Source organism: Medicago truncatula, chromosome 3 (genome assembly GCF_003473485.1).
Source record: "Medicago truncatula cultivar Jemalong A17 chromosome 3, MtrunA17r5.0-ANR, whole genome shotgun sequence".
Taxonomy (NCBI): domain Eukaryota; kingdom Viridiplantae; phylum Streptophyta; class Magnoliopsida; order Fabales; family Fabaceae; genus Medicago; species Medicago truncatula.
Genome location: NC_053044.1, coordinates 33,827,039 through 33,969,034, shown reverse-complemented (window position 1 = coordinate 33,969,034; position 141,996 = coordinate 33,827,039). Strand labels below are relative to the sequence as shown.

Sequence of the window (141,996 nt, the reverse complement as noted above, 5' to 3'; positions counted from 1 at the left end):
TGTTGATATTGATAAATGGAGCAAATCCTAAATCTGATAGAAGTTAGGCCTCTCTCATTATAATCATCGCCCCTTTCTTTTCACCTTCAGCAAAACAGCTGAAAGCAATGAACAAACCATTCTTGAATAAAAGAGACATGATTCAGGTTAAATTCGGCACAACAAACTATTCTTGTATTGTAACCATAGTTGCTACATAGGAGTGACGAGCAAAAACATTATCTGAAAACAATTGGCTCAAAAAACAAAATTGAGACATATAAAGGTATCACACTTCAATGACTCCTTAATCTTTCTAGAGACTCATCTTTAAGAGCAACTAATTGAGGATTAAACTACAAATTATAATACAGAAAAATGATATTTACAGTATTTGGTTTGTATACTTTTTTTTGTATAGAATCTGGTTTGTACACTTTACTTTTAAGATTTATTTACTGTCTTCACATTTCATATAAAGTACTACATTGAAATTATTGAACTTGCTACGCATTTAATAGCAAATATATATGTGATAACTTGCTTATAGAACTTCAAAAAAAAGAATTGAAGGGCACAACTGATGCTGACACTTTCACCGTTCACATATTAGTGCAAGTTCACACTGTAACGGTTCATCAATGTCATCAAGTCTCATCAAATTCTTAGGATCAATACTTAACATGCAATTCTATGCCTAAAAAAACATGCAATTTTATACCATCCCCTCATACCTTAGTATTGATTAATACACAAGAGTGAAAGCTCATAACTTTTATCAAATTATTAAAAGAGAACAAAAAAAAGTGAAAATGCAATAAATTGATTCCTTACACCTTATCCATATTCATATTACTTTATGTTTTATTATTAAAAAACCCCAAATTTTCTATCAAAATAAGACGTACACAACAACTAAATTTAAATAGCAGATACAAACAAATAAAAAAGAATGTGAAATGAAATTAATAGAATGATGAGACAAAAAAAACTCAGCATTTGTGGATTCCTTTTGTCTAGCTGCCGCTACTTAATTGCAACAAAACTCAGCATTTGTGGATTCCATTTGTACAGCTGCCGCTACTTAATTACAAAAATAACCATAAAACCATTTTAGTGGGTTGATTAGTTTGATTCGTTCTTCAAGAACCTAACCAATCCACTTTTAAGAATATGAATGTGATTTTCATGCTTGATTAATCCAATATGTCAATTAATCGAACATGGAAATCACAAACCGTCCTGTCAAACGGGTTTGATTATGTTCGGGAAAATTGAAACAAACAAAACTATAATCAAGCTTTTCCCACCAAATTTACAACAAATGACATTAGTGGTTGATTGGTTTGATTCGATCTTCAACAACCTAATTAAACTCGATTCAACAGATAACACTATGGTTTTCATGCTTGAATAATCCAATTTGTCAATTAATCATGTATGAAAAAACCACAGACGCTAGTGTCAAACAGTTCAGTTTAATTAGATTGGGGAAAATTGAAACAAAAAAACAAGAACCCTTAACAAAACAGATATTTTTAAAATAATAAGCTAAAATCATCATAACAATGGAAAATCATAGTGTGAAGGGCTCATGTGAAGTGTAAATTTTGATAAATCTATCACTGTAAGAAACAACCCGAATTCAATTTGAAATGACAATGAGAGAGAGAGAGAGAAGAAGAAGACAGAATCTGAAGATGCCAAAGCCAAAAGCCCTTTGGTGAAAAGGGTATAGCGGCACCTTCAACTTCTGACTTAGAAAATTGCTCTTTATTTCCCAACATAGAATTTGCGATGGATGGATGGAATTGGGTATTATTTCCCACATAAGACATCATCTCTCTTTGTAATCATCGCCCCTTTCACCTTCAGCAGAACAACTGAAGGAAACTCACAAATGAGATTGGGAGAGAAGACGAAGAAACGCGAGTGAGACAGGTGCGGTAGCGAGCGAGAGAGATAGAGATCAACATCGACGAACCAGGTTGAGTTTCAGAGAGACTTGCAGTGAGTGAGTGGCCGAATTGTGTCCTTAATTTCTCCTTTACATAATCAAATCATATTTATCTTATATTTTAAGTATTTATCTACACACTCCTATAAGAAATTAACTACTCTAGAAAACAAAAAATAACTACGTAGGTTTTGACATATATCCCCTCTGATTTTATTTATAAGAATTTTTTTTAAGAAAAATTAAGTTCTATTTATAAGGAAAAAAGTCACACCTTTTAAGTTCTATTTATAAGCTTATTTTAAATAGTATTTTATTTTATGTTAGTGGTGTGGATTGTGCATGACAAGATTTGGTGGGACATCTAATTTAAAATTGAAAAAAAATAAATAAAAGTCTAAGCTGGACTTATCTAATTGATGGTGCAAACTAAATACACCCTATGTTAGTTTACTATTTTACTTAAGTTTACCTTTGTGGCTCATTTGTAATCAATCAATATTTCATCAAAAACTTTTCTTCTTTTTTATGAAAATCTCTCTAATACTTCTCAATTCACTCTTTATCACTGGATTTCATTCAATCATTGAATTTTCTGAGCTTGAGCACAAGCCCATCCCTAAAATCCATCTACTTACTATCTATTAAAAGAAATGTCTCCTGTTTTTACATTTTTTCCCGCATGAGGGGCAATTTAATAATTTATTAATTTTTAGACTTAGGTGAGTGCCACCTCACCCAAAAAAATCCACCCAAGATTTTTTTAATGGGCCAAGCCCAATTCTTTCTCCATTTCTCCTCCTACACCAAAAATTCAACCCTCACCACCCCATCACTTTAACCATGCCAAACTTTATCAAACCATGCTCAAGCTCCACATAGGTCCTTTGTGATCTCATTTAATACTTTCATAAGTTTAACATGTTTTTGTATATATATAAATTTTTTTGGAGTGTATATATCTATTTTGAAGTTTATAAAAATAACCTCTGTAAAGAATGTTAGTAATTGGAATAGACAATTAAAGAGGAAATATTGAGAAAATAGAGTACAAGAACACTAAAATAACTAAATTCACTTCGCATACATATGTACCAGATAGTTGTCAGGATTCATATGTCAAAGTTGAAGGTATTATTCCCTCCATTTCTCTTCTTTTTCACTTTCAATTTCGATTTCAAAATTTATTTTATTCATCTTCCTACCTTTTTCTCTCATGATGTATCATATTTGATTCTTGGTGAAATTTGTAGGTTTAAAGAATTTATTTTCTTTTTTACTGATATTTTAATTTTGATACTATAAAAATTGTCTCTATCACTTCACCTTATAATTTGTTTTATATGTTAATAAGACAAATATGCAAAATGATTAATATTTGTTTATGTTTTTTCATATTATTTCATTCTTTTGTTTCAAAGAAAAATGATGACGTAACTCAACAAAATTCGCATGATTCAAGTTGAAAGCATGTTACTGCATGTTTTATGTCTTTATTTTTGTTATAGGATCAATTGCATTATCATTATTTTTGCAGGCAGTGAGTTACAGTTGCGACCTATTATTGAAAACAAGTCGCGCATCATTCTTACTATCTACTAACTAACAATAAAAAATATGGCAGGGTGGTTTTCCAATTTTGCCCTTCTTGAGGGCAATTTCGTAATCCAATGACCCTTTGAGATTTATTTGTTGCCACATCATCTGCATTTTGTTATATATTTCCTCTTTCACGATATAATTTTTGTAGTGGTGTAGTGGCATTCTCTCTAAATCACATCGCTACACTCATCTCTCACCGCCGTCGACCTCACCATCGAACACACCGATCTCCACCGTTCTCCGATCTTCATCATCATCATCAAAGGTTATAGGTAATTAGACACTGTTATAACCTATAATTAGGTTTCTTTTTTCCATATTTTTTTTGTTTATATTGTAATTTTGCTTGCATGTTTCTAGAAAATTGTTTTAGTGATTTTAGGGTTTGATTTCTTGATTTTGGGTTTGATTTTAGTGATTTGTTCCCCCAAATGAATGCATTGTTAGTTTTTACGGTTTAACTATGAAATTCTCTCTCTTCATGTCTGATTTTGTGATAGAACCAACGTGGAACATTGTATCTTTCATCTAGATGATTTTTATTTTTTATAAAAAAAAAATGGAGAATTTTACAAATTTATAAGGATGGTTTTGTTTCAATTTTCTATAAATATTGTTTTTGACAATGAATTAGGTAGTTGTTCACATCACTCTCCTGCAGATAGCAGCCAAAGGAAAATGCAGAAAATAAGAAATAAAACTAATTATCACATTTGACCATAACAAAAAAGAGAGGATGATGATAATGAAGAAGACAATCCAGTTGGATAGAAGAAAAGGAAAAGGATAAATTATATTTATGAACAAATAAGTTTCTCATCTTCAATATTGTAAACTAGTTAACTCACATGGAGTATAACAACTGCGTGAGTTAACTCATGCGGCGTTATTTAAGTCACGCATGTGTAAAATTAACGAAATTTTAAGTCATGTTAATTTTATAGTTGCGTTAGTTAATTAACGCAAGAGTATAAAAATGTATATATACAAGTAACGCGAAAATATTTCACAGGTGTTTAGATCGTGGTTTCTTCTCCTAGGAGGAATGGTTTATTCCTATAATTATATATATTTTTTATCTTATTTACAAACACAAAATAACTTTTTTTTTCTTAATTTTTACACTTCTTGCCATTTTTGGTTCATACTTGTGTATGAAATAACAAAGCTCTAACAATAAAAATTATAATTTTTTTGAAAAAGACCAAAAATTATAATTATTCTATCAAAAAATAAAATAAAACAACATTTTTTTCCCTCTTTAAAAACATTTGTGCTTTTTTCTTCTAGGAGCCTATATTTACTTTCAGAGTCGGTTCTCCAATTTCATAGGAATGATCTGATGTGTTACTAGTGGTTGTCTTGCATTGGAAGATGATCTAAAGGGTAGTTTCCATGCTTCTAAAGTTTTAACCAAGTTGAAGGATTGGTTTCCAAAGCATGAATCTTGGAAATTGGCTGCTTGTGTTGATCTTGTTGTGGCTATTCTATATTTGAAAATGATTGACTGGGGATGTAATCATAATTCAACAATTCTACTTAAATTAAAGACTTTACCTCTTAAGCATGGTATTTTGGAATTTTCATCCTCGAGGAACATGATGTTTGAAGGGGACCGGTATTGTAACAAGAAATTACTAGAGTGGTAGCTTATTTTAAATAGTATTTTATTTTATGTTAGTTTACTATTTTATCTCTAATGGTTGTATTTAAGTACGAATTTGAGTACGAATTTTATCAGTTCGTCTCTAAAATCCATTTATCTGTTACATCCTCTAAAAAAAGTTCCAAGACATTTTACCATATTTATTTTCTTAGCTTCATGGCTATTTGTTAGCTTTTTCATAAGTTTAACTCTTTCCATCTGCTTTTTGTACTTGTTAAAATATTTAGTTTAACTATTTAAATTTCGTTTTTGTTTTGTTATACAAGCTAAAGGATATAGAAAAGAAAGCAAAACGGAAAAAGAAAGACTATAATGTATGAAATCAAATTCATACAGAGTATGTAAGGAGGAGGTCTGATAAACCTAACGAAGGAGGGGGGTGGACCATGTAACATCCTAGACTGCTTTTAAGATTGTTGACTGACCTCATAAATCAACACGAGTTTTTCAGCGTGTTTTGTCTACATATGAGTTTACTTAAGAGGAGGAACCAAAAGTAAAGATAAAAAAATTTTGGGGACTAAAAGTCGGAAAAAAATTTAGAAAGATTAAAACGAAGAATTGATATATTTATAATGATCAAAAACATATTTAACCCATTAAATAATTACACAATAGGAACTACTTATTGAACTTACTCAATTCACTAAACTAATGTGAATTATTAAAGGCTAAAATATTGTGTGTGGTATTAAGTAAACAATGTCATTAACATCGTTTTTTGAGAACTTTGCCTAAAGTCTCATGCATAGAAATTGTCTTCAAACAATGAACGGAAAAAAGGCAACAGAAGTAAGGCACTAAACTAGAAACACACCGTAGCACAAGAAATATAGATCAAGATTCTCAAATAGGATCAGTGCTATACCAATTTCATTATAGCACTCTTGATAATGATATGCAAACTCAAAGCAACAATTCTACTTGGCTGATTAAAGGTTATACCAATTGAGATGAAAAAAATGGATTTTAAAGATGAACTAATAAAATTCAAGTCTCACTAGGGATTCTAAAGATTTAAAATAAAATTCGATATGGTTATTACCAAGTTAAAATTTTGGATATAAGAAGGTAATTTGTTGAAATGTTAAAAAAAGAAAAATTGGTATCCAACCGAAGGGTAGCATTTGGGGGATATAGAGTTATGTGACATTGGTCAATCACAATGTCACAATGCTTGTGTTTCTCTCTCTTTCACAAGCATTGTGACATTGTGATTGGCCAATGTCACCTAGCTCTCTGTCACACAAGTGCTATCCCCAACCCAATGAGAGACTAATGTTTAATCTCACTGTCCATTTGCGAGACATCTCATTTAAAATTGAAGGAAAGATCAAAATAGTCTATTCGATAAAAATTGACAATAGAAGAATCAAACATGAAACTATGAGAGGAGCGTACTCCAAATTCCAAAGCAAGGATCATATTTTTGGCATGAAGGAATTAGAGGCAATAAAAAATACTCCCTCCGTCCCTATATCTAAGCACCCATTTGATTTTATTTTTGTCCCCTCAAATTACTAGATGCATTTATTATTTTTTTCCTAAACATACCCCTAATTAATACTACTATCTTCTCTTGAAATATGAAAAGTCAAATTTAATAGACATACAAACAAAGGACAATTTCGTAATATTAACACACAAAACAGACACATTAATTACACTGACAACTTTTCTTAAAAAATGTGAAAAAGGCAATGGGTGCCTACATTAAGGGACGGAGGGAGTAAGTAATAATGGTATCAAGATGCTCACAAATGAATGCAAAATAATAATGTCATAATAATATGGCGCCAAAATAACATTAATAATAAATTCAACATCAATCTTCTACGATGCAAGAGATAGTACAAAAATGTCATTGTAATTGCAGTTTGAATTTCAGCAAGATCATTGCCAATTGTTCATTGAAACTAAATTACTTAGGCTGATCAAAACCTTCGACTCGCGCGCCTCTAAAAACACGGACGCATGCAACCAAATTGTGAAGCAAAGAGTTTTTCCCTGGTTATGCATCATGTTTCTCCCCTTCATCACACTTCAACAACCCCCTTTCTGCATCTGGTCGCCCTTTCTGTGTTCGTCCCCTCTTGCGTTTATTTGATTGGTTGTTGGCGAGAAATTGTATTCCTTCTTGCAATGTTGCTCTCCTTTTCTCACTATAGTTCCATAATTCTGAGATTGGATATCCGCCACTAGGATTATATTCATTCATCTCTTTCAAAGCTACCACCACAGCATCGTATACTGCTTCACCAATGCTTTCTTTCAGCTCATTCAGCTTTTCATCTTCTTCATTAATAACCTGCTACAATAACAAATGTGTTAAAACTGATATCCAAATGCAAGTAAAGAATTTATGATAAACGGCTACATATTTCCCCAAGTATTTTAGGGATGATTAGAAGTTAAAAATACACTATTTTCCCTAGTTAATATTTACGTCAATATTTACCATAAAAGAATTTCCTTATTTTACCCCTACTACTCTTTGGAATTCCTATATGCTCAATCAATGGTAGCAACATGGGTTTTTCACATCTGAACTTAGTTATCTACAATATTAGCAAGTAATGCAAAACTTATATGTTGTTCAATCCAAAGTTCAAAATATCAACATTTTGGCTCTTATTTGCAGTAGTCTGGTTGGTCAGTGTTTCGGATTGGGACATTGAAGGAAGGGAATTATATGTAGGAGAACCAAGGTTCAAACATTGTTACTGATATTTTCCTCAACTCTAACAAACTTGAGATTTTAAAGTGAAAGGATCAATATAGATAATGACCTAGAATAAAATTTTGTGAAAACCATACATAAGGGCAAAAAGTTCTATCCACCAAAACATACCACATGTGCATCACTATCCACCAAAACAACTTTAAATGGATGCCAATTTGGGTCCTTTATACTCTCTTCCCACGAAGAGCATAATTTTGCAGCTCTATTTTTAGCTGTTCTCGCATTGAATCTTTTCTTCATAGCAGCAAGGAATGGTTCTATATTGATTTCCCCCATTCTCTTTACACCAATATGTTTGTCACTGGTTGACATTTCTTTAATGACCTGAGAGATGCAAAAACTCTTGAACGATTGTCAAGAAAAGAAATAACAAACAGTAAATATGTATGTTCAAAACATATAATGCATACTTTAAGCAATGTGACAAACAAGAAGTGAATTCGTAGAAAAGTACAGTTTAGTCTTGTCTGCATAATCCGATGAAACAAAAAAACAAGGAGCAAAACAAGACAACAGGTAACTAGATTTCACTATTCTGATCACACACACAACACCATAGATGTTATTCATTCAACTTTAAACAGGCAAGTAAAATCATATTAAAATAAAAGGAACAAAAGTTTATCAGCCCATGAGCCAAAAAAGTAAACTATGATCATTGATCATCAAATGAGTAAAATTTGAAGGGACAAAAACACTTACACAAATCAATTCTTTTCGAGCATCCAACAACTCATCATTACTCCGACGCTCCTTAATGATTAGTGTTAGGTTCAAATCATTTAAGTCTTCAAGTAACTCTTCTTTGTCACTTAAATCCATCCGCAAAGCATCTACCTCTTTCAAAAGATCCTCATCTTCTTCATCTCTGAAGTCCTTCAAGAGACTAAGGGATACTTTTAGTTGCTGAATCTCCAATTCCAGCTTTTCGTTCAGTTCTTCTAAGTCTTGAAGTAACTCTTTTTTTTCCGTTAAATTCAAGAATGCATTTATCTTCTTCGAAAACCCCTCATCTTTTTCCGTTAAGTCCTTCCACATACACAATGATACTCTTAGTTGCTGAATCTCCGGTTTCGTATTTTGTTTCATATTCTCTTGCTTCTCAAGCTCAATGGTTTTAGCATTCAGTTTTTCCTATTTTAAAAGGAAGAATAATGAAATCATAATTTAGCAAACATGTATAAACCAAAAAATAGTTATGCAACTAATCATTCCATGCTCATCAAACAAAACATTTAGTAAACTACGAAAAATGGATAACAGTTGAAAACTACCTTAAAACATTTTACAGCTTTGGCAATCCATCCTAGAGGGTGGTGATGCAGTTCTTCTGAATCAGAACTTTGCATTTCATCACTGTTCTCTTCCAATTTTACTGTAGTTTGATTGTGGAATCCATCAACATCTTGTTTTTCCATTCTCTTTGCAAAATGCTACTAGTTTCGTTGGCTGGTTCACAATGCAAATGGAATTAGATGCAATGTCATATCTATATACTATTTTGCATAACGATTGAGTTTTCTTTTGTAATTAATGTGATGAATGAATGTAATTATGGGGACTGCAACATTATTTTTAATTTCGCTCTGCCCAACATATATATGGCCGCGGGAAAGAAACTGAAGAGACCTAGTATGAGTTTCGGATTAAGCGAGTGTATTAAGGGGAAACGCAAGAATAAATTATACTTAGGTCTCGTCAAAAAAAAAAAAGGGGAGCAGTACTTAGGTATGTTTGTATGGACTTACTTATTTTAGAGCTTATATATGCAAATAAATAAACATTAATGTATTATTTATAAGGTTGTTAAGGTAGTTTATGAAAAAACAACTTATGAATGTACACATCTTATGAATCAACATAAAATTTTAATTATTTGCATAGGTTTTTTTTAATAAGCTCAATCCAAACAGATTAAAGGGTTTATCTAACACGTGCAATGCACGTGTTAAAAGAAAACAAAAATAACAATTTTTTATTTAAAAACAACAATCATTTATTAAAAAAGATATACATTTAATATAAAATACACAAGTTATAATACAAACTTACTATATTAAGCACAAAAGATGATGGTTTAAAACAGCTGAAGCGAAGCCGGGTGGATGATTCAGGTGCTGAAATGGAAGTCTCTGATGTTGATACTGTTCAGACAAACATAGGCTCTCTAGCAATAGATAGTGAGGAAATTGTAATGAGAGATAATTGTCTGTTTGAAAGCGATAATGTAATGGCGGAGCCTGGTCACCAGGCCCGCCAAGGAAAATGAGTTTTATCGTATGGAACTGTCGGGGCCTGGGCAGCCCGAGTACAGTTCCCACTCTTAAGTACCTGGTCCGAACATACAAACCGGAAGGAATTTTTCTGTCTGAAACAATGGCAGCTTTAAATAAAATTGAAGAATTGAAGTATATTCTGTCTTTTGATTCTTGCTTTACGGTTGATAGAATTGGTAGGGGAGGAGGTTTGGCTTTTCTTTGGAAAAATTCTGCTAACTGTACTATTACAAATTTCTCTCAAAATCACATTGATGTTGAAGTGGACGATTTGTTGATCGGGAAATGGCGATTGACTGGTTTTTACGGGATGCCGGAAAATGGAAGAAGAAAAGAATCTTGGGCTTTCTTAAAGAATTTAGCAAGAACTTCTTCTTTACCATGGTGTGTTATTGGAGATTTCAACGACATTCTGTCATCTGAAGAGAAGAAAGGTAGGTCAGAGAGAGCGCCTTGGCTGATCCGTGGTTTCAGGCAAGCAGTATTGGACGCGGGTCTGTTTGACTTACACATGACTGGTTACGCCTTCACTTGGTTCAAAAGCCTCGGCACCGCCAGAGCTGTTGAAGAGAAGTTAGACAGAGCACTTGTAAATTCTGATTGGTGTAACATGTTCCCAAACGCAGGTGTTGAATGCCTTTCGACGACATCTTCTGATCATTACCCATTGTGGCTCACGTGCAAACCGGTTACTGCTGTCAACAGAAATCCACATCGCTTTAAGTTTGAAAATGCGTGGCTTGCTGAACCTGATTTTAAACAACAAGTGCAGCAACGTTGGAAGCTCTATCCTGAAGAAGGTATCACGCAAAAATTGAGTTATTGCGCTGAAGACCTGACTGATTGGAGTCGTAATAACAACAATTTTCGCCGTGACATCAGTAAAGTTCAAAAGAAAATAGAAAAGCTTCGAACTCATGTGACAGCGGCAAATGTCAGCTATTTTAATTCTCTCAAAAATAAGTTGGACAAGCTACTTGTACAGGATGATCTTTTTTGGAAGCAAAGGGCAAAAACATTTTGGTATAAAGAAGGGGATTTAAATACCAAGTTCTTCCATGCAGCAGCTACCTCACGCAGAAAAGTGAACCGCATTGAACACCTCGAAAATTCAAATGGCACCGTTTGTCGAAAAGAGGATGAACTACAAAATATTGCCCGTAATTATTTCTCGCATTTGTTCACTAAACTCCCAAGCACTCGTGCAGATGTAATTTCCAAAGTAGCTACTTCCATCTCTGATGATGATAATTGTTTCTTAACTGCGGCATTTACACTGGAAGAATTCAAAACTGCGGCGTTCTCTATGCAAGCGGACAAATGCCCAGGACCAGATGGGTTTAATCCCGGCTTCTATCAAAATTTTTGGAACATGTGTGGCAGCGAAATTCACAAAGCAGGATGTGAATGGCTTGAAAATGGTGTGTTCCCTCCACATTTGAACTCTACAAACATTGCTTTAATCCCAAAGGGTGATGCTCAGACAACCATGAAAGATTGGCGACCCATTGCTTTATGTAATGTAGTCTACAAGATGGTGGCTAAAGTCCTTGCTAACAGACTCAAAAATGTCCTTGACAAATGCATATCTACATCTCAGTCTGCTTTTGTTCCAGGAAGATCAATCCTTGATAACGCACTTGTGGCTATTGAATTAATTCATTACATGAAGGCAAAAACTAAAGGGTCCCAAGGTGATGTTGCTCTCAAGTTAGACATCAGCAAAGCTTATGATAGATTAGATTGGGAGTATCTCCGTGATATAATGATTCAGATGAGATTTTCAGAGAAGTGGATTCGATGGATTATGCTTTGTGTTGAGACCGTCGATTACACAGTTTTGGTCAATGGTGTACAAGTTGGACCTCTCATTCCGGGTCGTGGTATTCGGCAAGGTGACCCGCTATCACCTTATCTTTTCATTCTCTGTGCTGAAGGATTATCTGCTCTCATTAGGGATGCTGAGAGACGAGGTGTCATTACGGGTACTCGTATTTGCACAAGTGCTCCAGCTATTTCACACCTTCTTTTTGCAGATGATTGTTTCCTCTTTTTCAGAGCTTCTGAACAGGAAGCATCGGTAATGAAGAATATTCTAACTACTTATGAAGCTGCTTCCGGTCAAGCGATCAATTTGCAAAAATCAGAAATGTATTGCAGTAGGAACACTCCCACAGAGTGCCAGAATCGTATCGCAACAACTCTCGGGGTGAAGCAAGTTTTGGGAACAGGAAAGTATCTCGGTCTTCCATCAATGATAGGAAGGAGCAAAAAAGCAACCTTCAAATTTGTTAAAGATCGGATCTGGAATAGAATTAACTCTTGGAGCAGCAGGTGTTTATCGCAAGCAGGGAGGGAGATTCTTATCAAATCTGTACTGCAATCTATACCCTCATACGTCATGAGCATTTTCCTTCTACCGAGCACTTTCATTGGTGAAATTGAGAAGATGCTTAACGCCTTCTGGTGGGGTCACAACTCTGCAAATTCACGAGGCATGCATTGGTTATCTTGGGAACGCCTCTCTGTTCCTAAAACTTTTGGAGGTATGGGTTTCAAAAGTCTCCGAGCTTTTAATTTGGCCATGATCGGAAAGCAGGCCTGGAAGTTGATAAGCAACCCGGATTCTTTGATCACTAAATTACTCAAAGCTAAATATTTTCCGCATAGTGACTATTTTAGTGCTTCTATAGGACACAACCCAAGTTATGTCTGGAGAAGCTTGTGGTCTGTTAGAGATTATCTTAAGCATGGTTTAAAGTGGAGTATTGGAATGGGAGAAACCATCTCAGTGTGGAATCAACCGTGGTTAAAAGATCCGCTTTGTCTTCAGCCTGTTACAGAAGTGCAGATCATGTGGGATGCTCTTACTGTTGGTCATCTTTTCAAGCCAAACACAAAGGAGTGGAATGAGAATTTTATCCGGTATGTGTTTAATGCTGAAACATCGAATCAGATTCTACAAACTCCCCTTTTACAATCAGTTCAAGTAGATAAAGCAACTTGGAGATTTGAAAAGAATGGCTTGTACTCGGTACGCAGCGCATATCGAGAGATTATCAATAGAAACGATGTTCTGCTCCAGCATAGGGTTCCAGGGAAATGGAATATAATTTGGAACCTTAAACTCCCACCGAAGATTAAGAATTTTTTGTGGCGTGTATGTCGAAATTGCTTACCAACTCGTATGCGGTTGATCACAAAAGGAGTTCAGTGCCCCCCAACTTGTGCCATATGCAACAATCATGAGGAAGATGGGAAACATCTGTTTTTTGCGTGTAGTAAGAGTGTTGGGTGTTGGCAGCGACTGGGTTTTTGGCCTTCAATTCAGCAGATTTGGTCTCATAACGCCTTTTGTGCTGATATAATTTTTTCTTTACTCCAACAGCTAGACATCGCTCATCAGCAGATTTTTGCGGTTACCCTTTGGAGCTTATGGAGACACAGGAACAATAAAGTGTGGAATAATATCGTAGAAACAACAGAGGAGATTGGTGACCGAGCGGTGGCTTTCCTAAATAGTTGGAAGGCCGCGCAAGAGACAAGGATTCGTAGCTCACCAGCAAACCCGCATTTCGACATAAGTAAGTGGTCAAAACCAAGTGTTGGGAGATTCAAGTGCAATGTTGATGCTGCCTTTTCTGCTTCTCTCCATAGAGTAGGCTTTGGAGCTTGCATTCGAGATGCAAATGGAAATCATGTTATAAGCCGTACTGAGTGTTTCACACCTTTACTTGATGTGGAAATGGGAGAAGCTATAGGACTCCTACATGCTATGCGATGGGCGAAAGACCTAAATTTAGTAAATATGGATTTTGAAACAGACTCAAAAGTGGTGGTAGAGAATATCTATAAGGGGGATGGTGTCTCAGATTTCATGGCCATAATACACGATTGTAGACATCTTTTAATGACTGATTTAGCGAACTCTGATGTGAAGTTCATTAGGAGACAAGCCAATAGTGCTGCCCATAATCTAGCTAGGGAAGCACTAAATCATGCTAGTTTCCATTATCATCTTAATATTCCACATTGTATTCATACTTTAATTAATAATGAAAAGCTATAAGCTTCTTTCCGTCAAAAAAAAAAAAAAACTTACTATATTTTGAAATTTTTACATTTGCTAATTTACAAAGGATGATAGGAAAACACAACTAAATGGCTTAATTGCACATTCACAAAAAATAGTCATTCATCTTAAAAAAATGGACATGCTAGTGTTCTTAAAGCATAAGTTAAGAAGTTAAAAATAGAATTAATTAATAAATACATAAGTTAAAAAAATAAAATTAAAAATTTTTAAAATTAAGAATGCATAATTTTCAATATTTTATTTTTACTTTTGATTTCTTATCATAAGTTAGTACCATTTTAAAAAAAAAATAGCCATTTGCTTTTTTAAAACAAACTTTTTTGGTCCCTCATAAATCATTTATATTGCTTCCTCTAGTTTCAAATCAAATAAAGATTTTTTTTTTCAATTTAATTGAATAACTAATATTTAGTAAATATAGACCGAATATAAAAGTTACTGTATTCATGAAGAAAAAAATATTGTTTATATTGAAACCGGGGAAAGTATTACATAGTGGTTGGAATAGATAAAGTTAGCCGTTAAACCCAAACCTTGCCAGAATTTTTAATGCAAGGAGAAAGTTAAAACATTTTAAGAAATCTATCTAACAATAGATGTGAGATTACGTGCCATAATAAAGTCTTTTAGACCTAACAAATTAAAGTATCGACTTGCCAACGTTCCACACGGTTTGAGCGCAAATAATATTGCCAAACACTACAAGCTAAAAATAAAACGTTGGACTCGCAGCTCTATAAACATGGATACATGCTACCAAATTGCGATGCAAGAAGTTTCTCTGTGACTCTAGTTAATCAGTAGTGCTATATACAACGAAGCCGGTTTCCCCGAATGTATAGCGAAGCAATCCACCGATAAAAAAAACAGGCTTCACGGAAATCACGGGGAGTCAATATGCAAAATGGAAGTCAACAAAAACGGCTTGGTAGAAAACACACGTCACGATGGGTCGTGAAATTGAAATTCACAATTAATAGTGCTAATATTGTATCCCTTATACCTAATTCTCTTGCTTGAATTGATCAGACCCGAACTTAGTGTGTATCTATGTTTTGTCTAACGTTGCGGCAAAAGTTGTTGCACTCTCAATGGTAGAAAGACTGGTATACTACTCTATATGATATTGATCAAATATATAGGTTGGAAAATGGGTCAGCGTTGTTTGTCCAGACCCATATAATCTTGAACATCGTACAAATGAGCTAATTTAGACGGAGTGGCTTTTGGAATCTCCTGGTTTTACTTAGGCTACTCTTTATGACCTACTTGGGTGTATGGTTTTGCATAATGATTCTTTTGTCCATATAGTTTAAGCATATGATTGGTTATCCTTCCAACCTTTCATGGAAGTTATCAATATAGTTGAGCTAGATGTTATCAATACAATCTTCACATAACAAATGCGAGTTATTACTAATACCCCAAATGCGTCTAAATGTGTGTATGCCAAAAGAGAAAATTAGAGACTCCTTGATGTTTCTCTCAATTGTATTGAACTTTGATCTTCCACTTTACTTTATTTCCAGTACAAAAGTAAATTTGATAGGATATATTTCTTGTTTACATGCATTTGGAGTTAAAAAGCCATTCATATATGTGAAGTATTCATGATTTATGATAATTTCTGACAACTAGAAAATGCTTAGCTGAAGACTAGATTAATGCAATATTCATTTTCATAAGTTCTATTTCATTCAATGAGCAAAGTAGATATAGGAGCAAGCCAATAGGGAATTCCTTGGATACAACATAGATTCTTTTTAACAATTCACAATTGTATTGATTCATAATCCAATAGTGACTTTCCCTTTCTTCTACTATAACTTTCTAATCCTGTTTCTCTTGGAGCGCTGCCTTTGTGGAATAAATCTAAAATGGTCATTATCAGCTGGGTCACCGTTCCCCCTCTTGCGTTTATTAGATCGATTTTGAAACAGAAACTCTACTCCTTCCTGCAATGTTGCTCTCCTTTTCTTTTCATAGTTCCATAATTCAAATAGAGGGTATTCACCACTAGAATCGTTTTCATTTTTCTCTATCAAAGCTGCCACTATATCATTATATGCTGCTTGACCGATTCTTTTCTTCAGCCGATTCAACTTTCCATGTGTATCGTTAATTATAACTTGCTATAATAAAAAAAAATAAAAATAAAGGGTCCATCGATCAAATATTTCCTGTCCTATGTAATAAAACAAGCAACAGATGAACCAAATTCGATTAAAAGTAACAGGAGTTAGAACTATACCTTAGCTACCCCATCAACGAAAACAATTTTGACTGGATTCCAATTTGTGTCCTTTATATTTTCGACCCATAAAGAACACAGTCTTGAAGCTCTAATTTCAGCTTCATCTGCATTGTATCTTTTCTTCATAGCATTGATGAATGGTTTGGTATTGAGGTCCCTAATTCTCTTCACACCAATATGCTCATCATCACTAATATTTGATATTTCTTTAAAAATCTATAAGATGCCAAAACAATTAGTCATTAATTACTGGCAAGAAATAAAGAAATAATAATTGATTCAACAAATGAGTAAACTTCAAAGACAAAACAAATAATTACATGAATCAATATTTTTCGAGCATATTGCAACTCATCATTACTCTTATGCTCCTTAATGATTAGTTTTTGGTTAAATTCTTCTAACTCTTCAAGTGACTCTTCTTTGTCTCTCAAATTCATCAGCAAAGCATCTACCTTCATCCGAAGTTCGTCATTTTCAAAGTCCTTCAATCGACCTAGTGATGCATTTAGTTGTTGAATCTCCAGTTCCAGCTTTTGTTTCATATTCACATGCTTTTCAAGCTCAACGGTTTTATCCTTCAGCTTTTCCTATTTTAATAGGATGAATAATGAAATCACATTTTAGAAAAAGCAGAACAAAATGCATTCAATAAAACAAAATAAATATCTCTACGGTGAATAAAACCAATAAGTAAAAAACAAAAACGAAAAAACAGTTTAGAACCTTGAGACGTTTTTCAGTTTCAGAAATTGTAGACATTGATTGATAAGAAAGGAACACGTGAGCAAATTCTCTTTACAAAATGCTAAGTCCCTTCACGATGCAAATGAAGACCGGTGGAGGAGTACACAATTTATAAGAACACGAGAACAAAGTCTCATTAATGCTGTTAACATATGTATTGTGTGTATAATGTGTCGTTTCCTTTTCCTTTTCCTTTTTACTAGTTACTTGTAACTAATGTAAGTAATGAGTATTGAACATGCATTGGCTACAAAAGCATCCTTAATTAATTTCGCTCCTCCCAAAATATCAAGGCCACAAGCAACACGAGACCTTTGAGTTTTTGGTCGAGTGAATCATAAAAAGTGTACTGTTTAGGTTATTTGGTAAAAACGGTAGATAGTCGATAAATTAATCCATAGATATTTCGGGAGGCATAGATTATATCATAGTTTTAAAATTCGGCTCGGTCATCGACTCGGCGGGGGTACTGGGTCAATGGGTCAATGGTCGAACCACTGAGTCATTGGTCGAACCGCATGACTGAATCGGAACCACTCGGATGACTCGGTTAGATAACTCGGTCCTTAGATTAAATTTATATAGTTATTTAACCGGATTAACTCGGATTGAATCGGTGACTCGGTCACTTTAGAAACTAAAATAATTAATGAGTGTTGTAATTTAAAAAAGGTTTACATTTAAGGACAAAAATAAAATCAAATGGGTGTTTAAATATATGGACGAAGAGAGTAATACATATTCAAATAAATATAGTAAAATAAAAAAATTCTTTCAAAAAAAATATTGTAAAAAAAATATTTATTAAAATATTTGAGATGTCGGACAATAATATTTAAATGATAAGAGTGTGCTTGGTTACTTAAAAAAAATAGAGTCCTAAAAAACACTGTTTAGTTATTATATATAAATAATAAGAAGTAATTTTAAAACAAAAGAGGATCATGTTGGAGTGGATAAGTGATTGCCTTGCAAGCTGCGGGACGTGGGTTCAACACCTAGTGCTGCCTTTTTTTGGCTTAATTAATTCAATTACATGACTGATCCGTTTATCAACTCGAACCGGTTCCTGGTCGGACCGGTTCAACCGGCCGGTCCGGTCTGATTTTCAAAACTATGGATTATATAGATCAATATTTATATTTTTTATCCCGAAATATACTGAATAACGAATAAATATAATATCTCATATTTTGACTTAGTTCGGGCATGACCATGCAATTTTACCGTATGTTTCATCAAGAGGCCTAAAGAATAAAGATATATCTTCTCTTTTGAGGAGGGACAAATCTCATCTAGGACACTCATGTCTCTCACCATGATTCGTCAAGTATCCATTAACCACGTTATGATTATCCTTTTACAGACAACGTTTGAATGTCAATAAAACACTTGAGTCCACATCTAGGGATCATAGTGGTTTCAGGTCTAAGAGTGGTATAGACCATTATCATTATGAGAATATCTTACGTTCTTTTATGGGAACAAAATATTTTAACGCCACACGTCATAATTAAATAAAGGGTCTTGTTAACGAGTGTTCGGGGCACTCGTTAAGCATTCCAAAAGAAGAAATTATTCTATAAAAAAGTCAAACATTTCAATTTTTAATGCATTGATTACAAAAAATTTCAAAAAAAAAATTACTATTAAAAGGTATTAAAGAGTGCTCCAGAGACACTCGTTAACATTTCTCTTAAATAAAAGCATGTTCACCTTCCATATTAATTGACATTTTCATTTCTTTTGAAAAATGGAGAGGATCCCAACACTTTTAAAGGATCTTAAAAAGCAAGTTTTTATGAAAATTGATATATTTTATATATTAAAAATTGAAGTATTTGATTTTTTAAGGAATGATATCTTTAAAGAGTGTTTCGGGACACTTATTAACAAGCGTTTTGTTTTATTACAAAAAAATTAATTTGATTTGTTTTATAGTGGATAATTAAATGATATGGTAAAAGAAAAAAGACTTTCATACGTAAAAACTTAGAAAACATTTCCTTTATTTTACGTCAGATGTTCGATCAGTTCCTAGTCTATATTTTAATGTGTAATTTAAGTGATGGTAGACTTTCATAGAGACATGAACATTTTTTCATATAAACTGCTCATTTCTCGTATGTTATCAAATTGGGCAAAGAAACACCTTAGATTGTCTAAAAAATTCAAGCAATTTGAATGACAAAAAACATTAGAAGTATCTCTTTGAAAGGAAGAGTAGTGGCCATTGTTAGTTAAGAAAACAACACAACGTTTTTAAAGTGTGGAGTTCTATTTTGCATGTCATGTGGTTTTTTGTGTATGGATAATTTGGAAACAGAAGAACACATAAATTTCAACCATAAGGAAGACCAAATAAAGCTACTCTCTTTTAGGTCTAACAAAAGCATAAGACATGCTGATGAAAGGCAAAACCATGCTCATACATCATTATTGAAATTTGGATGGAAATTAAGAAGCCTATTTATTTAAAGTAGTACATAGATGCATAATATATATCTAGCATCGTAGGCTTTTTTTGACATATCAATATTAAGCGGGAAGAGACATCTTCAAGAAGTCTTTCTTGAACTTATAGGTAGAGGCCATCTTGTATGCGTCTTGTGCTTCAGAGACAGAGGCAAAACAGAAGCCATATTTGATACTCCATCCGTCCCGAATAAGTGATCTACTTGACCATTTCACACAGATTAAGAAAAGTATAAAGATGAAAGAAATAGAGTGATATTTTTACTGAATTGCCCTTATTATTATTTTTAAACCTTCACTTTTAAATAATAATTACTTTAATTGTTCCACTACAAACTTTTACTGCAACCAATGAATAAACTTTGCTCTACATGGCAAAGCTACGTAGCTGTTAGATACCAATATGCCTATGCCACGAAACTTGTAGCAATAAACCAAATTCTGATTGGCTTAGTTGTAGTGTAAACCAACCTTTAATGCACCAATCTAAATCCTTAGCCAAAGTTTGATTGCTTTACTTTAACCACTAATGCACTCTCAAAATGCTTAACCAAAATTTCATTTTTAGTTTAAATTTCCCACCAAAACATTAATCAAAATTTCAATCTTATTTTAAATTTCCCACCAACTTTACTCTATAAAAACTTGCAATAGTGGTGATAAACATATCATATGTGCAAAACATTTTAGAAAATGTCTTTGAGAGAAATAAATTTAAATGAAAATATTATCAATTTTTATGAAGACAACCAAGATGAAAAAGAATACCACATACCCGATTTGAATGCTAGTGTTGAAGAATTAGACATTAGTTTCAATCAATGTCCTTCTACTTCAACAATTCAATTTTCTTCACCAAGTCATTTTTCTTTTGACTTGAATGATGAGCTATTTATGGAAGATGGTACACAAATAGGAAGTGTTGCTACAATCAAATTCAAATAATGGTATGTGTAGATTATTTGTATAAATTCAAATTCAAGTGTTGCTACAATCACTTGCAATTTTTTATCTTACGTAGTACGATATATTCTCATAGGAGTATTTATTTTTTACACTATACATTTATTTATTTTACCACTAATGTTTATATATATTCTCAGATGATCCACTGCCTCAATCACAATTTCCTTTTGGTATATGTATACATTTTTCCTTAATCACAATTTCATTTTGGCATGCACTATTAGATCTATTGCTATAGTTTTTGAACAATCTATTTGAATAATTTACTATTAGATCTATTGCTATAGTTTTTGAACTATGAATATTTTATTATTTACATGCGAAAATATTGTTAACGAAGTGACAAATTTGCAATCAACACAAGCATCAACAGGGAAGAAAAATTTGTGTAATGTAGATAGAATGGCAGTATATAATGCTCTTTTGGGTAAGAGTATTGAAGGAAAACTCATGAGAGGGGCACTTGAATCGGTGGGATCTAAATTTTCAGTTTCAAGAAGTACTGTTCAACGTATTTGGAGGCAAGGAAAAAATAGTGGTGTGCATGTCAATGTGTCACATAAAAAGGCCAAAATATGTGGTCGTGAGAAAATTGAACTTGATTTGAATAAAATCCGTGAGCTTCCTTTACGTCAAAGAACAACTATTCAATCTATTGCTTGTGCATTGAATATTGGTAAGAGCACTTTGCATAGGTATCTAAGGTTGGGACTCATTCGAAGGCATTCAAATGCTATAAAGCCTTTGTAAAAAGAAGAAAACAAAAGAGCTAGATTGCAATTTTGTTTATCAATGTTTGATGGTGTTAGCTTACCACATGATCCAATTTTTTCAGGGATGCATAACATCATTTATATCGATGAGAAGTGGTTTTATATGACGAAAAAGTGCGAGAATTATCATTTAGTACACGATGAAGAAGAGCCCATGCGCACATGTAAAAGCAAGAGTTTTATTGAAAAGGTCACGTTCTTAGTTGCTATAGCTCGTCCAAGGTTTGATGCAAATGGGAATGAAACATTTTCCGGGAAAATTGGTGTATTTCCGCTTGTCACACAAGTGCCGGCTAAAAGGAATAGCATTAATAGAGCAGCGGGGACACTAGAAACTAAACCAATAACTTCGGTTACAAAACAAGTGATAAAGTCATGCTTGATTGAACAAGTTTTACCTGCCATCATGGAAAAATGGCCAAGAGAGGATATAGGGTCTCCAATATTCATTCAACAAGACAATGCAAGAACACATATTGATTGTGATGATGAGGATTTTCGCCGAGCCGCATTGCAAAGTGGATTTGACATTCGTTTAATGTGTCAACCGGCAAATTCTCCAGATTTAAATATTTTAGATCTTGAATATTTTAGTGCTATCCGATCCTTACAACATAAAGAGTCTCCTAATTCGGTTGATGAACTTGTGAAAGCGGTGGAGAAATCTTTTGAAGCATTTTCAGCGGTGAAGTCAAATCGTATTTTGTAACATATTCTTCACTTCTTCTTTGATTTCAGGATCTTCATTTTCTTCAATATGTTCAACTTCTTCCTCATGCAACTCTCCTTCTTCTAAACCTTCATTTTCTTCAATATGAAAAACTTCTTCCTCATGCATCTCTTCTTCTTCTAAACCTTCATCTTCTTCAATAGGCAACTCATTCAAATCAAAATCATGATGTGCAGGCAAATTTAAATCTATATCCAATACAACTCTATTATTGTCTGCAAAGTCTTCAATATCTTCTTCAATCTCTCTCTCTAAAGAGTCTTCCACTATCTCTTCTTCAAAACCTTCATTATCTTCTTCAATATTGTTATCCATATCTAATGAATCTTCTACTATCTCTTCTTCCAAGTTTTCATTGTCTTCTTCAATATCACTCTCCAAATCTAATGAGTCTTTTACAAACTCTTCTTCCAAATCTTCATTATCTTGTTCAATGTCCATGTCCAATTTCAAAGAATCTTCCACTCTTTCTTCTCCAAAGTTTTCATGATCTTCAATTCCAGCATTATCTATCTCTGGTTGAGTTGACATAAGTAGTTCTTAATTTGTGGGATGGGTATTTTTTGCAAATTGTTGTTATGGATGGGATGAGTATTTATTTCTATGTTGTGTGACTGTCTATTTCCTTAGCCGTTTTGCAGTTCACAGTTATTGGCCAATTTTCCATGCTAGACAATGCTTAATTACGTGAAGTAGTAAGCATGCTTGGCACTCAATGGAGCTGACACACTTTTTTTACATGGAGACCATACAAGCAATTATAAGGGGTAAAATTGTCAAATTTTGCTTTAAAATTTGAGAAGGTCAAGTATTTAGGGACAATTTTTTTTTACAAATAGGTCACTTATTCAGGGACGGAGGGAGTATCATAATTGAGAAAACGAGCACAATAATTCCCACTACCCTTTTTTGTGCATTCATCATGAGACCAACATAACTTAGGTTCCTCAACCTTCCTCTGAAAATTCCCACTTACCAAATTGGGATTTTCGCATGTACCCACATAACAACCGTACACATAATCATGGGTTACGCATTTACAACCGCTAGCACAGAGTCCTAAAAAGGTACCGCAATCACCTCTACATTCTTTTGCTTCTACTTTCTTCATCGGAAACATTACTGTAAAGAACAAAGCTAATTAAAGTTTGAACAACATACATATACCATTATTATAATAATAAAATTAGCGACCAATTTTAGAGAGGAAAATACTGAAATTTATCACTTCGCGCGCTAAATTTTGTGGAAAATGATTTCATATTTTCCTTCACTTAAATTTTGTGGGTAATTGAGATTTTTGGCCAAGGACAGGGGAAAGCATATAATTTCCACATATGACGTGGCTGTTAGTTGATAATTCAAGTTTGCTAGTGATCTAATCAAGCTTGTTTGGTTAATTACATTAGAAATCTTTAGTTTGTTACAAATTTACTAGATATTAGCTTAAGGTTGTTAGGGTTTGTTATAAGACTTGTACTTCAAGCAACCTAGCATAATCATGTTTATAAGCTACTTTCATGTGTATTTTCACATATCAAGGAATTTACAACTTCAATACTTCCATTCTCTTCATTCACCTATTCTTCTCATTCTCTCTAATTCAACAAATTCAAAACCCTAGAAAAACCCTAAGCTTGTTCATCAAGCTATAGCTTCGTTAACAGTATAGCTGCGCTAACAGTGGCTTCAAAGTTTAAAATTAGATGAGAGTACGCTATATTTGAGAGTAGATTCTGATTAATTTCTCATAATTTCGAAAATATAAATAGAAATGTATGCATGGTATATATTGGTAAGAAAGATAATTGAAATACATACAGAATGCAGCAAGCAAGAGGACAGCAAAAGAAGCTAGCTTAACATTAGACATTGGTTGATCAAATGAAAGAACCGGATACAATATATATTTTGTTTGTAAATTATGAACTCAACTTTGTATTGCATTTCTTCATTTCTTGCATGCATGCAATTTATAAACAAAGTAATGGATCCTGAAATTGTCTTATTAAATTCAAAAGCGAGGGACACGAGGTTAATTTAATAACCATTCCCACCACGTTACACAAGCTGATGTGATTGTTAACGACTTCTATATGGTCCCTCCCCCCTCTGAAAAGAAAAAACTTCCATATATGCTTATCTATTATTCTGTACAAGGATCGACTACTACTACAATAACTCGTGATTTAACTTCATAAAAAATAAGCTGAAAAATAAAATAAATAAACATTATAGACATATAAAGATTGGCGACTTGACATCAACATCTTAATATGTAATGCCAATAGTCCGCACGCAAGTTATTTTCAAGGGAAATGAGAACTCATATAAAAGTCTTTACCAAAGCAAGTGAATCCCCATTTTCCAAGTGATTACCACAAGGTAGATAGTCACTCTGTTTTAAAATACATGTAATATATAAAAGCAAATGTTAGCGGATAAGGATGTTCAATTAGTCTCGGTCAATATTTACAAAATATAAATTAATTATAGATAATAAAATCTCTCTCTCTCTCTCTCTCATACAAAAAAATTACTATAGTATTTTAGGGATTGTATGAATGATCAAAGGATATGATACCATCATGTAGGTTGGTATTATTATTTGGGTACGGTTGATCTGTCTGAGTGTAAGGTTGATCATCAAAGTCTCAATCACTCTAGAGAGAAAACACATCTTACCCTGGCCTTCTTCCCCCTCCATCTTCTTACACCACATGTTTAGCATTAAGTGTTTAATAAATTAACTTTAGGTGCAACAATTTAGTGGAATAAGCTTCAATTAATTTAACTGTGTTACGAAAATATTTATATATTAATAAAATGAAAATTGTATCATATTTGTCTCTTTATTTTTTTGTCTATTTACATAGATTTTATTTTCTTATCATTTTTCATTATGTAATATACATCACGGTGATTCTTACAATAGCAATACAAAGATTCATATTATATAATCTAAAAATGGTTATAAAATGTATTATAGAATTCGAACAAATTATATTTTGAAAAAAAAAATATATATATATATATATAGCGCATGAGAAACAACTAGGGTGAAAAAAATAATAGTAACAACTTGCCAAAAGAGCAACATTGATAGCAAATTTCCAAAACACAAATTGGCAAGGATCATATTCTTAGCAGGAAGCGATGGCCGATATAGACCCACAACAAACAATCAACTTGGTCATATCACGAACTAAAAGAAAGAAACCAAAATAGAGTATAAATAAACAACTTCATAATAATATGCTGCCAAGTTCAACATGTCTTCTTCCATGCTAGAGAGATAATTAATAATGCAGTTTGATTTTCATCTAGATTAGTACCAATTGTCTAGTGAAACTGATTATTTTAGCTGACCAAAATGCTGGACTAACAACTCACCAAACATGAAAGCATGCTACTAAGTTGAGATGCAAAAAGTGTCTCTCTAGCTATGCCCTATGCTTCTTCCCTGTCATCAACATCAATCACCCTTTCCAGAACTGATCCCCTCTTGCGTTTATTTGACGGGTTGTTGGCGAGAAACTGTATTCCTTCTTGCAATGTTGCTCTCCTTTCCTCTTTGTGGTTCCATAGTTCTGAGATTAGACATCCACCACTAGGATTATATTCATTCATCTCTTTCAAAGCTATCGCCACGGCATCATATGCGGCTTCACCAATGCTTTCTTTCAGCTCATTCAGTTTTTCATCTTGTTCGTTGATAACGTTCTAAAATAAAAAAGTTGCATGAAACCAGACACAAGTGTAAACATTAGGAGTTTCAACAAAATAAAAAAGCTTAAAATAAATTTATAACAATTGTTAAGAAAGATAACACTGCTAGATGAAAAATCGTCAGTCCGAAAGTATATATTTTAGGGGTAATTAGCGGTTAACAATGCACTATTTTCTCATCACTGGCGGATTATTGAGATCGCCAAAATTGAATTTCATAGATAAAGTCACCATTCATAGTCACAGGTTCCAAACATAGTCTATTATTTTATAGATCTAGTCTAATCTCACACCTCAATTATTCTATACTCCCACCGGTTACTATTAAAAGCAAAAGTCCACATATCAATAGCATTATGCTCTATCGATATGACTACCGCCCGTTGCCTTCCTTGCAGTATATTGCACTTTAAAAACAAGGAATTTTCATTTATAAACATGGTAAATCCAAACATTTTAGCTGGTATTTTACTTTATATTGTTCAATCCAAAGTTCAAAATATCAACATGTTGGCTCTTATTTGCAGTTGGCTGGTTAGTATTACGAGCCAGGTCTAGGGTTCAATCCTAGCTACAAACATTTCCTCCATATCCTAACAAACTAACTACCAACATTTATTAACATACTTTCGTCAACACCAATGAATGTTAGATGCTAAAGTGAAAGGATCGATATTAATGATAGCCTTATATAAAAGTTAGTGAAAGAGTTACTGTAACGAACCTGGATAATAAACTATCCACATGGAATCAGAATCAAAAGGTAATTAGATTGTTTATACCTTCAGCAAAACAGCTGAAAGCAATAAATTATCTGAAAATAATACATTGGTTATGATGATTGAATAGAAGAGACATGATTCAAATTCTGCACAACAAACTATTTTTGTACTGTAACCATAGTTGCTGCATTCGGGTGACAAGAAAAAACATTATATGAAAATATAATTGGGTCCAAAAACAAAATCCAAGACAAATAAAGGTATCAAACTTCTTATCTAGAAAATTGGTTTTTATTTCCCACATACCATTTGTGAAATGCAATGGATGGAATTGGGTATTGTTTCCCACATAAGACATCTTATCTCTTAGTAATCATCGCCCATTTCGCCCATTTACTGATTCAACGAATGTAAACAAAAAGGTAAATGTATGAGATGGTGCATGCATTCCACTTGCAAGAAATTAGGTAAACATTTTTGAAGCTGACACTTCCACAAGTTCACACTGTAATGGCTCATCAATGTCATCAAGTCTTACCAAATTCTAAGGATCAATACTTAACATGAAAATTCTATGTCTAAAAAACATGCAATTGTCTATTGTCCCCACATATCTCAAGTGTGAAAGCTCATAACTATTATCAAATTATTTAAATAGAACAAAAAAAGTGCAAATGCAACAAATTGATTCCATGCACTGCATCCATATGCACACTACTTAATGTCTTCTTCCTTGTTATAAAACCCCAAATTTTCTATCAAAATAAGAAATAAACAAAACAACTAAATTTAAACAGCAGATACAAACAAATAAGAAAATGTGAGATGGAATTAGTAGAATGATGAAACAAAAAAAACTCAGCATTTGTGGATTCCATCTCTATGGTTGTCTAGCTTCTGCTGTCCAATTACAACGAAACCCACAAAAACATTTTAGTAATTCATTGGTTCAATTTCATCTTCAACAACCTAACTAAAGCGAGTGCAGACATGTGCAGACATACTGCTTATGGTTTTCATGCTCGATTAATCCAATATGTCAATTAATCAGATATGAAAACCACAAACAATAATGTCAAATCCAGTTTGATTAGGTTGGGAAAAACTGAAAAAAGCAACTTTCCTTTTCCGCACAGAATATTACAAAATAAATTAAAAAATAAAAATAAAAACATTTTGGCGGGTCTTTCTATTCAATTTCCAACGACATAATTAATCTGGCTTTGACTTGTGATTTTCATTCCCGATTAATGTAATATACTCCTTCCATCCCAAATTATAAGGAAAAAAACCCATTTTCTTTGTCCCAAATTATAAGCAAAAAAAAACCAACTTTTAGCATATTTAATTATGTTGTTTCAAAAAATTATCTTTTCCAAAGGAAAATTAAATGCAAAGTGCATTCAATTTGCTCTCTCTTTCATTTTCTCAATAACCAATAACCAATAAAATTGTTTTTACATCTTTCTATAAAACTTATTTCAAGGATAACACAAGAAACTATGTTGCAAACTACTATGTTTTAGTTTTCTTATAAGTGTCATTTTTTTTTTTGCTTATAATATGGGACGGAGGGAATATCTATTAATCAGACATGAAAATCACAGTATCAAACCCATTTTGACTAGGTTGGGAAAATTGAAACAAGCACCAGCAAAAATAAATAAAAAAAGGTTTCCATCCAAACAGGAACTGTGCAGAAAAAACAAAAACTACAAACCAAATAAGCTAAAATCATAATAAGAATGCAAAATAAGAATGTAAAGGGCTCATATGAAGTGTAAATTTTGACAGATCTATCACTGTAGGAAGAAAAAAAAAACCAATTCAATTTGAAGGGACAGTAAGAGAAAGAGGAAGAGGAGAAAAAGAAGAAGACAGAATCTGAGATGCCAAAGCCAAAAGCCCTTTGGTGAAAAGGGTATAGCGGCACCTTCAACTTCTGACTTAGAAAATTGCTCTTTATTTCCCAACATAGCATTTGCGATGGATGGAATTGGGTATTATTTCCTACATAAGACATCTTCTCTCTTTGTAATCATCGCCCATTTCACCTTCAGCAAAACAGCTGAAGGTAAAGAACAGTGAAACTGACCCACACTTTATATAGACCACCACATTTTTCCTAGGGTTTCATCTGTCCTAAGCATTTATATACATTCAAATGGTATATCTCTCATTTTCACTTTCTCTGATGCTGGAAAACAGAGAAAAATACATCAATTAAACTAAATGAACAAAATTATTAATTTACATCTAAATGAACAACTAAACTACATAAAATGTGAGATGGAATTAGTAGAAGTGTGAGACAAAAAACCTCACCACTCTGTGGATTCCATCTCTACGGTTGTCTGGCCGCTGCCCACTTACAAGAAACACACAAAGTTTCTGAAACACAGAAACAAGCAGTAGCTATAATCAAGCTTTTTCTGTAGGCACAAAATCTTCAACAAGAAGACAACAAAATGTTTCCTTGTCCACAACAAATTCAGTGCAGGAAAAAGAAATTACAACTATGAACAAAACAAATTTTTCAAAGAAATAAGTTAAAATAACCATAACAATAGAAAATCAGAAGTTTGAGGGGCTCATGCCAAAAGTAAATTTTGAAAGATCAGTCACTGGAAAAAAACCTGAATCCATTTTAAGGGACAACAAGAGAAAGAGGAAGAAAAGGAGAAAGAAGACAGACAGAATCTGATATACCAAAGGTGACAAACGTGTGACGGCACCTTCAAGTTCAGACCTTCTTTGTAGATATTGATATATGGAGCGAATCCTAACTAATAGAAGTTGGGTTCTAATTTTCCGATCGAAATGGATATTATTCTCCCACTAAAGGAACCTCTCATTATTATCATCGCCCCTTTCTTTTCACCCTCAGCAAAACAGCTGAAAGCAATGAGCAAACTATTCTTCTATTGTAACCATAGTTACTACATAGGAGTGACAAGCAAAAACATAATTGGCCTAAAAAACAAAATCCGAGACATATAAAGGTATCACAATTCAATGACTCCTTATTCTTTCTAGAGACTCATCTTTAAGAGCAACTAATTGAGGCTTAAACCACAAATTATAATACTGAAAAATGATATCAACGGTATTTGGTATGTATACTTTTTTTGTATAGAATTTGGTTTGTACACTTTACTCTTTAGATTTATTTACTCTGTATTCACATTTCATATCAAGTACTTCATTGAAATTATTGAACCTGCTACACCTTTAATAGCAAATATATATGCGATAACTTACTTATATAAAAGGGCAACCCGGTGCACTAGAGCTCCCGCATATGCAGGGTCCGGGAAGGGGTCCCACCAAATGGTAACTTACTTATAATAAAAATTGAAGGGCACCACAACTAAAGCCGACACTTTCACAGTTGCACATATTAGTCGAAGTTCACACTAAGGATCAATAATACTTAACATGCAATTCTATGTCGAAAAAAAATGCAATTTTATACCATCCCCACATACCTTAGTATACACGAGTGAAAGCTCATTACTTTTATCAAATTATTAAAAGAGAACAAAAAAAATAAAATGAAAGTGCGATAAATTGATTCCATACACCTTAACCATATTCATACTACTGTGTTTTATTATTAAAAAACCCCAAATTTTCTATCAAAATAAGAAATACACAAAGCAACTGAATTTAAATAGCAGATAGAAACAAATAAAAAAAAAAATGAGAAATGAAATTAATAAAATGATGAGACAAAAAAACTCAGCATTTGTGGATTCCATTTCCATTTTAGTGGTTGATTAGTTTGATTCACAACCTAACCAAACCAGTCAATATGGTTTTCATGCTCGATTAATGCAACATGGAAACTATAGACACTTGTGTCAACTCAGTTGATTATGTTAGGAAAATTGAACATTCGATCTTCAAAAACCTAATAAAACTCGATTGAACAAATACCATTGTGGTTTTTATGCTTGAATAATCCAATACATCAATTGAAACATGAACCCTAACCAAAACAGATTTTTAAAACAAAAGGATAAAATCATCGTAACAATGGGTGAAGGGCTCATGTGAAGTGTAAATTTTGATAGATCTATCACTGTAAGAAACAACCCCAATTCAATTTGAAAGGACAGTAAGAGAGAGAGGAAGAGCAGAGAAAAAGAAGAAGCCAGAATGTGAGATGCCAAAGCCAAAACCCCTTTGGTAAAAAGAGTATAGCGGCACCTTCAAATTCTGACTTAGAATTCTGCTCTTTATTTCCCAACATAGCATTTGCGATGGAATTGGGTATTATTTCCCACATAAGACATTTTCTCTCTTTGTAATCATCGCCCATTTTCACCTTCAGCAAAACAGCTGAAGGCAAGTCAATAATGAAACTGACCCACACTTTATATAGACCGCCACATTTTTCTAGGAATTTTAGATGTTGAAAAATACTTGCTTCTTTTGTCAAACAAAGATAGATTAATTAATTAATTAATTTTTTTACACAAAATAAATTAATTAATTTAAAAAAACTTCGTTTATCTACTCTTATTTATATAAAAAAAGTGAGAAATAGATAATTAAGAATAATAAAAAAAAAAAAATTAATTCATATGCATGCGAAAGATGGAATTTCTAAGAACAGACTTAAAATTAGGGTTAATTGTGCTTTACCCCCTGTAATATAGGTCATTTTCGATTTTCCCTTGTAAAATATTTTTTTTGAATTTCACCCCCTGTAATTTGAGCAAATTTAAGTTTACCCCTTGAAATTTGAGCAAATTTGGTTTCCTCCTGCCATATATTCGATTTTGTACGGTCAAAATTCATGAAGGGGTTGTTTGCAGGGTCACGTTTTTTCTGCATCTGTTTCCAAATAAGATCTTTATTTTGCTGAATAAATTAGTTGAGAGAGTACCATATTGCAAGTCTTAATTGGTCTGCGGATTGGTTTTCTGTCAGTAAATTGGAGAAGTACTCTTTTAAGAGTTGGGCAATCTGTTAGGTTAATTCAAATCATCAAAGGCTGAATCGAGTCTATTCCAAAACATGAGGCATTTAGCAAGCTTGAAATCATACATTCATTCCCTCTTTCATTTGCTAAATTCAAATTGTAATCAATTATATCCATGAACTTCAGTTCATTTAGATAGGGTAGAAATGGTATAAGCTGTAAATTTATGCAGACTGTTAGTTTATGTGTTTTGCTTCCTAGTGACATCTTGTGATTGGGTATCTATTTCAATAAAATAAATAAATTGTTTTTTTCCAGCAAAAAAAAATTAGCACCTAAATTTCAAAATTCGTTTCATCTGTTGTTGAATATTGTTGCCACGAATTGTTTTGATAGAAAATTTTATTCGACATATATCTAATTATTGCTTAGAACTTTATTTATAATATGCAACAATCAGACCGTCAATTAAGCTATGCACATACTCTTGGCACGAAGCCTTAAAGGCTAACAGATGAATTGCAAGAGCGCGCACACACTACTTAGTTTTGATCAAGACCTGGATAAGCAAAACAAACTCATCTCTCACTAACAGAAAGAAAAACATGTTAATAAAGAACAAATAATATAGTCATACAAGTTTAACACATGTCTTCTCCCATGCTAGAGATAATACAAAGGCAGACACTACAAAAGCAGTTTGAGTCTCAGCAAGACAGTCTAATTGTCTAGTGAAACTAACCAGTTTAACATGATCATAAATTACTTGCTTTGTGCACAACCTTAATCTTCGGTTTGCAGCTCTACAAATATGGATACATGCTAACCAGCCGCCATGCACAAATTATTCTCTCGGACAATGCAACATGACTATTCCTGCCATCAATAAAACATGAAATGATAATTAAAACAGTAGCAAATGAAAATGCAGCAAATTGATTCCAAACATAGATCCATGTGCATACTACTAAATCTCATCCTAATTACAAAACCACAAAATTTAAAATCTCCAAAATGTATGTTAAAATTTAAAAACTACATAAAAATGAACAATTAAGCAGCTAAATATAAGAAAATATGAGATGGAATTAGTAGAATGGAGAGATAATAAAACTCAACATCTGTGGATTCCATCTCTACGGTTGTCTGGCCGCTGCTCAATTTCAACAGATCCACAATGTTTCTGAAAAAAATGATCCTTTTTGGTTAAGGAAAACATGTTCGTCAGAAACATGCAGTAGCTCTAATCAAGCCTTTTCTGTACGCACTAAATCTTCAACAACAAAACAACAAAGGTATTTCTCCATCCAAAACAAAACCAGTGCAAAAAAAAAAACTCCCAACAATAAACAAAACAATTTTTTTTATAATGAAAATACAAGATAATACTCGAAACAAAAAAAATTCAGAATGTTGAGGGGCTCATATCAAGTGTAAAATTTGAAAGATCTATCACTGTGGGAAAAAACCCAATTCCATCAAAGGGACTGTAAGAAAAAGGAAAGACAGAGGAGGAGGAGAAAGAAGAAGACAGAATCTGAGACACCAAAGCCAAACCCTTTAGTGAAAAGGGTGTGACGGCACCTTCAGTTTCTGACCTATATATATATATATATTATTATTATTATTTTATTTTTGATATTGATAGATACTGGTTTCGGATTTTCCGATGGAATTGGGAATTTCCCACTTAAGGCCTCTCTCATTCTAATCATCGCCCTATTCTAGTAAAAGTAATCATATGGAAGGGGGTTATCATAAACCACTTGTAATTTCATGAGAAGAAATTCAAAGTTGGTCTTCGATTCATAATGCTCAAGAGAAAGTTACAGTAACATAAGTAAAGTAATAAAGTTGTAAACAAACCTTCACAACATTCCTTTCTTCTTGCGTTTCCAGTAGTCCAACAAAAACTTCACTCCTTCTTGCAAAGTTGCTCTCCTTCCCGCTTTATAGTTCCATAACTCTGAGGTTACATATCTCCCACTAGGATTATATTCATTAATCTCCGTTAAAGATGCCACCACGGCACTATATGCCTTTTCACCCACTTCTTTTCTTAGTCCATTCAGCTTTTCATCATCATCTTTAATAATTTCCTGGAATGAAAAATGCGTAGAACCAGAAAACCAAGTGCAATCGTTAGGAGTTTCACAAAACAAATAAAAAGAAGGATAATTGTAGATTAAAATGAATCTGAAACCATTATACATATAAAATAGATATATTAGAAATAAACTGTCATAAAGCAGTGGGGGGAAATGAAAGTTAATGGGTGCACTTTTGTCCTTGTTATTTGTTAATCATCAATGGTGGCCAAAGCACATTATTAAGATCTTCAGACAGACTTTCCTAAATATAGTCACCTTTGATAGTAGGAATCTTCCAAAATAGTTGAATAAAGAGCAATTAACTATAAGGTGATATCAAGAATCTCAGGATATTATAGGGAATCGGAATCAGCTATGAGTATTACTGTATTCACAACCAGACTTCCCTCTTCTGAATTAATATTAATCTGATCATTATCAAAGAAGGGGTTACAATTTACATGGTATATTGTAAAAAAAAAAAATTCACATGGTATATCTCTCATTCTCACTTTCTCTGATGCTGGAAAACAGAGAAAAATACATGGTGAACAAAAATGCAACAAGTCCTTTAAGGGATCTGTTTACCAAATATTCCACCTCAATTCTTCTATATTCCACCCTTCCTCTCCAGCTTTTATTCTTGTTTCCCACACACTAATTCCTACTCCTCCCACTACCACTCGTTTTGGTATTTTCTCATACTCTATCAGCATTACTACTGCCAAGCACTTTCCCCGTGTAATACACATAAGTAACAGGGATTTTGCATAATTGAACATATCATATCTGCAACTTTTGCAGAGTATTTTACTTTATGTTGTTCAAACCATCCAGGCTTACAAACACAGAATGAGAAATTGCAGTTGCTTCTAAAGGAATGCATACTCCATAGTTAAAAATACAGTTACTGGCGCTTACACTTGGCTGTCTGGTCATTCATTCTCCTATTAATCCCCTATGACATTTCCAAACAGCACATACTTTTTTTTGACACCAGTAAATCACTTAGATACACAAGTGAAGGAATTACATTTACAGGTTCAGAAGGCCAAATAGTTCCAATCAAGAGTACAGTCAACAAAAATATTGACTGTCTTCATGAAGAGGTAATATAGACGTGTAAAAAAATTAACCAAAATTGATTAAAAGTGATATATGCAATGAAGCATGTAGATTTCTAGATAAATTTATCAGAACTAAATGTTTAACATAAACTTACCTTTTCTTTCCCTTCATTCATGACAACTTTGAATGGATGCCAATCTGGGTCTTTTAGATACTCTTCCCACAATGAACATAGTTCTGATGCTTTGTCTTCAGCTTCCTCCTCATTATATCTTTTCTTCATAGCTTCAAGGAACGGTCCAGTATCAAGTTCCCCCATTCTCTTCACACCAATATGGACTCGAGTTCCTATATCTTTAATGCCCTACAAGATAGAGAAAGCATTATTACTAAATCTTTCAAGCAGTATTGAACAGTAAAATGTATAAAAAAGGTTTGAAAATTGCAAGAATTTTTCACAACACCAAGTCCATTATAAAAGTAATGTAAAAAACAAGTAGTGAACATTTCAAGCGACGTTGGACAGTAAAAAGTATAAGAAAGCTTTTAAAAATTGCAAGAGCTTTCAAAATATCAAGTTCATAATAAAAGCAATGCAACAAATAAGCAGTGAATAATAAATATTTGACAAAAGGACAACTTGCACATATAGGATGAGAAATGCAACGTATATACAGACACACATATACTGATGTGTTTCATATAATACTTTAAACATGCAAGTCAAATCATCAACAAAAAAATAATATTAGGTCAATGATCCAAATAATTCAAGTATGAAAGAATTGGAAAATGGAAACCTGGCCTCTTCTGCACAGATGATCTTCCAAATTGATATGATAAATCAGTAAACTGGAATGCGAAGATGTATCTGGAAAAAAGTACTTACACTGATCAATTCTTTTCGAGCATCTTGCAGCTCATCGTTACTCTTACGCTCCTTGATGATTAGTGTTTGGTTCAGTGCATCTAAGTCTTGAAGTGACTGTTCCTTCTCCCTTAAACCCATATGCAAATCATCTACCTTCTTCAAAACTTCTACATCTTCGTCATCTTCTATGTGCTTCAACACACTTAGTGATCCTTTTAGTTGCTGAATCTCCAGTTCCAGCTTTTGTTTCATATCCAGTTGTCTTTCAAGCTGAATGATTTTAGCATGGAGCTGTTCTTTTTGTTTCTGTATAAATAGAAATTCAACTAGCATAAATACCATGCTACTCTGAACCTGACAAGCACACTTTTGATCATCAACAAAACTAAAAGAAAAGCAATACAGACCTTCTGATCTTCAGCCAGTTTCATAACATTTATATCTGCTTTCTGTTGCTCCAGAGAAGCCATCTGAAGAGAGCTATTTCTCGTTGCATTCTGCATAGACAATAAATGCCAGCAGAGTTAAACAAAGCCTTCTGCAAGCTTCTGAAGCAAATTACTATTTTAAATAATCCCAGAGACACGGAAGAACATATTATGTCAAAATTGTAGTTTATAGGCTTCTTAAGAAATATTATTCTTAGGCTATGTTTAAATATCTAATAGCAAGTGGAATGGAAAGGAGAAAAAGACTTTTTACTCCCATACCCCCAAATTGGAGAGAGGAAAAGTGTTTTACAGGATGGAACAGAACAAATGCATTCAATAAAATTCCATTGCAATGCATCCTGTTTAAAAAATCCAAACAATAGAACCTGGGATATTTCCATTTCCATTCCAGCTCTTCCTGGCAGTCCAGGCATAGTCTTAATGGTGGTGAAAAAAGTAAAGGAAAATAAAACCCTAGTGTGAAATCATTGGCATACGACTCTATATTGGAGACTCTTATTCTCCCTCATTACCCGAACTTCATATCATTAAAAGCATAGCATATAACCGCTCATTGGAGTTCGCCTTTTTAAGTAGAGCCAACAATTACTGTTAAATATTGGTACCATCCTCCGTTCCACATCACTTGTGATTAAGCAACAAGGGACAGGATGACTGCCTAGATTAAAATCAGAGACACAGACCGTTAAACACAGATAGACAGATTATCTGCAGCCACTGAGAATTGAATCATGAGATACCTTCCCTTTTAAAGTAAATACATCAACAATCCAGACACTTAACTTGTTTTGGATTCACACCCTTTAACAACATACTACTCAAACAGAAACCAGTTTTAATCATATTGCCAGTCTTCTGACTCTTTCCAGAATTAATCATCCATAGATTCAACTGAAAATGATTTTCCAACCAATCATTCCATGATCATCAAACATGCTAAGTAAAGTGGAAATTGATTAAACTTGGTAGATAAATCCTTAATTGAAAGCACCAACACATCTAAAGTATCAATCATATGGACAATAATTTGACAAAAAACCATATTAATAATAATCAATATGTTAAAACAAAAATCGTGTTTCTTCAATACAAATTCTACAGGAATCCCAATCATAGTATGCTAGAGGGGATGGAGCAAAAATCAAAACATTATACCTCCTCCATCTCTTCTAGCAACTTTCTTCTTTCACTTTCATTATGTGCTTCACGCTTTTCCAATGTGATTCTCCGCGACTCAAGCTCACTTTTCTGAGTTTCCAGTTGCGACTTAAGCTTTTCGTGATCATTAAAAATCCTTTGGAAGTGATCCTTAGCACTTGACTGTATTTTCTTTATCTCTAAAGACAAGGAATCATTGCATAAAACAATGTTGTTACAAAAGATCACAAAATTTAAAAATAATAATCAATTCTTAAAAGTGTAAAATAAAGTTCCAGCATAATATTCTTCAGAAATCAATTGAACGATGCCAAACTTTATTTATGGTGCAACCGTTGCAATGATCCTAGCAGTATGTGGCTATTTCCGGACCTGTCAGATCCCCCTTAATTGTCAAATTCAGAATCAACCAATTGGTCCAGAAACCACCACACTGGCAGTTGTATGTGTAACCAAAGCACCAGTTGCAAGTTGCATTGCACTACATAACTGGACTTCTAGAACTTGACACAAATCAGAAGCACGAAAAAACTAAACACCCACAACTACCACAAGTCCTGATCCAAATTACTGAAAAGTAACTCGAGCTCAATAAATATAGATACCTTCATTATAAGCTTGAATGAGCTGATCTTTTTCTGTCATGGCAGAATTCATTTTGGCTGTAGTCTCGGTGCATCTTGCTTCTATCTCATGTAAGTGCTTATTTTTGACCTGAATAATGTTGGTCAAATTGGACACGAGTTTATCCTGCCTTCGAGCTTCTTCTTCCTGAAGTTCAGGTATGGTTTTGATATCGCCCATCTTTCGCAGATATTCACCAATGATATTGTTCTTTTTGTAGTCATCAGCTCGGGCAACCCATGCATAAAGACCCGACTTTGGCTCTGTATTAACAAACCAATCCTTTTTCCCGTGATGGTCTGATGCATATGCTTTTTCAAATGCGAGTGCATTATCTAAGCCGGGCCAGTTTTTATAGAATTCCACAAGGGCAGTTCCAGAGTGACCTCGAAAATTCCATAGAGGATTGACTCGATATGGATTGAAACCCCTGCGTCTATACTCATCCCTAAGCTTGGAACCACTCGCCCCAACAGCACGCCCATCTTGTGCCCTGCTAGTGGGAATATTAACTATAATTCCAATCCAAGGCCACACAAACTGCTCATCAGAATCAATAGAAGTGTCTGTGTCACCGTTATCAGCACAGTTTTCAGTTGGTTTTGATGGAGTATCTATATTCATCAGATCCTTTTCCAAATATTTCACTAAAGCCAAATGAGTAGCCTTTTCTCTTGGCTTTCTCTTCTGTGAACTACTCTGACCCACGCCAGAAGCATGTTGTAGGAGTTCGTTGTACAAATAATCCCGTTTTCTTTTCTTAGGACAGTATGGACAAGTGAACTTCTCATCCGAGGTTTTCACATTCTGACTTCCACTTTTCAGTTCTTCATAACATTTTTCCTCATACTCACCTATCTCAGAATCACTTATATCAGTATCCTCCTCAGAGCTCTGAGACATTGTAGTTTCTCCTAGCCTTTATACCACCTGAAATACAAATCCAGTGTTAGCACTTAGTACTGACTATTTGTTCTGTTGCTTCACAGATTATACCAATTTGAGCTTATCTACTGGCATAAATTTGGTGAGACTGTTTGGTAGAGCTTATGAAAACAGCTTATGACAATTTTCACAAGCTTTTTTCAGCTTATTTTCATAAGTTCTCCAATATAGTTTATAAAAACAGCTTATAGCATATACAAAAGCAATTTAACTTCATTTTATCTTACTCCCTCCGGTCCTTTTTACAAGAGACAAATTGGTCAACTAAAGTTGATGTATTTGGTTCATAATATAGACCAAATACATTAACTTTTGTTGACCCATTTGTTTCTTATAAAAAAGACGGGAGGGAGTATGGTATTAAAATTGCTTATGTAAGCTCATGCATAATTGCTTATCATGATAAGCACTTGTGCTATAAGCTGTTTGTCGAAACAGACCCTAAATCCTTTCACTGTCTTATTCCAAGCCTTGGCAAAACATCAAAGTAGATCAGAAATTTCATGAACAATTGCTCCATTTCTTTGAAAAATTAGAAACTAAAACATTCCCTTAAATTAAATGTGTGATTGGAACTGAATACTAGATAACAGGCTTGACACATAAACCCACAACCTTAAAACAACCTAAAAAATCATCCAAATTCAATTTAACAATAAAAAACACAAAAAGTAAAATCTCCAAAACCGTTCAAACTTCAGATTAATAGCATGCATGAAGTCCCCATAAGTCAACATGAGACATTCTTCACTAATCACGCAGTAATCAACAATTATCACTAATCATGCAGTAATCAGCAGTTACCAACAAACAACTCATTTTTTTTAAAAAAAAAATCAGATAAAATAAAATTGAACATAGATTCTGTTTTCTCCACTAATCAAACAATTATCAAACCCCCAATTTTGTTCATAATCAAAATCAAAATCATAATCAAAATCAAAATCAAAATGAAAAGTTTAACGTAATCCATCCTAAAAATAAATAAAAAATCAAATACATTAACAATTCACTGTTAAAACTAAAAATCAATTAAATTCACTGATATCTTGAAATTAAACCGAATAAACAGTGGAAAAATTAAGAAACAGAAAGAGAAAGGAGGTGCATGAGAAATGCAGAAATGGGAATTTGCCGAATTGAGTGATGAAATTATGACCTAAGAAAAAATTGGAAGGTGAATGAAAATGGATCTGGAAAAAGAAAGTATGACCTAACGCTCTCTACAAGAGAGTTTAGGTCATAAAAACAAAATGATGAGGTTCTGAAAATATTAGGGATTTGACAATGGAATCACTTTCTCTCTGCTATGTTCAGCTATACACTGTGTGTGTGAGTGTGTGTGACAACTTTTACACACTCACAAACAACACTAGGGGAATGTTCTTGTGTGGTGAGGTCTTGGATTCTTTTCGTGGTCTCTACTCTTTTTTTAACCATCCGATTACGAGGTAAAAAGAGTGTTAATAATTAAGAATTCGATCGAAAAGTAAGGAAAGTCTAGTTAATAAATATTTTGCCCATAAGAATCAAACTCTAATTATTTTAAACAATTTATCAAATTTATTAACCACTTGGAACTTCTCTTAGTTTCATGGTCTTAACATTTTTTAAAAGGTCAAATTAACCTATTAAAATTGGAGAAACTCCATTATAGACACAACCACAAATGATAAATATTTAGCCGCACTCACATCAATTGTAAAAATTAAAAGAAAATGACTATGTGAACTTAGTTCAGCTGGTAGGGATAATTCATAGCTTATGTAGAGCCTGATGTTCGAACCTTGAGGTCGATGTTCAAACCCCGAACACTCTACTTCTCCACATTTAAATGTATGAGCTTCAATTGAAGTATTGAACATACCTTGAGAATAGCACACTTCAAGTCGCAAGCAAACCCCAAATCAACTCAATTGGTTTTGATGCATGCTGATGGTGACACGTGGTGTGGAGAGATTTGGATGTTGAATTGGTTGTTTGTAATTGGAGGGTGTAACGTAGAGAAGGTTTGCATGTGTGTATGATAGTGTGGCACGCAATCGTACAAACTCTGTGGGATTTGACACTTTGTGGTGTTGTTATTACCGCTTTCCATGTGTGCGTAGCAAAATGAGAAGAACGTTATTTTAACCTTTTCTTCCTTTTTTGACTGTATCGTTTTTTTAACATTTTTAGAGAAACATTTCCTTAATATGAAAAACTTTATTGGAACTGATACATAATTATTCTATACCAAAATCAGAATTCCCCTTACAAATTCAGTATGATTATGTTTCTCCTATTATGTATGCAAATTGGGACAATTCATCTAGATCTCTCCATAATATCGATAAATGCAAAGCGATGCATCGTCCTATATACAAAATTTGTGGAATATCAAGAAATAGAAGATTTAAGATAAATTTTGTCGAGTATATATCTATTGGAAAAATTAATCGATAAGACTTGGTCAAACATAAAGTCTAACATTTCTGAATGTGTCAAACATGAGTGTTATATACTTATGTTATTATAGTACATGTTTAAGATGATTTTCTCTCAAAAAAAAATTAAGTACATGTTTAAAATAATAAAAAGTAGTAAATTTTTATTGAAAAAATTTATTTGTTAAAAAATTATATGTTTAATATAAAATGTATAAGTTTCAATGCAAAATTATTATTTTAAACCTTCAACGTACAAATTTACACACTATAAAAAGACCCCATTTGAAATTTCTGTTGTTACATGTTATACTACATTATGACCAGATAATCAAACCAAACATGATATACCCTATACTTTAATCAATAAATAAAAACAATATCATGAAAATAATTGGTGTTTTAACAATAAAATCAAAACCGTCCAGGCTGAATTAAATCCAATATTATCTTTAAATTATTACTCTATCTTTCTCTAACAGACAAAATATATCTACCAACAAAGTAAACTAGAAAAAATCAGCAATTTCCTTAAACTGGCATGGCAAACCAACTTGCTTAGCCTTATTTTTTTCTATGTTAAATCGGAGAACCAACTTGAATGAATGGTCAAGTTCAAAACTAAAATTTGCTCTACCTTTTGTCAAAAAAAAAAAAAAATTTGCTCTACCTAAAATATAGCAGAAATATAACAATAGGACTGAAAAAGTGTGTGAAAATTTGCTGCATCATGTTGTAAGATGCAATGTGTGGCACACATCAATGATCATAAGCTAGAAAATATTACCTTGATAAGATAACTAATCTAGTGGTTTTCTTTGATTTTGGAATATAAAGAAATAAAATTTGGAAAATTGGCAATACACGTATTTTCAACGTGATGAAATTTTGCTCATGTCATGATGGAGTGACAAAACAGAAAAAGAAAAAGAAACAAATTCGCCGTCTGTGGGGATCGAACCCACGACCACGTGGTTAAAAGCCACGCGCTCTACCACTGAGCTAAGACGGCACTGCTGTTTGATCAGGGTATTTTGAATATTAAATTTCGTACAATGATTACTGGATTTCAAAATACATATATCCCACTGTCATGAATGGAGAATCTGATCACTTTAATTAATTATATCTATGCGTGCTGATGGGATGTATTTGGCATTTAAAATGTGGATGGAGATGTGAGGTGAGGCCTATGTTACCCTCTCATGATATCAACCAATCAAAATGTAATATACATAGATAATATTAAATGACAAATAAATGAGTAGATTTTTTCTAAAAATAAAAGAGTTAATCTTAATTTTTTTTTTTTTAAGGAGAGTTAATCTTAATCATAAAGTAACTTTTAATACTTTTATTTTTATTTTTTTAAACAACAAATGATTTAATTTTTTTTTATATTAAGGCGTTCAATCTTAATTAATTTACACTTCAAGACTTATAACAAATAAAATTTTACATCAAATTTCTTTCATCTGGATGTCCTTAAATTCATCATTTACATTCATAAAATTTCTTCCATTCCAGAACCCCGAATGTGAAAACAAAAACATCTCCTTCTTTCAAATTTCTTGTTCTTTATTCTTCCATATTGATCAATTTTTGTTTCTTTTTCATTCTTCTTTCCATTTTGATTGTTCAATTTTGTCGTTCCAAATTGCCACAATTTCCAATTGTCGTGAGAATTGTCGTTGTTTCTAGAACCGCGTCAGGTATCGTGACTTATTTTTTTATTTAAGCAGCCAACCTAATAAAATATGTTAACACGTATAGACCTGTCTCACTATCAGCAAAAGCATTTAAGTCCAAATAAAAGAACAAAAGCCTCATCACATAACCATTTCAGCAACAACCAAAAAAATGCTAGCAAACTCCCACAACATCACATCGGCAACACCTGCTAGCAAGCCTCAAAGTACAACGGATGATTTACTCAATTGTTATAATTAACTACCTCACAACCAAGAAAAATCAAATCAAAAAGAAAAATCAAGTCATCAGACCTGACGTTGTACTGGAAATAACGACAATTTTTACGATATTTGAAATCATGACGATTCTCACGAAAATTGAACAATCAAAATTGGAGGAATAAATTTTATGAATATAACTGATAAATTTAAGGACATTCAGATGAAAGAAATTTGATATGAAATTTTAATTGTTCTAAGCCAGTCCTGTAGTGTAAATTAATTAAGATTGAACGTCTAAATATAATTAAGGCAATATTACATTATGAGTCGTTTATCTTATTTATTTGTAACACTTTGGTCTTTTGTCTTTATTTTTTTCCGTTTAGGTCCTTTATCTCTCTTAAAAACACATATGCATCTTTTTTCGCATTTTTTTTTATTAAAAAATACATAATTTTATTTTTAAAAATATATTTTTATTAAAACTGAAGAAAAAAAAATCCACAAATATGATGAAGATGTTCATCATCTTCGTCTTCTTCATTTGAATCTTCATCATCTTCTTTAAATATAAAAAAATCTACTAAAATATATCTCAAAATATCGTGAATTAATGTTATATTCACCTCAAATCTTATTTTAAACAAAAAAATCAAAACCTTAATTTCACAAATGTTGCAAGGCGGATGGTGGAGGTTTAGTTACTGGCGGAAGAGTTAGGCTTTACAAAAGTTAAGATTGTTCTGGAAACAACAAAATTGATGTGCAAAATTGCTATCAATTTTGAGGTTATTTTTATGTCGGGCTTGAATATTGAGTTAGAAAATAATAATAATAATAATATCTTGTCAAAATAATAATAATAATAATAATAATAATAATAATAATAATAATAATAATAATAATATACAGCGTGACAATTTATATAACTAATTTTATTTTTTTGTGATGAAACTAAATTTCTTTCTCTGTAGGGGTTTGATTTTTGTGTTTAAAAGAAGATTTGAGGTGAATATAACATTAATTCATGATATTTGGAGATATATTTGTGTAGAAATTGTTTTGATTCAATGAAGATGATGAACATCTTCATCATATTTCTGGATTTGTTTCATTTTTAATAAAAAGATATTTTAAAAAATAAAATCATGTATTTTTTTTAATAAAAAAATGAGAAAAAAGATGTATATGTGCTTTTATAAGAGATAAAAGACCTAAGCGGAAAAAAATAAATATAAAGGATCCAAGTGTAACAAATAAATAAGATAAATGATCTCTAATGTAATCATGTCTATAATTAAATAAAAATTAAAAGTATTAAAAGTTACCTTATGATTATAATTTTATTTTTTTAGAAAAAAATTGACTCATTTATGACATTTAATATTCCCAATGTATATTACATTTTGATTTGTTGATATCATGAGAGGGTAAAATACCCTCTAAATAAGAGAGGGTAATCTAAAAAAAAACTCAGAATTCATGATCAATTTGATTATACTCTCGCTATTTTAACATTTGAATGAAACATGTTTTCCTATAGAAAAAAAAAGTGACATTTTCAAATAAGATGTTCAAATACATTTTAATATATATTTTTTTTACTTTTGTAAATAGACGGAATGATAATATCCACTTGAAAATTCATACATACTTGTGAGGGATTTGGGTTTAAACTAATGTTATGACGTCCTTCGTACCAATGTTCAATGAATAAATTAATTCCCACAATACCGGACCATATTTTATTTCCCAAAACAACTTTCAAATTAGAAGTTAGCATTTACCGTATATTTTGCAATTAAGCTCAAAAGAAGTAATGAAGATCATATTAAGCTAAAAGGGATTTTTGCATCAGGTTACAGTTAGAAGTATTGACCATACTAAATTGGTGAAATTTAGGAGAACTTGTATCAGTAGCTGGAGTGAGATCGTGATAGAATAAGAGTTTCTCCTTAAAGAGGCCATTTACCTTGTTGAAAGTCGTCTTGAAGAAACTAGTTCATATGGAATTGGAAGATAGTGAAGAGAAAAGTGTCCTTGCATTTGATAGGAAATTATTGTTCAAAGTTTCATTGCTTGAACATTTGCAGGAAAGATAAGCAGGATGTTGCGGGTATTTTGAATCAATATTATTCAAAGTTTGTTTTCAAATTAGAAGTAATGAACATAAAATCTTTTGAAATTAACCTAGCGCATGCTACCACACCAATGATACACACATTCATCGATGAAGGATCTTGATTGAATAAACAAGTGTATGCGTTGATGAACTCGTCACAAAAAGAAACTAGTTCATACAACGAGCATTATTCATAGAAAATTACATAAAATTGATTATTATTGGATGTGTTTAGATATCATTTTGTGAAAACTGCTTGAATTTTGGATTGATTTTTCAAAACCTCATACATATATTATAATACATATTTTCATATTTTATAAGTATGATATATTATATCAAGCTATTATTTTTTCATTTTCAATTCTTTTAATATTACATATTGTTTAATTTAATATATTTTGTCACTATTTCATGTTTTAAAGAAAATCAATCATTGTTATTCGGTACTATTAATTTTTAATAAATCATGTTATATTTTGTATCAAACCAATTAATTTACCAAATTTTTAGAATATTTTTATTAAAATAAGTTACAATTTGTAATCTCGACGTCCAAAAATTGATCTAAATTAAACCACGTTAAATTGGATCGGATCAATTTATTAAAATTAGTCATCCAAACCAAATCAAACCGCATATAATTTTATCTTTGGATCGGATGTGATCCAAATCGCACCGCGATCACCCCTATTTGCTACCATTGTAATAGAAGGGATGATTTGGAGTTATTATTAGAGAATGCATAAATACATTTTCGTCTTTTTTCACAAACTTGATGCGGAGTTTATTAGAAGACAAACTAATAAAGTCGCACATAGTTTTACTAGGACGGAAATATGAAAGAAATTAGATAGTTTATCATTGTAAAAAAATATTTCGAAATTATCCTCAAAAGAAGGAATTTATCTACAAAAATAAAAGATGAAAATTAAAGTAAACTAATTTTTTTTACCATATATTAAATTAAATTTATAAATTGTATTTAATTATGAGCATAATTCATAAAATAAATTTTTATAAAAATTTCTAATACATAACATTATTTATCAATGAGCAGTGCAATTCTAACTTTTTTTTATGTAAAGACACATAACTTACTATGATAATTTTATTAATTTTGTATATTCTTTTTTAGCCACCTCAATCAAACAAATTGATAATCAATATAATTGACTCAACTTCGTTTATTCATGACTGTTCCGTGGTTTGAGTATACCATAGCCTTTTTTTTTATAAGCAAAGTTCCTATCCATTGTACTCATAGTTATCGATGTGGGACATTTGACTCGGTCATTATTGTGCCTACTCCTCTATGTCCTGAATTGTACATTGTAATGGAATTTGGCCATAAGTACCTTGCAAAAAAGCTCCAAAAACCAGCTCCAACATTAAAAATCCTCTAATAATGTTTGTTTCTATTTTCTATGATAAATAAATGAAAAGATAAATAGAAAAAAGCATCTGATAAGTAACAAATACAATTTCAGAGCAAACAATAGTTGGTAACTAAAATCCCTTTTACTAACCCAAAACACAAACATTTGTATATTTATGTTCTCAGTCCTTTGAAACCCAAAACACAAACATTGTGCATTCATCACACACAAATCATACAAGAAAGAAGAAAACAATAGGAAGGAATTGTTTTATGATATTCTAGCTTCAAGCATTGCCTAAAATGTCCACAGATGAATACTCTGAGTTATTACATGTTGAGGTACCTGTATCTTCTAATCTTTTTGATTAATTCATTTCAGTTTTTATATGACTATATTTATTTTCCTTTTGTCTGAGACGTATTTGATAACACTTGTGGTACATACTTTTGTTCTCAAAGTATATATGAACTGTCGAGTGTGTAAGACCAAAGTCATGAAAGTACTCACAAAAATTGAAGGTAAAGTTTGAACTTTTTCACTCTTATTTTATTTTCTATATTTATTATCTTAAATTATCTTAAAGAAGTTACAGCTTAGAACCATTGTTTATAAGATACCATGGTCGTATAATGAGCCATATGCAAAAGGATGTGGGAAGAAAAATAAGTTGCAATTGTGCGCGCGCGCGTGTCATGTGTCAAAGAATATATATAATGAAAATGAAACATGAAAAAGGTAGGGAACGGTAGGGATACATTTTTTTGGACTGATCCGTAGTTGGGTGGTATTCTGTTGGCGATGCGGTTTAGACGCTTGTATGAGTTAAGTGTCAATAAGTTGAGTTCGGGTTGGGATATGCATGTGTTAGGCTGGGAGGAGCGTGGCAGTGGAGGCGGAGGTTGTGGGAGTGGGAGGAGGAGCTGTTAGGGGAGTGTAGGCTGTTGTTATCTGATTTTACTTTGCAGGTTCAACTCTCTGATCAGTGGAGGTGGAGGCTTGAGGATAATGGTGTATACTCTGTGCGTAGCGCTTACCGGCCATATGCTCACAACAAATGACAGTCAGGTTGTGAACACGGTATCAGATACGATATGGCATCGACATGTCCCAATTAAGGTGTCTATTTTTGCTTGGAGACTTCTCCGCATCAGGTTGCCAACCAAAGCGAATCTTGTGGCTCATGGGATCCTCTCTCTGGAGGCGCATATGTGTGTGACGGGGAGCGGTGATGTGGAAACAACTAATCATTTTTTTTTCTTGTCATATTTTCAGTGAGTTATGACAATTAGTTCGTCATTGGATTGGGGTCTCTAGTGCTGATTTGTTTGATGGTCCTGACCATTTTCTCCAGTTTTCTCATTTGATAGGCGGACCGACAACTAAAAGATCTTTTATGCAACTCATGTGGCTTCTTTGTGTTTGGATTTTATGGACCGAACATAATAATAGATTGTTCAAAAATACGGTAAATACCATTCACCAATTGTTGGAAAAGTGAAAATTCATTCCTACTGGTGGATGAAGGCGGCGAATGTCGTTCATGTTTTAGGAGTTTATAGTTGGCTAACGTACCCTCTTGCTTGTCTTGGTATTGGTTGGTCGTGTTATTTTATTTGTTGGACTCTTGTTGTAACTCTTTCCACATGCTTTTGGCACGTCTTGTGCTGAAGATGTGGATGCGGCCGTGATGTTAATATATATTTCATTTTTGTTTGTTCAAAAATATTGGGTTAAAAGATAAAAAAAAATGTAGAAACCAAATAGAAAAATAAAATAAAAACACAATATAATTTGATATGTTAAAGCACAATGTATAAACTACTTTTACAGATAACTTAATCATCGGGAAACTGAATGTATGTGGGAAAATTAAATGTCAATTTGAACGAGAAGAGACCAACTAATTTCAAGTAGTTTCAACTTCATGAAATCGCTAGTGCAAATAATATATTGTGCCCGTTTGTTATAAATTTTAAAAAAATGAATTTTCCTTTGTATTTTTAAAAATAGATTTTTTGGAAATTTACTCAAAAGTAATATAAGTTATTTCAAACTCATTTGTTATAAGTTAAAAAAGATATCTTGACATTCGCTAACCTAAATATTTATTGTTCGAGATTTTACATAGTAAAAATCGCATTATATTTTAAAAATGATTTTTATGAAAAGCTATTTGAAATAGCTTTTTTTTTTAGAGATTTTTTAAAAATTTTAGTATCCAAAAAAATTATAACAAAATGATGAAATATCTAAAATGACATTTTAAGATAAGCTATTCAAATCAATTTTTTATTTGAAGCTTTCCTTAAAAATTTCTTTGTAATTTTTTTTTAACAAAAATATATTACACTACAAAAAAATCTATTTTATAAACAGCTGTAACAAACGGGTTATTGGTCATAAATTGTGCTGCACATATATAACATCCCGATCCAAATTTCTCATCCACTATCATATGATGAGATGAAATACATTAGTAATAATGCAAAAATAATTTGATTATGTTGGCTTAAAGAAGATTGAGATACATGTGGCTAGATACTCAGCTGCATAGTCTGGCGTTCATGTTATCAAAAAAAGAATGATATAAAGCAATTTTAATTAGTAGTCTCTCTAGTCTCGATATAATTTATAAATCAAACTTAGTTATTTGTATATTTCATAAAAATAAAAATAAATCACACGATAATATGATTAATAATCACCGCAAATTTAACTTAATTAGTAAAAATATTATATAATACTCCTTCAAAAAAAAAAATTATATAATAATACATAGACCGGGGTTTAAAGCCCCTTAAGAGTTAAATTTCTAACGAATTTGTCAATCTGGTATATCATACAAAATCTTAATCATCTCCACATATTAAGGATTTATTTATTTTGCAAATTCTACCACTTCTTTATACCCACAATCCAACTTCACTTAATGATGAATTCCAACTTGAAACCCTTAAGAATGGATTTGGTACTCACATCTACGGTACCTTACTACTCATACTCTAATGTAGATACATACTTTTATCTCTATTTACTCTAATGTACTCACATCTCTATTTTTTTGGATTCATGATTTTGGATAGACACATTATGTATTTCATCGGTTGTAATGTAAACAAATTGTTTATACATATTATTTTATGTTTTTTGGGATTATTTGATCGAATCAGGTATTACTTGATATAACATAGATATAATACTATGGTAAGTGGATGATTAGTGAACAGAGTTGTGAATAGAAGAAATGTCATGTGACATGTCAGCATATAGTACCTAAAATAAAAAAAAGTTTAATTACACTTTTGAATCACTATCTTTTCAAAAGTTGCGGTTATAGACTCATAACTAATTTAAATACAAAACAACCCCTTTATATTTTAATTCTTTGGCAGTCTAAAAAACATAGTCAAAACACTAACTTCAAAGATATAAATTTTAAAAGATATAAGTTTCCATGATATAAATTGTTTGTTTCTATTATGTGCTTCATTTTTTTTCTAGGCTTAATACATGTTTTGGTCCTTTAACTTATTTTTAAATTTCATTTTGATCCCTTAACTTTAAACCGTTTCAATTTGGTCCCATAACTTTACCTCCGTTTATCTAAGTGGTCCCTTTTGTTAGTTTTTTTAACCAATTAACATCCATAATAATATTGAAGTCACTTTAAAATATGGATATTTTTTGTAAAAGTTAAAAGAAAATTTGTGATCGACTTAGTGTGAGTATGCATACATATGTTACACCGAAATTTATGATGTTGCATTTAAGGTGTATGTTTGGATTGGCAATGAACTTGACAGTCATGGTGCAAAGTCACCGTAGTGCAAAAGCTACATTTTAAAAATTCAAATAAAATCAAGGCGCACATGCATTTAGAAGAAGTACCAATGGGTGATCCACGGCTAATCCAAATATGCACTTAACATTGTTACATTAAAAACAACTTTTACATATAACCCACCATTCATACTTATGCATTTTGTCGAGTACTCACTTTCATATTCATAGATTGATAGAGCATGATGAGAAAAATGCTGGCTTAATTGGTCCCTTAATTTATTTTTGAATTTTATTTTGGTACTTTAACTTTAAACTATCTCAATTTGGTCCCATAACTTTACCTCCGTTTACCTAAGTGGTCCCTTCTGTTAAAAAAACTAACCGAAGGGACCACTTAGGTAAACGGAGGTAAAGTTATGGGACCAAATTGAGACGGTTTAAAGTTAAGGGATCAAAATGAAATTCAAAAATAAGTTGAGGGACCAAAGCATGTATTAAGCCTAATAAAAATAATTTTAATACCTATACCTATAATTTTAGTCTAAATCAAAATAATTTCAATTCAAAACAAAAATTAACATTAATAATAATAATAATAATAATAATAATAATAATAATAATAATAATAATGAAATAAACATATACAAAAGAAATATATTCCAAAATCTATATAACAAGAATCTAAATTAAATTATTGAGTAGAATAATTATTGATCAGACTTTCCTACCTATTAATCAAACTTCAAATTACCACTACTTCTTTCTCCCAAAATCGGATGGTATATTATATTATAACACTTTTTTTTTTTCTAATGAGTCAAATGTAAAAAAAATAAAAATTATTTGAAGGTATATTAACTTATTTTCGAATTTCATTTTGGTCCCTTAACTTTAAACCGTCTCAATTTGGTCCCATAACTTTACCTCCGTTTACCTAAGTGGTCTCTGTTAGTTTTTTTAACAGAAGGGACCACTTAGGTAAACGGAGGTAAAGTTATGGGACCAAATTGAGACAGTTTAAAATTAAGGGACCAAAATGAAATTCAAAAATAAGTTAAGGGACCAAAGCATGTATTAAGCCGAAAAATGCTACTCCCTCCGTTTTAAAATGAGTGTCATTTTAGCAGTTGCACATAGATTAAGGAATGAAATAAAGTAGTCAAATGTCATAACAATTTTACCAAATTATCCTAATCAACTATTGACTTGTTTTTCATTAGAGAAAAAATAATACTTTGGAAGTAGTGTAATATAATATTAATTGAAGGTTACAATTGAAAAGAAAAAATTATTATTGCATTGAAAACTGAAAGTGACATTCATTTTGAAATAATTTTTTTGGCTAAAACGACACTCATTTTGAAACAGAGGGAGTACCATTTTGCTATCATTTTGGCATGAAAATTTGTACATTAGGTGAGCAACTAGACATCCATCAGATAACAACTTATGGATCTCTTTTTCAAAAACAGCTCATTTATGCAAAACAACTTATTAGGATCTTTTTTTATAAAAAAACAGCTTATTCGAAACAGCTTATTTATGAAAAACAACTTATTAGGATCTCTTTTTTCAAAAACAGCTTATTCGAAACAACTTATTTATGCAAAACAGCTTATTAGGATCTCTTTTAAAAAACAATTTATTCAAAATAACTTATTTATGGAAAACAACTTATTAGGATCTCTTTTTTTTAAAAAAAATGCTAAATTTTAGTCTCTAAATAGCTTTTAAATAAGTAAATGGTCCCCCTAAATATATCAATATTTAATTTTAGTCTCTAATTTTTTTTAGGCTTTTGGTCCCTCCAAAAAATTTCATTAACGAAATTAGTCTCTATTTTTTAATCAACTCATGCCTAAACTTCATATTTTTTAATGAAATTTTTCAGAAATGAGTAGAAAATTATGACAATATTTTGCAAAAAAAAAAATAGAATTTTTTGACATAACATGAACTTAATATAAATTTTTTTAGCACCAAAAACATTAAAATTCATATTTAATTCATGTTTTGTTAAAAAATTCTAATTTTTTTTTGCAAAATATTGTAATAATATTCTATCATTTTCTGGAAAATTTCATTGGAAAATTTTAGAGGGACCAAAAGCCTAAAGAATATTTTAGAGGAACTAAAATCAAATGTTGGTATATTTAGAGGGACCATTTACTTATTTAACCAAAGAAACTAATCCTTATGGAATTGAAAGACAGAAGAGAGAAGTGTCCTCATGTATAAAAAGTTGTTCATGGTTTCATTGCTTGGACAATTGTGTGAAAGATAAGCAAGAGGTTGCGAGTATTCTGAATCAATTTTACTCGAAGTTATTTTCAGTTATTAATAGAAGATATAAGATAAAGATGAAATTGATCAGTCCGGTGAGGAGCCAATGGAGGCAACAGCGGCGGAAAGTGCTCCGGTACGGTGGCGACGAGTCTTTATGCTGGGACGAAAGGTGCATGCAGGCACATTAGCACTCTAAGACTCGAGTCTGTGAGGGAAATGATGTGGAATGTGTAAAAAGTGTGGGAAAGTGAATCATACTTTAAGGGTGAAGCTAAGTCACTCTTATATAGGCGCGCTGTGAAAATAACCGTCTATATGAGATGTGGCGTATTATCATAAGACTATTAGAGACACATGTACGGTGCTTGATCCACGGAAGGTTGCTCTAGCCGGTGGCGTGAACAAGAGTTAGCATGGTTGCTCGGGTGGTGTGCGTCAGTCCGGTAAACTTCTTGTCCACGTATCAGATAAAGATTGACTTTTTAGCTGACCCAAAACAAAAATTATAATTACAATATACTTTTTCTTGAAGGATAATTATAATATACTAAATTTAACTATTGGTGTATTTCATACAAAAAAATTCTAAAAGAAAAACATCACATGTAATTATAACTTCTGTTATGAAAAAATTTACTCTAAAAACTATTTATAGATTTATAAATTGAGAAATATTAACCGGTGTTCCGGGACACTAGTTAAGAAATTATTTGTATTCTATGTTTTAAAAGTTAAAATATTGCTTTTTTCAATGCAAATTATATTTTTTTCCTTTTTACTCTTAACTTCTTTACCAATGCCCTCAAGCACCGGTTAACACCCCTTATTAATTTTATGATTTTTTCTAAATTACCACTTAAAAATGTGTTTATGTGACTAATATGTATTAATTGGGATAAATTATCCACCATTCTTCCGTAGGTACCCTAGTTGTCACCTAATTTTATATATCTTTTATTTTCACCAGACTGAATCAACAAAATTGAGAATCAATCAAGTTGACTCAGTCTTGGAGAAAAATAAAGACATCAAACAATTAATTTAATTGGCCAGTTTATGGCCATAAATGACACTGTTCCGTTGTCTAGGAATAGCCTTTTGTTTTATAGCCAAAGTTCCTATCCATTCGACTCATAGTTACCGATGTGGGACAGTTTTGTGGCTACTCCTCCATGTCCTGAATTTGTACATTGTAAAGGAATTTGGCCCAAAGTATCTTCTTGCAACAAAACCTCCAAAGTCACTCTCCCACAAGAACCAGCTCCAACATTATCAATCCTCTAATAATGTTCGTTTCTATTTTCTATGATAAGATCACCATTAGCTTCACCAAGAAGGCTACTAACATCACCGAACTTCTCTAAACCATTGCAGATATGAACAAACCTAGTATTTTCTAATATCATTGTTTTTTTCAAAAACCACTTATCATTCACGGTACTATTGAAGTTACTTTATGATATGGATACTTTTTGTAAAAGTTAAAAGAAAATTTACAATAGCTTAGTGCAAGTATGCATACATAAGTTACCGAGACACATTTTGTATCGGTTACATGGAAATTTATGATGATGCATTTACAATGTATGTTTGGACTGATAGTGAATTTGATAGAGTCATGGTTCAAAATCACAGCAGGCCAAAAGCTATATTTTAAAATTTCAAATAAAATCAGGGCACACATGAATTGAATTGAGAAGTGCCAATGAGTGATCCACGACTAATCTAAATATAAATTTAAACTCTTACATTTAAAACTACTTTTATATATAACTAAACTAACCATCCATACTTATGCATTTTCTAAGAAAAACGTCGGAATGAACGAGAGAAAAAAACTCTTGTTGCTAACATTTTTGAGCGACTAGACATGCCAGTGGATAATTTGGATCATGAATATAGGAAGCACTATTTCTGTATATATATATTCTTTAAAATAATGTATACTATCTGAGGTATGTGTAATATGTCCAAAAATTTATTCTTCTACTTATGTAGTAGAGGAGAAACAGCAGATGAACTCATATTAGAAGTACTTCATCGACACTTTTTCCATGTTATTTTGAACCACTGCTGCTTGAGTTATGACCATTTGTTTTGTCATTGGAATCCTGAAGTTGTTCCAACGATCTCACCACTTCGTCAATGTACGGTCTATATTTTTGTTCTGCCAACAGGCATCTAATTGCAACATGAGAAATCTTGTGTTTCATGCTCTAAAAAAAGTTTATTTATTATATAAAAAGTAGTAGAGATAAGTAAGATATCTATTCCCCTTTTTAAAAAAACAAACTAAGATATTTATTGTCAAATAAAAGGTATAAGTAAGATATTTTGCTCTCTAAAAAGATCTTTTATTGATCTTTTGTTAAGCTTTAATCAATTTTTTAAAAAGATTTTTTTGATTTTATTTTTTACATGATTATTCCAATAAAAATAATGAACAAAACAATAATAAAACATAATAGTTTCATTGAATGAGTTTTTTTTTTTAAATAAAAAAATTCAAGGACCAATACCAAAGTGCAGAGACTAATGATATTTTTAAGTTAAAAAGTTGATTTTTTTGTCTTTTAGTGAGCCACGTGGCGTACCATGATTGGTCCACGTTGCACACCGTTAGTTTTAGTTTTTTTTCTAACAGATACTTAACATAAGGACTAATGCCAAAAAATTTATAAAGTGCAGGGACCAATGCCAAACAAAAAAAAGTGCAGGGACCAAAGCCAAAATTGGATGAAAGTGCAGGGACTAAACAAACATTTAAACCTAAAAAAATTGTTGCTTAAGGGTATAATTGGGATAACGAAAAAGTAAGTATAGATACACTTATCTAGTTTGTTACAATTTAAATGATAAAGGAAAAAAATGGACATTTTTGTTTGTTACACTTTTATTATAATATTTAAATTTATTCTTATCTATTTGTTAATTTTTTTTTTGAAGGATTATCTATTTGTTACATGTGTTGTTTTCATTGAAAATTAAGGATATTTTTGAAAAGAAAAATCTAACCAAAAAATGCTGAAAAGGGTAGTTTTCTCTACTGATGTAACGCCCCAAATTTTATAAATAATATTTATGTGTCTATATATATAAATATATATAAATATCGTAATATTGGTGGTGGTGACGGTCATATGACAACGAGAACGGGAGAGAGATACGATGGTGGTGACAACGGTGGTGGCGGAGGAAGAAATATGGAAAGCAGTGGAGAGGAAAACATGCAGGGAGATGAGCCAGAGAATGGAAGAGAGAGAAGAGGGTGAGAAAGAGAAAGAGAAAGTTGCAAAGTGTTTTTGACAAGATTGCCCTTAAATTTTTATTGTTTGACAAAATTGTCCTTATGTAATTAATAAAAAAATGCCTCATGTGAAGGTGTACATAATGGTTTGTCACATAAGTGTGTTTATGCATCACTTCTCTTCATACAATCATTTCAATTCATCCAATTTGTTAATCAGTTAAAAAAAACTAGAAATTGAAACATTTATGACCAAAAATAGATAATTGACCAATTATGTCATGTTTAATTGAGTTTAAAAAACTAAAATTTCACGTGTTAGTCAAATAAAAAAAGCTAACAAACATGAAAAATACATTTATAAAATAAAATGATAATAATATAATACTCCCTCCATTTAAAAATTTTAAAATGAATGTCGTTTTAGCCAAAAAAAAAAAATTGTTTCAAAATGAATGTCATTTTCAGTTTCCAATGCAATAATAACTTTTTCTTTTTAATTGTACCCTTCAATTAATACTATGTTACACTACTTCCAAAATATTTTTTTTTTCTTCAATGAAAAACAAACCAATAGTTGATTAAGATAATTTGGTAAAATTGCTATGACATTTGACTACTATATTCCATTCCTTAATCTGTGTGCAATTGGTGGTAAACACCACTCATTTTGAAACTAAAGGAGTATTATGGCTAAAATATGGTTTTAGTCCTGCAAATATGCCTCGTTTTGATTTTAGTCCCCTGACCCCATTTTTGTGATGATTTGCATATGTGACACATTATAACTAAACCAATTTTGTAGTTTTTGATCCCTGCAAAATATTTTGTTTTTAAAAAAGGTCCCTGTAAAATTTTTTGTTTTTGAAAATAGTCCCTCGCAGGTAGGGATGGCAATTCGACCCAAGCCCATCGGGCACCCGCAAAAAATACCCGCAATGGGCGGGTAAATACCCGCACTTATGGGTATGGGGACGGGCTCGGGTAATTACCCGCAAACTTTAACGGGCATGGGCGCAGACACGGGCACTCTAATGCCCAGCCCGCGCCGCAGCCCGCATATATATAAATATAATATTATATATATATATTTAAATTTATATACCACTAAAATTAATTAGTTAATTGTAACATTTTTACAAGTATCTAAGTGGTTATGACTCATTTGTCAATGATAATGATTCAAATCTAGATAATGTTCCTAGTTACAATTATCTAAGTGGTTATGACTCATTTGTCAATGATACTAGTGATATACAATCAAAGTCTGAGTTAGATATCTACTTGGAGGAGAAAGTATTGCCTAGGAGTGCTACATTTGATATACTTTGATGGTGGAAAACAAATGGGATCAAGTATCCCACATTGCAAAAAATCGCTAAAGATATTTTGGCCATCCAATTTCAACAGTTGCTTCTGAATCTGCTTTTAGCACAGGCGGTAGGCTGTTGTGTCCTCATCGTTCTAGACTTCATGAAAATACTTTGGAGGCGCTTATGTGTGCACAAAGTTGGTTGAAACAAGAAAAGAAAGGTAACCGGTGTATATTTATATACTTATTTAATGAAATTGTATTTTGTCTAACTATCAATTTTATTTTTTATTCTAGCTTCAATTGGGATAATTGGGCCAAAACAATATCTACATGTGAAAGAAAAACGTTTGCATTCTTTTCAAGAGCCTGATTCTGAAGATGAGATAAACAATTATAGCAAATTTAATGGCAACTTATTATTAAGACTTTATAATTTTTAACATAAAATAGAACTACACTTTTTTTATGGGAATTGTATTTTTTTTCCTCAGGAAATGGAGAAGAACATGAGCTAAGGAGTCACAAGTTCATGACTATATTTTGTTTGAAATTTATTCTATTATGCACTTATTTTCATACAGACTTTGAATGCTTTTTATTTGATTTTTCATATAAACTTTGAATGCTTTTGATTTGGCAAAATACTATTATTTGCAAAATTTTAAGTATTGATTTAAATTCAGTTATGTTTCTTTTCTTTTTTATTGTTTTTTGTATTAAAGTGCGGGTAATGAGCGCGAGTACATGCATTTAAATGCCCGCATGGGGACGGACAGTAAAATTGTTGCCCACAAGGATATGGGTTCAGGTATGAGCATTTTTTACAAACGCGAGTATGGGGACAGGCATTATAGTACCCTGTCCATTGAGGGCCCATTGCCATCCCTACTAGCAGTGACCAAAAACAATTTTTTTTTTACAGAGACTAAAACTAAAACAAGACATATTTGCAGGGACTAAAACCATATTTTAGCCGAGTATTATTTATAGTTTTATTTAACCATAAATCCTACTCAAGTAACTAATATCATTAATTAGTTGAATAAAATTCGAAGTTAAATAAACTAACAGCCTCAAGAAGCTGATATTTTATAACCAAAGTTCCGGTCTACTCCATTTACAGTTATCGATGTGGGACAACTGGCTTAGTAATTCTCCTCCATATCCTGATTGTTATGGAATCAGCCATAAGCATTTTGGCAACAATACTTAAAGGATCATCATAAGCCTTACCAAGAAGGTTACTAAGATCATCAAGCTTCAAGCTCCAAAAACCAATAATGAATACAAGAAAGAGTGCAATTGGCACATCCATAAGACTAGCTTCGAGTGTTGGAGGTTTAAGGATGTTCAAATATCATTGTTGTTTAAAAAGCGACACCTCCATAATACTATTGAAGTCACTTTAAGATATGGAAATTCTCTGTAAAAGTCAAAAGAAAATTTGCGATTGGTTTAGTGCAAGTACGTATACATACGTTACAAAGACACATTTTTGTATAAATTACACATAAATTTATGATGTTGCATTTACGGTGTATGTTTGGATTGAGAAAGGATTTGCTTGAGTCATGATGCAAAATCATAGTAAGGCAAAAGCTACATTATAAATTTCAAACAAAAGCATTATGAAGTGCTAACGAGTGATCCACTACTAATCCAAATATGCACTTAACTCACCATCCATACATATGCATTTTCTCTAGCACTCACTTTCATATTCACAAAATGATAGAGTTTAATGAGAAAGAAATGTTGGAATGTGAAAAGAAAAATTTCTGTCACTAACATTTTAGCGTTAAAATCTGTACAGCAAGTCAACAACTAGACATGCCATTGGATAATATGGATGATGAATATAGGAATCACCCTATCTCTGTATATATATTCTTTAAAATAATGTATACTGTCTGAAGTATGTGTCATATGTTCAAAAATTTCTTCTTCTACTGATGGAGAGGAGAAGCAGCAGATGAACTCATATTAGAATTACCTTCTCCGCTTAAAGATTCATCGACGCTTTTTCCATGTTGTTTTGAACCACTGCTGCTTGAGCTATGACCATTTGTTTTGTCATTGGAATCCTGAAGTTGTTCCAACGATCTCACCACCTCGTCAATGTTTGGTCTATATTTTTGTTCTGCCGACAGACATCGAATTGCAACATGAGCTACTTTAATTGCTTCACGCGATGAGTATTGGCCTTCTATACGAGCATCCATAACTTGAGAAATCTTACGTTTGCTCATGAGTAATGGCTTGGCCCATGCAACTAAATCATGCTCTCCAGACGGTCGGTTTTTATCCAATACACGCTTGCCTGACATAATTTCTAGGAGAACAACCCCGAAACTGTAGACATCGCTCTTTTTAGTTAGGTGACCTTCACAAAAAAGATAACAAAAAAAAAAAGGTTAGGAATGAAATTGTAGTTTTTTTTCCCCATTCTGTTGTTGTAAGATGTAATAATCACTACTGACTATAGACCTTACTAAAGCGAGGACTAGCAGCACATAGTAGTTGGGGAGGGGAAGTGAAATCATGTAGTGAATACATGGTTCTGTGGTGAAGAAAATCGATTTCAAATGAATGGATTGTGGTAAAAAAAAAATGAGTTGAGTGTATAATGATTTGTTTGTAGCATTCACGAAAAATTGATTTTTATTAATTCAAGTTGGAATGGTTTAGATGATTGAGTGTGTATGTATTTGACATTTTTAATAAATTTGAGAATTGATTTTATTTCATCACAAAGCTAGAAATCTAAGCTTTTTGGAAAAATTGACTTTGGGACTGGATCAATATAGGGGACCAAACGCCAAGCATAACTAATTTGTGGTCAAACCATGTTTTACGACTTCTGTGTCTGGCCGTGAATTCAAACATTGGCATACTAAAAGTGGAGGGTTTTTGTCAGCATTGCTTGTTGAATTTGAATTAAAATGTAGACAGCATCTGAGTCTAAATACAATAAAGTAAACTGTAATTTCCATTAGAGGAAGCTGGATGTATGTCGGAAGAATTAAATGTCAATTCGAACGAGTAGATACTATCTTTTTCCTAGCTGTTTCAACATAATGCAAATAATATATTGGTCATAAATTGTTCAGGAAATATATAACTTCCAGGTCCAAATTTCTCATCCACTATCATATGATGAAATATATTAGTAGTAATGCAAAAATAATTTGATGATACCTGTGGCCAAATACTCAGGCGCTGCATAGCCTGGGGTGCCCATTATCCTTGTAGAGACATGACTCTTACCACCTTCTGGTCCATCTTTTGCCATCCCAAAATCTGAGAGCTTTGCATTATAGTTCTGTTTGTTAACAAAACGGAATGTTACAAAGCAAGTCTAATTAGTAATCTGTCTAGCTCTTAGCTAGTAAGATCAACGTAATCCACTTACAGAATCAATCAAGATGTTAGAAGTTTTGAAGTCTCGATATATCACTTCGACTTCATCACTGTGAAGAAATGCAAGACCCTTAGCAGAATCAAGAGCTATCTTCATTCGGATTTTCCAAGAGAGTGGCTGAAAGTAAGAAGCTCCTGATCCATAAACATTAGGTAGAGATGAGATTTTCAGGGATTTAATATAGTAACTAGTAAACGATATCAACTAATAAAAAAACTTGAAAAAAAGACTAATTGAAGGATGAAAGTTAATAACATACTTCTAAACAAATGATTATCCAAACTTCCCTTGGTCACAAATTCATATACCAAAATCCGGTAGTCATCCTCTAAGCAGTAACCTATCAGTTTCACTAGATTTGGATGATGCAGCTGTCCAAGGTAATTGATTTCTGTCTATGAAATACAAGGTTCATGTTAGAATAACAACCCTGGTTACAAAGAAAACACGAGATTTGATCATTGAGTTTGGCCAATTGTGCCAACGTCTCTAACTACATGGTGGATATAGTGATTTTCTATTATTCAAGCTTAAAGTTACAGATTACAACATGTGTTTAAATACTAAAAAAACAAGTGTCCTAAACTAATTTGATATTTTCATAACTTCAAATGCAATGAAATTCTCAATTACTATAACATTAATTCTAGGAAAGTTAATAACATACTTCTAAAAAAGAACTAATTTTTGAGCCTAAAATGAGACTCACCAACCATTCACTATGTCCCTGACTGCTTTCTTGGTTAAGCCTCTTGACAGCAATAACAAAACCAGTACCTGGTTTAGTAGGAGCTAGTGTGTGCTCATCGATCCAACCCTTAAATACACAACCAAATCCACCTTCGCCAATCATACTATCTGGACGAAAGTTCCTTGTCGCGGCTCTTACCTCATTGATAGTGAAACACTTCAAATAGTTTGATTGCAATATCTCACCCTCGGTCCTAGAGCTTAGAAGCACAGATGAAGAAGAGGCCCTTCTACTTAAACCACTCGAAACATCCTCCTCTCTCCCAACAACCTTTGAATTCAAACCTGTTTATCTCAGAACACAAATTAACTTCTTAGGCCTTATTCTGGCAGTAGTTTTTCTAGGAATAATTTTAATAACATTAATTCCATAATTTAAGTCATACTGTTCTGATTCACGCTGACAATTTTTTATGGAAAATAGAGGCCAAGTGCCAACACAGTAGAAGAAAAGAAGGTACAATAACAATCATGCAACTATGCAATGCATTGTATCTCAAAGTGCAAGAAAAGGAAAACTTCTTACATTCTCTTGAAGAATTTTTTCTGTATTATTGATTTTTCCCTCACTCTTTCTCTACCTTTCACCTATAAAACCAACTGTTATAAGATCACGATCGTCGAGTTCAAGAACTGTATGAATTAAATCGTTCAAACTCATTATCATTGTACCCTAAATTTCTTTTAACACATATTTTAATCCACACACCACTTCATGGCTGAATCTACCTAAACTAGATGCAAAATTTATTCTTAGAAATTTCAAGTATAAAAAGTATGATTGAATTAGAGATAGATGGAATATTTTCATAGCTAGAGGAGATCTATGATCACCCCTTAATAATTTCTAAACAAAATTTCCTCACTCAAACCAATAGACACAACATAACTCATCACATAGTATTCATTAGATAATAAATATACAGAAAGTATAGAGAATCCTACAACTATTTTAATTTCCTTAATTATATAACAAGGAACATAATATATTAGATCATTCAGAACTGAAATCCAAACAATCAAAATTGAGCTGAGATAACAAGTAAAAAAGTTGAAAAATAAAATAAGAATAGTACCATTATGTGTAGGACTCTCAGCTTTGACCTTTGCACTAAAGCAGCAACCCATCATCATAGAACACAGAATTGTTAGATCCTTTCTTGTCTATTGTTAATTTTCAGTGCAACCAAAAGAGAGTAACTAGTAACTACAAGTAGAATTTTTCAATTTTTGATAAGGGAAATTTGCATAACTGCATAAGCAAAGAGCTTGAAAGAGAAGAAAAACAAATATACACGTGTGAGAACAATGATTTTTTCCACACATAAAAGGTGGTTAGGTGCCACCCAAGGGCATAATTGTCAATTCAAGCGACCATTGTTTGTCAAGTCAACACTATGTAATACATAAATAGGTGTTGAAAAGTATTTGTGTGTTTGAATGGGGTCATATGTCTGATCGGGTTCTTTGTTAGACCGTCGAGAAGAAGGATAAAATGAGAACAGGTTTTGTTATGGCTGCTACTTTAATTGATTGTTTTAAGATCAAGTTGAAAAAAGGAGATGTGGGTACAACAAAAACAATAGTTGTAGTTAAATATGTAGTATTTTGTCTCTTGTGTCTTAGACTTTGTTTTGGAGTCAAGAGGAAAGAGAAGAGGAGGAAGGATAATTTAATATTTATGGTCAATATATTTTTAATTTTAGTTGTTTTATTTTTGAACATTAAACAAATTTTTATTAATAAACAACAATAAATACAAGAGTTTTTCTATTCATACCCTATATATTTCTGGTTACATCCAGTTTTTTAAAAAAGTTTTTGATAATACCAAAATTGTCCTTTTATACAAAAAAATTTAAAATCTTGATTTCATTCATTGTCACACTAAAATTTCACTCTCTTTCACCCACCTACGATCAAACAATCCTGATGTTCAATTAATCTCTATGGAAGATTAAAAAGTGAATCAAAACATCTTTCATTCATACTCGATTGCATATAAATAAGTGAATTTTTTCTTTTTTTTTCAATAACGTTGGTTTCAATTTTGTTCTTCTTGTTCAACTGTACTGTACGACAGTTTCAGTTTTACATTGTTGAGGTTAACTTAAATTCAGTTTAAGTAGGTTCATGTAAACTTAGTTTACATAACCTACTTAAACTGATATTACGTATAATCATTGAACAAAGTTGAACTTTTAGATGTACACTTAAACTCAGTTTACATGACCTACTTAAACTGAGTTTAAGTATGTATACTTAAACTAAGTTTACATGAGCTACTTAAATTAAGTTTACATGATCTACTTAAACTGAGTTTAAGTATGTACACTTAAACTTAGTTTACATGACCTACTTAAAATAAGTTTACATGTACATACTTAAACTGAGATTACGTAGAATCATTGAACAAGGTTGAACTTCTAAATGTACACTTAAACTCGGTTTACATTAACTACTTAAACTGAGTTTAAGTATGTACACTTAAATTTAGTTTACATGATCTACTGAAACTAAGTTTACATGACTTACTTAAACTGAAGAAGAATTTTAGGGTGTAACCAAGAAAAAAGGAAGATGCTTTTTGAAAATTAAATTTTATAGAAGGATAATTCTGTCATTTTGGAGTGCAGCCATGATTAAACAGGGTGTAATTAGAAAAACTCTAAATACAGATGATTTTAACCCACCAATAAAATAAAGTATAAGTACTATTCAATTCATCCAAAATAACCTAGTGAAGTGGCCACTCTATTGAGACATGAGTGGAGTGTGTGGATATGGACCGTCCTCCCTCCCTCCCCCTCTCTCTCTAAGACCATTTACAATGGTAAAATACATTCAATAACCTTCAACACCCACTTTTTCAATTCCCAACACTCCACATCATTTTCTCTCTCTTAATTCAACACCCATTCAATTTTTACCTCTCCAATGGTTTTTTATTCAACACCCTACCCCACCACCTTTTATTTCTTATTCTTATTTAATTTTATATTTTTGTTTTTATAATTATATAAAATTACAATTATCGATTATAATTAAATTAAAATGAAGAAACACTTAACAATTTTTTTTTTTTGTAAAAACAAAATTTATTTAAATAATTTATTTTTATTTTCTTAACATAAATAAAATGCAATACAACAAACTAAGTACGGGTCACACAAATAGCTTAAAATGCAAGACAACAAACAAGCACACAACACACAAGTAATTTACTTAGTTCGATACAAATCATCTTCAATCGTGAAACATTCCAAACTTTGTCTATATGTGCTTCACTAGATCTGCTTGCAATTCGTGATGAACATTTGGATCACGCAACTCGGATCTAGCACGCACATGATTTGCAAAAGTGGGTAACACCTCGGTCGAGTATGGTTGTGCTGTACTAGATCCACTTCCCTCGGATTGCTCAAAATCGGTCCAACGTTGAGCATATGTATCTCGTTCATCCTCAACAATCATATTATGCAATATGATGCATGACCTCATGATGATACCCAAATCGGCTATGTCCCACAAGCGAGCTGGTTCACGGATGATTTTAAATCGAGCTTGAAGCACTCCAAAAGCACGTTCGATGTCCTTCCGACAGCTCTCCTGATGTTTTGCGAATAACTTATCAGGTTCACTTTGAGGAAGTCTAATTGATTTGACGAAAGTTGGATAAGAAGGGTAGATACCATCAGCTAGATAGTATGCCATATTATAGGGACGTTGATTCACAAAGAAATTCACCCGTGGAGCCTTTCCCTGTTCCACATCATCAAACACCGGTGACCGGTCTAGAACATTGATATCGTTCAACGTTCCTGGACATCCAAAAAAGGCATGCCAGATCCATAGATCATGAGATGCAACTGCTTCAAGAATAACTGTGGTGGTTCCCTTATCCCCCCTGGTGAATTGACCTTCCCATGCTTTAGGACAATTTTTCCACTCCCAGTGCATGCAGTCAATACTCCCGATCATCCCTGGGAACCCCCGCATTTCACTAACATGTAGTATTCTTTGAAGGTCATCTTGGTTTGGTGCTCTCAGGTACACTTCCTCATACAATCGTATGATTCCTTTACAGAATCTACGTAAGCACTCCAATGCTGTAGTACCTCCTATTTTGATGTATTCATCGACCGCATCTGCTGCCACGCCATATGCTAACATTCGCATTGCTGTGGTACATTTTGCTAACGGTGATATACCTTCTTTGTTGGCGGCATCAACTCGCTGGGTGAAGTAGTTATCAGTAATTGAAAGGTCTCCAACGATTCGAAGGAAAACATGCTTTTGCATCCGGTACCGACGACGAAACATTGCATCGTCATATGTAGGCTCATTGGCAAAGTAGTCGTCAATGAGTCTTTGGTTTGCCGCTGCATGATCTCTATTTAAATATTTTCTACTACGAGATCCACTACCTTCCTCTAATTCTTTTCGACGCTGAATAAATCGGTTGACGATATAAGTGTCTTCAATATCACGTTTTTGTTTGTAGGCTTCGATATCAAAAGGATCCATTGATAGTCTTTGGTGATATTGGAAATAGATAGGAATGAGATTTGTGATATTGGAAATAGATAGGAATGAGATTTGTGATATTGGAAGTAGACATGAGTCCCTATATATAAGTACATTGTGTGGTGGACACTGACGGATTCGAAATAAGTTATTGTATTGTATTAAAGCAAACACTGATAATTATTAAAGCAAACACTACGGACTAGACAACACTCTGATAATTATTAAAGCAAACAGTGACGAGTAGACAACACTCTGATAATTATTAAAGCAAACACTACGGACTAGACAACACTCTGATAATTATTAAAGCAAACAGTGACGAGTAGACAACACTCTGTTAATTATTAAAGCAAACACTACGGACTAGACAACACTGACAAATATTAAAGCAAACAGTCGGGACTAGACAACACTGATAATGTTGACTGAATACAAACAAATATTTGATTAAAATTAATTTTCAAACAGCTCACGCTCCAACTTCCCCAACAGCTCATTCTTCCGGTCATCGAGATGCTCTTCGTCCCTTAACTTTAGATACATTTTCATTTTTTTAGCTTGAGTCTTTTCTTGCAGCAACTTGTTTTTCTGTTGTTTCACCAAAGTTAACTCTTTCAATTGTTCAATCTCTTGCTCTTTTAATTCTTTGAATTGAACCCATTCCTTTTCCACCTTCTCCAATGTCTCGCCCTTGCTTTTCTTCTTACCTTTTTTTTTAGCTGCATCCCTACCCATTGGACGAGCACTAGATCCTACAGAGTCCTCGTAAGATCTCTTAGATCCACTACTTCCTGAGTCAACATTTCCTCCCACTTGACTACCATACCGTGGTTGATCTCGGAGAGCGCGCCATTCTTCCATTAAAGTAAATTGAACATTCTTCCCACATCCATATAATTCTTGAGCTTTTTTGAAAACATCATCTTCCGACCAACCGCTTCCTTGCATACGCTTAGCGCTATCATAAGCACCAACCCATTTATTTATTAATTTGTTCATATAATTAAAACGGTTTCGGCATGCAACTACATCGCGCGGAGAATCGAATGAGCAATGCTCGTTACAATACTCAGCAATTTTACCCCAATATGATTCACTTGTCTGGTTTCTTCCGACAACACTGCATGTTCCATATTTTATCCACCCACTAATTAACACCAAATTTTGTTCAGTGTTCCATGATGGTTGTTGGTTTCTCTTGCTCTTTGGAGTTGTATCCTCTGGAGTTGGACCAACTTCATTATCTCGTGTCATTCCACCACGATTTATTTGTGATGAAAATTCAGGATATTCACCAACACTCTGAAAATTTTCATTCACCATTGGCATATAACCATTAAATGGGGGTGTTTGAGATGAATATCCCATCATAGATCTAAAATATGGATTAAAGTTGTTTGGAACAAAGGATGGGTGATTGAAATTTGAGGCAAAACCAAAATTAGACATGTTTTGAGGATTTTGGTTGGGGAATTGATTTGGGTTTTGAGGATGTTGGTTGAGGAATTGATTTGGGTTTTGAGGATATTGGTTGGGAAATTGATTTGGGTTTTGAGGATGTGAGTTGGGAAATTGATTTTGGTAGCTAAAAGGGTAATCAGAAGAATTTTGGGTGTTGGATTGATTGTTAGTGGGATCCATTTCACTAATTAAAGACTAAAACTTCAAAAGAAATGCTAATAATAAGATTAAGAGAGTGAAAATTATGGTTTTTTTTTCTGTGTCCAAATCAAATGATCCAAGTCTCTATTTATAGAGAAAAAAAAATCACGAATTTTGGTGAAAAAAAAAATTAAAAAAAATTATTTGCAATGAAATAATTGAGTCCAAAGTATTAAGAAGATAAAAATCCAAGCCAGCCAACCAGAAAGCGACGCGTGGCAGCATCTATCCAAAACAGTTTCTCTCTCCGCGTCCCTCTGTCACAGACGCGCCTTGTCGGCGCGTGTAACGCACGCGCCAAAAAAAGCCCAATCCGAGCGCGCCACGTGGCTTCCGGCGTCAGGATTCAACCTATTGAATGTATTCATCATCTCTTTCCTCCAGCTCACTTTCAACACCCCCCTCTCCAATGGTTTGCTTGTTGAATATGGCTTTCAACACCCTCATTGTAGTTGGTCTAAGGACTCTATTTTCTCTCTTCTCGTTTATTTGTTTATATGTTGGTCATTAACCTAATAAAAGTTCTAAATTGTGAAAAGTAATTTAACATATTTCTAATTGTAAATAGATCAATAAAATTTTATATTGATATTTAACATTTTTTTGACGTAAATAATCTTATCACACAATAAAGTCTTCATCTAGTAGTCATGAATATTACACATGACATGGTGAGTATGTTTGAATATTAAAGTTTAAGACATTCTCCAACATGTTTTTTATATGCACCACTTATTAATCAAGCCTTGAGGTAAATAGTTAAGAAATTCAAACATCTATCAATTGATTAAAAGTGAGACATTCAAAAGTATCAAATAAATCTTAAGAGGATGAATTCAAGAGATATTGTCGTTTCTTATTCTTATCACTATTATATATGATATCTAAGACCGACCATGGGGAGGTGCAAACAGGTCTATAGAGTCGGGCCTCCCCAATTTTGGGGCCTAAAATATATATTAATACATAATGCACTGAAAATACTAATATATACGCATAGCATTGTATCATTGATACTACTGAAGGCGTGTCCCAGCGGTAATGCACAGTGGAGTTGAGTCTGGTGGCAAATGTTCATATTTTTTTAATTGTATTTTTTTCCCAGCATGATAGGGTCCTTTTGGGCCTAGTTTGAATAGATTTGAGGTCTATATGTCCATAATACTCCCACTTCTCCTTCTAATTTAGTTCAATTACATATTTACAAATAAAAGAATGATCTTTGTCGTATAAAATCACAAAGTTCTAACAACAAACATTATAATTATATTTTTAAAAAATAAAATAAAAATAACATTGTAGTTTTTTTCTCTCTTGTAAAAAAGTTTCATTTTTTTTAGGGGTCTATTTTTACTGAGAGAGCCGGGCCTCCAATTTTACAGGAACGGCCCGATGATATCCTTAATTCATGGAACTGAAGAATCTTGAATTCACCGATCATAAGATGATACTATGTCTATGATTTATGTTATAGTTGTGATGTGCAATATATTCGTGCATCTAGAGCCTCTTTTGGTTATTATTATTTAAGGAATCTTTAAATTTCATACACTGCCATACCAATCCCAGTATCCCACAACGCTATATTATAACTATTCAACTCATATTTTACTCCAATGATCTGAAAAATATGCAACTCTAACCCACACTTTTTGTCAAAAAAGAGCAACACTTATCACTTTCATATTTATATGAACCAATCTTTTATTTCAATGCTACCAAATAATAATTAAGCTACTTTAAAAAAAATTGATGCAACCTACTTTGCCACCTTAAGTTCTTCCAATTTTGAGTAGAAAAAATAACGAACAAATCCTTTCTCCCATTAAACCTTCTTAGATACTTCCATTGAAGTTGCTATTATGACATTTCATTTATTTCTTCACTTAAAGATACATTTGGCTCTTTTTCAATGTTGTTCTAAACCACTAATGCTTGATATATGACCCTTTATACTTTGATGGTTGTTTGATGTTGAGATTAAGAGCTCTCCACACCACTAATTGGGTCATTAGAATTCTGAAGTGGTTCCAATGATCTCACAATCTTTTCTATACATAAGTTTGTATAAGCAACGCATTGAAATTATAGAGAAGAAAAGCAAATGTGAACGTGTAAAACTAAAAACAATTATTTTTGTCCTGGCTGCTATTTTAATTGATTGTTTTATGATCAAGTTGAAAGAAAGAGAAGAGCCACAACAAAACCATAGTAGTTAAATATGTATTTTGCCTTTATGAAAATAATAAACTAATTATGTGTGCTTTTAACTAATCTTTCATAGAAGGTCGATAAGAAATTATTATTTCTTTGACTCGGATGGATACTTTTTTTTATAAGCATTTTTTTTTTTATAAATTGGATAACTCAATTAGTTCGAGTTAAAGAATAAGGAGTTGAAGATTATGGTTTAAACTTGGACGAAGGAGAAAACCCAATCTAACAACTAATCACTAACGTTTGCTATTAAAAGAATTTGATCATGACATGGTATACTATGATTAAGATTTATATTATTAACATGATGTGCATTATATTATGACAATATAACATTTCATTTAGTTCTTACACATAGGAAGCACCAGCTCTGTATATATTCTTTAAAACAATGTATATTGTTTGAGGTATGTGAAGTATGCCAAAAATTTCATCTTCTACTTATAACGAGAGAGACACATGAAAACAAATTAGAATTACATTCTCCACTTATAGATTCACAGATTCTTTTTCCATGTTGTTTGAAACCATTGCTGCTTTAGAAATGAGATAATGACCATTTGTTTTGATGGTTGATTATGAGATTAAGAGCTCCGTACTCCACCTACTGTGTCATCGGAATGCTGAAGTTGCTCCAGTGATCTCACAATCTCTTGTATTTTTGGTCTATATTCTGGTTTTTCAGACAGACATTGAATTATAATATGAGCTAATTTCATTGCATCACGCGATGAGTATTCACCTTCTATACGAACATCCATAACTTGAGAGATTTTATGTTTGTTGTTGAGTAATGGCTTGGCCCATTCAACCAAATTTTGTTCCTGAAGCGGCATGTTTTTATCCACTGCACGTTTGCCTGACATAATTTCCAGGAGAACAACCCCAAAATTGTATACATCATTCTCCTTGGTTAGGTAATCTTCACAAAAATGACAATGAGAAAAAGGTTAGGAGTAAAATTGTAGGTATTATGCTTTATTTTGTTGTTGGTCGATGCAATAATGGTTTCCTTAATTACTACTTGTTTTAGTGAAGAACAACAGCACAAACTGAGTAGTTGGGAATGGGAAGTGGATGGTTAAGCTATTTGAATTTGAGTTAAAATATAGAAAACATCTAAACTCTAAATACAATAAAAAAATAGTTGTAATATCATAATACATACACCATATGCGACATTATATATGTTTCTAAATGTCGCTCTTACTTATATTTCACAAACACAAACAATTTTTTGAAGGAATCGTATTTAACATCAGATTATAATTTCTCATAAAGAAAAGTGTAATTGCAAATATTAGGGACAGATGAGAAAAAACATGATATAAAAAAGATAATAGTAGAAGCTGTAACCAATGATTAACAACATACTTCTAAACAAATGATTATCCAAACTTCCCTCGGCCAAAAATTCGTACACAAAAATTCGGTAGCTATCCTCTAATCAGTAACCAATCAGTTTCACGAGATTAGGATGATGCAGCTGCCCAAGATAATTGATTTCTGCCTAAAATATAAGGTTTAATTAGTCTCATCAGAATTCTCATCTGTCATAATCTATTTAATTTGCTAAAGAAAATAAGTTTCATAAACTTCAAAATGAAATAATAAAATGACACTCACCAACCATTCATTCTGTCCCAGTTGGCTGCTTTCTTTGATAAACATCTTAACAGCAACAACATAACCAGTACCTTGTTTAGTAGGAGCTAGCGTGTGCTCATCGATCCACCCCTTAAAGACACTACCAAACCCACGTTCATCCACTTGACCGCTTGGATGAAAGTACGTCGTAGCAGTTTTTAGCTCATTGAATGTGAAACACTTCAAATTGTTGCATTGTAATATCTCACCCTCAGTCTTTGAAGTTAGAAGCACAGATGAAGAGGATGCCTTGTTGCTTAAACCACTCAAAACATCCTCTTCCCTTCCAACAACCTTTGAATTCAACCATATCATAATAGAAAAATGAACTAACTTTTATGCCATATTCTGCCAACTATTTTTCTACCAATAGTGTCAATACCATTAATCTTTTTGGTGTATTAAAAAAAAAGAACTTTGAGCAATTTGAGATCAAAATCATTTTATTTAAAAAAAAAAGCTCAGATACAAGCTAAACAAGAATTCCACCAAAAGACGAATTGTTCGGATCTGAGTTTGATTCCTAGGGTTAACACAAAAAAAATACCTGCTAAACTAAATATTTCTCAAGTTTTATTTTAGGGTAAATATTTCGAAAATTAAAAAATAGAAGGGGGGAAAATAGAATAACATTAATGATACCATTATGTGTAGGACTCTCAACTTTGACCCTTCCTCTAAAGCAGCAAGCCATGAACATAAAACTAATTCAAGAACAAAGAACTCTTGGATTGGACCTCTTCTTGTCTCTTGTTAATTTTCAGTGTCCTGGCTGCTGCTCTAATCGGTTTTTTTTATGATCAAGTTGAAAGAAAGAATAGAGCCACAACAAAACCATAGTAGTTAAATATGTATTTTACCTTTATTATAAAATAATAAACTAATTATGTGTGTTTTTAATTAATCTTTCATAGAAGATAGATAAGAAATTATTATTTCTTTGACTCAGACGGATAAGAAATTATGGCCACGCTATTTTTTTGTTAAATACAGGACTAAAAACAAACAAATATCGTATAAAAATTAAGCTGGAGGTGCGTCGTTTGAACTTAATCATGTTATTATTTTTAGTTTGAATATATTTTTCAGGATTGTATCTCAATTGGTTAAAGTTAAGGGATAAAATATTGGAGGTCATGGTTTAAACTTGGATAAATGAGAAAAAAAAAACCTAACAACTAATTATTAATATTTGTCATTAAAAAAATTTAAATGCATTTTTACCCCTGTTTTGAATTAAATAGTTAAATTTTAAGATTGAATAATTAGATTATTAAACTAGTGAAACTTTATGCTTTTTTAAACTATATGTCATAAAAAAAAGTCGTTTGAAAGTTGAAACACATAACGTGAACTTTTACAAGAAAGCAGAGACTAAAATTGATATTAGAGTGTTTAGAGGACCAATAATTAAAGAAATTTTTTGAAAGAACTAAAACGGAAACTTTTTGGACTTTTTTCTCTTTTGTTCTCAAGTTACTATTTTCTTTCTTGCACAAAAGAATAAACATGGATTTTTTTTAAGACCTAAATACTTTTTTGGTTCCCTTAACTTTAAAACTTATCAATTTGATCCTACTTGGGTCTTGTTAACAAAACTTGTGAGCTAATTTCATTGCTTCACTCGATGAGTATTGTCCTTCTATACGATCCAAAAATTACGATCCAAAAATGGCCTGTTGTTATCTAATGCATGTTTGCCTGACATAATTTCCAAGAGAACAACCCCAAAATTGTATAAATCACTCTCTTTAGTTAGGTGACCTTCACAAAAAAAGGCAATGGGAAAAAGATTAGAAGTAAAATTGTAAGTTTTATGTTATATTTTGTTGTTGATAAGATGTAATAATCATTAATTCCTTCATTACTATAGACCAAAATATATTGAAGAACAGCGGCACAGACTGACTAGTTGGGAATGGGAAGTGTATGGTTTTCGTTAAGCTAAGCCCTTTGAATTTGAGTTAAAAGAAAACATCTAAACTCTAAACACAATAAAGTGTTGCGTTATTTGAATATCAAAATACATACATCACATTATGCAGAGGGGTCATATCAGAGGACATTATATTTAACATCAAATTAAAACTTCTCATAAAGAAAACTGCAACTGCCAATATTGACTTAAAAAAGATTTAGGTACCTGTGTCTATATACTCAGGTGTCGCGTTAATTTGAGGGCCCATATCCACCACATCGTAGTCGGGCATATTACTATCTGATCTAACTTTTAAAAACCCAAGAAATAATAGTTTTGCATTGTAGTTCTGTCATTCACATAAACAAATTTACAAACTTGATTAACTAATTAACGATCCATCTCTAAGCTTGTAAAATCAATGAATCCACTTACTGAACCAATCAAGATTTTCGAAGTTTTGAAGTCTCCATGTATCTTTCCCACTTTATCACTGTGTAGAAATGCAAGACCCTTGGCAGCATCAAGAGCTATCTTCATACGAATTTTCCAAGTGAGTGGTAGAAAGTTAGAAAAGCCTGCTCCATAAACATTAGAGAGATATGAGATTTTCAGTGGTGTAAGATACTAACTTGTAAATGAAGTCAACAAATAAAAACTCATTATATAAAAAAGACAATTATAAAAGGAGGTTAATTAACAACATACTTCTAAACAAATGATTATCCAAATTTCCTTTGGTCACAAATTCATATACTAAAATCCGATAGGAACCCTCTAAGCAGTAACCAATCAGTTTCACGAGATTAGGATGACGCAGCTGCCCAAGGTAATTGATTTTTGCCTGAAGTACAAGGTTTAATTATTCTCATCATAGTCAAAATCAAAATTCTCATTTGTCACCATCTATTTAATTTTCCACAAAAAACAAGGTTCATAAACTAATTTGATATTTCCGAACTTCAAAATAAAAGTAAGCGACACTCACCAACCATTCACTATGTTCCTGGTTGCTTTCATTGTTAAACATCATCACAGCAACAACAAAACCAGTACCTGGTTTCGTAGGAGCTTGCATGTGCTCATCGATCCACCCCTTGAATACCCTACCAAATCCACGTTCATCGAGTTCACCACTTGGATGAAAGTTTCTTGTCGCAGTTTTTACCTCATTGAATGTGAAACACTTCAAATTGTTGGATTGTAATATCTCACCCTCAGTCCTTGAAGTTAGCAGAACAGTTGAAGAGGATACCTTGTTGCTCAAACCACCCGAAACAACCTCTTCTCTTCCAACAACCTCTGAATTCAAACCAGTCCATGTCATAATAGAAACATGAACTAACTTTTATGCAATATTCTGGCAACTATTTTTCTACCAATATTTTCAATACAATTAAAAAAAATTGGTCTTTTGGTGTATTAAAAAAAAGATCTTTAAGAAAATTGAGCTCAAAACTCGTTTGTTAAAAAAAAAATAGAGCTCAGATACCAACTGAACAAATTAAGAAAGTTAACAAATAAAAAAGGGGAAAATAGAATAACATTAGCCATACCATTATGTGTAGGATTTTCAACTTTGACCCTTGCACTAAAGCAGCAAGCCATGAACATAAAACTAATTCAAGAACAAAGAACTTTTGGATTGTCTCTCAATGCAACCAGAAGAGCAGCTACAAGTATACTAGACTTTTTCAATTTGACACAAATAAGTCTGTATAAGTAATGCCTTGAAATTAAAGAGAATAAAAAATTGTGAAAGTGTGAAAACAACAAGTTTTCCACAAACGAAAAGTTAGGATATGACAACGCAACTGTTGTTGTGTGAAGAAGTCATGTTATGTGTTCTTTTTTTTAAAGTACTTTGTTAGACTGTGGAGAAGGATAAAACAAGAACATGTTTGTCTTGACAGCTACTTTTAAAATATATGCAAAAGACCTTTTTATTTTATTTTATTTTCTTGACTAAAAAGACTTTCTTACTTAATACGTTTGTCTTTTGAATTTCACTCATTTTGATATTACAATTATGTGTTTTTTTCCTTCTATAATTTGGATAAAGGGGTATTAAAATAAGGATCTTGCTAATAAATGTCTTAATGACATTGTTTAATGAACTCACAAAAAAAAATTGTCTTGAAAATACAAGTTAAAAACATGTAAAAAGTCATATCTATATAATTTCCAATTAAAAATTACTACTTTTGGATACTTTAAACAATGCCTAGAGGACACTTGTTTGTATTTTCTTTAAAATAATTCCAACATTAAGTTGAAGGAGGTTGTTTATGTGATGTAGTTAAAGTCATATCTGTTTGGATAAGGAGATTGGCGGTTTAGGGGCAAGGAGAATGAGGGAGTTTAATATGGTTGGATAAATGGTATTGGAGGTAGGTGGCAGACGAAGGGTCTTTGGTTTAGACTCTTGGCTGCTAGATATGGCCTAGTGGGGGATCGAGTACCTTTATTTTGGTAGGTGGGTTGATGATGTCCCTCTTTGAGTTAGATTTCGTTGTTTGTTTGATTTATCAGAAAAGAAATTGTTAACTGTGGCGCAAATGTTTGATTTGGGGTGGAACGAGGGAGGGGAGGCGTGGAAGTGGAGAAGGAGATTATGGGTGTGGGAGGAGATGTTAGATAAGTGTGAGACTTTATTGCTGACCATTGTGCTGCAGGTTGATATTGACGATGTGTAGACGTGGTTCCTTGATCCAACAGTGGGGTATATGGTTAGAGGGGCATACCGCACCCTCACATGTTGGACGCCCTCCCATAATTTTGATATGGTCTTCGCAGATCTCCTATGGAGGAAGGAAGTTCCTCTGAAGGTTTCAGTTTTTGCTTGGTGACTTTTTCGGAATAGATTGCCAACTAAGGAGAATTTATTTCGAAGAGGGATTATTCCACATGAGGCTCAGTTGTGTGTTAGTGGTTGTGGGTTGCAAGGAATCAAATGTTCGTTTGTTCTTGACATGCAGCCTATTTGGTCATATTTGACAACTTGTTCATTTAGCGGATCCATCAACCATTGTGGATCATTTTCTCTAGTTTGGTACCTCTTCAAGTCATGTAAAATCAAGGTGTTCTTTCATGTTTTTGATCTGGGTTTGCAAGTTCTTGGGTGATTTGGAAGCAAATAAATGTTAGGCTTTTCCGAGGCAAAGAAAACTCCCCTTTTTAGCTTTTGGAGAATATTAAATTTCTTTCCTTTTAGTGGTTTAAAGCTAAATTTGTTGTTTTTCATTATAAGTTTCATGATTGGTGCCAGAACCCTTTTTCATGTTTGGATGTTCGGCTAATTGCTGGTATTAATATATTTCATTTTGATCTCTTAAAAAAAACATTGTGGTTGATTCTTTCACTCACTTTGGTATTGTTAAAATAATAATGCTAAGTATCACGAAATTTTTTGTGCCGACAAAATCACGATGTATTGAAATAACAGAGTGACAAATAAATGTTGGAATGGAAGAAATAAACTTTTGTTACGAACATTAAAGCATACGAAGCCAAAGTTATAAATGTATTTATTCAAAAATTAAAATAATTTCAATTTCCACAAAGTAGAGAATCTGATGAATACTTATTAGGAGTGTTTTCTCCATTTAAACATATATTGAAATTGTATCATGTTCTGAACCATTGTATCATTAGAATCCTAAAGTTTTTCTAATGATCTCACCACATCATCAATGTTTGGTCGATTTTTCGAATTACAAGACAGACATTGAATTGCAATACGAGCCACCTCCATTGCTTCATGCGGCGAGTATTGACCTTCTATACAGGAATCCATGACTTGATAGATCTTTTCTTTGTTGATAAGTAATGGCCGCGCCCACACAACTAAATCATTTTCCCATCGTGGCCTGTTATAATCCAATGCACGTTTTCCCGACATAATTTCCAGGAGAACAACCCCAAAACCGTATACATCACTCTTTTTGGTCAAGTGACCTTCACAAAAAAGACAATTCGAAAAGATGTTAGGAATAAAATTGTAGGTTTTTTTTTGGTAAGTTGTAATAATCATGATATTGGCTTGAAAAGATTGCGATACCTATAAGTTTATACTCAGGTGCGTCGTAAGGCCCTTGTATATATACCATATCTGGGTCTATCATATCTATTTCTGGTATATCTTTTGCCAACCCAAAATTATATAGTTTTGCATTGTGGTTCTGTCATTGACATAAAGGAATTTATAAACCTTGTGAAACTAGCAAACTCTCCATCTCTAAGCTTGTTAGTGTAAAATCAACTAATCAACTTACAGAATCAATCAAGATTTTAGAAGTTTTCAAGTTTCCATGTATCACATTCACTTCATCACTGTGAAGAAATGCAAGACCCTTAGCAACATCAAGAGCTATCTTCATTCGGATTTTCCATGTGAGTGGCTGAAAGTTAGAAGCCCCTGCTCCATTAACATTTAGGTTTGTAGAGATGAGATTTTGATGGGTTTAATATGCTAACTCAAATCAAGTCAACAAATGAAAAACAAGAAAAACACCTCAAAAAAATAAAATGAAAAAAGAGACAATAATAGAAGGAGGAAAATTAATACATACTTTTAAACAAAAGATTATCTAAACTTCCCTTGGTAAGAAATTCATATACCAAAATCCAGCATTCATCCTCTATGCAATAACCAATCAATTTCACAAGATTAGGATGATGCAGCTGTCCCAGATAATTGATTTCCGTCTAAAGTACAAGATTAATTAGTCACTCTCAGTAAATATCTAAATTTTCATAAACTAATTTGTTATTTTCCTAACTTCAAACAGAAATTAAATGACACTTACCAACCATTCACTATGTCCCTGATTGCTTTTATCGTTGAGCCTCTTCACAGAAACGGCAAAACCAGTACCTTGTTTAGTCGGGGCTAGTGTGTGCTCATCGATCCAACCCTTAAATACACAACCAAATCCACCTTTGCCAATCATACTATCTGGATGAAAGTTCCTTGTTGCGGCTCTTACCTCGTTGATAGTGAAACACGTCAAATTGTTGGATCGCAATACCTCATCCTCAGTCCTAGAAGTTAGAGGCACAAATGAAGAGGCTGCTTTGTAGCTTAAACCACTCGAAACTTCCTCTTCTCTCCCAACAACTATCAAATTCAAACCTGTCCATGTCAGAATATATAGAAACAAGAACTAACATCTGGTAACAATTGTTCTACCTGGTACAATAGCATTATTAATATTGCAATATCCTGTAATACAAACTACTTCAAGCAAGTTAAAAAATAAAAAAGGGGAATATAGAATAACATTAATGATACCATTATGTTTAGAAGTCTCAACTTTGACCCTAAAGCAGCAAGCCATGAACATAGAAGTAATTCAAGAACAAAGAACTCTTGGATTGGACCCCTTCTTGTCTCTTTTTAATTTTCAGTGCAACAAAGTAATAGATTTTTACCAATTTGAAAAACATAAGTTTGCATTAGCAAGGCCTTGAAATTATAGAGAAGAAAAGCAAATGTGAACGTGTGAAAACAAATATTTTTGTCCTGGCTGCTACTTTAATTGGTTGTTTTATGATCAACTTGAAAGAAAGAGAAGAGCCACAACAAGACCATAGTAGTTAAATATGTATTTTGCCTTTATGAAAATAATAAACATTTTATAAGCATAGAAGATCGATAAAAAATTATTATTTCATTGACTTAGATAAACATTTTATAAAAACCATGCCACTTCGTGTAAGAAAAACTTTGCAGCTTCAACAAGATGTTGATACATGGTTGGTAAACGCTGATATAGAAGACTAACAAAATCTAACTTAATGACAAAATGTCTATAACGCCTTCTTGTCTCTAATGCAGCCAGAAGAGCAGCTACAAATACAATAACATATTTGTCTTCACAGCTACTTTTAAAATATATATTGCGAAAAAGACTTTTTTATTTTATTGAATTTCTCATGATGGTATATAAATTTAAAATACTACAATAGTAAATAATTTCATTCATTTTGATGTTAAAATTTATGTGTTTTTTTTTCTTCTATAATTTGGATAAGAAGGGATACTAAAATAAGGATCTTATTAACAAGTGTCCTAACGACATTGTATAAGAAATCCATAAAAAGAAAATTTGTCTTGAAACTACAAGTTAGACACATGTAAAAGTCATAATTATACAATTTCTAATGTAAAAGTTATTACTTTTGGATGCTTCAAACAACGCCTAAAGACACTTGCATTTTCCTTAAAATAATTCCAATATTAAGTTGGAGGAGGTTGTTTATATTATGTAGTCCTGTAATTGGTTTGGACGAGGTTAATCGTTTTAGAGTTTTAAGGTTTATGGTACATTCTTTTGTTACTAGTTTTTTATTTTAGTGAAAAATTTAAGTGTACCTCTGATTCCATATAGATATAGTTTAACTAGTGATCCATTCATCTAATATGCTTTTTGTTCTATAACATTGTGATAGAATCTATCAAGCCAAATTGTTTTATTAGGAAGCCAAATTTTTATTGTTATATTAGGAATTTATTTTGATACATTGATATTTGTGATAGATTCTATCAAGATAAACATTGCAATGAATATGATATAGGAAGCCAAATTTCTAAATATTTATTCAATAATATTAATCTTGATATTTATATGATTCTATATTCCACAAAGTAGAGAATCTGATGAATACTTATTAGGAGTGTTTTCTCCATTTAAACATATATTGAAATTGTATCATGTTCTGAACCATTGTATCATTAGAATCCTAAAGTTTTTCTAATGATCTCACCACATCATCAATATTTGGTCGATTTTTCGAACTAAAAGACAGACATTGAATTGCAATACGAGCCACCTCCATTGCTTCATGCGGCGAGTATTGGCCTTCTATATGGGAATCCATGACTTGATAGATCTTGTCTTTGTTGACGAGTAATGGCTGCGACCACACAACTAAATTATGTTCTCGTCGTGGCCTATCATAATCCCATGCACGTTTTCCTGACATAATTTCCAGGAGAAGAACCCCAAAACCGTATATATCACTCTTTTTGGTCAAGTGGCCTTCACAAAAAAGAGAAATAGAAAATATGTTATGAATACAATTGTAGTTTTTTTTTTTTTTTTTTGGCAAGTTGTAATAATCATGATATTGGCTTGAAATCTATTGGGCCATAGTGAAAGTAACACCAAAATAATAGTTAGGGAGGAAAAATGTAGCTAATGTAGATATAGTAAAGAAAACTGCAGCTGCAAAGAGAGGTAGCTTGAAGTATCTTGGAAAAATTTAAATGAAAGTCTACAAATTATTCTCAATTCTACATATATATATAATTAACTTCTATATCCAAATACTCATTCACTATGTGAAAACCATTATAATATGGTGAAATAGGTAAATGGTGTGCAACAATAACTTGTTGACACTAGCTTGAAGAAGATTGAGTTATCACCTGTCGTGGAATACTCGGGTGCTGCGTATGTGATCGGATTTAACCTTGCATAGTTGTTCGGATCATCATATTTATCCAACCCAAAATCGGATAACTTTGCATTGTGGTTCTGTTATTCACATAAAGTATTTAGAAACCAGGTCTAACTAGTATATGAACTCTTCATCTATTAAAGCTTGTAAGATCAATATGAATCCACTTACAGAATCAATCAGGATATTAGAAGTATTGAAATCTCCATGTATCACATTCACTTTTTCACTGTGAAGAAATGCAAGACCCTTTGCAGCATCAAGAGCTATCTTGATTCGCATTTTCCATGAGAGTGGCTGGAAATCAGACCCCCCTGCATCATATAAAATAGGTAGATTGAGATGAGATTTTCTACTAACTAGAAAATGAAGTCGACAAATAAAAAAACTTGAAAATAATTAATAGAAGAAGGAAAACTAATAACATACTTTTAAACAAACATTTGTCAAAACTTCCCTTGTCCAAATATTCATATACCAAAATTGGGTAGACATCCTCTAAGCAGTAACCAATCAGTCTCACAAGATTAGGATGACACAGCTTCCCCATGTTGTTGATTTTTCTCTATAATAAAATCACATCACACTAAATTATAAATATATAAAAAAGAACCATCTATTTTGCTACACAAGTTATATGAAACAGTTTTCCCAACTTCAGAATTCAACTAGTTCTCAAGCTTTGAGTAAACTTTTCAAGTAACGTACTCACCAACCATTCACTGGGTTCCTGGTGGCTCGCATTGTTAAGCTTCTTCACAGCAACAGTCAAACCAGAACCTGGTTTAGTGGGGCCTAACGTGTGCTCATCGATCCACCCCTTTACATAAAACTCATCTTCGGTCACTTGACTATCTGGAACCAAGTTCCCTGTTGCAGTTTTTAATTCCTTTAATGTGAAGCATTTCAAAGCCCATGAAGAGGTGGCATTGCTGATTAAACCAATCATAGTATCATCTTCTCTCCCATCTACCTTTGAATTCAAACCTGTCCATATCAAAATAAAACATGAATTAACTATACAATTCTCTTTTACGCTCATAATTTTGTTTTTTGAAAATGAGTCGGAGACTATAGAAGAAAAGAAATTACAGATTTAGTAACATTATTGCAATCATATAAATGAACTACATTTTTTTCCTAAGTACATTCTCGTGAAATAAGGTAACTTTTTTGCGTTGGCTGAACTAACGGTCTTCTTACCTAAATCCAAGATTTATTCTCAATAATTAAAAGTATATGAATTGTATAGAGACAAGAATGTAACAACAGATTACCCCCTCAAAAATTTAAAACAAATTTCCATACCAAGTAGCAAAATTTATTCACAAACATACACAAGATTGGTCATTAATTAAGAAATGAAAATGTGAATAACAGTGTTATTTATTACCGTTATATGAATGACTCTTCCTCTCAGTTTTGACCCTTGAGCTAATGCAGCCATCCATGCCAGTGTGTTATTGATGATGACAGATACTCTCAACTTTGTGAAGAAAACAAATGAATAGAAGAAAAGAGGTTAGAGGAGTTAAAGTAATTCTCTTTGATTAGTTTTATTATAGCGAGTTAGCAATAACTCTATACCCACATTATTTGTAATGGAATGTTAGGTGACTTAATTGTTACAGCATTGAGAAGTAAGGTTGTCCTGGTTTCCATGTTTAGAAAGTCCATTTTATTACAGCGTTGACTCACACACACACACACTCTTCTTTCCTTTTTCTTAAAGAGAAATGATATTTGTACAACAAATTTGTGACAACTTTTGTACAACTTTCTCTCTCATACTCACGCCATGGTCTTATCCTCTCTCTTCCTTTTTCTCTCTCCATTGTTTTTGACCAATAAGAAGAGAGAAAAACAAGATTGTCACTAAAGTTGTCATGGAATGGATGTACAAATATAATTGCTCTTTCTTAAAATAGAAATTTTCAAAGTCAAAATTAAAGTTGCTTCACATTATTTTCTTCTTTACATTTTTAGTCCAATAGTGTTTGACTATCTTTTGACATTTATCAAATTTAAGTAAGAAGCTCTCAATATATATGGTGAGACAAAAAGAAAGGAAAGGACGCGGTTTCTTAATTTTTTTTTCTCTCTATTTTGGATATCATTTGACCAGGAAGAAAGAAAATACATGAGAGAGAAAGAAGTATTTGAATTGAATCAATTACAATTCTAAAATAAATACAATACTACAATTGGAATTATAAAATGTTGCATAGAAATTATGAGTTAGAAGTTCCACATTGTTTAAAAAATTGGAGGTTGAACATTTTATAAGTGAGAGGATCATAAACAAATGCATTAAAATTTGACTATTATTTTTCCCATCCTATGTCTTTCCTCGCGAGCCCTATTGTTTTTTCAATTTTACCCGTGCTCTGGATTTCGTTTTTCGGATTGCATTGTTAGAATTTTGGCAAATGTTTTCGGATTTGAAAATCCGGAATAATGTTTTGTTGGAACAAAATGTGTTTCACAATGAACCTTATTAAGTTTTGATGATAACAAGGTATTAAAAATTGTCAATTGGTTATTACTAATAATTGTTCAAGTGTACAGGACCAAAGGCTACTCAAGTTATTTCAATAGGTCTTGGAAGAACAATGGAAAGAAAAAGAAATTCTGAGCATCTGAAGAAAACTGCTCCTGAAGCTAAACTGCTCCTGAAGAGATGACGTCATCAGAAGCAGAAAGTCATCAGAAGCAATATTTTCATCAGAAGCAAAAGTTTTCATCAGAAGCAATATTTTCACCAGAAGCTACATTTGATCCTTTAATCAAACTGAAGATTCAAAGTTGCTGATTCTCAATTCAGTCTTATCAAAGAAGAACGAAGAACTGAAAGGGAGGTATCAACGGATATATGGATAACACTGAGCACTTGTCTCTCATTAATAGAGTTGACAAAGTACAAGTGTACAACCACTACCTCCACTACTCTGTTTTCTGTCTACGCTACAAGACAAAACAACAGCCATGCCTGCAGAATTTGTACAACTCAAGATGGGAATGAATTTGAAGTTTATTCTTCAAAGGACTACACCCAAATCAGGCAAAGGATCACTGGTGGATAATCAAAGGATTTCAAACGACTCTTTAGACGTGCTGATTATCTCAACGTCTCTTTCACGCCTCTATATAAAGGAGTGAAGACTTGAAGATAGTAAAACAGAGATATACATAAGTTCAAAAGCGCCAAAACTCTGTCAATTTGATTCTACAAAGCACACTGAATTTCTGCACTGATTTGATACATCTTAGAAATTCAAAGTCTAGAGTCTTTTCTGTATTGTATTGTGAACACCACTGATTGTATATCAAGTGTTCAATTCAAACTCAATTCTCTGTATTTTTGTTTGATTAGAAGTCTCTTGCCTGCGTGCTTGAGCATTAGAAGTCTCTTGCTTAGTGCTTGAGCATTGGAAGACTCTTGCGTGTGTGCTTGAGCATAGTTTTGTGAAGTCTCATACTTAGAAAGTATTGAGCAGTTGTAATCTTTGTGATTATAGTGAAATCTCCTTGGAAGTGCAAGGGGGACTGGACTACTTCCGTGTTGTGGAAGGAACCAGGATAACTGCTTGTGTCTTTGTCTTTCTTTTCTCTGCTCTGTTCTTTTCCGCTGCAATCTGACTCTGATCATTTCATCAGAAGCAATCAAACTGCTTCTGAAGTTTTATCAGAAGAAGTATTTTTTAAGAGAAAAAGAAAACACAATTCAACCCCCCCTTCTTGTGTTTTTCACCCTCAATTGGTATCAGAGCTTGCTCTGTTATCACAGCACTTAACCGTGTTACAGTTCAAGATCTATTAGAAAAACATGTCTGGAGATGAGGAATCAGTTACTCCAAAATACACAAGCGTCAAGCATGACTATGATACTGCTGACAAGAAAACAGACTCTGGAAAAGCTCCAAGGTTTAATGGAGATCCAGAAGAGTTTTCTTGGTGGAAAACTAATATGTACAGCTTTATCATGGGATTAGATGAAGAGTTATGGGACATACTGGAAGATGGAGTTGATGACCTGGATTTAGATGAAGAAGGAGCTGCTATAGATAGAAAAATACATACTCCTGCTCAGAAGAAGCTTTACAAGAAGCACCACAAAATCAGAGGGATTATTGTGGCTTCTATACCTCGCACCGAATACATGAAAATGAGTGACAAATCTACTGCGAAGGCTATGTTTGCTTCTCTATGTGCAAACTTTGAAGGCAGCAAGAAAGTAAAAGAGGCTAAAGCTTTGATGCTAGTTCATCAGTATGAACTTTTCAGAATGAAGGATGATGAGAGTATAGAAGAAATGTACTCAAGATTTCAAACTTTAGTTTCTGGATTGCAAATACTGAAGAAAAGCTATGTTTCTTCTGATCATGTTAGTAAGATTTTGAGAAGCCTACCTTCAAGATGGAGACCCAAAGTAACTGCTATTGAGGAAGCTAAGGATCTAAATACTTTAAGTGTTGAAGATCTTGTTAGCTCACTCAAAGTGCATGAAATGAGTCTAAATGAGCATGAAACCTCTAAGAAGAGTAAATCCATTGCTTTACCATCTAAAGGAAAGACCTCAAAATCTTCCAAAGCCTACAAAGCCAGTGAATCTGAAGAAGAATCACCTGATGGAGATTCTGATGAAGATCAATCTGTAAAGATGGCTATGCTGTCCAACAAGCTTGAGTATCTGGCAAGGAAGCAGAAGAAATTTTTGAGCAAGAAAGGTAGCTACAAGAACTTCAAGAAAGAAGATCAGAAGGGATGCTTCAATTGTAAGAAGCCTGGTCATTTCATTGCTGATTGCCCTGATCTTCAGAAGGAGAAGTTTAAAGGCAAATCCAAGAAATCAAGCTTCAACTCCAGTAAATTCAGAAAGCAAATCAAAAAGAGTTTGATGGCAACCTGGGAAGATTTGGATAGTGAATCTGGTTCTGATAAAGAAGAAGCTGATGATGATGCTAAGGCAGCCGTTGGGTTGGTAGCAACAGTATCATCAGAAGCAGTATCAGAAGCTGAATCAGATTCAGAAGATGAAAATGAGGTATATTCCAAAATCCCTAGACAAGAACTTGTTGATTCTCTAAAAGAACTTTTATCACTGTTTGAACACAGAACCAATGAGTTGACAGATTTAAAAGAAAAATATGTTGATTTGATGAAACAACAAAAGTCAACTCTATTGGAACTGAAAGCTTCTGAAGAAGAACTCAAAGGGTTTAACCTCATATCAGCAACATATGAAGATAGACTCAAGAGTCTTTGTCAGAAGCTACAAGAAAAATGTGATAAAGGTTCAGGCAATAAACATGAGATTGCCTTGGATGATTTTATTATGGCTGGAATAGACAGAAGCAAAGTTGCTTCTATGATCTACAGCACATACAAGAACAAAGGCAAAGGGATTGGATATTCTGAGGAGAAATCCAAAGAATACAGTCTCAAGAGCTACTGTGATTGTATCAAGGATGGATTGAAATCCACCTTTGTGCCTGAAGGTACAAATGCTAAAACTGCTGTTCAGTCAAAACCTGAAGCTTCAGGTTCACAGGCTAAGATCACATCAAAGCCAGAGAATCTTAAGATCAAGGTAATGACAAAATCTGATCCTAAGAGTCAAAAGATTAAAATTCTGAAAAGATCAGAACCTGTTCATCAGAATCTGATTAAACCAGAATCTAAAATTCCAAAACAAAAGGATCAGAAGAACAAAGCAGCTACTGCTTCTGAGAAAACAATACCAAAAGGTGTCAAACCTAAAGTATTGAATGATCAGAAGCCACTCAGCATTCACCCTAAGGTACAAGGGAGGAAAAGTAAAACCTCCAAAGCTAACCCAAAAGGACCCATGAAGATATGGGTACCTAAATCTGAATTGGCCAAAAATGCAGGTGTGCTTAAGGGCAAGAGAGAAACAAAGGTCATGGTACCTAGACAGCGGATGTTCAAGGCACATGACTGGAGAGAAAGCTTTGTTCCTTACCCTTACAATGAAAGATGGAGGAGAAGTGAAGTTTGGTGGCAACCAAACTGGAAAGATCATTGGTACAGGTACTATTGGTAATTCCTCCATCTCAATTAATAATGTGTGGCTAGTAGATGGTCTGAAGCATAACCTATTGAGCATAAGTCAATTTTGTGACAATGGGTATGATGTAACGTTCAGTAAGACCAACTGCACACTAGTTAACAAGGATGACAAATCCATTACATTCAAGGGAAAGAGAGTTGAGAATGTCTATAAAATAAATTTCTCTGATCTGGCTGATCAGAAGGTAGTTTGCCTTCTGTCAATGAATGATAAAAAATGGGTATGGCATAAAAGGTTGGGACATGCTAATTGGAGATTAATTTCTAAAATTAGCAAGTTACAACTGGTCAAAGGATTGCCTAACATTGATTATCATTCAGATGCACTTTGTGGTGCATGTCAGAAAGGGAAAATTGTGAAAAGTTCGTTCAAATCTAAAGACATTGTATCAACCTCCAGACCCTTAGAATTACTCCATATTGATCTTTTTGGTCCAGTTAACACTGCATCCTTATATGGAAGTAAATATGGATTAGTCATTGTTGATGATTACAGCAGATGGACTTGGGTAAAATTCATTAAAAGTAAAGACTATGCATGTGAAGTGTTTAGCAGCTTCTGCACTCAAATACAATCTGAAAAAGAATTGAAAATTTTGAAAGTCAGAAGTGATCATGGTGGAGAATTTGAAAATGAGCCATTTGAACTTTTTTGTGAAAAACATGGGATTCTCCATGAGTTTTCTTCTCCTAGAACTCCACAACAAAATGGGGTTGTAGAGAGAAAGAACAGAACCTTACAAGAAATGGCCAGAACCATGATCCATGAAAACAACTTAGCTAAACATTTTTGGGCAGAAGCAGTCAATACTTCATGTTATATTCAAAATAGGATCTATATCAGACCTATGTTGGAGAAAACAGCATATGAACTCTTTAAAGGAAGAAGACCCAATATCTCTTACTTTCATCAGTTTGGATGTACCTGTTACATCTTAAACACTAAAGACTATCTGAAGAAATTTGATGCCAAGGCTCAAAGAGGAATCTTTTTAGGTTACTCTGAAAGGTCAAAGGCATACAGAGTGTATAATTCAGAAACACAATGTGTTGAAGAATCTATGCATGTAAAATTTGATGATAGAGAGCCTGGAAGTAAAACTTCAGAGCAAAGTGAAAGTAATGCAGGTACAACTGATTCTGAAGATGCATCAGAATCTGATCAACCTTCTGATTCTGAAAAGTATACAGAAGTTGAATCTAGTCCAGAAGCTGAAATCACTCCAGAAGCTGAGTCTAATTCAGAAGCAGAACCTAGCTCAAAAGTACAGAATGAAATTGCTTCTGAGGACTTTCAAGATAACACTCAGCAGGTTATTCAACCTAAATTCAAGCACAAATCTTCACATCCTGAGGAGTTAATCATTGGAAGCAAAGATAGTCCTAGAAGAACAAGATCACATTTTAGACAAGAAGAGTCTTTAATAGGACTGCTTTCAATAATTGAGCCCAAAACTGTTGAAGAAGCTCTCTCAGATGATGGATGGATATTAGCTATGCAAGAAGAGCTAAATCAATTCCAAAGGAATGATGTGTGGGATCTGGTACCCAAACCTTCTCAGAAGAACATTATTGGAACAAAATGGGTATTCAGAAACAAGCTGAATGAACAAGGAGAAGTAACCAGAAACAAAGCCAGACTTGTTGCTCAAGGCTACAGTCAACAAGAAGGCATTGATTACACTGAAACATTTGCTCCAGTTGCAAGATTGGAAGCAATCAGGTTACTTCTATCCTACGCAATTAATCATGGCATAATATTATATCAAATGGATGTCAAAAGTGCCTTTCTTAATGGTGTCATTGAAGAAGAAGTGTATGTTAAACAACCTCCTGGGTTTGAGGATCTTAAGCATCCTGACCATGTTTATAAACTTAAGAAATCACTATATGGCTTGAAACAAGCTCCCAGAGCTTGGTATGATAGACTAAGTAATTTCTTAATTAAAAATGATTTTGAAAGAGGACAAGTTGACACAACACTCTTCAGAAGGACTCTTAAGAAAGATATTTTGATTGTGCAAATATATGTTGATGATATAATATTTGGTTCTACTAATGCATCTCTTTGCAAAGAATTTTCTAAGTTAATGCAGGATGAATTTGAAATGAGTATGATGGGAGAATTGAAATTCTTTCTGGGAATTCAAATCAACCAAAGTAAAGAAGGAGTATATGTTCATCAAACAAAATATACAAAGGAGCTTCTGAAGAAGTTCAAGCTAGAAGACTGTAAAATGATGAACACTCCAATGCATCCAACCTGCACCTTAAGCAAAGAAGATACTGGAACAGTAGTAGACCAGAAGCTTTACAGAGGTATGATTGGTTCTCTGTTATACCTCACTGCATCTAGACCTGATATTTTATTCAGTGTATGCTTGTGTGCAAGATTTCAATCAGATCCTAGAGAATCTCATTTAACTGCAGTTAAGAGAATCTTCAGGTATCTGAAAGGAACAACTAATCTTGGACTCCTGTATAGGAAATCCCTAGATTATAAGTTGATTGGATTCTGTGATGCTGATTATGCTGGTGATAGGATTGAAAGAAAATCAACCAGTGGAAATTGTCAATTCCTGGGAGAGAATCTGATATCCTGGGCAAGCAAAAGACAAGCAACTATTGCTATGTCTACAGCGGAAGCAGAGTACATTTCAGCTGCAAGTTGTTGCACACAACTACTTTGGATGAAACATCAGTTGGAAGACTATCAGATCAATGCTAACAGTATTCCCATTTATTGTGATAATACTGCTGCTATTTGTTTGTCAAAGAATCCAATTCTACATTCAAGAGCCAAGCATATTGAAATCAAACACCATTTTATCAGAGACTATGTTCAAAAAGGAATTTTAGATATACAATTCATTGATACTGAACATCAATGGGCTGACATATTTACAAAACCTTTGTCTGTTGAAAGATTTGATTTTATTAAGAAAAATTTGAACATGCATTTTGTGTCTGATTGAAAAATTGCTTGCCTCTGAATAAGAAGTTTGGTTCTGAAGTTTATTCAGAAGCATTTTGGTTCATCAGAAGCTCTTAATTGAGGTTCTGAGGAAAATGTGCTTCTGAAGATGACGTCAGCACTAAAACTTCAGAAGTGTTATTCTTTGCTTCTGAATAGCTTGGTTAGTGGGAACGGTGGAAGTTACTTTATGTAACAGCTGTCTCATTACCCAAAAGGTAGTTTTCTGAAGAGTCTCTGACGTGGTTTATTTGTATTGGAGTATAACAAAAAGGGCAATGATGTTTTATTCGCTTTTTAACATACTTACACGCGCCCCCAATTTGTCATTAATGCTGTGTTTGTTTGTCCCCTCTGAATTACAAACGTTTTAATAAAAACACTAAGTCATTTCACACACTTCTCACTTCACAACAAACACTTTCTATTTTCTTCTCAACCCTCTGCGAACGTAAGCGCATTCTCTCAACCTCTCAAAAACTCTTTAGAACCCTAAAACCACTTCATATCAATGGCATCTTCAAGTTCTGCCGGTGGTTCTTCATCGAATATGGATATAGATACTCCTGCTTATGAAATCAAAGGAAGAACTATGTCTATTGAGGAATGGGAGCTAATCATTCAAGCGGAAAATCCTGTGGATTTCACTTCTCTAACTCATCATGGATGCGACTTGGTAAGATTCTACAAGAAGCAGAAGCTAATGAGTTACTTCAGTCTTCTCAACGGTCCTACTTATGAAGTGCTTGTCAGACAATTCTGGGTAAGAGCTTCAGTGTTTGACAAAGTTGCTGCTAAACAGGAAGAAGCTCAGATGATTCTGGTTGATCCTACTTTGGAGGGAAAAACCAGAGAAGAAATGGGTCTACTCGCCTTCACTGGGACTGAGATTAGATCAAACGTCATGGGGATTCCTGTAACAATCAATGAGCATGTGATTGCTCAAGCCATGAGAAGGGATGCTTCTGGGACATACGATGGAGAAGAAATTCCTAACCCCAGAACAAGCCCATGGAAGGAGATAGTAAACAACACTATCTACGGATCAAAGGATGCTAAGCCTTACAGCACCTTAAGCATGGAAAAGAAAATGCTGCTAAAGATCCAAAATGAAAACATTTTTCCCAAAGGTGGAGGAAATGATCAACCTTCACTTGGTCACAAAGTCTTTCTGCATCACACCATCTCTCAGGAAACAACAATGAATGCTCCCAAGTATATGTTTAAATACATGATCAAGGAACTCAAGAAGAGCCAGATGGAGAACAGGAAGTTTGTTCCCTATGGAAGGCTGCTCTCCATAATCTTTCAAGAAGGAGGACTCCTAAGTGCCCTGAAAGACGTGGGTATTTATGATAATCAGAAGCTGGGAGCAGTCACAGGAAAAATAATCAATGGGGCAACTCTAGTCAAGATGAGGCTGATTTCAACATGCAGGAAACTAGATACAGATATGCATGAATCTGATGTCATATCTGATCTAGTCACTCATCACATCCCTATCTGCAAGAAAGATCCCCTGGATGTGCAGAGGGCCTACATCTTAGACTACTACAAGAGCTACAACAAGAAAATCAGCCTGAAAGATATCCCAGAAGAAATGTATGGTGGTGATCTGCCTGTGGCCAAAGGCAGAAACTCTAAAAAGAAGCAGATCACCAAGGAAGAATACCTTGCTGAAGATGCTACTGAGGTGGGTGCTCAGAAGCATAAGAAAGCTAAGAAGGAAAAATCTGCTATGTCCACCATTCTTGAGGAAGTGGAGGATTTGGATGATGTCCCTCTTATCAGAAAAAGGACAAGGAGTACTCAAGAAACAGCAGAACAGCCTGCTTCTGAACAAGCTGGTTCTGAACAAGCTGCTTCTGATCAAGCTGCTTCTGAAAAGCCTCCAAGTCCCAAAAATAAAAGAGAAGCTGCTCTTCAGACCATCAAAAGGAAGAGGTCTAATTTAACAAGAAATCTGAAGACAGGTGAAGGAAGAAGGGCACAAATGTTGGAAGAACTGGAAGAGAACTGGGATGAAGACTCAAGCCCTAAGAAAGCAAAAAGGACTGCAACTTCTGAGCCCATAGTCATGCCCAGCTTCGAAATGACTGCAGAAATGGAGCAGTATACTAGGGAGGTTGCTGCATCCAAGATAGCAGAGAAGAAAAGGATGAAGATTTTGTATGAAGAAGAAAGGGATGAACGTCTCAAGGCTGCAGGGTATGTGCCTACTCCTGACATTGCTGCTTTAGCATCGGAGTTAGAAACTGTTAAGTATGGAGCAACTCTGCTTTCTCAAGCCTTGAAGAATAAGCAAGCTTCAGGAGCAACTTCATCAGAACCAGCTTCAGAAGCTCCAGAAGTAGTTCATCCAGAAGCTCAGTCTTCAGGTAATCCATCTAATGCTCCAACTAATACTCAGATTCCATCTCTACCCTCTTCACCCTCTTCATCATCAACAGAATCAGATGACAAACCCCTTAGCCAACACATAGACAAGCTTCTTAAAACCAAACCTACCAAACTAACAGATTTAGGAACACTTGACTGGGAGCAAACTCAAATAGAATTTTCTAAGAATAGAATTAAACTTTGTGAGAAATTCAATTTGCCTCCTACTCATCCACTCTATCCAGATAATCCTGAACCTGTTAGTGTACAACAACCTCAACCCAACCCAGAACCTACAACAAACTCACCACATAACTCAACCACACAAAAAGCCTCTGAAGTAGCTTCAGATGCAACTACTTCAGAAACTCCCCAACACCAAGAATCCTCAACCCTTCACAACTTAGAAAAACATCTAGGTGGTGAAATGCAACCAACACCCACTAAGGCCTCTAAGACAGTTCCTGAAAAGACTGTTTTGGAAACCCAAACAGAAACCCAAACCATCCCTGAGCAAACTGTTCAGGAGCAAACTGCCTCTGAACAAGTTGCTTCTGACCAAACAGCTCCTGACCATCAAACAATACCCTCTGACCATCAAACAACAGAACAACAACAACCAGACTCACCCACTATAATAGACTTAACCTCTGACCAACCAACCACATCAAATACAACTCAAACTGAACCTTCACCCATCCCTGACCATATCCTAGAGTCTGAGTATATAGAGGAACAGCTGATCAGACTTAGTGATGAGATTCAGGCACTGATTCTTCGCAGAACAGTTCCTGCACCTCCTATTCACTATTATGATCAGTGGATAGATCTTCAGAAGAGCTTTGATGAGTTGCTGGATCAACTCAGAACCAAATGTGTGTCATCTCACTCTGCAATGCTGAAGAAGCTTTTGGATGATATGCATGAAGCAGCTAAGGACAAAGAGCTGAATTATGTACCTCTTCTGGACATCACTCCTTTCTATCCTGAAGAAGAGTATATCACAAGAGCTGCAAGAATTCATGCTGGGCCCAACCTTAGTATCTCTTAGAACAGCTGTATAAGCAAGCCCAACCTTAGTTGCACACCCAACTCTAGCTTGTTTTTACTTTTGTTCTGTGTAGTCTTATCTTTGTACCTTAACCTTCATTTATAAATATTATCATTGTTTCTGAAATATTATGTTCTATTTTTTTTAACTCTAATGATATTTATTGATTTTAATGTCATATGCTCTGATACTTCTTGCTCTGATACTTATTATGTTTTTATTTGGTTATATGCTCTGCTACTCTGTCTTTTGTTCTTATTCTTTTTTGTTGATGACAAAAGGGGGAGTAAATGTATAGTATTTTTAAGGCACTGAGCCCTGCTATAACCACTTCTAAATTTCTTTTAAATACTTCTGATTTGATTTTATAAGTATTTTATTGAAATTTAATTAATAAGAATAGAACTTAGGGGGAGCTTACAAACCTCACCTTAAAGAACTATTAGACTCAGGGGGAGCTTACAAACCTCTGTCCCAGTAGTCAACTTATTAATTAGATCAACAACAATTGAACATTTTAAATACTATTGTTTGTCATCATCAAAAAGGGGGAGATTGTTGGAACAAAATGTGTTTCACAATGAACCTTATTAAGTTTTGATGATAACAAGGTATTAAAAATTGTCAATTGGTTATTACTAATAATTGTTCAAGTGTACAGGACCAAAGGCTACTCAAGTTATTTCAATAGGTCTTGGAAGAACAATGGAAAGAAAAAGAAATTCTGAGCATCTGAAGAAAACTGCTCCTGAAGCTAAACTGCTCCTGAAGCTAAACTGCTCCTGAAGAGATGACGTCATCAGAAGCAGAAAGTCATCAGAAGCAATATTTTCATCAGAAGCAAAAGTTTTCATCAGAAGCAATATTTTCACCAGAAGCTACATTTGATCCTTTAATCAAACTGAAGATTCAAAGTTGCTGATTCTCAATTCAGTCTTATCAAAGAAGAACGAAGAACTGAAAGGGAGGTATCAACGGATATATGGATAACACTGAGCACTTGTCTCTCATTAATAGAGTTGACAAAGTACAAGTGTACAACCACTACCTCCACTACTCTGTTTTCTGTCTACGCTACAAGACAAAACAACAGCCATGCCTGCAGAATTTGTACAACTCAAGATGGGAATGAATTTGAAGTTTATTCTTCAAAGGACTACACCCAAATCAGGCAAAGGATCACTGGTGGATAATCAAAGGATTTCAAACGACTCTTTAGACGTGCTGATTATCTCAACGTCTCTTTCACGCCTCTATATAAAGGAGTGAAGACTTGAAGATAGTAAAACAGAGATATACATAAGTTCAAAAGCGCCAAAACTCTGTCAATTTGATTCTACAAAGCACACTGAATTTCTGCACTGATTTGATACATCTTAGAAATTCAAAGTCTAGAGTCTTTTCTGTATTGTATTGTGAACACCACTGATTGTATATCAAGTGTTCAATTCAAACTCAATTCTCTGTATTTTTGTTTGATTAGAAGTCTCTTGCCTGCGTGCTTGAGCATTAGAAGTCTCTTGCTTAGTGCTTGAGCATTGGAAGACTCTTGCGTGTGTGCTTGAGCATAGTTTTGTGAAGTCTCATACTTAGAAAGTATTGAGCAGTTGTAATCTTTGTGATTATAGTGAAATCTCCTTGGAAGTGCAAGGGGGACTGGACTACTTCCGTGTTGTGGAAGGAACCAGGATAACTGCTTGTGTCTTTGTCTTTCTTTTCTCTGCTCTGTTCTTTTCCGCTGCAATCTGACTCTGATCATTTCATCAGAAGCAATCAAACTGCTTCTGAAGTTTTATCAGAAGAAGTATTTTTTAAGAGAAAAAGAAAACACAATTCAACCCCCCCCCTTCTTGTGTTTTTCACCCTCATGTTTTACCAGAACTTTTGCAATTTTAATCTTCAAAATTCGTAAAATAAAACGCAAATAAAATTAAAAAAAAAACATAAATAAAAAGACACAAACATAAAAACAACTGATTTTATTAATATATGAACAATACATTACAATAATTTTCAAGTTTTTTAAGCTTATTACATAAGATCCTAAATCTATTTTTACTCTTAACTTATTACATAAGCAATACACCGGCTCTAGCCACCGGTGGAGAGGAAAGAAGGGGGGAGGAAAGAAGATGGAGGGGAAGATGAAACCAATGCTGCCTGATAGGACATACCAGTAGCTTTGGTGTTGGTGGGGAGACAGAGGGGGCATAGGGGGGCCTCTAGGGAACAAGAGACCATGATGGTCAACATGACACCCAGGTAAACCAACCTCACACCCAGACTGAAAGAGGCCTCTTTCTATGAAAGACCAACGATGGAAACACACGTTGTAGAGGAGAAGAGGAGAAAGAAGAAGGTGTGCAAATGTTTGAGGAAATGAACCATATTTATAGGGGAGGGGGCTTAAAATAATGAGGGGAAGCCATCAATACCGGTCAAAAAACGTGTAGAAACACGTTTTTCAACTTGATCATCGTCCAAAACATTTGAAAAACGTTTTCTTTGTGGTGCAGACCACCGGCCAAAAGTTTATGGTGTAATCCAGAATATATAATCCGGAATACACATATATTCCGGAATATATATTCCGGAAACATACGATGTTGGGATGAACAAATGGAAACTTGAGACTTTGAGTATGGTGAGGGTTGATTACGAAATCCGGATTTGCCTAGGGCGTATGTGTGTTCCGAAAAACGAAATCCGGAATACCTCAGCATAGGATTCTTTTGTATGGACCACATTGCACCAAGAGTTTATGTGGTCCACAACATCCAATGACCTCTATAAATACATCATCTCCGGTTTTCAGCTTCAATACCATCAAAACACACAAACACACCAAAGAAAACCATGCAAATTTTTGTCATTAAGCTGAGGATCTTTCTCATACAGTCGCAAATAGATGAGTTAGCTCTCTATTTGACTGCATGATGAAGATCCTCAACATGCTGTCAAAAATACAAACAACCACACCAAAGAGACCAGACCAAATTTTTGTCATTGTGCTGAGGATTTTTCTCATGCTGTTTTAAATATATAGATCTCTATATAACAACATGATGAAGATCCTCAGCATGCTGTCAAAAATATATAGATACTCCTTGATGCCTCCTTGATACATAGATTAACTCAAAAATATCAAGAGGTTTCTATGAGTTCGATCCTTCTGCCTACCAGATGAATATGTCATTTGGCAAGGCAGCAAGATCGAACTCAAAGAAATCCTCTTGAAAACACCTGCACGAAAGATTCAACATTTATGTTATTATGGTTTTTTTTCAACTGTTTATTTGTCTTATGTTTATTCTATTTATGTTATGTACCTTTGTTCTATTTTTTTCCAAAGCATTTGCAACGAAAACAATCCAAACAAAAGGGTTTGATGCAGTTCGGACTTTAAAATCCAGAATAGCTTCATGCATTCCAGATTATAAAATCCGGAAACCCTCAGTAACATTTTGGCCGGTGACGTTTCACTAAAGATTATGCCGGTTAGTGGAGTTTTAATACGTTTTTTTGGACGGGTTTTGAATGAAAAACAAGTTTTTCTTGACTTCCAAATTACCTATGAGTTGTTTTAGGCTATAAAAAGGCTTGGATCTTCAACATTTTCTAAGCAGTAACCAATCAGTCTCACAAGATTAGGATGACTCAGCTGCCCCATGTTGTTGATTTTTCTCTATAATAAAATCACATCAAACTAAATTATAAATATCTAAAAAAGAACCATCTATTTTGCTACAGAAGTTATATGAAACAATTTTCCAAAAATAATTTGATATTTTCCCAACTTCAGAATTCAACTAGTTCTCAAGCTTTTGGTAAAATTTTCGAGTAACATACTCACCAACCATTCACTGGGTTCCTGGTGGCTCACATGGTTAAGCTTCTTCACAGCAATTGTAAAACCAGATTATCTGGAATTAAGTTCCTTGTCGCGGTTTTTAATTCCTTTAACTTGAAGCACTTCAAAGTCCTAAAAGTCCTAGTTAAACCATTCATCGAAATATCATCTTGTCTCCCATCAACATTTGAATCGAAACCTGTCCATGTCAAGATGAGAAGTTCCCCTCTAATTCCAAAAATAAAGATTACTTTGTTTTTTGTTTTGAGAGAAATGCATGAATCACATATTAGATGGATCATTAAAAAATGAAAATGACAATGTTATTACAAAGCAGCAAAAAAATTTCACAAAAATACACAAGATGGATCATTAAGAAAGGAAAATGTGAATAACAATGTTATTTATATATATAGAGCTGTGAATAGCAAGTTAGTAAAAACTGAAATTTTAATTTTAACTAATTGAAACTAACCACATTGGTTATAAATAAGGTCTTTGAAATAAAAGGTAAGAAAAGCAAGTATGCAAGTCTTGAAGGAAATAATTGAATATTTGACCGAATTGGTACTTTAGTGTATTATTATGACAAAGTTGAAGGAAATAGAAAGACCTATTATATCTATATATACTCTACTGTCTAACTATATATACATACACAATTGAAGAAACTTTTGGCGGGTGTGTTTCAAATTGACTCACACACTCTTCTTCCCTTTTTCTTAAAATGGAAATTTTCAAAGTCAAGTTGCTTACATCACATTATTTTCTTCTCTACATTTTTAGCTCAGTGGTGTTTGCTAGCTCAATATATATGGTGAGAGAAAAAGAAAGGTAAAAACTCGGTTTCTAATTTTTTTTCTCTTTATTTTGGATATGATTTGACCAGTAAGAAAGAAAATACATGAGAGGGAAATGAGTATTTTAATTGAATCAATTACTGTTCTAAAAGAACTCCATTTTAGAACTCCAATTGGAAGTATAAAATGTTAGTGTAAAAAATGTAAGTTAGAAGTTTCACATTTTTTGAAAAAGTGGGGGTTAGACATTTTATAAGTTAAAGGACTATAAATCAATGCATTAAGGTTTTTGGTATAAATGTGATGTTCTACTAACTTACATGATTGTTTTAGGTCCAGTGTGAATGATCGACTAAGCTACTCTTATGACCCAACAAATACATAATATGCTTTTTCAAATTTAGATGCCACGAGATTAGACATACTTGTTAGTGTGTAGGCACATGGGAGCACAAAGAGTTTGGACAAAAGCTTTTTGAACAACCAAGGCAGAAAGCATATATAAAAAAGTGAGAGTAGAAAGGACAATGGTAATTGTGCATATACCAAATGATTCTACCATCAATTATAGGTTTAAATATAGTTTTGGTTCTTTATTTTTGCAAAACTGTAATTTTGGTCCCTCTATTTTTAATTACACAATTTTGGTCCCTTTATTTTGGTAAATCCGAAATTTTGATCTCTCTATTTTTAATCTTGCAATTTTGGTCCCTTTATTTTTACAAAATCTCAATTTTTAGTCCTCTATTTCATAATTAAAAATAGGAGAACCAAAATTTTTGTTTTGCATCCTTCAATTTTTTTTTATTGTTTTGCCAAAATAGAGGACCTAAATTACGCAATTAGAAATAAGGGACTACAAATTACGGTTTTGCCAAAATAAAGTCTAAAACTGCATTTAGACACATACTACATCACACTCTAACGAAATTACTTCCTAACGATACATTAAAGATATGCTGATGATTTATAAAATGAACAAAGATAATCTTAGATCTTGAAATAAAAAATAAATAAAAAATCACTGTATAATATTGATGAGCTTCAAAATTGAGTCAATGTTTACTAACCGATTAGAGAAGATGCAGCCATGACTCACCTCTCATTAAACGAGTTGGGCCGAGCTAAGCTTTAAATAGGCTAGACCGTAAGCCCTGTCAGGCAGCCTCACCTATTCCCACCCTAATGGTGAGTACAATGTGCACATAACTTGCTATATTGGTTGATAAGGGAATTCACAATGATGTCCAATAACCATGGTACAATACATGTCCGTATACAGCAGAAAAATAGTATCCAGGCATTGCAAAATTTGAACTTGTGGCATCACATCCAAACTCTATGAGTACAGGAGATGAGTATAACGCGGATGTGTAAAATGCTCACTTTAAAGGATGAATTTGTTAGAATTAAAAAATGTAGATGTGTGATGAAACACTTTAAATATTTCAGTATTTTGTACGCATCCGGATACTACAATCCGAAGTGTAAAATGTTCGCTATAATTTTTTTAGATTTTTGTACACATTTTGATCCTACAATCTGGATAAAATACTCACTTTAAAGTTTTTAGGATTTACACACACAATCAGTAGGTATATGTTGGGTTTCTAAAATGCTCACATTAAATTTTCAAGATTTTTACACATCCAATTTTCCTACAATTGGGACAAATTCCATCCAATTTTGGTAATCTAGGTAATCCAATGAGGGTAAAAAATAGTAAAAAAATTAATATTAAGGGCTTTTAAGAACCTGAAGAGGGAGGGGTAAAAGTAGTTTTTTATATCGGTTGTTTCTTAAAGGTTGGGTAATGGGTATAGATATGACTTTTGGTGTACATAAGGGGCATATCCTCCGATGAAACAATCAAACTATAAAAGAAGATCAAAATTTGTATCACCAATAATAATAGTACAAATGAATGACAACAAAAAAATAAAATAAAAAATAGTGAATACCACGGTATTTTAAAATTTTATTTGATATGTACTCAATATCAAAATATTTAATGTCGTGTTATTTTTATATTTAATTATTGGGCAATGCTAACTTGTGTCCCGGACACTGGATAAGGAACAATAAATAAATGGATCTCATTTGATTTACCTTAATTAAAGTGTAAAATATTTCAACTAATTAAAATTAATAAATGATATATTCAATATCTCTCATCATCAATACCATATTCAATCTTCTTTTGTTTTTTTTTATCTTTCAAAAAATAAAATATTCAATCTTTTATGGAAAATGCTAAATATCAAGAATGATTTTATAAGAAAGATTCAAGAATGACATGGCACAATAATCACCTTTAGATTTCAGTCTCATTTATTAATCTTTCATAAAAATAAGGCTTAATTACTCATTTGGTCCCTTAACTTATTTTTTGGTTTCGTTTTGGTCCATTAACTATTAAAAGTTTCGTTTTGGTCCCTTAACTTACTTTTTGGTTTCGTTTTGGTCCCTTAACTATTAAAAGTTTCGTTTTGGTTCCTTAACTTATTTTTTGGTTTCGTTTTGGTCCCTTAACTCTTCCTCCGTCAACCACTTTGGTCCTTTATGCTAGGATGAATGTATTAGAGTTAAGGGACCAAAACGAAACCAAAAAATAAGTTAAAGGACCAAAACGAAACCAAAAAATAAGTTAAGGAATCAAAACGAAACTTTTAATAGTTAAGTGACCAAAATGAAACCCAAAAATAAGTTAAGGGACCGAAACGAAACTTTTAATAGTTACGGGACCAAAATGAAACCAAAAAATAAGTTAAGGGACCAAATGAGTAATTAAGCCTAAAAATAAATACATAACACCCACCACCCCATGATTTCCGGCCAGGCTGAGATTTTATTGGTTAACATTAATTTCAGGACTATTTCTTGATAAAATATAAGGGTGATTATTCTGCCATGTCATTTTTGAAATTTTCTTGATAAAATCTTTCTTGATAAATAGCATTGCTCATCTTTTATTTACGCTACGTTCAATTTATTAGGTATTATTCAAAAAAAAAATTGTTCTTTTTTTTACTTCTTGTCTTTATATATATATATATATATATATATATATATATATATATTTTATATTATCGTTTTTATTTGTAGATGATAAATAACATAATTAATGATGTTAGTGCTACAAAAACAAACAATAAATACAATTATATCTTATTTTAATTAGTTGACTTATATCTCACTTTAATTTAGGTAAACCAATTGAGATCCATTTATTTATTGTCTGCCCCCAGAGTACTGGTTAGCAGCACCCTTAATTATTTTAACAATGGAGCATGTCACATTTTTTCCGATAAAAGTAGTCTAATAATTCGACTCACAAATGTAATACTTTTGGCTATGTTAGTACTTCTGTTGCAAACAAAAAGTGTGTGTTCTTTCTACACTTGAAAGGGTCAAATGTGAAGGATTGAACTAACAAAACCACCGTACAACTCCATCACATGATCATTGTGCAAAAAATCATTGTTAAGACATGCACAAAATCCTTGCCTGACCAAACTGCAAGGACCCAAAGCTTGGTCAAAAAAACCTTCACCAACTCAAAACATAACCATATTGTCTCTTTACATGTTCTTTGTCTTTAAAACATCTTTTGTGCAAACATTGTACATTCATCAAACACAAGTCATAGAAGAAAAAAGAAAACAAGGAAGGCATTATTTTCTTATATTCTAGCTTCAATCATTGCTAAAAATGTCAACAAATGAACATGAGTCATTAAAGACTGAGGTCCCTGTATTTTTAATCCTTTTCATTAATTCATTTCACATTTTTTAACTAATTTTATTATGTTATTTCTGAGATGTGTTTTTTAATTCCTCTGGAGCAGACTTTTGTTCTCAAAGTACATATAAATTGTCAAGGGTGTAGGACCAAAGTCAGGAAAGCACTAAGAAAAATTGAAGGTAAAGTTTAATTTTTTTTTCTCTTAATTATTAATTTTTATATATTAGCTATCTTTAAAAGGTTAGAACCATTGTGTATAAGCTACCCTTGTCGTATAATAAGGGCTTGTTTGGATTGAGCTAATTTTGGGCTTACGAAAAAGAGTTTATGCAAATAAATAAGTTTTTATGTTAATTCATAAGATACTTATGAAAATTGTATATTCATAGGTTGTTTTTTCATAAACTACCTTAACAAATTTATAAATAACACATTAATGCTTCTTTATTCGCATAAACTATTTTGCATAAGCTCTAAAATTAGTCAATCCAAACCGACCCTAAGCATACATGTTATAACTAGTATTTACCATATGACCAGCAAAAGGAAGTTGGTAAAAAAATAAGAGTTACAAATTGCAATAGTTTATATATATATATATATGTCATGTCCAAGAATTTATGAATATAATGAAAATGAAACATGAATAAGCATTGAAGATTAAGTATATACTAACAACCCATTGGCAATGTAAGCTGTGAGATTTTATTTATTTCTCAAGAACATATAGTAACAACTTTGATAAAGCAAACATGTCCTATGCATTTTGATATCAGGCTGGGTTTGTCATATCGTAGAAGCTGTAAAGTATAGCTTTTACAAAACTAAGGCGACTCACTGTGATTTTATCAAATTTACCGCAAATCGAAACATAACACCTGTGAAATTCTATTTCCCTATCAGTTTTCAACTTTCAAATATACAAATAGAAGAGAAATTATAACTTAGCCATTTTCTGATGTCAATCTTCCAATCTAATTTTACATATTTGTGAATTTGTATAGGTGTCTATGAAGTAGACATAAATGCAGAAAATCAAAAGGTAGCAGTCACAGGAGTTGTCAATCCTTCAACATTGGTCCAGAAGTTAGCCAAATTGGGTAAACATGCAGAGATTTTGAATGAAGATTACAATCAAGAACACACAGATGATGATGATGATGATATCAATGACAATAGTCATGAATATATCACAAATTACCAAAGTGCCTTTGAAAATCAGTATATGATTCCCAGTTTCTATGACAAAGATAGCTATGGACCTGAATGGTTTTATAATCATAATATCAATCAACATTTGGCAGCACAAACACCTTTGTCTTCTGAAACTTTTGACAATGTGGCCAATGCAAATGTGACTAGAATCAATGAATATCCCAAATGGAAAAGGCCGGAAAGTTTTGAAGAGAGTATTTATGGAACTAATTACTCTGGCTTAGGGAATCAAGGATGGCCATATAACTTCCTTGGACCGTCATCTGTTATGGACAACATGCATGGATACTACCATGGTTATCACCCTTCAAATTAATTATGTTGCTATTGAGTTAGGATAAATATGTCCTTTTTACTCTCTCATGTCTAATTCTGCATATTCTGTCATAATTTAATATAAATATTTCATTACCCTTTTAATAACTCTCCAGTGTATATCCTGAAAAAGGTGATAAATGAGGCAACTTTTAACTGCTTAATTTCTTACAACTTATGAACAATATGGTTTAAGAAAATTTAAATCACACAGGGAGAATACAATACAAGTTGTACACTACATAATAGTAGTGCTTCTTTTAGCACTTAGCTCAAACCATTTGACCTACCAAACCTTCCATTGGTTGCGTCTATTTTTTATTCTTTCGAAATGAGTTTCCATTCTAACAATAATCTCAAATCAATGTCCTCTGATTATTAGAAGCAGTAATAAATCAGTCAAATATTTCAGAGGATTTGCACAATATGAAATGAAAAGGGAGAATAGAATGAGATTTTTTTTATATAAGCTAAATTATTTATGAAACAAAGCTTGTATTTAGCAAAAGAGGTGCCAAATAATAGGCCAAAGAATTACAAACAAACTAAAGAGTAACCAATAGTGAATATGTTGAATAAGTAAACAAACACCCACCCCAGTAAACACCTCTAATTAGTGGTGGAGTCAGGAATTTTTTGGAGTCTGGGCAAAATAAAACAACGATAAGTTTTAGTGACAGCCGCAACCGTAGGTATAGGTTATGATGTTTTTAAAATGGTCTCCTTATAATTTACCTACGGTTTTTTCCGTATGTAAAGGTGGAAAACTTGTAGTGACAATCATTTAGCAATGACAGACAGATTTAACTACGGAAATTTACCCTATAGTGACGAATTTTGGCTGTCACTAAAAGTCAAATTTCTTGTAGCGATATAAAGAAAGTATGGGTTGAGCCCGGGTGCGTGCCCGGGCTAGCTGGGGTAAAATTGCCCCTGCCTATAATCTATAGCCATAAAGTAAGATATCTTCTAAAATTTTAAGTAACTGTGATGACAAGGGAGCAATTCATTAGGAATCCTACACTAAAATATGAGATTAATATCATACATCCAAAACAAATCCACCAACTTATAACTTTATATAATAATTAAAAAAAGTTTTAATTAATCTGAAGGTCCCTAAACTATTTGGGAATTTTTAAATAGGTCTGTAAACTAAAAAAATATATGCAATTGAGTCCTTCAACTAATATATTTTTTCAATTGAGTCATTCCGCCAAATGGCCGTTAGTCAACGCTAACTAAGCATATGACATGTGAATCAAAATTTACACATCCATTTTATTTTCCAGATCATAACTATTTTGTTTATTTTCTAAAATTAAACCCAAAACAATAATAATAATAATAATAATATTTGGAGGACATCATTTTTGGCTATGTTAGTGAAAAAAACTTTACAAAATGACCAATTATTAAGCAGAAACTAAGTTCAATTCTTAGATTTTTGATGATTTTACTTACCTTATGACTCAACTAATTAAAAGATCCTTTTATTATGAGAAATATTGGATTAATTAATATAAGATTTTTACATGTGTTTAGTCCTTGTAAATAGGAGTCATTTAAAAAATGGTCCATGTATTCTTTAATTCTGGCATTTTGCCCTGCCAAAATTTAATCATTTAAAAATTGATCCCTCAGCCCGATTAATTATTGTCACATCACTGTAATTACAAACGTGAAATTATAAAAAATACTTCTGTAATTAGTGACGTGGCAGTGATCAAGTGGACAGAGGGACGAAATTTTAAATGATTAAATTTTGACATGACAAAATATCAGGATTAAGAAAAACAAAAACCAATTTTTAAATGACTCCTATTTACAGAAACTAAACACATATAAAAGTTTAATATAAAAAAAGAGTACAAATATTTCACTTATGGCTTAGGGCCACCTCACAGCCCAAACAAATTTGTAGGACATCACATGGCGGGAAGTTTTCATTCGCGCTCAAACCTTTCCTCTTCTCATTTTCACTTCAAGTAACACCAAAACCTTCTCTTTACTCGCTTTTACGGTTACTATTACTATTACAACACTATTCACTCATTTGTTACTTTATGCTTTCTTCTTTCTCCTTCATCATTCTAATCAGGTAACCTCGTTACTATATTTTTTTCCTATTGGGTTCTTTTATGCTTTAGTTAGTTAAACAATAATCGCCAAACATTATTTTATTATTTATTCTGAATAATATCAAATATGATTTGTTACACTTAGTCACTTGAATTTGTGATTACGGTGGAAGATTCATTTGTTTGGGATTTTGGTGTTATAAACTGATTTATCATATTCTTTGGTTCGATATGAAATTAATGTTGGGAATAATGTGTTTTTCACTTCAAGTTTATGAATTTTTCTGTGGTAAAGAATGATTGAGGAATTGATGGATTAGGGTTTGATTGTGACCTAATTTGGCCCCCTTTTTTAGTAGTCTTTTATTTACAAAATTGATGTTATGGTCTTGCAATTACGCGAATAAGTAACGCGTTCCTAACTTTGATTTCTGAATATTACACTTTGGGTTTGTGGCTTTTGGTTTGAGTTTTGTAATGTTCAATTTGATGTTACTTAGAAAATGTTGATGTAGTTTTAATGAGTTTGATTAATATCATTGAATTTCTGAAATATCATGAGTACTGATAAAGAAAGTTAGAATAATTTGTTGAGTCTTATTGGTAATTAGATTATCTGAGAGTTGCATTAATTTGTTTGTGATATGGTTTTTGAAATTATGAATGCTTTTGAGTGGTTTCTTGGATATGATACAGGTGAAAATCATGGCTCCTAGATTACCTATTCAAAGAAACCAAAAGAAGAGGAAGGCAAGTGACTCATCCTCTAGCAAACCTAACTTTGACAGCGACGGATTTCGCTCTAAGAAGTGTGAAGAGTATTATGCGACTACGCATAAACGAGGAATACACCTAAGGGTGAGGCCAACTTGGAGGCATCTTAAGGCTCAAAACCAACAGCCAGAAACGGATGAGCAAAAATTGGATTCTCTTCTCAGTGATATGGTCGCTTTACGTAGAATGTGGCAAATCGATGTGGAGAAAGCTCAGAGATTAGAAGATCAATTGAGAGATTTGTGGGAAGATCTCAACCTCAATGTCATGCCCATGAGGAAAAGGACAGCTGAGGAAGTTGATCAGTATGTGGACTGGAAACCTTTTGAAGGGCATCCTATAGTACTTGAAGAAGAGAGTGAAGAAGATGATACTGAGGAGGATGATGAAAGTGAAGAAGACTATGGAGAAGAGGAAAATGAAAATGAAGAAGACGATGGAGAATACGATGAGTATGAGATGAAAAAGGCTGTTCTTTTCCATAACGCGGAAGCCCTACATAGAATGGTTCAAGTTTCTAAAGAGAATAGACAGAGGATGAAAGACATTGCAAGACAAATGTATGAAGGCCTCCGTCGTAATGACCCGCCCATAACTGATTTTAAAGATGAAGAAATTGCTTGCCTTGTGAACTGGATGGAGATCATTTGGAGGACATTCTTCAATACCTAAACAAAAGGGGAACCAGGAAGATAAGACCATAAAGACTGAGACAGAAAAATATGGTTATGCTTTTTTTAGTTTTTGCATATTAACTTTGTTTGGTTATGCTTTTTCTCTTTTATGAATGTTGATTAGAATCTAATGTAGGAGTTGCTTATTATTATGCTTTTATTTTGTGTTCTAAAACAAACAATTTATGTATGTATTTGCCAATTAAATGCAGAGCCGTTCCTAGAGTTTTACAGGCCTTAGGCATAGTATGAAAAAAGGGCCCTTTGTATTACATCATTTTTTTTTTCTTCTGATAAATGATGAATGAGACATGTATTAGTTATAGTGGTTGACATCCCAGCTATGCTTTGTAGATCCCGAAAACACTGAATATAAGCGCTGAATAACTCCAAAGAAAGAAATAGCCTTACTATCTTGCATCTCACATGATCTTGCATTACCAAATCAAATTCCGCAATCATTTCAATTAATCCAAGAAAATTACCATTACTATCTTGACTTAATTTTTCTTTGGATCCTCGAAATGCAAGATCATTCTTAGCAAGACATTTCACAACTGAAACTATTCTACGTAAAACTAGTCTCCAACGCTCTTTCTCTTTCACAATTTCTTCTTGCAAGTGTCTATCAATTGTCTGATTTTTATCAAATCTCATTCTCAATTCATTCCAAGTATTCATATTAGTCATATGTTCGACACCATTTTCATGTTGTTTGAGTCTTTGACTAATATGCTTCCAATCATTTAAACCCTCGGTTGCAAGTAAACTCAAGTTACTAGAGGTAGAAGATTTAAACAATTTACAACAAAAACAATATACTTTGTCAACATGTTTGCAATAAACTAGCCACTTTCGATCACTAATCTCACCATTACTTAATTTTCTTGAATAATTCGCATATGAGAAATGCCTAGAGTATTTGTCATTGGGAAAATTAAGATTCATTTCTCGAATAGGTCCCTTTTCAACTAGAATATCCCTTGAGGTGTTATCAAGATTCTCCCAATTTGTTGGATCATAAATATCAAAATGAGGATCATCACCAAAATTTTCAATATTATATGCATTTGGCACATCATTAGAAACATTTGAATTATCATCAATTTCCTCATTTTCATTTTCATGATCCAAATTTTCATTGTTGTTGTTTTCCAAATTTGGCACATCATTAGGAACATTTTCTTGGGTATCTACCTTTTTGAAAACAAATTAATCAAGAGCTCCTTGTTGTGATTTTATTAGCTCTTCATTTCGTTTTCTTTTTTTTTTTCGTTTTTCACTACCAGACAAATGTTCTTTAGGCAACATCTTTAAATAAATCAGATACTCAATATAAACCAATACAAACAAACAAACAAAAAAGAAAAACCATATTAGTACCAGTAGTAAGTGAAGTAGAGAGCAATAGCACCTTAAAATAGACCGAAGTTTTAACACCTGAAAATAAAAGTGCAACAAAAAAAAGAAATATATCAACACTTAATTAAGCAAAAATCAAGAATTGAATTGAAAAAAAAAAATACAAAAATCACGTGTACAATGTACAAACAATTAATTAAAAAAATATATCAAAAATAAAAAATGACTGTTATATGTACAGTACGTGAAGAGAATTCTTAAATCAATATCATGCTATATGCTTTTAAGCTTTTTGGTGTACAGTATAAATCATGTTATATGGAAAAATAAAAAATTCAATTGGAAAAAACATAAATCAGTCAATTAGAATTTTAAAATTCAACACCTGAAACAATTAGATAATTGAAACAATGATTATCAAAGAGAATTGGAATAAGAAAAAAAACATAATTAGAATTCAACACTTGAAGCAATTAGAGAATTGAAACAATATTATCAAATAGAATTGGAATAAGAAAGAAAAAAAAAATAAACCTAAAACAATTCACCTGGAGAGAATGACTGATTTTGGAACTTTTGTTTTTCTTTTTAGGTTTCTTTTTTCATCTGTCTTTCTAATTGCTCAAAAGAAGTTTTTGTTTGTGTGTTAGTTGGGCCAATTCCATTATTTTCCTCTTTATTGGGCCTTTCCACTTTTTTTTTCTGTTTTATTCCTAATGGGCCCAAAAATTGATTCAGAATTAGACCTGCTGTTACGAATTACTATACGCACCCCACTTTTTCCTTATCTTTGCTATATACACCCCCCTGTAAAAAAAAATTAGGGCCCCCTACGAGCATGGGCCCTAGGCCGTCGCACTCGCGGCCTATGCCTAGGGTCGGCCCTGATTAAATGCTTGACTGAAGGTTTTGACCTATGTGTGATCACAGATTGACATGTATTAGTTCAATATGGTCAACACTAGGGATATCAACAAGTATTCACGAACAGATAGTAGTCATACACTGTATGTTCTACCGGATAAAAATACTATATGTGCCCTGCATATATGTATGGGTATTTTGTGGATTTGTTCTTCATATTTTTGTAATCTTGTGCCTAAATCTAATTTCGCAGAGGTGTGAGTTTTTACCTTGATCTCAAATGTTTCTGTGTGTGTATGAGTTTGTATATTAAAGCAAATACTACAGTAACCTATTTTTCTGTGTAGTATGGACAATTGATATAAAATAAAACAACTTAAATATATCATTACTAAAGAAAAAGAGAATAATGTTCTATCTAAAAAAGAAGAGAATAAAGACGGGGATTAGTCACAACGATGAATACTTCTCACATATAACTTGTTAATTTAAAAAGAATAAAAAAAGAAAAGTTAAACCAAAAATCTAATATTTTATGGGGATAACAAACATGCGGATTTGCTTTGGAGGAAAGATATTCCTCTGAAGATCTCGGTCTTTGCGCGGAGGCTCTTTAGAAATAGGTTGCCTATGAAGGTGAATTTATTCTGGCAGGGAGTAAGTCATATTGAGGCGCAGTGATGAGTCAGTGGGTGTGGCTCAATTGAAACTTCCGTTCATCTATTCTTGCTTTGTAATCAATTTGGTATGGTTTGATTTCTGGTTCGTCAATGGTTAGGTGTCTATACTACGGACCACTTCATTCAATTTGGTACTTCAACAGGTTATACAAAGGTTCGGTGTTCTTTCATGTACTTAATTTGGTTTGCAACTTCGTGGGTTATTTGGAAGGAAATGAATGATAGAATTTTTCAAACCAAACAAAGCTCCTTTTCTCAACTTTTGGAGAACATTAGGCTACTCTCTTTTTCATGGCATAAAGCAAAATTTGCTAGTTTTAATTATAAGTTTTTTGATTGGTGCCAGAACCCGTTCTTGTGTTTGGATATAGGCTAATCATTGTCCTTTTTTGTTGAAACATTGTTGTCAATATTTACTATCTTTCTTGGCACACCTTATGCTAGAAGGATAGCCAGTTGTTTAATTTATAGTTTTATTTTTTATCCTTGTACTTAAAATTATTTGTCCCGATCACGTGACATTTGCTAATTGGTTGAAAATACTACATCAGAGGCTAAAATAACAAGAGTCTTAAATTACATGGATGAAATCTAAAACTATAAACTTATTTTAAAAATACTTTTTTCTACTAACTAAACAATTGTCAAGTGATTGATGAAATTTACTAAAGGATAAATTGTTCAGTCGAACCTGAGTTTGATTTTTGGATTGGACAATTCTTAACAAAAAAAATCAAAGGGTTAATATAAAAAAAAAAAAACACTTTTTTACTAGTGTGACATTCAATGTATAAAATGGAGTGAAAACTTTTTATTAACCCAATTTATTTATTATTGATTTATTAGTGAACAAAATTATTTGAAGCAGCAGTGTATCATTAATAGTTCGAGTGTGACATGACATAGTCTCACTAATTTGAAGAAAATTCGCTTACTCGATAAATCATTCAAAATTCAAACAGAACAAGAGGAACCGGCATCTTAGTAGACATCATGAAATTGACAACAATAGTTGGTGGCCATTTTAATTTGGTTATTTTCATCTTTGTGGAATTCCACTGTGGCTAGAGAAATTATCTTTCCACCTTATACACATCTTGTGTGCCCTTTAAAATTCACATTTTACCTTCTCGAATTATATATTTCGAAATGATTTTTAAATTATATGATTCAAAAGTTTTCTAAACACAAAAAGAGAAAAATTTGTCCTTAAATCACATTATACCTCAACAGCAGCACCAACATAATTTAAACACAATAATTTCAACAACATAAACATTTTAAAACATCAACAATGATAATTGCAACAATATAATTAAACACAAACAAGATCATCGATTAGCCAAACTAAATTCATCATCAGATATATCCATACATGCTCTGATTTCTTCATATGTATGAACCGGATTAAACTTTTCTCACCCAAAAAATGCATAACTCAATCGATTCTTTCAATCGATCATTTCAAACTATATTAATTAAAGGGTGTTGTTAACCAATGCCCTTAGGGCATTAATTAAAGATTCAAATATAGAAATAATTTACAAGTTTTATATAGATAAGGTTACTTTTTAAACTTTTAATGTGTTAAATACATAGTGCCCCAAAAACTCTTGTTAACATAACATTTTCATGTTGTCGTTGTTTTAAAGCTTTATTTGAATGAATTGAACATGCTCATTTCACCACCAAAAGCTTTATTTGAAAGAATTGAAAATGCTCATTTCACTACCAAAATATATATATCACCACCAAAAAAATAAACATGCTCATTTGAGCGATTATTTGATCTTTGTGTTTGTCTTTACATCTTAAGTTTCAATTTAATATGTAATTAATAAGATGCATTATTTCTATATTAGTTCCATAGTCTTTTGTAAATTCTTTCTCTCATTAAAAATAAGAGTTTTGTTTGGAATTAAAACCCTGAAATAAAATTATTTAGTGAAAGTGAAAGCTTAAAAAGGTGTCTTAGACATTAGGTTGGGTTGGTCCAAGCTACTATACTAAAGTTTTTTTTTTTGAAGGGATATACTAAAGTTTGATTGGTGCTTGTTTTCATGTTTGTTGAAGTGAACGTGGTTGGTAGGTAATAATTTGTTGAAATATAGGATCGTCCAATATTCAATCAAAGAAGTCGATGTCTTTCTGTTTATTATTTTTGGCAAATAGGCCTAGTGTCTAGAAATTCATCGAATATGTACGATATTTAAGGTTCGAATCCCGATCCTACATATAATATATGTTGTTCCTATCAAATTATGATGACAGCCTATTTAAGAAAATGATTAAAGGGCAGTCTTCATTTTTGTCATGTACGTGTAACACCAATAAATATATTTCTTTTTGAAAAGAAACACCAATAAATAATTGTCACTTAACATTTACTTAAAGAAAATTGTTATTTATTATTGTAATTATTTTATTTTGATTCACGTGACTTACATTTGACCTAGCAACGTTGTTGAAGGCTAGTTATAAGTTATAACTACAGACATTTGAGTTGTTGTTTGGTGAGATTACTTAAGATCATGTTCCTAGACTTGAATGCTTGAGTGGACTTGGTTACCAATTAGGTTAATTATTCTTCAACGGTTTTCATGTTATAGCTTTTCTCGTCATGTTATATATTTTATTTTATTTTTCTAGTTGGAAATATAATATAGTTAATACATATGGAAATTAGTCTAATTTAACAAAACACAAATGATGTATCCTCAAAAAAAAAATAAAAAAAAATGATGTATGATAACATATTTCATATTTGAATCACACACACATAAAATAAATGTAATAATCAAATTAAATAAAAGTAATGAAACATAAAATAAAATAGTTGTAATCCAAAAATTGATTATCTAGTAAGTGATCGAAAATATTACATTTTGATAAGTGCCGACATATGAAAACGAACACAAAAATAATAGCAGAAGACATAATAGCAGATTTGGTAAATAAAGTCCACATTGTCAAGAATTTAATATGAGATGCCAAAAGAACTCCAAATCTGAATATGACACTAAAATAGACATATATCATTTCAAAGCAAAAAAGAAAATAGTAGAAGAAAATGTTAAGAGGCTTCTAAATGGTCATTCTTCGTTTCAAATGTTGCCTAACATGTTAAAAGTCATGCAACATGCAGTATACGTACGTATTAGTATTATTTTTTATAAATACTACTCTATATATACATACGTAGTTGAACAATTTAAAAAAAAAATCATAATGAACTGCTTCTGGAATACTCTTTTCTTTGGCTGGATTAATAATTGATTGCATATCATAATCGATTTTATATGTTAATATTTCTCAAATCTTTGTAAATATGAATAGATTCCAAACATCAAGAGCATGCTTTGGATGTTATTTTGTATTTTCTTCACATGGCCAATTGGAAGAGTGTTTTACATGCATGTTAGGCTTTTAGTGTCTAATCCGAAGTGAACCTAGATCGACGGCTAGAGTTGTGGTAACACGGCATAAGACAGTGGCAGCTCATCGGTGGGTGTGGTGTATCGACAAACAATTCGGCAATGAAGTTGGTTAATAATCGAGGATGGGAGGTTTTTTTGTGATTAGAGAATGATGTATCTTTACTGTGCACAAGTGTGCTTCTATAGAATGACTTCTAGGGTTACATGATGAAAACTCGTTGAATATGTTGAGTCATATATATTTAGCTTAGTTCAACGTTTTTCTTTTCATCATGTGGTGCTAATGAGATCATTTGTGATGTCGATGTAGTTTCACATCATATTTATATGTAATCTAATTCATTAGTGGTTGAGCTTAATTAAGCCTGATTAATCTTGAGAGTTTATGATCAAAAAGGCATAAACTCTTTAGTCTACTCCTCCGTGAAATTTCTATTTTCTAGGATTTACATGTTTTTTTAATTGAGATCTTTTACTACACCTTTATATTAGTATAGGTATAAATTAAAAGTGAATAAAACTTTTATCTTTTATCATGTCGGGACAATAAGTTTTTCTTTTATAAATATGTAGACAAATCCATGAAAAGAATATGCATGAGGGGAAAGCCATATCTTTTTCTTTTTTCTTTTTCTCAATGGGACGTGAAAAGTTTGGCTTGGCTACACAACTCATTTTCATTAAAGGGGAATGACATTTTCAACCATCTCTTTAAAAATATTTTTAACTTCAAGCATATGTAATACAATTAACTCCAAACTAAATTAATTTATAAATAAGGTTTTTAACAAAAAAATTTAACCATGAACGAATGGAATGGAACTGAGGTCTGAGAAACTGGTTGATTTATAACTAATATTAATTAATTAGTTAATAATTAATTAATTACAACATGCAATTTATTGTTTTATGTGTGTTAAATATATTAACCAAATGGCTAAAAATGTAATTGTACCTGGTTATATTGTAACTATCGAATTAATATTAACCCATCAAGTGATCAAACTTTATCTTGGTTAAATCTTTAGTTTCACACTACTATTGAATATAATAAATAAATAAATCAAGTCATTGACCCTTTCCTTATTTATATGGAATCTCTACCAAATTTCCACTAATTCACATACTATTTGCTTTGGCCTTTTACTAATTAACGTATTCTATATATAGGCTATATAAATATGAGTAAGTATTAATATATCATTATCATCTCCTACAACTATCTACTAAGTCTACAAAGAGAGAAACTAAGATACAAATACAACCAATCAAAATTGAAAATATCAAAGGGAAAGGAAAGTGACAAAGAACAAGCTAGTGTAATAATAATAAGAGATGGGAAACGTTATGATGGGAAGAACCAAAAAAGCAAAGGTAATGAAAATAGATGGAGAAACTTTCAAGCTAAAAACTCCAGCTAAAGCAAACGATGTAGTTAAACACTATCCTGGTCATGCTCTTTTGGATTCACAAGCAGTGAAGCATTTTGGTCTTAGGGCTAAACCACTTGAACCTCACCAACAACTCAAGGCTAAGAAAATCTATTTCTTAGTTGAGCTACCAAAAGTTCAGTCTCAACCATTGCCGAGGAGGGTGCGATCCAGTGGATTACACCCTTCATGTGGCATGAACGCTACTGAGAGGCTCGACTTTTTGATGTTATCGAAACGTTCTGTTTCGGATCTTCCTTCGGTGAAGCGGTCCAATCTAGGTGATGATGGGCCTGGTTTAGTTCGTGATGGGTCCACTAGGGTAAAAATGAGGATTCCTAAGGCTCAGTTGGATAAGTTGATGGAGGAGAGTCGCGATGGAGCCGAGGTGGCGGAGAAGATTGTAAGTTTGTATATGGGGAATAATGCTTCCGTTAAGGGTGGTGGTGGTGGAATAAATGAAGGCAAAGTAGAGGTTCATAATCAAAGGTCACGAAGGGTATGTGTTTTTTCAATTGTCTTACGTTATTTTGTTCATTTTTGTATAGTTGATTACATTCTCAAATCTTTGAAACTTTGTTTGCTTGTTTGGATGTTGCATGTGGATGTGGGATTTTTTTAATGAGAATTTGCAAGTTGGATTGTTTGGTCCTACTTTTTTAAGAGAACACACGGGCATGATAAATTTCTTTTTAGCTGACCACAAGATGATACTGAATGATAAATTAGCAACAAAAAAAAAATTTGAATGTCAAATATTGACATTTTCTAACTGAATATCAATCAATAACCAAAATTTTGGCAGCCATTCTTTATATATAATAAAAAAGGAGATAAATCTTATGAAAGAAAGTGTGATTGAGACAAAATATTTATGTTCTTAATTATATAGGTAGCAATCAACCTTATCTTGCTGATGCCAATAAGTAAAGTTGGGGAAATAATAAATTAGATTGCAAGTTTTTAACTACTTGGATGAATATTTTCCTTCTTGTATGTTGTTGCTTATGACGTTTCTTGTTAATCTATCTAACATTGTAACATGCCTCGTGCCGTTTTCTTACCTCATTCATTTTTGGACCATAAAAACATATAGAATAATACATAAGATGAAGTCAAATGTGAGAATGAGATAACTTCAAAAGTCGATAAATGTTTACTTTTAACATTATTGAAAAGTTCTAGTTAAAGTAAAAAATGATTTGTTCAAAGTTGCATCTTTCAAGCAATTACGACTACAACATATTATATATATATATATATATATATATATATATATAATCCGTTATTAACGAGGATTACAATTATTTGTTTCTTTTTAACTTTAAATAATTACTCTTATGTTTTTGCAGACATGACTAAATGAATATGAAAACTAAAGTTTACAAGAAAGTTATATCATAGGAATGTTTGATTAGCTCATTAGCTTATATTTATAGTTTTCAAGTAAATTGTTTCAATTTCCATGCAAAGTGGGTTAATGTGAAACTAAGTTAATGTTACTTCTTGAATTTGAATTTCCAGAAACGTGTGAGTTTCAGCCCAGTGGAAGAAGGAGAAATTCATGAAGAAGCAACAGCTTAATAGTCTTACTTGTCAATACTCAATAGTACTAGTTAGTTACTTAACCAGAAGCAAAGTTAACCCTTCTGTGTGGTTGCTTCTGAAGCAAGTTAATTTTGTCCTCAACTCTTTAGCATATGTATTCATAAATATGTCTATGCATTTTAGCATTTCCAGTGCTTAGATTAGGTTTGATGTTTAGGCATAGCTGACCCAAAGTTGACTTTTTTTTCTTCTGATTATGGAAGAAGCAAAGAAAGATCAATTTGAGTGGAAGTTTCAAACCTATGTTTGTATAAGGATTTTGGAGAGAAAATAGAGGTAAACTTCTTATCTTTAAATAAATATTTTCAAGCAAATAGCAGACGCATTACATTGAATTGCAGTAATAATAACAACAAGTGCTAAGCATTTCAAGCTTCAAACATGCAATGGTAAATTATTCAACCTCATTTTTATCATGATAAGATCAGGTACCTGATCAAAGATCTGATGCAAACACTGTCAAACTTATTTCTAAAACATTTAATTCCTTGTCAAAGTTAAAAAGGTCAAGCACATGCTTGTTTAGAAACCATACTGTCAAACTTATTTCTAATGGCGTCCCAGAAGGCAGGGATAGAGATGTCATCAGGCACTTCTTTAAACGATGGAAGGTAGTTTACATCCACAATTACATGATCATGTGTTCCTTCTTGAATTACAACATCAAAACCAAAGACTGTGAGATGAAGCCTTCTCCTAAGCCAATTTGCAGCATTTGTTACCAGCTTAAGGTCAATAGACTCGTTACTGGTTCCAGAATCGATGATGATGCTTTTGTCTGTGGGTAGAGATTTCAAGCTATCAAACTCTAGAGGTTTGAGATCATAACCATTAGCTAATTTTATCAAAATATCAGCATTTGGTATCGACTTTTTGACAGCATGGAAAACTTTCTCGCCCAGGACATAAAATTTGTACAAAGTGGAAGAGTGATCCACATATTCCTGAATAACAGCTGGAAGAGGAACGTCTAAATTCTTAAAATCATCAACCCTGAAAACTATTGCCATCTTATGAGCGTCACTGACACCACAGGCAACTTTAGGTTTCACTATACAGGGAAGAGACAATCCGGCATCAGCTAATCCAGCCGTGAAATCAACTTCGCTAAAATTATCAACCTTAAGAAAACAGGCCCCTCTGATCAAATAACCACCTTCAGTATTCAATTCTAATAAGCCAAGTAGAACTTGTTGAATTTCTAGCCGATCCAATACAGGATAAATATTAATCAGTGGATCAACCACACATAAATTCTGATGCTGATCCAAATACCTCTGCAGTTCTTGCATGTTTTGTGTAAAAGTAGGCTGGTTATCTTCAATGGATAATATTTCATCAGTGGCTTTATGAAGAACAACATCAACATCTTTTAATTGAGATGATAAAGGAAGCTTGGCCGAAAGAGGCACAAACATCAACCCATTTTGTGTAGGACACAAAGGGAATGCACCCCTCTTTGCAAAATCTTCGACGCGAGAAGGCTTCATTACATAACCGACAGTCAAGAACTTGTTTCCGGTAAACTTTTTATTTAACCGACAAATTTTCAATGGCAACTCCTCTAAATTTTCAATATTAGAAGTATCATATTCACGCGAACCTTCACTTTCACCTCCAACATTCAGACCAACAATCAACCAATTATACCTTCTTAATTCAGGTAATAATAATAACTCCTTCTTACTAGAAACCAGATAAATAATTTTTCCACTTCCATTATCACCCCATACAGGCATAACAACTTCACTTACTTGATCATTTAAGATAAAGCAATGAAGCGAGTGTGAACTGGCTATTCTTTTCAGAATACTGACCTTATCGTCTTGAAGTTCGACATTATACGCAATTCCAATATGAATTCTGGATTGAAAGAGTGTTCTGATTAAAGGCTCAACTCCTGGCTGTAGCGAAGATACACTTTTATCACCATCTCCTTCAGCCAAGAGTACCGATTCATCCAATATCACACCCGTCACTACACCCATCTCTGAGAGTAAATGCAACACTGCAAAATTACAATCATTATCACAATTTTATCATTTCAGAAATATAGAAAGTTAAAATGTGACCTATGAAGCAACACAAACACACCACGGCACACCAAACGTGTAATAATTTAAGAAAATGACATAATTGAATGTAATCAAATGTTTCCGTGTCTGCTAGATATAATTGAAGATTTAATAAAATGTTTTTTGTATAGTGATTATAAGGTGATTAACATAACCAACTAGCAACTAATTATAACTAACTAACACTACCTACCCTAATCAATGTCAAACTAATTCTAACAAATCACAAATTATATATCTCGGACATCACACATTCCTTCAATCAAAAGTGTCGGTGCTACCGAGAATGTGACAAAGTTAATATCATTATCATCAAATACACAATGCATGTTTCAGGAAATTAAGTTAACTATGGAATCGAAACAAAATTAGTTTAAATTAAGAACCTAAACATAAAAAAGAGCTTAAATAAAACAATTAATTAAACTCGAGATAACATATATGTCGAGAACTTAATTTAATTAGGTTACCAAACGTGGGAAACCTTCGATAACCTAACCTATTCTCAAAATTATGTTGTTTTTTTTTTTTTGAATCAGCAAATTTTATTAAGCTAGGCTAGCACAAGATGCACTATACCCGCGAAGGAGAAAAAAGAGTACAAATAAGGGCCTAAACAGGCGGCACCTCACCAGCCAACAACTCAACAAAAAACCTCCTAAACATCCATATTCAGAAACAGAACAGGAAGAAGAACACAGCAAGAAACACCAAAAGCTGTCAATCCACAAAAAAGCACCCCAAGAAAACACCAATACACTGTCCAGCCTTATAACCAAACCTCCAAACCATTCCTGCTGCCAAACCTGCTAACCGAACAACAACAGACAGCAGCAGCCTGTCACCTGCTGTCTTCACCGCACCAGCAAGCAGTAAACGAACCAGAACCGCAACAGTAACCAAAACTCAGCTGCGCAAAACACGAAGGCACCATCTTGGATTCCACCGCCTTTCATAATACAAACACGGCTGAATCTTCAACCGAGATAAGCTCCACTTCCACGACAACATTTTCATTTCCTTATGTTAAGGTGGAGATAAATTGACTCCGGTAAACGGTGCCCCTTCTTACACATCCCGTCATAGACGGAGAATCCACCTAGCTAGGGTGAATCCTAACATTCTAAAATTCATCTTTTCAATCATTTCATCACATCAATTAAAACATAATCTCAAATAACCTAATATCCTCTATTTATATACATTTATGTCATACTTCACATTCTTTATCATCACACATTGATTATTCTCATTACTATCTTTATTTTTATCACTTGTTATTAACAATAATTGATACCCAAATAATTGAAGTACTGATTATTGAGTAACCTTTACCATCAAAAATACAATATTATTCTTATAGAATGGATAATAGAGAACACACAATTCAGAGGATATTAGTAGGCAGAGAATGCAAATCAATGAACCAACATTATGAAGTCCATTAACAAAAAACTATAACAGCCCATACTAGTAAAGATATGCACACAGGGATTTCATTACGCTACAATATCATGTGTATTCGTAAATTAGACCAATGTTGCAGCTACATAAAAACTATAAACATACACACGACAACATGTGAAACCTGTCCCAAACAGAAATCAAACAACATTGGGCATACTTAGAGCACTCAATTTATGGGACCTTAACAATTTGGCCCCTAACTCCAATGTCAAGGGGGCCTAAAATATTCCAAGTTAATGAGCCCCATTTTTTATTAGTCCCAAAGTTGCCTACCCCACATGTCAAAGGGGCCTAAAATTGCCCCCTTTAACATTAACTTTTATTTTTTCAAACTTTTTTTCCAATTTTATTTTCCAGAATTTTTTTCTTTCTGCAATTTATTTTAAAATATGATAAGCGCTCATAGTACAAAAAGTTGTATACAGCAACTTTTTTGAAAACATGGTAAGCGGTCATTCTATTATTTTTTAAAAAATCTCATCCACTTCAATGTTTTAAAACATTTAATTTTTTTTGGATAAACAACTTATTTATAGCTTATAGCACAAACACTTATCATGATCACAACTATCAATCATTTCATCAAAAAATTATCACATTACAAAATCTCTAAAATTTCAGCTTAAGCATCCTGGTAGTAACACTATTTTTTGTATCGTTTTACACCAAAACCTACAATGACAAACCCAATTCTACTCTTAGTTATCGTATGTACTAAAAGTTCATCTCAATTGAAGTGAAAGGGAGATCAACATCAAGAACACGTCACTTAAATAAGATTAAATCAACTACACCAATGTTCAGAAACTGTAAGTTATGCAAAGATTAAGAACCTATAAGCATAAGCAATAAGCAGAAGCAGAAATTGACAATCTATAAGCATGAGCAGAACCCAATTATTATCAAAAGTCATGACTTTTTACATTGATAGACTAAAATCTCGAAACCTAAATATTCAGTTTTAATCACAAAATAATCAAGAAGGAATAAGGAAAGCCACCTCAAATTGATGATAGATCAAATCCTTGATTCACATCTCCAATTATACTCTTGCATGTGGGTTGGATTTGGGAAGAAAAAAAAGGAGGAATTGATGAAACTGTGAATTGGAGTTTTTTTCTGGTTGGAGAGAAGAAAGAAGTATCCACGTGAGTTTAGGGAGATATTGCATGTATGCCGAACACTCCGCTTCTCGTGTGTCCACAAAAAAAAAAAAGTGATAAAATAAAATGATTTTTTCTGATTTTTTTTTCTAATTATTTCAGGTCTATAAATATAAGTCATCCATTTACTCTTTTGCCCTCATCAATAAGAAGAGTCGCAATATAACGGAGCATGTATGAGGGGAAAAAATTATGACCTACTCACAAGGAGGAGGAAAAGGAGGAATTTGTTCAAAGGACCTATGAAGAAATCATCAAACAACAAAGCACTCATAAGTGTAGTCTAGTATTATTCACAATTGATTTCGAGAAGAAAAAAACAACATCTAAATTAATTCTAAAGTTTAACAACATTATTTTTAACTTATGATTTTACTACAAATTTTTCATTGATCAACTTTGCAAAACAATAAATTTCATCAAAGAGAGGTAATCCCATCCCATTAAAATAATCTCATCTCATCAAAGTAAAGATGGGATAACCAAACCCCAACAAAGGTTAGTAGTTTTTGAGCAATTTAAACATTTGATACATAAATGTATACCTAAGTGCCGTATTAATACATTTTTTTTTTAGAAAACTGTCGTATTAATACTTAGATGTATCGAAATTGCAAATACATTTATGTATATCTTTTTTATTAGTTTTTATTCTTGAATTTATTTTTAAATCGTCAATTTAAAACTCGGATATATTTCTTCATTGTTTATTTTAGTACATAAAATTACTAACAAAAAAGTCACATTTAAAAAGTATTTGCAATTTCAATGCATTCATGGGCTATAATGTCAAATATCGCATACATTTAAGCATCAAAATAATTGTTTGTCTATTTAAAGAAAAAAATGAAAAATTACCATATTTAAAGAAAAGCATAGTGAAATTATGTATATTCCTAACGAATGCACTAAAAACACTCTTTAAGGATTCTTAATGAATGAAAATATTTTTAAAAAAATCAAAAATTTCAATTTTCATCCATTGATTTCATAAACTTTAACAAAAACTTGCTATTTAAAGTTGCTAAATAATGCCCTAAAGACACTCGTTAAGGTTTCCGTAAAATCATAAAGGTTATATAAGTTAAAAGAAAAATGTTAACCAATGCCCCAGAACACTGTTAAGAGTCAAATATAGTAATATTTTGTATTGAAAGTTGTCATTACCCTCTCATGATATCAACAAATCAAAATGTAATATAACTATTTTCAATGTATTTTCTTGGTCCTGATGTTTTATGTCTTTTGTTTCTTGTATAAAGGACCGGAGAGAGTACATAGGTAACATTAAATGTCAAATAAATGGGTATATTTTTTTCTAAAAATAAAAGAGTTTTTTTACCGAAAAAGAGTTAATCTTAATCTTTTTTTTAAGGAGAATTAATCTTAATCATAAGATAACTTTTAATACTTTTAATTTTTATTTAATTATATTAAGATGTTCAATCTTAATTAATTTGCACTATAAGACTTATAACAAATAAAATTTTACATCAAATTTTTTTCATCTGGATGTCCTTAGATTCATCAATTACATTCATAAAATGTCTTCTATTCTAAAACCCCGAGCGTGAGAACAAAAACATCTCCTTCATTCAAATTTCTTCTTCTTTATTCTTCCATATTGATCAATTATTGTTTTTTTTTCATTTTTTTTTCGCATTTTGATTGTTCAATTTTGTCATTCCAAACTACCGCAATTTCCAATTATAGTGTGAATTGTCATTGTTTCTAGAACCGCATCAGGTATCGTGACTTTTTTTATTTAAGTAGCCAACCTAATAAAATTTGTTAACACGTATAGACCTGCTTCACTATCAGCCAAAGCCTTTGAGTCCAAATAAAAGAACAAAAGCATCATCACATAACCACTTCAGCAGCAACCAAAAAAAATGCTAGCAAACTCCCACAACATCACAGCAGCAACACTTGCTCGCAGTCCTCAAAGTACAACAGATGACTTACTCAGTTGTTATAATTAACTACCTCACAACCAAAGAAAATCAAATCACCATACTATAAAGATGACTTACTCAGTTGTTATAATTAACTACCTCACAATCAAAAAAAAAATCAAATCAAAAAGAAAAATCAAATCACCATACTTGACGTGGTACTGGAAATAACGACAATTCTCACGATATTTGGAATCAAACAAACGACGACGATTCTCACGAAAATTAAAAAATACGGTAGTTTGGAACGACAAAATTGAACAATCAAAATGGGAAGAATAAATGTTATGAATGTAACTGATAAATGTAAGGACATTCAGATGAAAGAAATTTGATGTAAAATTTTAATTGTTCTAAGCCAGTCATGTAGTGTAGATTAATTAAGATTGAACACCTAAATATAATTAAGTCAATATTACATTAGGGGTCCTTTATCTTATTTATTTGTAACACTTTGATCCTTTATCTTTATTTTTTTCCGTTTAGGTCCTTTACATATACATATTTTTCCTCATTTTTTTATTAAAAAATACATAATTTTATTTTTAAAAATATATTTTTAAAAATGAAAAAAATTCAGAAATATGATGAAGATGTTCATCATCTTCATCTTCTTCCTTTGAATCTTCATCATCTTCTTTAAATAATAAAAAAAATCTACTAAAATATATCTCCAAATATCGTGAATTAATGTTATATTCACCTCAAATCTTCTTTTAAACACAAAATTCAAAACCTTAATTTCACAATTGTTGCTAGTCGGATGGTAGAGGCTTAGTCACCGGCTGAAGGGTTAGGCTTTACGAAAGTTAAGATTGTTCTGAAAACAACAAAATTGATGTGCAAAGCTGCTCTCAATTTTGGGGATATTTTTATGTCGGATTTGAATATTGAGTTTTAGAAAATAATAATAATAATATACGGTGTGACAATTTATATAACTAAATCTCTTTTTTTTTTGTGATGAAACTAAATCTCTTTCTCCATAGGGTTTTGATTTTTGTGTTTAAAAGAAGATTTGAGATGAACATAACATTAATTCATGATATTTTGAGATATATTTGTGTAGAAATTTTTTTGATTCATTGAAGATGATGAACATCTTCATTATAATTCTGAATTTTTTCATTTTTAATAAAAATATATTTAAAAAATAACATTATGTATTATTTTAATAAAAAATTGAGAAAAAGGATGTATATGTGCTTTTATGAGAGATAAAAGACCTAAACGGAAAAAAAATAAAAGGACCAAAGTATTACAAATAAATAAGATAAATGACCTCTAATGGAATCGTGTCTATAATTTAATAAAATTTAAAAGTATTAAAAGTTACCTTATGATTAAAATTGATTTTTTTTTTAGAAAAAATTGACTCATTTATGACATTTAAAGTTGTCAATATATATTACATTTTAATTGGTTGATATCATTAAGGGATAAATACCTTCTAAACAAGATAGGGTAATCTAGAAAAAATCTAAAGCTTAAAAAGTGTTCTTTTTATTTAAAATTTCCACTTTTTAGTTTCCTTATATCCTAAGTTAAATTATTGGATACCCACTATTTTTATATGAACAGATATATAGCCAAACAACAATGTCCATTCATAACTCATAACTTGAAATATAAATATCAAATAACACGAAGCAAAAAACAAAAAAACAAAAAAAAAAAAAAAAAAAAAAAGCTTAGTTTGATTGATTAGTTTATCATACATCTAAAACAGCAAACTAAACAAAATATATATGTTCCCACACATTATGATGCTCGTACATCAAAACTATATGGATGGAGTACATAATATTATAACATGAAATGGGAAATTGGATAACAAGACAAAAATAAATACAACTAATTTATAGAATGAAGTTAATCATATGGGGATGGCTCTGGTGACTTTTGGGTATACAACGGTGGCAGGATGACCCATGATTCTGCGACCCTTCCTATGCTTAAAGATATAAACAAGAGCCCCAACCGGCCATTCCACCACCCCCGCCACGACAAACGCCACGAATCCGATCGTTGGCCCCACCACCTTACACCGGCACGGGTTGCTTCTTGTGCCACACTGCACGCAAAGAGGAACCCCTCTTCTAACCATCTTTAATTTCAAGCAAAATAAATTTAGCTAGAGCTTGTAATTTTGTTTGATGATTGATTTGTTGTTCTTGTTGTTTGAAGTATACTAATTGAATTGAACTTTGTTGCTCCTTTTATAATGTTTGGTTATCGTGAACAGTGCTGGATTGTGTGGTGATGTGTTACTGCTACGTGTTTGCAGCTTAAGTATTATTGGTGCAAGTGTCTTACTTGCTTTGGCAGTTTGACATGTGTCTTGTCTCTTTTTATTCCTTGCTTTATTTTATGATGTATCCATCGCATGTTGCCAAGTCTCAAGTTGAATTTGCACTAATCCATTAAAAATACTTTCTTTAAAAAGCAAGATAAAGATTTACCCCCATTTCCTTCAAAAAAAAAAAAAATTACACCCTTCTTCCATTTTTGTAGGAGTGGGTTAAAAAAAATCGTAAATAGTCACTTTAGCATCTGATTCTGCATCATACTTTTATAATAATTTCTGATTCAATGTTAAATATAAAGTAGTCTCTAAATGTGCATTTCCGTTATTAATTTAGTCTTTGGCGTTAAAAATTTTTGTTAACTGATGAAGTGTCAAATGTTGTGCTGACAAGGTGCATGAGATGTAACAAAAACTAAATGTGAAAGTAGAAAAGTGTCACTTTGACCTCCCAACCAAAAATCAATATCCCAAATTGAATCTTAAATTACTAAATCACGAATTTAATTCTCAAATCTTTAAAACCTTAAATCTCATCTAATTCTATGTTTTGTTCAAAATAAAATTTTCCATTAAACACCAAAAATGAATCACATGACGGTGGATGTTGATGCAAACTCGTCCGAATGAAGTGTTGGTCATTCGTTAAGAATTGTGACATATTCCTCAATAAAGATGTCATGAACATATAGAATAAACAAAGAAAAATAAATAAAGAATTTTACTCTTATATTTTCTCCTAAAATAAAGTAGTTGACTTTATATTTTTAATATCATCATATTAACACCGACATTATTTTCTACAACTTTAACCCAGACAATTTGTTATAATTTTTATTTGGATTTTTTTTATCAAGTAGTTTAGTGACTAAAATTCATTTTTTTCAAGGAAAATAATCGAGATGTTTGAGATCAAATCCCGACCCCTATATATAACAATGCATATCTCTGTCAGCTAAGTTATACTTACAGGGATTTAACTCATACATACATACATACATATATATATATATATATATATATATATATATATATGTGTGTGTCAAATTACTCCAATAAAAAATATAAAGCAGTAAATTAAGAAGTCTATTCTCATTTTGATCAAAAATTGTATTTTCATAAAAGATATAAAGGAGTAAGTTTATAAATCTAACTTTATTTTGACAAAAAAAAAATGTATTTTCACCATTTTAAGTCTTTTTGTGTTGAAGGAACCATTTTAATTCACTTGAAATTAAAGTATAATTTTGTCAATTTCACATTATTTTAAAAAATAAATAAAATGCACAACTGCTTGATACCTAACATTTGTTTTCCTTGATTTCACTTAATTAAGCAAGCCATTTCTGTGAGCATAGCTCAGGAGCCGAGGTTTAAGTCCTGGACACTCCAATCCTCCACAATTAAATTGTGTGAGTTCTAGCCACTATGCTATTTGACAGAAAAAAAGACTTAAATGCTCTTTTGGTCCCTTAAGTATTTAATTGGTATCATTTTAGTCCTTTAACTAAAACAAAAATTGTTTCAGTACTTTAAGTTTTTTTAGTCTCGTTTTGGTCTCTTCTGTTAGGTTTCCGTTAGGGTTTACAAAAAAGTTAACACCTGGACACGTGTCATCTTGTCATTGATTCTGTTTTTTTACAACTTTTTTTTATAAAAAAATAATAATATATTTTTAAAAAAAATCCCAAAGTCAATGGCAAAGTGACACGTGTCCCAGAATTAACATGTGTCACCTTGTCAATGGTTCTGAGAATTTTTTATAAAAAAATAAAATATATACTCCCTCGGTCCTAAAATATAAGCAAAAAAAATACACTCTCTCCGTCCTAAATTGTATGACGTTTTGGACATTTCACACATATTAAAAAATGTAATTAATATTGTGTGGGAAATAGATATTATGAGTTGTTTTACAAAATTGTCCTCAATAAATGATATGAGAAAGATAAATGAAGGAATTGAAAGAAGAGAGTAATAAATAGTTAAGGATATAATAGGAAAAGTAACATTAATTTTTCATTGGTATTGTAAAGCGACATACAATTTGGGACAAATATTTTTTCTAAAGTGACATACAATTTGGGACGGAGGGAGTAATATTCTTTGTCTCAAAATATAAGCAAAAAATACCAACTTTTATGCTATTATTATGTTTTTTCAAAAAAATCATCTTTTCCAATGTAAAATTAAATGCAAATTGCATTCAATTTGTTCTCCTTTTTATTTTCTCCATAATTTTTAACCAATGAAAATTATTTTTACATTTTTCCATGAAACTTATTCCAAGGAGAACACAAAAAATTATACCTCGAATCACTAAGTGTTAGTTTTTTTAATAAATATGAATTAGTGTTTTTTGCTTATAAATTAGGACAGAGGGAATATATATTAAAAAAATATTTAAAAATATTTATTTTATAAAAAAAAAATTGTAAATAAAAAATTCTCAGAACCAATGACAAGGTGATACGTTCACACTTAACGTTTTTTTTATTAAACCTAACGGAAACCTAACAGAAGGGACCAAAACGAGACTAAAAAAAATTAAAGTACTTAAACAATTATTTCTAGTTAAGAGACCAAAGCAATACCAATTAAATATTTAAAGAACCAAAATAGCATTTAAGCCAAGACTGGTGCTAGTCACACCAAAAAAAAAAAACATGTTACACCCCAGAATGACTAATATACCCTTTAACTAAATTAAAAATTTTAAATTAACTAAATTTACATTAACGTAAATTGAACATAAGTAAACTTAATTTACCTTAACCTAAATTGAACATAAGTAAACTTAATTTACATTAACCTAGATTGAACGTAAGTAAATTGAATTTACAAACTTAATTTACATTAACCTAGATTGAACGTAAGTAAAGTGAATTTACATTAACCTAGATTGAACATAAGTAAACTTAATTTACATTAACCTAAATTGAACATAAGTAAACTTAATTTACATTAACCTAGATTGAACGTATGTAAACTAAATTTACAAACTTAATTGAACATAAGTAAACTTAATTTACATTAACCTAAATTGAACGTAAGTAAACTTAATTTACATTAACCTAGATTGAACGTAAATAAACTGAATTTACAATAACCTCTTATATACATACGTAAACTAAATTTACATTAACCTAAATTGAACATAAGTAAACTTAATTTACATTAACCTAGATTGAACGTAAGTAAACTTAATTTACATTAACCTAAATTGAACATACGTAAACTTGAATTTACATTAATCTACATACGTAAACTACACTAACCCCTTTTATATACATACACGTAAACTTAATTTACACCAACCTCTCACATAAAATCAAATTGACAGGTATATCTCATACCAAAACAAATAATAAACAAATAGAAACTCATCGAAAATGAAATTTATGAAATTCACTAACCTTTATGAATATAGTACAGATCAATAACAAAGATGTTGATTCAGATATTGGTTACATATCTATGGTGATTTGTGGATGAAAGGGGGTAAGGGTTCAAAATGATCATAAAAGATGGATTTTTAAAAATTTACATGAAGAGGACAATTTTGGTATTATTGTAAAATTTTAAATAAATTTAGGTGTAACTTATTTTTTTTGGGTGTGACTAGCACCAAATCTTAAGGCAAAAAGAACGAGCCTCTTTCAAAAACCGAGCGAGAACGACATTTGTATGTAAAAATAGAAAGATTTAAGAATAAATGGCAACCATTAAAACATATTGTAAATGAGTCATGTGTCAATTAACCCTTCTTCTTCCTTCCCACAAAATAACGCCACCAGAAGTATTACGCTCATATTTAAAATTTAAATATGAATTTGATCTATTAGATTAAATTCAATCATTTAGTTTATTAGCAATGTTATTGACTATCCAACATCTAGTGTTTTTTTTAAATGAAAAGATATATAGGCAAACAACAAAGTCCATTCATAACTTGCAATACAAATATCAAATAACACGAAGCAAAAAAAAGTTCTAGTTTGATTACTTAGTTTATCATGCATCTAAAACAGCAAACTAAACAAAATACATATGTACCCACATTATGATACTCGTGCATCGGAACTATATGGAGTAGTACATTTTATAATTTTTTTTTTTTTTTTGAGGGATACATTTTATAACATGAAATGGGAAATTGGGTTAAAAGACAAAATAAATACAACTAATTTATAGAATGAAGTTAATCATATGGGGATGGCTCTGTTGACTTTTGGGTATACAACAGTGGCAGGATGACCCATGATTCTGCGACCCTTCTTATGCTTAAAGATATAAACAAGGGCCCCAACCGGCCACTCCACCACCGCTGCCGCGACAAACGCCACAAACCCGAGCGTTGGTCCCACCACCTTACACCGGCAAGGGTTGCTTCTTGTGCCACACTGCACGCATATTGGAACTCCTACTCCAACCATCTTCAGTTTCAATAAAAATCAAATGAGCTAGTAGTGATTTTGTTTTTGTTTGATGCTTAATTTGTTGTTGAAGTTTGTTTTGTGAATTGAACCTTTTTATAATGTTTGGTTGGTTTCGTTTTCGTGAACAGTGCTGGATGGGTTCGGTGATGTGTTACTGCTACGTGTCTGTAGCTTTAAGTATTATTGGTGCAGGTGTCATTGCTTACATTGGCTGTTTGACACGTGTTGTCTCTTTTTCTTTTCATGCTTTATTTTATTTATTATTTTATGATTTTAAAGTAGAAACAGTGTGCCTAGTCTCGACATGAATCGCATTAGGTCGGGAATAGATCAAGTATGCTTTGATAGATTTAAGTTTGGTCTATGAAATTTTTTACAAGTTTGAGTCTGATTTATGGTCTTTTATAGACCCATTTTTTTGAATCTAACCTGCTTTATTTAAAGATTTGGTGTAGTTTAAAAGCCTATTTATATGTTTGCTTTGTATTATAGTCATTTAAGTTTGAGGTTTGCAATAGATTGAGCTTTTAAATTAATTGGTTATACATAAGTTATTTTATATATAAATAATAGATGAAAAATGAAAGGAAAAAAAAAAAGAAATGTAAGCATCAATAGACTTTTTTTTTCTTTTTTTTAGAGACCATCATCAATAAACATTTATTTTTTTGAGCAAAGGTAAAATTAATATATTTCATTCATAATTAACGAATAAAAAAAAAAATGAGGAGTAGAAACTCCCTCAAATAAAATGAGGAGTACAAACATTATGGTCTGTATTTTTGAATAAGGAGTAAAAACTGATATTTTTGAATGACGCAAATAATATAACATTGATATAGACAACTCAACGTTATTTAAACATATAATTGAAAGTAAAAAACTACTCCAGTACTCCACCATGTATTTTCGTTATGTATAACATAAATTATTTATTTTTTTGAGGAAATGTATAACATAAATTATAGATATAGGGATTTTGTTTTTCAAGGCTAATTGAAAGCATGTGAGTAAGAGTAATGTAGCAACCCAAATCTAACTTTTTATAAAAAGGGGATTAATTTCCCTAAAAAAATGAAAAAGGGATTAATTTTTACAATAAAAAGGGATTGAGAAATGTTAGCAACAGTTACTTTTAAACATTATCCGATCTCTTATTGTATGAAATTCATGCATGTTCCACCATTTTCTATGAGTTTTATTTTCAAAATGTATATTCACAATGATTTAAACTAATAAAAAAGTGTGAGTATTAGAGAGAATGTTCAAAAGAGAAGTTGCGCAGAATGAACAATGCCTCACTGTATATTGATGGAAGTATAGTAATACTTGCAAACACTTTGACTAAGTAATGGTAGTACAAGTTAGAGGTATGCGGTATAACTAGTGTGTGCCATGAAATATCTATAAATATAAAGCAAGTTTTGTAAATTGATACTTATCTTTTCTTTTTTTTGGTAACAGAAGCAAATTGATATTATCTTTTCAATATTTATTTATACATAAATCTTATCAATTTTTTTATAGAAATCTTTTCATATGCATATTGGAAACAAAACTTATGTCTTGAAATCAACTCTTTGAGTCTAGAGATTTGTTTTCTCAGTTTCAGATGCTGAATATCTCTTATTCTCCTTCCATTTTCTTTCCAGTTAGGGTTTTTAAATATTTGTTCACACCTTGGCCTCCTCAGCTCTTCACCTTCTTGCTCTCTCTTTTTTACCCTGTAATTTTCTTCTTCTTCCCACGTTCCATCAAAACCTTATATTTACCTTTCTCTTCTTCATGTTTCTCTTCTTTTTATTGGATTTTGAATTGAGTTAAGAGTTTTTTTCTCCAAAATTGTGTTTGTTTGTTCTAAAAAGTATAATGGCGTTTTTTTTCTCTTCTTATGGTTTATTATGTTTGTCGGTATTGATTGAATATTAATTTTCTCCACTGTTTCATTTTGGTTCTATCTCTCTCTCTCTCTCTCCCAGGGGTGTAAAATAGAACAAATATTTGTTCTACAATGCAGAATTTACCTTTTTACAATTTTTCTTCCTTTAATTTGTTAAATTTTTTTGTTCGAGTTTTGCAAGTGTTTTTACATGGTGAGAATCAGTTTGTTACTCTTGGTAAGTTGCTTCTATCAATTTTATCTTCTTATTTTCATTTAGTTTGCATTGTCAATTGTGAGTGTTCTATATTAGACGACATATGTTTGTCAATTTAAAAAATAATTATCTTTGAATATTTAACCTGTCAATGCATGATTTATGTTTATGAAATTTAATAGATTCTACAAATATGTATATGGGAGAAAATTTAATAGGTGGATGCAAGGTTGTGTATATGGGAGCAGTAGCAGTATAGAAATATGTGGCAAGCATCAAATGGGACTATTGGATGTGAAGCTGATCTTTATATCGCTAAATTCAAATGGGACTATGGAAGAAGCTTTGACCCTCTTTGAATGAGTCAAATATGTCGGGCCATGTGAATGATGGACGGGTCTCTGTCGAGTCTAGAGCAAATTGATAAGGGAATTTCTTTTCTTACCTTCTAACTGCACGCAGACCCTAATTTTCGGATTTTAAAATCGAAAAAAAGGGATTTTACCTATTTTTACTCCCTCCGAATTATATAACTCGGAATGTACCAGGGTACACGAGAAGAGAAAAGGTGAGATAAGAAATCCTAAATCGATAAAATGATTGGTCTAAAGGCCTCTTTTTAAAATTTGAGGAAGGGGAAAACTGTTATTTATATGACATTAATTATTAATTTACAACTGTTTATGAGAGGATTTATACTCCACTACTTAATGTGTAGGAAATTACAAAAGAATCTTGTAATCTCCTAATTATTAACAATCCAAATAATATTTGTCAAGATGATCATCAGAAGGAAGCAATTTTAGATACAATTCCTTTGGGAGGTAACTCCATTGTGGTGAAAAACTCAAACTTGTCAAACTTTAGTGCATATGTTATTCATGACATGCAAGTTTTAGGGATTGCTCCTACAGAGGAGGCCCAACAATCGATGAATTTTCTTAGTGAATCATGGGCTAACATGGCTCGGAATGATGAAATTGTTGAGTTGGACGAAAATCCAAGCCAGCCATTTCAATTGGTGGTCCCTAGAAAGAAGAAATTCAAGAAGAAACAACCTGAGACGGAAAAAGGATTCAAGGTGGGTGCCTCGAGTCGCTCGCCTCATTAGTTTGCTTTTTTTTTTTTTTTTTTTTTTTTTCTTTCTATTTGTTTTGGTTTTCTTTTGCTTTATGGAGGGTTTTGGTTTTTGTCCCCCCTCTTCTTTGTAGTTTTTTTCTTTCTTTCATTTAATATATGATTTGGGTTCTACAGGAGGAGACCCCGCTGCATCCCATCTTTTGCTTAAAAAAAATAAAATAATGATATTTGTGATACTCCAATCGTTGACGTAAAATAAAACAGAGTAATGACAATTATTGTCATTGATTTTGTAATACTTACCATTAGTAGCAAGAATTTAATGCTTAACATGTGTTCTAAGGGGCACAAATTAACACGATCCTTTGTGCGTGTGTGCTATCATAGTTTCCTAATCGTATCATAGTAATTGAAAATCATAAACTTTCAATATCCTTATGTTAAATTTAACTTTCAAGATCTTTATGTTGAATGTTTCCACCGTATGTTTTAATCAACTAAGTTGTAGTTTTACAACAAGATCTTACAGCCTTAAGACCTCTTACTAATAAAAATAGTTATGAAATATAATTGAATAGTGTAAAAACAATTGATATTATTAAACTTAAACAATTGTAAAAAGAAAAAAAAAAGGTTTTAGTTAGGTCAAAATTGAAATCATCAAGGCAGCTAAATGGAGGGGTTAATTGCTCTTCTCCCATCTATTTTTCTAAGTCCCGTTAAATAGCCGAGCATGAGTTAATTGTATTTTCAACGTGAGTTAATTCAAGTTGGTGTATTTTCAGCATGAGTTAACTCATGTAGGATAAGAATGAACAAAAACGGATGGGAGAGAGCAACTCTGAAATGGAGGTGGATCAGATACTTCTCAATCACTCATCAATGTGGCTCAGCTTGGGTGTTGGGGTCTCGGAGTTTTTTTTAGGGTGTTCTTTGTGGATGAGTAGTGACGATGGGTGGTGGTGGATACCGTGTTTACAGTACTTGTTTTTTTTTTAGTCTCTTTAGGTGGTGGTGATGTGTTTTGGTGGGCTTATCTTCAGGGGTGTTTTTAGGTGGTTATGGTGTACCTTCTATATGCGGCACCATTTGTATCTTGTTTCGTCCATACCTTGCGTCTTGCGGGAATGAACTTTTTGTCCTCTTTCTGAACAAATTAATTTCTATATATACCCCCTCGGATACATCTATATTCATTATTCACAAATAAATTAATTGAAGTCTTTACGTGGCTGCCAATTAACCAAATGTAACAGCAAAATAAGGAAATTTCACAAATTGAGCATCTGGTACCTTCATCTTTATTATCTGGAAAAACAGAATAAATTCTCATAAAAGTGTAAAAAGTATGTTTCTACGCAGCAATGCAAATGAAAAACCAAACTTCAATAAAAATTAACTTACAACTTACATGGCATTTTTATCATGAACATGTATTAATATAAGTTTATAATATTTTGTAAAACAACGTGATCCTTCTTTGAATACATTAATATACAAATCCTTGACTATTGTTTCACCTTTGATATATTATGCTTATGTAATTTCATTCTCATCTAATTCCATTGAGACATTCCTGATCATATTCTATTTTGAATTTGTCGTGGATAAATTTGACACAAATTAAAGGAGACCATACTCTTACATGAACGGTTGCAAGAAATTGTAAGTAGGGGTGGCCTAGAATTAGTGGCTCATTGCATCCTACAAAAAGTTTAGAATAGTACACTTTTTAAATCCTATTCCATATTGAGATTCCTTTCTTAATGTGTTTATCCCAAGACAAGTTTTCTCATATACAATTAAAGCCATATTTTGTTTTTAAAAAAATATGCACAAGTCAAAATGTATATGAAAATTTACGAATTTTAATTAATGAATATTGAAAGAAACTATGGTAACCGCCAAAATTATACTATCATCTAGTTATAGAAGGCAAGGAACTGAGATGTCATTAAAATAAAATTTTGCTAAAAGGCTTGTAGAAAATTATGGAAAAAAATCATAATTAAAAGATATTCTATGACATGTGAAGGATATATTAAACTAAGGTCCCTATAATAATTGGGTTACATTAAGGGGAGAATAGTGCCAGCTACACACTTTATTCGAAGTGAAGGAGGCATTTTATTCTATTGTTAGGACTTAGGAAGTTGCATAGTGCAAGGTTAATTAGCACTAGCTTCTATATACTATTTTCAACTTAATAGGGAATAAAGTGTGATGTGGTCATGTCGACCCAATAAAAATATGATTTGGACTTCATGTTAAAATATCATTCGAAACTAATAAATAACTAAAATCGAACCCACTTAGAATGGGTTAACCTAATGATATTGACTTAAGATTTGAGAGTGAGTTCATCATCAAGATCTCATGTTTGATTCTTCCACAGTATATACAAAGAAGAGAGATATTGCGGATTCCTACCGCGTCCCAACGCTTCAAATGTCTCCACGACATAGTATATTAATCTTGTACATAATTGACAAATGACATAATAAGGCTTTTGACAAATGACATAATAAGGCTTATATGTTTGATGATCTTATGCCTCATGAAATAACAAAATTAAACAGCATGATGTAGGGAAAAATAACTAAAGTGGAGTTGATGTATATGAATATGTGATCACCATATCTCATACAAAAAGCAAATATTCTTACGCACCATCAAAAGCATAGAGAATAAGGAACCCAATATAGTGCCATACAAGCTAGTGGTGTATGGAACATAGTTATAAAAACTTAACCTATCTACAAAAGATGAGATTTTCTCACTAAACTCTCCAGAAACTGCTGCAAAATTGAACTTATTTCTACCCCCCCCCCCCCCCCCCCCCCCCCCCCCGAATTGAAAGAGTCAAGATACAAGGTCCACTACATTTACAACAACCACATGTAGTTCACTATCACTAAGAATTGAACTAAGAAAACCAATTTTTCTCTTACCTTTCATATATACCATATTGGAAATTTCTAAATTGATCAAACTCACCTAATGTATGACATTTACTTTTTGTCATCAAATCATGCACTTAACATGAGGCAAGAACCTTAGCAACTTTCCTACATCATTCTTAATATATTTTCTCTCCCTCTCTCACTCTCTTTTATTTCAACACTTAGACTCAATCAAGTCCTTGCTACTCAAGAGAATGGCTTCTCCAACTCAAAATTTGAGGATTCAAAAGGCTACAATAGTGTTACTCATTATATGTATTTCATTTTCTTCTTCAACCGAAGAAATCATAATAACATCTCCAAAGAAGTTAGACTTTCCGGTGGTTGTTCCGCCACCAGAGTACACCGAAATCAAGTGCGGATCATGTCCTTGTGGACAAACATGTGGCGACCAATCTCCTCCACCTCCGCCTCCACCACCTCCTTGTCAACCACCAACACCACCACCGCCGCCACCACCTCCACCACCATGTCCGCCTCCTCCTCTTCCTCCTCCTCCTGCTCCCAAGTGCCCTCAAAATTGTAACCCCTTACTACCATCACCGCCGCCGCCACCAAGATTCGTATATGTACCAGTGCCAGGTCAACCTAAACCATATTGGATATATTATTACTCTGGAGCTGAAAGTAGAGCAGTGAATTTCCTGGTTTTGGCTTTAGGAGGAGGACTCTCGATTGCAATGATTTTTGGATGATATCATCATGAAACTAAAGCTAAACTTGTTCAAATAAGTTTCATCTTATTAATGTTCTATTCTCTTATTCTTGTTCACATTTTTTATTATGTTTTAATTTCCATGCACTTATTATGTATGTCTTTCCTAACGTAGAGGAAAGTTTATTCTGATATGTGTTTCATAATAGGGAACTTCTACGGTACACTCACAAAATGAAGTGTATCGGTACTTCTGCTTCTTAATTTTATAAATGAACGATAATTTTTTATGTAATAAATAGCTATTTATCAATATTTATATTTTATAGAACAACATTTCATAAGAAAAAACATCATTTAATTGTTTATAAGAATCATAATAACTTTTTTTACATATTATCGTAAAAAATAATGAATGTTCTCAATTATGAGTGATAAAAATTTAAAAAAATAAAAAATTATTTCGTTGACATTTTTGATGAATAAAATTTAGTTATTATAATTATAAATGATAAAAAAAAAAAAGAAAAAAAAAAAAACTCATTTAACTATGAATTTAAAGAGTGAATGTACCGATACACTCAAATATAATGAGTGTACCGTAGAATTTGCCTTCATAATAATTCAAAATTAACCTTAGTAACAATTTTTTTTTTACTAGTACTTAATTACGTGTACATTGCTTTTTCAGTCGATAAAATGTTTGAATATGATGATGAACAAGCCTTTACAAAATGATTATATGTGTGTATGATGAACATAGATTCTTTTCACGAGCTTGGAAAAATAAATTTGACCATAAAGTATAAGCATAGTACACGGAAATGAATATTTCAAAAATAAATAAAGTCGTATGTTTTGTTTTTCTATCAGATAAGACCCTAGAAGCGTGGATGGGAAATTAGTGAAGAAATGGTACCACATGCATGTGATGTATGAAAAATATGATATGTCATGACAACTAACGGAAAAGTAGAAACCGATTAACATCAAAGACTAATATAACTACCAGATTAATTATTTAGGGGGGTTTTCTATATTTTTTCTTTCTACGTTATATTGCATCAACCACTCTCTTACATAAAGAGTAAAGTAGAATACATATACACACAATAAATTAACAGACTAAAACGATTGAATATTTTTGTTCGAGAATCTCATAAAATGGAATATAAATAAAGGCTTAAAATATGTACATAACATTCCCCCTCAAACTCATGGTCGAAATAGTAGAGATTTTGTTAATTAAAACCCTAAATCGTTGAATGGAATAAGATTTGATAAATTTGATAAACAAATCATGAGTCTAAAAATAAAATATTAGATTAACCATTACAAAAGCATGAGTAAAAAACATGACCGCAATCTATTTATTTAGTTCAAGACTAGCATATCAATTTCATCTAACATTCACCAAAAATACATTTCATCTAAAACAAGAAACATCATAAGAATAAACCCTTGGCAAATCTAATAACAAAATCATGAGATCAAGCATACAATATAAGCTTAACCGTTGCAAAAACATGAGTAAAAAATAACATGACAACCATCTACTTATTGAGTTATTTATTTCAATACTAACATAACATGAAAATTCAAGATCCCATATGTACCACACAATAATTAGCGATTTTTGTTTCAGTAAAAGTCATAGTGCTAAATTATCACATGTCAGAAATGTCATCTCAAATGCATTGGCATCTCGAAACTATCCCATATCATTTACCATACTCAAAGATTAATTATTGACTTATTGAATAAGTGAATCAAATATTTTTTTTTAGAAGGTGTGTTATAGCAACATACACCTTAAGGTGTATTTATTAACTTTTTAGTTATAACTTGTTAAAACACTCCCACATAAAAACTAGTGGGTGTGTTCTAGCAAATCCATATATATATATATATATATATATATATATATATATATATATATATATATATATAAAATAATTTGCATGTTAAAATTTCTTTAGAAATAGTTAAAAAAGATCTTTTATGGCTACTTTTTGATACGCGCACTTTATACATTTTTAAACAAAATAAATATGACATATAATTATTATATCAAATTAGTGTGCAGATGGACACCTGTCTATCCGTTCTTTTTTGTTTTACTATGCGCTAACACGTGTATATATTTCACTATGTTTCTTTGATTATCATTAATAACCATTATTATTTCACTATGTTTCTTAAAGAAACCCCAAAAAGTAAAGAAGAAACAAAGGAGGAGAAGTCTCCACCATCGAGAAGAGTACAAAGCAAAGCTTTGATCATTCTTGGCCAAAGCACCAACCACCATATTACCTTCTCTAAGGAAACAAGTGCAAATGTAACTAACCTGTGCACTATAATGCATGCAGTTGTGCCACCTAGTCATTCATTATGTATATTTTTCTATAATTCATTTACGTAATAATTATTATGAATAAAAAAGAAATGTTGATCAAAATCATGTTAAGCTTATACGTGCCAATAACTCTGATTTCAAATCCAACATCTCTTCGTAGTTTATAGCACTAGGGATAACCCAAAAATCATGAATAAAAGTAATAATTTTTTTTAGAAAAACCTGTTAAATCAATAAATAAGAATTAATAAATAAAAAAATCAATAAAAAATAACAATAATTATTTACGAAAATATCAAACATATACAACATATAGTATGAGCCATGTCCAAAATATGAGCTTCAAAATATCAGAACTAACAATGTTATCCTTATAATTAACATTTGGTTTCACGTTAATAGAAACTTCAATAATGTTCGATTTTAATTCCATGGATGGAAGCTACAACAATATATGGTTTGAATTCGATGAAAGACATATAGAATATTTATTTTTGATTCAACATAATTTTAAGCATAAAAATGAATAAGTAACAAAACATTACAAAACAAAATATTATAAAATAATTAAAAAAATGCGACAGAGTTAAAGAGAAAAAAAATAGTAATTAGAACGGTAGTTAATTGCCGTCCCCCAATTCGGATCGTCATGTTAGGTTCCAAAAAAGTGTAGAAAAAAATTCAACAATGTAAATGAATTAAAAAAAATGCAATATTAATCCTTCTTTTGAACACTTTTTACAAAAAATATTTGAACTTTTGGATATGGATGAAACACGGTAGAAGTGAGGTATAAGTGAACCATGCCTGATATATGATTTGTCTAGAACGACAAAAACTATTGTTCAATAACAAAGGGTAATTAATTGTTGTTGCGGGTATTGCCACTTAAAAAAATATGTTGCTCTTCAAGGTATTTTCGTCAGTTTGATGTGTTGTGAGCCATCACTTGGAGCCTAAAGAAAAAAAAAATACATTTTGTTTTCCTAGTCTAGTAATACCAAGCCCAACAACAACAACAACAACCAAGCTTTATCTTAATAAGTGGGGTCAGCTACATTGATCAAATTACGTCATAATGTTCTATCTCATACCATCAGATCTAACTCATTAACCTTTAAATCTTTTCTAATAGTTTCTCTTATAGTTTTTCTAGGTCCTCTTATAGCCCGCGTAACAAAAACAATCCTAAATTTTATATATGTTATTATTAATAATTTCTTAGTTGATTGTTAAAGTAAAAAATAAAATGAAAAATCCAATGAATTAACACACATATAAAAGTATTAAAAAATTGCATTTGCTCTTTTCGTTACTTATAATTTTAAAGGTCCAACATATAAATATTTATAACCATAACTTACGTAATTTATCTAAAATTTTCCTCACCGTTTTAGTTTACGAAAATGTTTACAGTTTTATTTTGTGATAGGTAGTACTTAAATCTATTAAAAATATTATTTATAAGCAATTTTAATAGAGCATTATATAGTAATTTTTTTTTATACGGGCCGACCCATTTAGCCCACGACCTGTATAGGGCCAGGCTCATGTAGTTTTTTGGAGCCCATATTTTAATAGGGCTTTTAGGCCCAACTTGATAAAGCCTGAAGCTAGATCGGCCCTAAACAGGCTGGGTAGTCTATTTTGACAGCTCTGCATGCTCAAACCATTGAAGCTTATTTTCTATTGTGCTACCCCAACTCTCTCTCTCTCTCTCTCTCTCTCTCTCTCTCTCTCTCTCTCTCTCTCTCTCTCTCTCTCTCTCTTAAATAGTGTCATTCATAATTCTATCATGTCCAATCTTACCGCTCATCCAACACAACATCCTCATCTCCGCTATACTTAATTTTCATGTTGGTTCTTAACCGCCCATCACTCCGTACAATATAACATCGTCAATCTGATTTTCGTCTGGTAGAATTTTCCTTTCAATTTAAGCGGTACTTTCTTATCGCATAAAACACCTGAGACTCTTCTCCATTTCAACCACCCAACTTGAATACTATGATTTATATATGTTTTTATTTCTCTTTCTTTTTGTACTATGAACCATATTTAAACCTTGTAGCTTGGGGTATGATATGAGCTTCCACTTTCACCTCCATCATGGAATTACTTATCCTTTTGATAGAGGGTGTGAGGTTGACCAGCAATGTCTCTTTTGCCTTAGACAGGAAACATACCATACCCCAACCCCCTCTCCCCTCCATCATTTTCTCCTTACCCCTCCACCTCCGCACCACATGTTTAACTTTATGTTTTTAATATATTGACATCAGATGTTTGAATATTTTATGTAATAAGCTTTAAACTTCAACTTTATTGTAAATGTATTGATATATTAATAAAATGAATACGTGTATCATTTTTGTCCTTTTAATTTTGTTTATATTTATAATTATTTTATGTTTTTGTTATTGATAATTATGTAATTGAAATAATATACGCCACTGTTTCTTTAAAATCTAGGCAAAACATAATTGAGATTATATAATCCGAAATAAATACCTAACTATTTATTTGAGACTATACAATCCAAACAAAGAGTATTTTTGAAGAAAAAAAAAAATAGGAAGCTTGAGAAACATATAAAGTGAAAAATGTAATAGTCAAAATATATTTCGTTTTCCTAGTCCAGTAACTAGTAATACCAAGCTCATCAAAGAAAATTATTTTCAACAATTATTTAAAACTTCTATAATAAAAAAAAAAAACTTCTTAAAAAAAATAAAATAAATCAACGAGCAGCTCCATCAAAACAACAAATTGGCCGAAAAACGAAAAGATTGCCAAAAATTTACACGTTGCCGCCAGGAACTGTGAGAAATTCGTTCAGGTTTGATTTGCATTTTGCGCCGTATATGTTAAAATGCCTTGATGATGGCACTCCTTTGTTTCATGTTTTAATGTTACTTAATTTTCCAAACAATGTCTTTGTCAATATTTTTTTTATTATTATTTTTTTTATTATACAGGAATGTAAAATAATGATTATACTATATTTCATTACTTTGCACGTTTTGTTTACACAAATTATGCGTCAACAACAAAAACATCCAAGTTTTATCCCACTAGTTCCTCTGCCTCCTGTGATTTGACTACCCGTTATTTTTCTTACTACCAAATCCACATGTCTTCTCTCTGCATGCCCAAACAGCCTAAACCAACGGGTGAT

General features: G+C 32.4%; 17 protein-coding genes, 2 long non-coding RNA genes, 2 other non-coding genes and 1 pseudogene across 26 annotated transcripts in view; 4 read left to right on the top strand and 18 right to left on the bottom strand.

Moving 5' to 3' along the window:
* The window catches only part of LOC112419866 (uncharacterized), an 11,693-nt gene extending 9,605 nt beyond the window's left edge, over positions 1-2,088 (bottom strand). Inside the window, exon 1 of the long non-coding RNA XR_003009936.2 lies at positions 1-2,088. This exon is cut by the window's left edge and continues 98 nt beyond it. This is a non-coding gene — a long non-coding RNA (uncharacterized lncRNA).
* Positions 2,089-7,215: 5,127 nt separating this feature from the next.
* LOC25489303 (factor of DNA methylation 2) lies at positions 7,216-9,365 on the bottom strand. Its single transcript, XM_013605218.1, has 4 exons — positions 9,222-9,365; positions 8,650-9,081; positions 8,056-8,271; positions 7,216-7,512 (listed from the first exon to the last, which is right to left on the bottom strand). The coding sequence occupies exons 1-4, from the start codon at positions 9,363-9,365 to the stop codon at positions 7,216-7,218; spliced, it is 1,089 nt and encodes a 362-aa protein (XP_013460672.1).
* Positions 9,366-16,139: 6,774 nt separating this feature from the next.
* On the bottom strand, positions 16,140-17,335 carry LOC25489302 (protein INVOLVED IN DE NOVO 2). Its single transcript, XM_013605217.1, has 4 exons — positions 17,300-17,335; positions 16,894-17,163; positions 16,571-16,789; positions 16,140-16,451 (listed from the first exon to the last, which is right to left on the bottom strand). Exons 1-4 carry the CDS (start codon positions 17,333-17,335, stop codon positions 16,140-16,142), a joined length of 837 nt encoding a protein of 278 aa, XP_013460671.1.
* A 2,300-nt stretch (positions 17,336-19,635) lies between these two features.
* On the bottom strand, positions 19,636-24,223 carry LOC25489301 (albumin-1). The gene is made up of 4 exons (XM_013605216.3): positions 24,086-24,223; positions 23,135-23,386; positions 21,883-21,886; positions 19,636-19,970 (listed from the first exon to the last, which is right to left on the bottom strand). Exons 1-4 carry the CDS (start codon positions 24,135-24,137, stop codon positions 19,859-19,861), a joined length of 420 nt encoding a protein of 139 aa, XP_013460670.2. The 5' UTR covers positions 24,138-24,223; the 3' UTR covers positions 19,636-19,858.
* Positions 24,224-25,489: 1,266 nt separating this feature from the next.
* LOC25489299 (uncharacterized) lies at positions 25,490-31,081 on the bottom strand. 2 transcript variants are annotated; one of them, XR_005645170.1, is made up of 2 exons: positions 29,041-31,081; positions 25,490-28,912 (listed from the first exon to the last, which is right to left on the bottom strand). It is a non-coding gene; the product is annotated as an uncharacterized lncRNA (long non-coding RNA). The 2 variants fall into 2 exon arrangements; XR_003010420.2 differs by having other exon boundaries at positions 25,490-27,111.
* On the bottom strand, positions 28,996-29,150 carry LOC112420582 (uncharacterized; annotated as a pseudogene).
* A 1,147-nt stretch (positions 31,082-32,228) lies between the features above and the next one.
* On the bottom strand, positions 32,229-40,182 carry LOC25489298 (protein INVOLVED IN DE NOVO 2). 2 transcript variants are annotated; one of them, XM_024779425.2, is made up of 8 exons: positions 40,013-40,181; positions 37,890-38,838; positions 37,282-37,463; positions 36,082-36,171; positions 35,693-35,980; positions 34,958-35,167; positions 33,512-33,744; positions 32,229-32,521 (listed from the first exon to the last, which is right to left on the bottom strand). In XM_024779425.2, exons 2-7 carry the CDS (start codon positions 38,809-38,811, stop codon positions 33,514-33,516), a joined length of 1,923 nt encoding a protein of 640 aa, XP_024635193.1. In that variant the 5' UTR covers positions 38,812-38,838; positions 40,013-40,181; the 3' UTR covers positions 32,229-32,521; positions 33,512-33,513. The 2 variants fall into 2 exon arrangements, with proteins under 2 accessions (XP_024635193.1, XP_024635194.1); XM_024779426.2 differs by lacking the exon at positions 32,229-32,521 and adding an exon at positions 32,626-32,828 and having other exon boundaries at positions 40,013-40,182.
* On the bottom strand, positions 32,719-32,883 carry LOC112420578 (small nucleolar RNA snoR143). The gene has a single exon (XR_003010759.1). It is a non-coding gene; the product is annotated as a small nucleolar RNA snoR143 (small nucleolar RNA).
* A 2,037-nt stretch (positions 40,183-42,219) lies between the features above and the next one.
* On the bottom strand, positions 42,220-42,291 carry TRNAK-UUU (transfer RNA lysine (anticodon UUU)). The gene has a single exon. It is a non-coding gene; the product is annotated as a tRNA-Lys (tRNA).
* Positions 42,292-58,934: 16,643 nt separating this feature from the next.
* Positions 58,935-62,801, bottom strand: LOC25489296 (receptor-like cytoplasmic kinase 176). Of its 2 annotated transcripts, XM_013605211.3 has the most exons (7): positions 62,575-62,800; positions 62,025-62,086; positions 61,458-61,783; positions 61,008-61,143; positions 60,740-60,882; positions 60,526-60,649; positions 58,935-59,710 (listed from the first exon to the last, which is right to left on the bottom strand). In XM_013605211.3, exons 3-7 carry the CDS (start codon positions 61,599-61,601, stop codon positions 59,274-59,276), a joined length of 984 nt encoding a protein of 327 aa, XP_013460665.1. In that variant the 5' UTR covers positions 61,602-61,783; positions 62,025-62,086; positions 62,575-62,800; the 3' UTR covers positions 58,935-59,273. The 2 variants fall into 2 exon arrangements, with proteins under 2 accessions (XP_013460665.1, XP_013460666.1); XM_013605212.3 differs by lacking the exon at positions 62,025-62,086 and having other exon boundaries at positions 62,575-62,801.
* Positions 62,802-64,663: 1,862 nt separating this feature from the next.
* On the bottom strand, positions 64,664-65,920 carry LOC112420331 (uncharacterized). Its single transcript, XM_024779190.2, has 2 exons — positions 64,847-65,920; positions 64,664-64,675 (listed from the first exon to the last, which is right to left on the bottom strand). The coding sequence occupies exons 1-2, from the start codon at positions 65,819-65,821 to the stop codon at positions 64,664-64,666; spliced, it is 987 nt and encodes a 328-aa protein (XP_024634958.2). The 5' UTR covers positions 65,822-65,920.
* Positions 65,921-66,481: 561 nt separating this feature from the next.
* Positions 66,482-67,396, bottom strand: LOC25489295 (glutathione S-transferase T3). The gene has a single exon (XM_039832061.1). It carries the CDS (start codon positions 67,394-67,396, stop codon positions 66,482-66,484), a length of 915 nt encoding a protein of 304 aa, XP_039687995.1.
* Positions 67,397-70,186: 2,790 nt separating this feature from the next.
* On the bottom strand, positions 70,187-75,276 carry LOC25489293 (receptor-like cytoplasmic kinase 176). Of its 2 annotated transcripts, XR_003010328.2 has the most exons (7): positions 75,029-75,276; positions 74,461-74,786; positions 74,181-74,316; positions 73,908-74,050; positions 73,698-73,821; positions 71,534-73,318; positions 71,285-71,413 (listed from the first exon to the last, which is right to left on the bottom strand). XR_003010328.2 is itself a non-coding variant. In XM_024779186.2 (6 exons), exons 1-6 carry the CDS (start codon positions 75,084-75,086, stop codon positions 70,492-70,494), a joined length of 1,113 nt encoding a protein of 370 aa, XP_024634954.1. In that variant the 5' UTR covers positions 75,087-75,275; the 3' UTR covers positions 70,187-70,491. The 2 variants fall into 2 exon arrangements, 1 of the variants encoding a protein (XP_024634954.1); XM_024779186.2 differs by lacking the exons at positions 71,285-71,413; positions 71,534-73,318 and adding an exon at positions 70,187-70,829 and having other exon boundaries at positions 74,461-74,774; positions 75,029-75,275.
* Positions 75,277-76,974: 1,698 nt separating this feature from the next.
* On the bottom strand, positions 76,975-79,062 carry LOC25489292 (receptor-like cytoplasmic kinase 176). Its single transcript, XM_013605203.3, has 6 exons — positions 78,766-79,062; positions 78,281-78,591; positions 78,044-78,179; positions 77,747-77,889; positions 77,533-77,653; positions 76,975-77,429 (listed from the first exon to the last, which is right to left on the bottom strand). The coding sequence occupies exons 1-6, from the start codon at positions 78,815-78,817 to the stop codon at positions 77,131-77,133; spliced, it is 1,062 nt and encodes a 353-aa protein (XP_013460657.1). The 5' UTR covers positions 78,818-79,062; the 3' UTR covers positions 76,975-77,130.
* Positions 79,063-80,037: 975 nt separating this feature from the next.
* Positions 80,038-99,674, bottom strand: LOC25489291 (serine/threonine-protein kinase BIK1). Of its 2 annotated transcripts, none has more exons than XM_024779191.2 (8): positions 99,151-99,674; positions 97,284-97,479; positions 82,330-82,422; positions 81,649-81,923; positions 81,366-81,501; positions 81,108-81,250; positions 80,905-81,013; positions 80,038-80,515 (listed from the first exon to the last, which is right to left on the bottom strand). In XM_024779191.2, the coding sequence occupies exons 3-8, from the start codon at positions 82,385-82,387 to the stop codon at positions 80,217-80,219; spliced, it is 1,020 nt and encodes a 339-aa protein (XP_024634959.1). In that variant the 5' UTR covers positions 82,388-82,422; positions 97,284-97,479; positions 99,151-99,674; the 3' UTR covers positions 80,038-80,216. The 2 variants fall into 2 exon arrangements, with proteins under 2 accessions (XP_024634959.1, XP_013460656.2); XM_013605202.3 differs by having other exon boundaries at positions 99,180-99,674.
* Positions 99,675-101,396: 1,722 nt separating this feature from the next.
* Positions 101,397-103,554, top strand: LOC25489289 (uncharacterized). The gene is made up of 3 exons (XM_013605200.3): positions 101,397-101,827; positions 101,928-102,003; positions 102,829-103,554. Exons 1-3 carry the CDS (start codon positions 101,792-101,794, stop codon positions 103,353-103,355), a joined length of 639 nt encoding a protein of 212 aa, XP_013460654.1. The 5' UTR covers positions 101,397-101,791; the 3' UTR covers positions 103,356-103,554.
* A 1,732-nt stretch (positions 103,555-105,286) lies between these two features.
* On the top strand, positions 105,287-107,108 carry LOC25489288 (protein Ycf2). Its single transcript, XM_013605199.3, has 2 exons — positions 105,287-105,455; positions 106,132-107,108. The coding sequence occupies exon 2, from the start codon at positions 106,141-106,143 to the stop codon at positions 106,879-106,881; it is 741 nt and encodes a 246-aa protein (XP_013460653.1). The 5' UTR covers positions 105,287-105,455; positions 106,132-106,140; the 3' UTR covers positions 106,882-107,108.
* Positions 107,109-114,416: 7,308 nt separating this feature from the next.
* Positions 114,417-116,578, top strand: LOC25489287 (uncharacterized protein At1g66480). The gene is made up of 2 exons (XM_013605198.3): positions 114,417-115,155; positions 116,181-116,578. Exons 1-2 carry the CDS (start codon positions 114,562-114,564, stop codon positions 116,238-116,240), a joined length of 654 nt encoding a protein of 217 aa, XP_013460652.1. The 5' UTR covers positions 114,417-114,561; the 3' UTR covers positions 116,241-116,578.
* Positions 116,579-116,630: 52 nt separating this feature from the next.
* LOC25489286 (inositol 1,3,4-trisphosphate 5/6-kinase 4) lies at positions 116,631-120,992 on the bottom strand. The gene is made up of 2 exons (XM_013605197.3): positions 120,807-120,992; positions 116,631-118,272 (listed from the first exon to the last, which is right to left on the bottom strand). Exon 2 carries the CDS (start codon positions 118,250-118,252, stop codon positions 116,771-116,773), a length of 1,482 nt encoding a protein of 493 aa, XP_013460651.1. The 5' UTR covers positions 118,253-118,272; positions 120,807-120,992; the 3' UTR covers positions 116,631-116,770.
* A 3,611-nt stretch (positions 120,993-124,603) lies between these two features.
* LOC25489285 (uncharacterized) lies at positions 124,604-125,175 on the bottom strand. The gene has a single exon (XM_013605196.3). The coding sequence runs from the start codon at positions 125,029-125,031 to the stop codon at positions 124,801-124,803; it is 231 nt and encodes a 76-aa protein (XP_013460650.1). The 5' UTR covers positions 125,032-125,175; the 3' UTR covers positions 124,604-124,800.
* A 3,978-nt stretch (positions 125,176-129,153) lies between these two features.
* LOC25489284 (uncharacterized) lies at positions 129,154-129,739 on the bottom strand. Its single transcript, XM_013605195.3, has one exon. The coding sequence runs from the start codon at positions 129,663-129,665 to the stop codon at positions 129,435-129,437; it is 231 nt and encodes a 76-aa protein (XP_013460649.1). The 5' UTR covers positions 129,666-129,739; the 3' UTR covers positions 129,154-129,434.
* Positions 129,740-135,628: 5,889 nt separating this feature from the next.
* LOC25489283 (leucine-rich repeat extensin-like protein 6) lies at positions 135,629-136,579 on the top strand. The gene has a single exon (XM_013605194.3). The coding sequence runs from the start codon at positions 136,002-136,004 to the stop codon at positions 136,500-136,502; it is 501 nt and encodes a 166-aa protein (XP_013460648.1). The 5' UTR covers positions 135,629-136,001; the 3' UTR covers positions 136,503-136,579.
* The last annotated feature ends 5,417 nt before the right edge of the window (positions 136,580-141,996 follow it).

What these genes read in the sequence shown, in the direction of transcription:
- LOC25489303 (XM_013605218.1), bottom strand. Translation starts at nt 9,365, where the DNA reads ATGGAAAAACAAGATGTTGATGGATTCCACAATCAAACTACAGTAAAA. An exon ending in AAGCTGTAAAATGTTTTAAG is followed by an intron (nt 9,082 to 9,221) that starts GTAGTTTTCAAC and finishes CTTTTAAAATAG; the next exon opens with GAAAAACTGAATGCTAAAAC. An exon ending in CTCGAAAAGAATTGATTTGT is followed by an intron (nt 8,272 to 8,649) that starts GTAAGTGTTTTT and finishes TGCATCTCTCAG; the next exon opens with GTCATTAAAGAAATGTCAAC.
- LOC25489302 (XM_013605217.1), bottom strand. Translation starts at nt 17,335, where the DNA reads ATGTCTACAATTTCTGAAACTGAAAAACGTCTCAAG. An exon ending in AAACTGAAAAACGTCTCAAG is followed by an intron (nt 17,164 to 17,299) that starts GTTCTAAACTGT and finishes CTATTAAAATAG; the next exon opens with GAAAAGCTGAAGGATAAAAC. An exon ending in CTCGAAAAATATTGATTCAT is followed by an intron (nt 16,790 to 16,893) that starts GTAATTATTTGT and finishes GGCATCTTATAG; the next exon opens with ATTTTTAAAGAAATATCAAA.
- LOC25489301 (XM_013605216.3), bottom strand. Translation starts at nt 24,137, where the DNA reads ATGTCTAATGTTAAGCTAGCTTCTTTTGCTGTCCTCTTGCTTGCTGCA. An exon ending in CCTCTTGCTTGCTGCATTCT is followed by an intron (nt 23,387 to 24,085) that starts GTATGTATTTCA and finishes TGTTCTTTACAG; the next exon opens with TAATGTTTCCGATGAAGAAA.
- LOC25489298 (XM_024779426.2), bottom strand. Translation starts at nt 38,811, where the DNA reads ATGTCTCAGAGCTCTGAGGAGGATACTGATATAAGTGATTCTGAGATA. An exon ending in CTCGAAAAGAATTGATCAGT is followed by an intron (nt 35,168 to 35,692) that starts GTAAGTACTTTT and finishes TCTATCTTGTAG; the next exon opens with GGCATTAAAGATATAGGAAC. An exon ending in TGAATGAAGGGAAAGAAAAG is followed by an intron (nt 33,745 to 34,957) that starts GTAAGTTTATGT and finishes TTTTCATTCCAG; the next exon opens with GAAATTATTAAAGATGATGA.
- LOC25489296 (XM_013605212.3), bottom strand. Translation starts at nt 62,632, where the DNA reads ATGATGATGGGTTGCTGCTTTAGTGCAAAGGTCAAAGCTGAGAGTCCT. An exon ending in TGAGAGTCCTACACATAATG is followed by an intron (nt 61,784 to 62,574) that starts GTACTATTCTTA and finishes TGAGATAAACAG; the next exon opens with GTTTGAATTCAAAGGTTGTT. An exon ending in CTAACATCTTGATTGATTCT is followed by an intron (nt 60,650 to 60,739) that starts GTAAGTGGATTA and finishes GTTAACAAACAG; the next exon opens with AACTATAATGCAAAGCTCTC.
- LOC112420331 (XM_024779190.2), bottom strand. Translation starts at nt 65,821, where the DNA reads ATGTTTCGTCGTCGGTACCGGATGCAAAAGCATGTTTTCCTTCGAATC.
- LOC25489295 (XM_039832061.1), bottom strand. Translation starts at nt 67,396, where the DNA reads ATGGGATATTCATCTCAAACACCCCCATTTAATGGTTATATGCCAATG.
- LOC25489293 (XM_024779186.2), bottom strand. Translation starts at nt 75,086, where the DNA reads ATGTTCATGGCTTGCTGCTTTAGTGCAAGGGTCAAAGTTGAAAATCCT. An exon ending in TGAAAATCCTACACATAATG is followed by an intron (nt 74,775 to 75,028) that starts GTATGGCTAATG and finishes GTTTGAATTCAG; the next exon opens with AGGTTGTTGGAAGAGAAGAG. An exon ending in CGAAAATCTTGATTGGTTCA is followed by an intron (nt 73,822 to 73,907) that starts GTAAGTGGATTC and finishes TGTGAATGACAG; the next exon opens with AACTACAATGCAAAACTATT.
- LOC25489292 (XM_013605203.3), bottom strand. Translation starts at nt 78,817, where the DNA reads ATGTTCATGGCTTGCTGCTTTAGGGTCAAAGTTGAGACTTCTAAACAT. An exon ending in AGGGACATAGTGAATGGTTG is followed by an intron (nt 78,180 to 78,280) that starts GTAAGTGTCATT and finishes CTTGTACTTTAG; the next exon opens with ACGGAAATCAATTATCTGGG. An exon ending in ACCTGAGTATAAACTTATAG is followed by an intron (nt 77,430 to 77,532) that starts GTATCGCAATCT and finishes TTTTTTGTGAAG; the next exon opens with GTCACTTGACCAAAAAGAGT.
- LOC25489291 (XM_024779191.2), bottom strand. Translation starts at nt 82,387, where the DNA reads ATGGATGGCTGCATTAGCTCAAGGGTCAAAACTGAGAGGAAGAGTCAT. An exon ending in TGACAAATGTTTGTTTAAAA is followed by an intron (nt 81,251 to 81,365) that starts GTATGTTATTAG and finishes TATATGATGCAG; the next exon opens with GGGGGTCTGATTTCCAGCCA. An exon ending in CTAATATCCTGATTGATTCT is followed by an intron (nt 81,014 to 81,107) that starts GTAAGTGGATTC and finishes TGTGAATAACAG; the next exon opens with AACCACAATGCAAAGTTATC.
- LOC25489289 (XM_013605200.3), top strand. Translation starts at nt 101,792, where the DNA reads ATGTCAACAAATGAACATGAGTCATTAAAGACTGAG. An exon ending in ATGAGTCATTAAAGACTGAG is followed by an intron (nt 101,828 to 101,927) that starts GTCCCTGTATTT and finishes CCTCTGGAGCAG; the next exon opens with ACTTTTGTTCTCAAAGTACA. An exon ending in AGCACTAAGAAAAATTGAAG is followed by an intron (nt 102,004 to 102,828) that starts GTAAAGTTTAAT and finishes GAATTTGTATAG; the next exon opens with GTGTCTATGAAGTAGACATA.
- LOC25489288 (XM_013605199.3), top strand. Translation starts at nt 106,141, where the DNA reads ATGGCTCCTAGATTACCTATTCAAAGAAACCAAAAGAAGAGGAAGGCA.
- LOC25489287 (XM_013605198.3), top strand. Translation starts at nt 114,562, where the DNA reads ATGGGAAACGTTATGATGGGAAGAACCAAAAAAGCAAAGGTAATGAAA. An exon ending in ATAATCAAAGGTCACGAAGG is followed by an intron (nt 115,156 to 116,180) that starts GTATGTGTTTTT and finishes TTGAATTTCCAG; the next exon opens with AAACGTGTGAGTTTCAGCCC.
- LOC25489286 (XM_013605197.3), bottom strand. Translation starts at nt 118,252, where the DNA reads ATGGGTGTAGTGACGGGTGTGATATTGGATGAATCGGTACTCTTGGCT.
- LOC25489285 (XM_013605196.3), bottom strand. Translation starts at nt 125,031, where the DNA reads ATGGTTAGAAGAGGGGTTCCTCTTTGCGTGCAGTGTGGCACAAGAAGC.
- LOC25489284 (XM_013605195.3), bottom strand. Translation starts at nt 129,665, where the DNA reads ATGGTTGGAGTAGGAGTTCCAATATGCGTGCAGTGTGGCACAAGAAGC.
- LOC25489283 (XM_013605194.3), top strand. Translation starts at nt 136,002, where the DNA reads ATGGCTTCTCCAACTCAAAATTTGAGGATTCAAAAGGCTACAATAGTG.